Consider the following 139729-nt stretch of genomic DNA (forward strand, 5'->3'; position numbering starts at 1 on the left):
CGTCTAAAGTCACGCACTGCAGATCACCCACATTAGCCAACTTAGCTAAGTCATCCGCAACTAAGTTACCATCCCTACCGACATGCTCAAATTTCACCACCCAAGCACGTTGAAGCAACTCCGAAACATGATATAAAATCGTTGGCTTTGCTTGGCGCAGCATATGATTCTTTATCACGGACAAAGCATCCAAGCTATCGATCTCAATAATAATCTGACGGAAGCCACGATCCCACGCATGGCAGAGCCCAAGGAACACACCCCAAATCTCTGCTTTCACCACCGAGCAGACCCCTATAAACTTCACAAATCGGACATGCCACACACCAACATGATCCCAAATAACACCGCCACAGGCTGCATACCCCTACGTTCTAGAAATGGCACCATCAGAATTTACCTTAAACCAATCAATGGGGGGAGGGTGCCACCTCTTATTACTCAACTGAGAAACATGCTTCCCAATCCTGTCATCACTCCGAGTAGTCAATGCTCGACAAGTGATCTCCTTCAGATGCATATTCCTCTCCAAAACTGAGCGACAATCCCCCAAAGGTGAATCAAACACAAAGGCATTTCAGTTAAGCCACAAGCTCCACAAAATAGCATCGAACATTATATCCCAATGTTCAACGTCATGGACAAACAATCTCGGATTGGAAAGGTTAGTCATCAGCCAAGTCTTAACGTCCATAGACATAAAGGCATTCAACTTCTCTCTTTTTGATCACCACCATCCAAATCGCAAAAGTCGACGAGCAAGAACGAAGGACGTGATTAATATCTTCAATTGAGGCCATACAACACGGACAATGACTATCAGAAGAAAAATTACGTCTCACCCTTCTCGCATTAGTCATAAGACAGCCCTTACCCACCAGCCACAAGAAAGTCTTGATCTTATTATATTTCGAAATATTATATTTATTATTTGAATATCTACATTTATTAAAATCTGCATTTAGTAAGTTAAGGAAATTAAAATAATAAATCTTAGAAGAAAGGAAGATAATGAATTCGGCCTATATCCGTGTTCATTATTTGTGAATTCAAATAGTAAGTACATATTTAAATATGTTATTTATAAAAGTAATGTGAAATCAAATAATAAATATGAAGATTAATATTCACATATACTTTGAATCTATTACGAATAATGAAGATTAATGTTCAAATCTGATGTTGAAACTTGGAAAGTTGAAGATTATTCTAGTCTAGTCTAAGTTCAGTTGTGTCCTTGTCATAAGAAGATCCATGGAATATGGCAATGTGCAGCCAAGAAACCAGCCTAATCGTCCTTTCCATCCACAGACAAGACGCTTATGTACCCATCTATACAATTACAAACCACTGAGAATTAAAGATAACGATGAAGAAAGATTTAATAATAAGAGCCTCTTTTACATATATGTATAATATTGCACACAGGTCCTAAAAGGACAACAATGCCATGTGAATCACAGTCAACTAGTTTTAATAACTTTAAAACCAAAAATAACAAGAATATAATGCATTAGAGCTAACTATTCCGTGCCGGTCTTAAACATTAAGGGCAACGATTTCTTTCACAACTAGAGCCTTGTCTGCCTCAAACTCTTCGTCCGCTGCAAGACAGTCACCCGGGAAAGATAAATAAAGTGCCAAACATACATATTTACATGGAAAAAGATTTTGTTACCGTATTGTACCTTTCTCAGGCTTGAAATCAGCAAACAAACGTAAAAGCTTGCTTTTATTTGCAACCAGTATGCTAATAATATCTGGAGGCTTGTTCTGATTTGCAGCAAACAAATGTAGAAATATACACAGATATATAACCAAAGAAAATCTTGAGACATTTAGTGTTTCAAATTACTATCTAAGTGATCTAAGTGGGAACAAAATTAACACCACCTTGAAAACATGAAAAGCTTCTAATTGGATGCTCTTGCTTGATTCCTGCAGAAAAGGATTTCACTATTTAGTGTTCGAATTTTGTTGCTGTGTTTTAATACTTGAACAAGGAAAATCTCAGTGGTTGCAGCTACTGTGCTGCTAATAGCAATAGTCCAGTACTACACTTCAACCATAAACTTATAAACTAAATGAATAACAATATTTGCAGACGTAGGCCTATCATTCTTGACTATAGTCGATGACAACTAAAGCTTCATGTTGAATAAAATAAACCAAGACATCAAACATCAGAAAAAAAAAACATACCGATAATCAAACATCAAATCAAGAAATCTGGGGAAGTATCATACCCTTAGAAGATTCATAAGAATCCTTAAATTATCCCTTGAGCTCACATATCTGGTCATGACAGCTGAATTTGAGCGGTCCAACAAAATATCCCCCAATAACTGTAACATAAGAAGAGAATAGAGGAAACATGATGTAAAATGTCTCCTAAGCAACAAAAAGAAGCATCAAATGACACTGCCACATCTTATTTCAACAATTTTAAAATAAAAGGGCTATCATACTACTATGATTTTGACATTTTAAAAACGGTACTTCAATTGGATTGAGTTATGATCAAATCCAACGCAACACTTCTAGAGATACTTCTCATAACAAATTATTGATGTTTCAGGTCCTAGAAGGGTAACACAAATTTTCTACTCCATGTACTTCTCAAAACTCATATTTCAGGTTGAAATCAGAAAACGAACCCTTTTAAGTGACATGAACTCAAGCATGTTTAAAAGCACCATGCTTCCATTTTGATTGAAAATAAACCACTTAAACGCATGCTGTTTCTTTCTCAAGTGGCATACCTTAATAGCTTGCCTTCTCATAATGTAGTTGGTAGATTCCAGCAGCTTTGAGTTATATTCTGCAAGAAACTGAAACCACAAACAAGCTGTTTATTGAACTCTAATCAATAAAAACTTTCAACACAAAAAGAGGCATGAAGAAGAAATTCAGGGACAATTAATAAAGCTACTGTACCATCATTACAGTTTACAATCATGTCATAAAAATATTTAATCAAACATGACAGAGCAAATAAAATAATTCTAATTGAAAGTTTGAAACAATTTAAGGCTGACAGTATCAGGGAGAGAAAAAAAAGATACAGATACTTCGGAGCTGAACTAATTATTTAATTACCATGATAAGTATTTAACATCAAAACTGCACAATTTATAGGATGACAATAATAAAGGAGAAGAACTCACCCAGTCATAGTTCTTGGAAAGAAATTCAGCTACAGTGGACTTATGCCTAGTTAGAAGCTCCTGTAAGAAAATGAGATATTACATGACGGTAGCAGTAGGCAGTAGCCACATAAATCACCTCAACATCAAACAACTATGTTTTTCCTTTATTTTTTAATTTAAAATATCAAAGCAAATCTAGCCCCTACTTCAAAAATTACAGCAAATAGCAAGTAGTTATGAAACTAGATTCCACTGAAAAATACAGATTCAGAAGTGAATCAGTCAGAGACTGACAAAAAACTGGTGGGGGAGTAGGAGAGATCATCTAACGTAGTTTAAACTTTAATCAGCGGTATTCAACCTTAAAAGTTGCAGCAGCATCAGCAGCAATGTCGAAATTTGGAAGTTGTATATAGACAAAACTTTTTCATGTGTTGAGATTCCAAAACATACCTGTAAATCAGACAAACATGACAAATATAGACAATAATATATCAAGGGAAAATATGTTATAAGATGGAGATAATTCAAAGGTAAATAACAGGAAAGAGTGCCTCTTAAGTGAAACACCAAAAGGAATGACTTGGGTTCTCCATTTAGATTCACTAAAAGGATGAGAAGCTAAATCTTGAAGGAATAATTGGAGCCCTATGTTTACCTTGCAACAGTCTGATGACGTATGCATTCTCTCAACTTTGCACCATAATGTAAAGCCATGTCATTGTTCTCATAACTGAGAAACAACATCTAAGAATCATAAGATGGTGAAATAATGATCATAGCTTATACAAACTGTTTTTGCTTTCCACTTACCCTGCTATTAAAATATCCATAAGATCTATGTTAGCCTCCAAGTAATCAGAAGCAATCAATCGCGACTGCACTTGCTGCCTTTGCAAATTTGCAACAACTTGAGTTGCATCTTTCCTCGCCTGTAAAGGAAGATACTTGTCAAATTATCATAGAAGCAGCAATTATGATAAATTAACAGTCAATTGGTGTTACCTCTAAATTCAATTTAGGAAGACAAGTGATCAAGAGCCGTAGCGTGTTCTCTCTAAAGAACTCCTGAGTTAATTGTGCACAAGCTTCAGAGACTGGCTCGGATTCACTGTTTCCATAAAGAATACACTTCAACTCCCTTATGTTTTTACATAATTCTGCCATCTGAATCAAAATTACCATCAAATGTAAGGATTAGAGTTCGACGCTGAAGCTATGCTACTTTCAGTTAATCAAACAACTTCTTAAGCCCTGTAAATCCACACCGAATATTAGCTCCAGTTAATTGAACTCATATCGGGCCCTTGATATATTGTTGTCTATATTTGTCATGTTTGTCCGATTTAATTCACATGGTAACTAAAATCCCTAGCTCCAGTTAATTGAACTCATATCGGGCCCAAAATTCGAAAACATTTAGATTCCAAAAATAAAGGAGAAAAAAATTGAAATAATTAATGTGCTAAAACTAAAGGTGTTTGATGAAGAGAACCTTCTCTTCGCGCTTGGATTCACGGCTATCGGGGGAGCGATCTGCATAGATGAGGAGATCACGCGTTTGCCGCACGATGTCAACTAGTGTTCGCGGCTTTGATTTGAAAAGGCCCTTCATGTTGTTAGGCGATGACTTGTCGCATATGTTTGCGGTAGGGGCGGTGTTAGGTAGCGCAGCTGGTTGCGAGAGCCTCTGCGCAACGGCTCTGCTGGTCGCACCGCCTTGCTTCGATACAGATTCCTATTCTTTCAACAAAAAGTCAGTTTATTATGTTGGATTGTGTTTTTCTTTTCTTTTCGCAATGATGAATGATGAGTTTGGCTTTTGTTCCCAGTGTTTTCCGCGATTTGGTTATTGTGATTGATTGCTATTGTATCAAACGGATGCCGTTGGATTTGCTTGCACATGAATCACTCACGCTAACTGTTGGTTGGCCGGTTACTCATCGCCGATTTGTCATTGCTTTTGTTACGGCATGGGTTCAGCTGAGCTTAGTGTTTAGTGCTCTTCGCTTGCGGACCGACATAGGATTACACAACATCACAGATTCAGTACGACCAATAACATATTGACACGTACACAAAATAGAGTTAAAAAGTGGGGCCTATTTGCTTGTGGCTTTACTGACAGGTTTTTCAGTTTGGGTTAAAAAAAATCAAAGGAGCAGTTGACTTTATAAATTCCAGAGAAATTAATTCGGTATTTTTACTATAGTATTTAGAGGAAAAGGATAAACAATGCTGTTGTTATTGCTTCACGGATAAGGATAAGATCCACAATCGGAAAGGTATCCATAAAATAATGTGTAATATTTGAAATTTTAATTTCATATGATTATATATGAAATTTTAATTTAATTTGATTTAATTTTTATTAATCATTTTATCGTTCTTAATATAGTAGTATTTTAAATTTACAAATTGTAAAGACAAACATTTGTATTTATCCAACGTTGAATTATAATTGATGTATTTATTTCTGAAATTTGTATATTAAAATCAAAATCAAATTTTTATATATAAAATTAAATTTAAAATTAAAAGTTATGTATATAATGTTTTAATGTTAGTGATAAAAACAGATGGTTAAATACTTTTATTACTTTATCAATACTTACTAGAGTTGTTGAAATAATCATTACTTAATTTAATAAAAAAATCATTACTTAAACAACTACTAAATTAATAATGCAATATATATATATATATATATATATATATATATAAAGTCATTATAATTTTTGATATAGTAAAATTTCTTTCATTTCTTTATAATTTTTCTCATCTAAAATTTTACATGCAAGTCTATATTATTATTTTACAATTTCATCTATTTATTTTTTATTAGTATCCCCATTTTGTAAGAGAAACACACTAATAATAGGATTGGATGAGATAACAAAGCTTGCATCGTGCTTACTTTCCTCCTTGCAATTGCAGAAAGAAGAAAAGTTTACATTATTTCCCACCTTCTTCATAGTTACAGTCACATGCAGAAAAAAAAAATCTTCCTTAATTTCGTTTACTCCATGTTCACATGCAAAGAAGATGTAAAACTTGCATTTCTGCCTTCATTATATTCACATGCATCCCCTCTAATTCAACCTGCTAGGACCGCCCGCATCTTCCACTTTATTATGCCAATATTAATAAAATTAGCTATTAACCAAAACAAATAGCCGTCAAAAACGATAACTACCATTAACTCACGTCATCTTATCTTGTAGATTCTTAGAAAACAGTGTATGCTAGTCGGTGTTGAATTCATCAAACAAGCTTAGCGGATTAGCAAGTGTAGCCAATCAATCTATATTTGATTACTCCATTATTCGGGTTTGATTAAATTTGGTTTTTATTTTACATTCAACGGAATTCCCCAGCCCCCTCATTATGCTCCTACTAGTGCCCCACCTATACGGAATTTGTAGTCAATGGGGAATTTAGATCTCTAGCTTTGTTCTTTTCTGAATCCCAACTTGTAATGCATTGTAATCCGCGTAGTTAGTATGGCATGGTCATCGCCATATGTTGGGCATGATAAATCATTTGGCATAATGCTAAAAATAACACTTTATGTTTGATTGAAGGATAAATCATAAATGTCATCCGTCAATTTTACTCATTCTTATTTTGGTTATGAAAAAAATTAGATTTTTTTTAACTTAATTACTGAACTTTCACGTTATTTTTGTTTTGGTCATGGATACATCAAATTTACACAAATGATCGTCATTTTGGATTTAAATAAAGTGAACATTTTCACAGGGTATGGGCCAACAATATATTCGTATTATAAAGTATCTAAAGTTTCGGATCACCGGTATAAAGTCAGCCGAATGCAACAATTATGATTAGGGTCGTAAAAGAGTTCAGACAACATGACAACGATTATTAGTTCTTTAGTTATAATCCCACAGAAAACCGAGTACGTGGACAAAGAAAGCTTCCCATATATATTGCCAAGGCATAAAAAATGAAGGTGCAAAATTTTCTAGCTTCTAAGCCTGAAACATGGTTTCCAAAGGTATTTCATCTATTAGGAAAACTTCACCTCAACGCCACTCTTCTGAGGGCTGTTTACACGATGTTCCAAAGGTGTTCACCTGATGAGTTTTTTCAACACTGCTTCAGCTCGATGCTCAAACTTAGGGAGTGCCCACTCATGTTGGACAATGTCAAGACCATCTTTCTCAGCACCCAGACTCTAATAAGAATGATAATCAAAGGATTATGTGGCAGACAAAGTTAAGAAATAAAACAAAATCTTTTTTATTCTGGATTTCTTTACAGGATGCTTTATAAATTTAAACCATATATCAACCAAATAAAGAAGGCAATGCTTCCCAAGCAGTATCAAGAAAACATATCTTCATTTCTTAAATTTAAACCATATCAACCACAAAAACAGTTTGGTTTATTTTGATTGAACTAAAAGTTGCATGTAATTAAAATCATTTTCTCAATTGATTTGACTCCAAAGCAAAGCAAAATGGAAGGGGGACACACCCTGGTCATGTTGAGAAAAGCATTGGCTTAAATTCCTACCACAAGGATTCTTTTTTTTATAAGAATTGGATGTCTCGTTAAAAAAACCCTTCATAATTGTTAGAAAACCATGTGGGCAGACCGACAAAAAGAGGAAGAGGGAAAATAGGATTCTAAACAGGTAAATCATTTTCCCTTGGCAAAAAGGCTCAACAGCCATGTGTCTCCTACAGGTAAGGATGAATCTAATACATATTCCACAAGGCATTCTCCTAAGAGAAATACAAATAAAGAACTCTTGGTAAATAAAAAAGATGGATATTGTAAATAGAAAATTATGTTTAGCTTGTGGTATAACTTTTTTTTTAATAAGATTTGAAGGCCTCATTAAAAAAACCACCTTCTTGAGTAATGGAGTTTATGTGTAAACTCCTTAATCAGCGGAAGATGAAAAATAGTGCCTTATAACTTTATTAAATAAAGTAGGAATTACAGCCTAAAGGAATAAAACCCAATAACCCTTACAAGTAATCACTTGAAAAACAAAATACATAAAATTCAGCCTATACCAGCTTTTGCTAAGGCATCAGCCTCCATATTAGTTGTCCTTGTAACCCATCTAACTATTGCCCCACAAAACCTCAGATTTACAACTATATCTTTAGCAATGAAAGCATACACAGCTGGACAAGAATCAGCTTTAATAATCCAGTCCACAGCTACCCTCCTGTCACTCTCAACAATCAAACGAAATTTTTCCCTCCCTTAGATAAATGAGACGAAAACAAGTCCCCTTTGAATAGCTTTAAGTTCCTTCAATGTTGGAGGACCCGAACCCTCTGACTCCTGAAAAGTTCCTAATATTGCACCAAGATGATCCCTTAAAATGACTCCCAACCCGCTTTTCTTCCAATCACTACTAGTGGCAGCATCCACATTCAGTTTAAAGAAGCCTATAGGAGGTGGACACCAGGGAAAAATAGAAGACTTCAGGAACTTGTAGGACGAATGAGAATCCCCTATTGAAGGGTCTGAAATCAACGAGTCTTTAGGAATAGAGATATCCTTATACTTAGCTAGGAACCAAGATGCAAGCCTGACTCTTGCTAAAAAGAATAATTCAATCTGGTCCAACTTCCCCCCTTCAAAAACAATAAAATTTCTGGTTTTCCAAATGGTCCAAATAACAACCCCAGTAATGAATGACCATATACCAGAATTTGGCTTCAACTCTTCCCAGCCTAAGAGAAACATTTTAGCATCTTCATGAAGAACAGAACTAAAACTCCACAATTGTAAAAATTTATTCCATAATGCCCACACAACCGAACAAGAAAAGAATAAATGCGAGGAAGACTCATCAACCTTTTTACAAAGAGGACATAAAACATCATCAATTCCTTGAACTCTTCTAGCCAATTCCGTTTTAACAACAAGCTTTTGCTGCACAATTTGCCACAATAATGTTTCAACTCGTGGTGGTAGTAATCCTCTCCAAACAACCTTCATCCAGAATTGAACCTCTTCGGAACCAGTAACACTTTTCTTAAAACAAGAACTGACTGTAAACATACCATCCCCACTGCCTTTCCAAATTAAGCTATCACTGGATTCAGTAGACAGAGAAACAAGAGAAATAGTGCTCATCAAGTTGCACCATTGTTCCATCTCTCAATCATTTAAATTTCTTCTAACTTGAACATCCCAAATCCAGCCCGATGGATGAAAATCTCCAAACTCACATAGCTTTCCTGATTTATTAGTAGCAATCAAAAACAATCTTGGAAAAATGACCTGTAGCGGATAATCTGTTGCCCAAACATCCTGCCAAAATTGAATGTGCTTACCATTGCCAACTTGAAAGCTACACAAGGAACGAAAATTAAAACCAAATGAATCTTGCTTGAAATAATTATTAACCACTGCTCTCCACTGCCAAGAAATACAAGCTGGAAGATTACTGTCAAACAATAACCTAGAGGAATTGAAACTGTATTTAGAACAAATAAATCTCTTCCAAACCGAATTTCTCTCGTTTGCAAATCTCCAGGACCATTTCCCTAGCAAAGCTCTGTTCATGAAATTCAGATTACGTACTCCCAACCCTCCCTCATTCTTAGGTTTACAAACTTCAGTCCATTTAACCCAGTGAATTTTCTTTTTACCATTCCCATCTCCCCATAGAAAATTAGACATAATAGAATTAAGAGCCTTAAGGATTGAAGCTGAAATCTTTTAAACATTGACAAAAAATAAGTGGGCAGTGAGCATAAGACAGATTTAATCAAAACCATTCTTCCAGCATGTACAGATTCTTTACTTGTTCTTACTTGTAGCAGTTCACTGCTTAATTTTTGGATATTATACAAACACAGAGCTTATCCCCAATATATATATATATATATATATATATATATATCATACAATATCAAACAGCTTCATGCCTCTCTGATCGTGGGGCAAACATTATACAAGTTACATGCTCAAGCAATGTCACATCAACAAAATGATTTGGTACTGAGTAGAGAACTTGTCATAAATGTATTTGTAAAAGGTAGCAAAGATTTGTTGCCTGTAAAACCAATCAAATTCTAAGCTCAAGGACTCTTTGGAAGACAAATTGTTCAAACTCTAAGGCTGCAACTTGTAACTATTATTCTAAATTCCCTACTCAATACCTTTTAAGGCATCATCCTAAGCTTATATGCCAAAACAACCGTAAGAAACTTAGGTATCGCTAAAGGATTTAAACTAGTCTAAGACTTAAGTGTTAATAAAATAAAAATTCTAATTTGCTTTCTATACATGCTACTTAAGGAAAATAATCTCCATTAACGAATAAAAAGTAATTCAAATAACAAAAGGAAAAAAACATGAGTGAGAAAAATAGAGAGAGAAAGAGAGCGAGTGCTTTTGGTCGTTCATTATTCGATGAGGAATGGACTGTTTTTGTTGGAAATCTTAGTATGAGAGTTACTAGAGGTGAGTTAAGAGAGATTTTCAACCATTATGGAAGAATAGTGAGGGTCTTTATTCCAAGTTTTATGAGTAAACCGAATTATAAGTCATCCACGTTTGCTTTTGTGCAATATGCGTTGGAGGAAGGTTGCAGAAGAGCAGTTCAGAATGTCAACGGAGCGTTGATTGATGGGAAGAGAGTCACAGTGGGGGTTGCAAAGTACAAGAGGGGCAGGAAAAGAGCAGAACTCAACTGGAAGGATTTAAGCCAGATAGTGAGGCTAATGGTAGACAGCAGGCTGATTTGGAGAAACCACCAAGTTTGAGAGATGGCAGAACGTACAAGGAGGTTGTGAGTGTGGCTAACAGTAGGAGTTTGGATCAACAACAAATGGTGAATAGGGGAGGCCAGAAGAAAGCAAATGGAGTGAGAAATGTATGGGATATGCACATCCCATCAAAAGATTTTTGCTGGGTGAAAAACTCCTTAACAGGGGTTATTAAAGATCCCTTTCAGCCTGATATGGTGGTGAGAGATCTGGCAAAGGAGGGTTTCCAGGTTAAGATAGTAAGGTGGGGATATGTTAGGAATGCCAGTATTATTATGTTCAATACAAATGAAAAGTTTTTAAAGGCATGGTCAAGTCTTAGAGAGAAATTCCACTACTGGTTTGATTGGGTAGATCCTTTGTTGAGTGAAGATGGAGTCCCTTTGGCCTATTGCTTGGTCGAGTTGGTTGGTTTACTGCTTCTTAGCTGGAGCGTACCTTTTCTGGAGAAGCTTGGAGGTAAGTGAGGAAAGGTTGTTAGTATAATGGAGGAAACAAGAAATAGAGATGACCTCTCTTCGGCCAGAATGTTGTTAAGGGTTGCAAGCCCTTTTGATGTACAAGAATCTGTTATTGTAGGATCTTATGGAAGATCGTTTAAAGTTAAAATTAATGTGGGATCCAGCTCTAAGTCTATCTCTGAAGCTTTAGGAGTCATGAGGCATGATTTTTCATATGGTAGCTGCAGTGACAATGTGTCAAAGGGGGAAGATGGTGGTAACACAGAGAAGGAAGAAGACAATAGTGAGAACTCAGCAGAAGGATTATGGTCAAAGGTTGACACGTGGCTTCAATAGTCAAGATAGGGGGATGTCAGAAGAAGGTGGGGAACATTATCTGAAAAAGAAGTCTACTCTTTGCCCAATACTAATGGGGTGTCAGACAAATTTGAATTTGAATTAAATCCCAGTGGGGATTATGCAGGCCTTGGGCTGCGAGAGGTTGTGGACCAGAGTCTTCCGGCCTATTCTGATTCTAATTGGGAGTCTTATTCTCCTGTTACTAAAATTATCCCAATTGGCCCTGCTGTGAAGTTGAATTGGGCTAGGTCAGTAAATCAAAATAAGGTTCAGAATCTGTCTGAATTTATTGCAGATGAAAGAATTGTACCATTAGAAGAAGAAATAGAGGGGGTCAGGAAGATGAATGTATTGTTCTGGGTAAGCTAGTAGAAGGAACTCTGATGCAAGCGGAAAACAGTGAAGCGAAGTTTTCAAAGCGGTTGAATCGGGGACTTCCTGTTTCTACATGTTTGTCTATTAGAAGTTGTAGGAATTATAGAAATGAGTTGTCAATCCCTTAAGTTAAGAGATTATGTAATTATTTTCTGTTTTTTCAATCCCTTATTTCAAGGGATTACATCTCCTAGGATTAGTTTCCTTTCTTAGAATTTCCTAGTTTAGAGGCATAATTTGTATATAAATATGTAATATGTTCTACTGAATGTACACAAGAATAAAAATAACAGACTTGTCTGTTTTCTACAGTCTGTTTTCTACATGGTATCAGGTTAGAGCGATCAATCCGATTTCCGCTTCTCTTTAAATCAATTCCTATTCAACTCTATTTTTTTCATGGCTAATCCGAATCCCTCAACATCCGAAATCACTTCCCAGACCAGCCCCTCTCAATCTGATTTTCAGATTTCAGTTTTCAAATTTTCAAAGCAACAGAGGAAAAATCGCCTTTGGTGTGAACATTGTAAGAAGCCAGGCCATATGATAGATCAATGTTGGAAGCTGCACGGAAAACCAGCCGATTGGCAGCACACACGGTCCAGGTTTCAAAAGGAGCCTCATATTGCCTCTCAAGATGATTCCTCAAGCAGTTTCAGCAAGAAACAGATAGAGGAACTGCAACAGATTTTGAGCAGTATGACAGCCAAGCCTACAAATGTGACTTATACTACTACTGATGGAAATAATCCATATGCTTCCTCGGTACAATGGATAATAGACTCGGGTGCATCAGATCATATGACATGAAATATTAATATCTTGGAGGAATATAGTGAAAGCAGCTTACCAGCTTCTATCAAAATAGCAGATGGTTCTCTCACTACAGTCAAAAGGAGTGGTTCTGTTACATTAAACAAAAATCTACTACTTCATAATGTCCTCTATGTTCCTAGACTTGCATGCAATCTGTTGTCAGTCAGCAAATTAATTAAAGATTTTGGTTGTAATGTTGTGTTTGGTACTGGTGGTTGCATTTTTCAGACACAGGGCTCGAAGAGGGTGATTGGCAGTGCTAGGCTGGGCAAAGGATTGTACACCCTTGGAGGTAAAGCATCTCATAATCATGCCTTATCTAGTGCTCTTAGGAAACCAATTTTATATTCTGATCTCAATACCAATAAAATTATGTTATGGCACTCTAGATTAGGTCATCCTAATTTTTTCTATCTTTCCAAAATGTTACCAAACTTATTCATTAATAAAGATCCGTCTTTGTTTTCCTGTGAAATTTGTCAAATGGCCAAACACACCAGAAAACCATATATTACAGCCAAATTTGAACCAACAACACCTTTTTTCCATCATCCATAATGACATTTGGGGCCCTTCTCCTGTTAAAAATATTTTTGGGTATAAGTGGTTTGTGTCTTTTATAGATGATTACTCTAGGACAACATGGGTTTTCTTAATGAGAAAAATCTGAGGTTGAGTCTCTCTTTAAAAGTTTTTATCAAAAAGTTGAAACCCAATTTGACACAAAAATCAAAATTCTAAGGAGTGACAATGGGAGTGAGTATTTGAATAAAACCCTTGGGTATTTCTTTAAGGAAAAAGGCATTGTTCACCTTACTTCTTGTGTCAACACGCCTCAACAAAACGGGGTAGCAGAAAGGAAAAATAGACATCTTCTAGAGGTTACTAGGTCTATTATGTTTGCTGCTAATGCTCCTAAGTATCTTTGGGGGAAAACTCTTCTTACAGCCACTTACCTCATCAATAGAATGCCAAGTAAAACCTTAGATTTCAAAATTCCTACTAAGGTTTTGTTTCAGCTGTATCCCCATTTTAAACATTTAAACTCAAGTCTTACTCCTCGGGTGTTTGGGTGTACAGCCTTTGTTCATATCCACAACAGAGGGAAATTAGATCCTAGGTCCATAAAGTGTGTGTTCTTGGGCTATTCTTCGAGTCAGAAGGGTTACAAGTGTTACTCACCTTCCACCAAAAAGACCTATGTCTCCTTTGATGTTACATTTTTTGAAAACCAACCTTATTTTTCAGGAACAGAAATTCAGGGGGAGAGTTACAAGGAATTTCAGCCTGTTCAAACCGATATTTCTTTACAGCCTATTAGTTACAAGGAATTTCAACCTGTTCAAACCGATATTTCTTTACAACCTATCATTTCCTTACCTATTATTGTCTCTCCAAAGTCGGCTAGCACTGTCCCAGTTCCTAGGGAGGGTGATGGGAATAACCTAAATAACTCTGATGAATTACCTTCCTCCTTATCTCAGCACTCTAGTCCGTGCAAAACACCTTCCACCACTACCAAAAATGCACCTAACAATGACCCTGAAACCATAACTCCCCAACCGAAACAACTCAGTGTTTACTCAAGAAGAAGGAAAGATGTTGCTGAAGAAATCAGTCAGCCTAGCATTTGCCAAGAACCAGATTCGGATCCTGTTGCAGCTGAAACAGAAGGTAATGATGGTTACCAAGAGGCTACTACTGTTGATCTTGATGACTTTCCTATTGCTATTAGGAAGGGGGTAAGAAAATGCACTGCTCATCCCATAAATAAGTATGTTGCATATGGGAAATTACAGTATAATTTCAGGGCCTTCACTGCCAGTATTAACACTGTGAAAATCCCAAGAAATGTGACAGAAGCATTTCAATCTCCTGAGTGGAAAAAGGCTGTGGAAGAAGAGATAAAAGCATTGCAAAAGAATAAAACATGGAGTTTGACAGATTTGCCAAAAGGGAAGAGAGTTGTTGGATGCATGTGGATATTCACAGTCAAATATCATTCGGATGGGAGTATGGAAAGATACAAGGCAAGGCTGGTTGCTAAAGGTTTTTCTCAGTCCTATGGCATCGACTACCAGGAGACTTTTGCACCGGTTGCAAAATTGAATACCATCAGAATATTGTTATCAGTAACTGTTAACATGGACTGGAAATTGCATCAGCTGGACATAAAGAATGCTTTTCTGAATGGGAACCTTGAAGAAGAGGTATACATGGAGGTCCCCCCGGATTAGAAGGAAAAGTCACTAAGAAACCTGTGCAAGCTCAATAAATCCTTATATGGCTTAAAACAGTCTCCCAGGGCTTGGTTTGATCGATTTGCTAAGGCTATGACACAGAATGGTTTCAAACAAAGCCAAGCAGATCACACATTATTCAGAAAAATTACACCGAGTGGTAAGATAACCCTCCTAATTGTCTATGTAGATGATATGATTATAACTGGCAGTGATATAGAAGAAATAGAAAAGCTAAAGATGAATCTTGCAAAGGAGTTTGAAACCAAGGATTTAGGGAGTATGAGGTATTTCCTGGGTATGGAAGTTGCAAGGTCCGAGGAAGGGCTGGTCATAAACCAGCGTAAGTATGTTTTGGATCTTCTTGCAGAAACTGGGATGCTCGACTGCAAACCAGTTGAAACTCCAATGGAGCCAGGCTTGAAATTTTGCAAGGAGAGGACTGGAAATCCAGTAAACAAGGAATCCTACCAAAGGTTAGTTGGGAAGTTAATCTACCTGTCACTGACCAGGCCTGATATTGCATACTCAATGAGCATTGTCAGCCAACATATGAGTGATCCTCGAGAAGAACATTTGGAAGCTGTTAACATAATTTTAAGGTTCTTGAAATTTACCCCAGGAGCTGGACTTATATTTAGAAAAAATCAAGACAGAACAGTGAAGGTTTATACAGACGCAAGCTGGGGAGGTGAATTAACTGATAGAAGGTCAGTTAGTGGCTACTGTACCTACGTTTGGGGTAATTTGGTGACTTGGAGAAGTAAGAAACAAGCTGTTGTCTCTCGAAGTAGTGCTGAGTCAGAGTTTAGAGCAATGGCTCTCGGAATATGTGAAGGAATGTGGATTAAAAGACTGCTCACAGAACTGGACTTAGATGACAAGAAGAATTTTGAGATTTTTAAAGACAGTCAATCAGCTATGAGTATAGCAAAAAATCCAGTGCAGCATGATAGAATGAAACACATTGAGATAGACAGACATTTTATTTACGAGAAGGTCAACAATGGAGTTGCAAAACTGCAGTACATTCCGACGAAGAAACAGCTGGCAGATATCTTCACCAAAGCCCTTCCACGAGTGACTTTTGATGAGATGTCATTCAAACTGGGTATATACAACATATATACACCAGTTTGAGGGGGAGTGTAGGAATTATAGAAATGAGTTGTCAATCCCTTAAGTTAAGAGATTATGTAATTATTTTCTATTTTTTCAATTCCTTATTTCAAGGGATTACATCTCCTAGGATTAGTTTCCTTTCTTAGAGTTTCCTAGTTTAGAGGCATAATTTGTATATAAATATGTAATATGTTCTACTGAATGTACACAAGAATAAAAATAACAGACTTGTCTGTTTTCTACAGTCTGTTTTCTACAGAAGTGCCCCTGATGGTAGAAGGGGAAGAGGACGTTTTGCTCGAGTTTATAGAATGTCAAGAGATAGAAGAATATGGTTGTGTTCTGCTATTGAAGATGATGACTTTCGCCCACTAGCTACTCCGAGGATTAAGCAGAATATTTCTGATTTTAGAAGAAGTCAGCAGTTTTCTAAAACTATTATTGGAAGTGGACAGGATAAGGACTTCAATTGTTCTATTGATTTCCAGAATACATCTACGATCCCTGTCATTAGTAGGGATGTCGTCGAGAGTGTGGAAGCAACTACTGTGAATGCTTCAGGGAAAGGAAATGAAAATAGAAGGAAGAGGAGAGTCTTAATTTCTGAAGCTCTTGAACTGGTTAATAATTCGACTATTTCATCATCTTTTTCGGAATTGATGAAGGAAGCATTGGATACATGGGAAGTCTGTGAGATGTTAGGAATTTCATTTAAGGGAAGGAGGCTTTTATTGAAAAATTATTAAGTCTTGAAAAAGAGTTAGATGTAGTAAGGGGGGATGATGGTTGGACTGTATATGTTGTGTGTAGGGGGTATTTTCTTGTTTATGAATAAATTAAGTATTATTTCGTGGAACATTAAGGGTCTCGGGAGGAGTGAAAAGTGTGTAGCTGTAGCAAGGCTTGTCAAGAAGACGAAACTAGTTTTTTTGTTCATTTAAGAATCCAAGTTGAAACGATGCCATGGGTCGATCTTAAGAAGGATAGGGGGTAACTTGTTAAAGGGGGTGCAGGTTTCTCCAGCACAGGGTTCATCGGGGGGTTTGATTTCTTTGTGGAATGAGAATGTGGTTCAAGTCACATATCAGTATGATCATAGTAGGTTTTTGGCGTTAGTGGGAAAATTTAAGAATGGTCTGATGGAGTTTGTAGTTATTAATGTTTATGGGCCTCCAGTTGAAGCTGAGAAGGATTTTTATGAGGAGCTGCTAAACTATGTTAGTGCTATAAATTTACCAGTTTGTTTAGGGGGAGATTTCAATGCGTATCTTGATCCAGAAGAAAAGATTGGAAAATCACAAAATTGGCATACTATCGATATTTTCAGGTCTTTTGTGCAACATGCCAAACTTATTAACTTGCCTGTGTTAGGAGGTTCTTTCACTTGGTGCAGCAATAGAGAATCTTCAACATGGGTGAGACTAGACCGGTTTTTAATTTGTGCAAGATTCCTTAAGAATTTCCCTAACATTTCGTAGTTTCTTTTACCGAAATATATTTCAAACCATAATCTAGTTTTGTTGGAGGATAAGTCTACAAACCTTTTAGGTTCTTTAACTTTCTTTAAGAAGAACAAGGTTTCGAAGAATTAGTTGTAGAATCTCTGGTAGTAGATGAAAGGAAGAACAATAGTGGTGGAATTTTCAGAATACTGCAGAAAGCTAAAAATAAAATCAGGAACTGATCTGGAAGTGGCCATTTAGGGCTGGCAGAGTCCATTTCTTTGCTGGAAATCAAAATTAACAGTTTGGACTTAAAGTGTCAAGGTGGAAATTTGTCTGCAGGGGAACGGGATCAATTGACTGAATTTAAAAAGGAATTATGGAGACTGCTAAGGATCGAGGAGAGGATTTGGTATCAAAAATCCAGAAATAGGTGGATCAATGATGGTGACAGGAATACAAGGTTTTTTCACCTTAGTGCTATGAAAAGGAATAGAATCAACACTATTCATTCTATCAATTTTAAAGGCAGATTAATCTCGGATCCATAACAGATAAAAGAAAGTGTGTTTAATTTTTTCAAGAATGCCTATAATGAAAAAACAACACTGAAAGTTGAGGGCCTGAATTTTGATTTTAAATAGTTGTCTCAAGCTCAAAGTGATTTCCTAGAGGTGTTTACAGAGCAAGAAGTGTGGCAAGCAATTTCATCTTCTGAAAGTGCAAAAGCTCCTGGGCCGGATGGTTTCACCATGGGTTTTTTCAAGAAGTACTGGAAGTTTTTAAAGGTGAAGATTATGGAGTTTTTTTCATATTTCTACAATGGAAAACAGTGGGTTCATGGGGTTAATCACGCTTTTATTACCTTGATTCCAAAGAAAGGTAATACTGAGAGTATTGAAGATTATAGACCTATTAGTTTAGTGGGCAGCTTGTATAAGATTCTCTAGAAAGTTCTATCAAAAAGACTTATATCTTGTGTTAAAGATATTGTTAGCCCTACACAGTTTGCTTTCATTCCGGGGAGGCAATTGTTGGATTGTGCCTGTTTAGCCAATGAAGGCATCGATTACTGGAGGAAACAAGGACTGCAGGGGGTTGTTTTTAAAGTGGATTTTAGCAGAGCATACGACACTGTGGATTGACAGATTTTGTTAAGGCTTATGAAGGAGATGGGCTTCGGAGAAAAGTGGTGTTCTTGGATTGATCAGTGTATTTCCACAGCCTCAATATCTGTTTTATTGAATGGGTCTCCTACAAAGGAGTTTCATATTGCGAAAGGTTTGCGACAAGGATGTAGTCTTTCTCCTCTTTTGTTTAACGTGGTTGGTGAACTTCTTCATATGATGTTAACTAAAGTTGTGGATTTGGGCTTATTCCAAGGATTTTCTTTTGGAAAGAGTCAAAACTGTTTCAATTTGACTCATCTCCAGTTTGCTGATGACTTAATTATTTTTTGCCGAGCCTCCATCACTCAAATTAAAAATGTTAGACGAGTGTTGACGATTTTTAGTTTTATGACGGGGGCTTCATCTTAATTTAGTTAAAAGCAAACTTTATGGTATTAATGTGGAGGACATCATTGGAAATTGGGCTAAGGACATTGGCTTCTCTATTGGTTCCTTTCCGACGGTTTATTTAGGCCTTCCGTTAGGGGCTAAAAGGAACTGTGAGAAATTGTGGGAGCCGGTCATCGTCAACTTCGATAAGAAATTGGCGGGATGAAAAGCTTCCTCTTTGTCTATGGCCGGTAGATTGGTGCTTATCAAGTCGGTATTATCCTCCTTACCTATCTTTTATCTTTCCATTTTCAAGATTCCATCTAAGATTTGTCAAAAATTAAACTCTTTGATGGCGAACTTTTTATGGGGTGAAGGGGAAGAGAAGAAGAAAATGCATTGGGTGAGTTGGAATAAGATCTGTAAACCGAAAAGTGCAGGTGGTCTAGGAGTTGTTGACTTGAAGATTACTAATAGAGCTTTGCTGGGAAAGTGGGTTTGGAAGTTTGCAAATGAAAAAGAATCCTTGTGGAAGAATTTCTTATGCTCTAAACATAATGTAAGTTGTCTTTCTATGGATGTAAATAAAGTCCTTTCTCACAAGGACTCTTGGATTTGGAGAGGTATTGTGAATCATGAAGGATGATTTCATTGGAGGATGCATTAGATCTCATGCGAAGCTACAAGTTGGGAATGGCAAATCAATCTCCTTCTGGGATGATACATGGCTAGGGGATTTTCCTTTGAAAGTTCTTTTTCCTAGGATTTTTGCTCTATCATCAAACCAAGGGGGTAAGGTTGCTGATTTTGGTAGCTTTGATTTGAATGGATGGGAGTGGAATATTAAGACTAGGAGGAACCTATGTGATTGGGAAGTGGTTCAGCTGGTTGGATTATTGGGCAAGCTCAATGATATCAAATTAAATGAATCTTTGGAGGATTGTTTGCTTTGGGATGACGTGGGTGAGGGGTTGTATTCTGTAAAAGCTTGCACGACATCAATCTCCTCAGTTGATGAGGATCCTTTTATGTGGAGTAAATGTGTTTGGCAGGGACTAGTTCCTCCTAGAGTAGAGGTTTTCCTTTGGCAAGTATCACTCAATAAATTAGCGGTTAGAGTGGAATTGAAGAAAAGGGGAGTTCCTATAGGTGAGGACATTCAATGCCCCTTTTGCAATCAAGCTGAAGAATCAATTCAGCACCTGTTTATTTCCTGCCAGTTTTCGTGGGTGTTATGGAACAAAATCATAGGCTACTGGGGTATCAGGTTAGCCTTACCTGCTGATCCTTCTTCACTTCTAAATTCATGGTCTGCTTTGAGGCCTTATTCAGATATGTGGAAGTTTATTTCGGGGGCTGTTTTTTGGCCAATTTGGAAGATGAGAAATGAAATTATTTTTGAAAGAGGTAAGATGGACACATCCTCACTGTTTTTCACAGTTAGGGTAAGGTTAGCGAAATGGTTCCTAGCTAAGTATCCTCTACTCTCTATTCAAGTGGATTCTTTAATTGGGGATCCTTCATTGGCTGATAAAATTTCAGCTTCTAGGGATTTGAACAGGCCTGTGGTTAGCTGGAGTCCTCCTCCAGTTGATGTTTTTAAGTTTAACGTGGATGGTGTTGTGAGTAGTGTTGGGATGTTAGCTGGAATTGGGGGAATTCTAAGAGATTGGAATCGGATTAAGCTTTTGTCGTTTTCAGAAAAAATAGGTCCTACTCCTATCATTTTAGCAGAGTTGAAAGCTATCAAAAGAGGCTTAGAAATCTTTGTGTCATCAGAATGGGTAATGAAGGGAAGGTTATTGAAAGTGATTGCAAGTTAGCCGTGGATTGGTTGAAATATCAGGAGTCGGTTCCACCTTTTCTTTTAAATTTTGTTAAGGATATTACGGCTACTGTTTCTGAGAATGAGGTCATTGTGAGGTGGATTCCGAGAAGCTGCAATTGCGAGGCAGATTTGCTTGCAAAGGAGGGGATTGGATAATGGTTCACTTTGTTGTACTGAGTTCGGATGTTTTATTCCAAGGGGGTTATTAGAGTGTGGTTAAGTTTTATGTATCTTCAAGGAGTGGTTTAAGTCTTATGTAATCTATTTATAATCAATATATTCAGGTACTCTTTTCCTCCTTCCGCTAGTCGGTTCTAACCTCATGGTAAAGGACTACTAAGAAGGAGGTTTTTAATGAGACCTACTATTCCTATCAAAAAAAATCTCCATTAAAGAATAAATAACAGGATCTTGACTAATATAAGATCATACGAAACTTCTAAGGCTTCTTGAAGCTGTAACACTCAACAGAAAACATATTGAATTGATACCTTTGATGGATCAAAGCCAAATCCACTCATCTGCATCATACGTTGTGTATCATCGGTTGCTGCAAAAATAATAATGATAATAATAAATAAAACTACAACTTCTGTAATGAAACCTACAAGAGATGATAGATCCAAGAACAGAAGAAACTGCTGATTGCCATCTAATATAAAACATGATAGGAAGTTCATGATCCAATACTAACCATTTTCCTCTCCTAGAATCAGACTAAATAAACCCCTCAAACCAAATAAATTGAGGAAATACCTGGACATTAAAGAATTTGTCAATAATTGGCGTAATACTTAGTCAAGAAAATTTCTCAAAAACAGAACAGCTCAGAGAGAAAAACCAATTAAAAGGACATTTATAAAAAAACATCTTGCATACAAAATACGATCATTACCATGAGCGGCTACTAACGTAGCTGACATCAACTGTGCTAAGGTCAATTCCATTCTGTAACATTGATCTGAACCTTTGAGTCAATGGGAAGGGTATTTTGGCTGCAAAGGAAAGCAAAGAGAAGAGGCAACCACATTACCATTTACCAACAGAACAACAGTATCAACAAATAAAAATCTTAATAACACTACGTGATCAGTTAAGTAAGACTTTGATTATGACACGACAAAGATTATGTCCACCATGCAGAAAGAATGAAAATGGAACAGATCCCAATCTAATAGGAAAGGAGTTAACTTTGGCAAATTCGGTACATCAGATACAGGAAATCAATTTTGTAAATAGATCTGCAATTTAATCTCAAACGTAGCATGAAAGGGGGGATACTCAGAAATTTTGGAATGAAAACAGTAATAAAGAGCCAGACCTGCAACAAATCCAGAGAAGAAGAAGTTGACCCATGCAAAAGTGAGAGTCTGACAACAGCAACAAGTTTATAAAAAACAGTCAGTTCTCTACTTCTCTATCATGAGCAATTACACCAAAGCATATGAAAACCAAAGGTGCAAGCACCATAAAAATACCTGAGGTATAATCATAGAGAGGTTTTTCTTCATCATATCCATAGCCATGTTAGGGTCAGAGAACATTTGAGCTTGAGCGTTTTGAGTCTGCCCCTTGGGGACAAACAGTAATCCATTTTCCTATAAAGTGCCACAAAACTACCTTTAGTTTATCCTTTTCTGAGAGGTGAAGGAACATACACTTGATGTATCATTTTCATCAACTTAAACTGATTTTAACGAAGCTTAATATTGGCAGATCTATAGTCTATCGATTAGTTGCAATCCCAACAAAATAATAATTTAACTACTGCGATTGTGCAATCGGCTTGCAGCACAATAAGCTTCTAAACAATAGAAGAAGAAAATAAAAGACATTTCGAAAGAAAAAAAAAAGAATTACTAGTAAAAATTATGGTCATAGAAGTTTTAAAAGAAGAAGAAAAAGGTCAACCTCATTACTGAAATAAACCCTACGTGAGAGAAAGGACTTGGGAGGGATAAAATTAGCAGCAGCTCGCAAATTCCGAGCCCGAACAATTACTTGCCTGGAAATAAAAAATCGGGAATCGATGAATCTGAGACATACTTATCTCTATCGAATTTTCGTTATATATATATATATAACAGAGTGGGGAGAGAAATACCCCTCTTTGACGATCTTAGGATCGGGAACTTGAGAGGAGCGCATGAGCTTAGAAACAAAGTAGCGGAGGATGCCAATGAGAACCATAACCACTGATAGAGGTATCAGCACCCAATCTCTGATCGCCGTATCCAGCACCAGATCTTCAGCCATCACTACTATTTGCTCCTCCGACGAAAACAAGAGTTTGGCTTATGTTTTCTCTGTACTTCTTTACATTGAGTTGTTGTCATTTTAAAGGTAAAACTACATGAAAAGGTCATTAACGTATTAATAAATTTTTATTTGAGTCAGTGAAGTTTTAATCGTTATATTATGATCATTAATAGCATCTAATTATCACAAAATTGTCATTTTAATATTAAGTTAAACCAGCTACGAAGGTTTTTTTTATTTACCTAAAGATAATTACAAAATAGTATATGTTTTAAATACTCTCAAATATTTGAGAATGAACGTTCAATCACCTTTACAGTCGCTAGGTACTCGAACATGTTACCTTTAGAAAGAACAACAATTTTTTTAATCACTGAAGTAAGTTGGTTCATACAGTTTTTTTTATTTTCAAGCGGGGATCAAACTTATATTTTAGGGTATTTAGAACATTTTATGTACAATATGACATCACCGGAATATTTTCATGTAAATCGTTTTTTGTTCCTAATATGAGTAAAATACTCTCTACCATAAAAGATTTATAATCGTATTTTCAGAATAAAAAAACAATTTCAAAAAATAATATTTATTGTTAAAATTTCGACCGATTACTCACCAAACCACACTTAAAAATCTATTTGCAGACTAATTTTCAAGTGAAAACGACGAGAAAATATATATAATATTGAGACTATAAATTCAATACAAATTCGATCCGTCCCAAACAAAAAGAAATTCCCACTCAAATCAAATAACATATCAGGCTGATGAATCAGCAGCAAATGCCAAAAGGCCCAAAACTATGGCGCACTTTCTAAACCCAAACTATCTCGGGTCATCGTTTTTTATCCACACCCAATCACCGTTATTGTTCCGTTACGTAAAATAAATAAATAAAATCCAACAATTTTTTTAAAATTAAATCACTATTTTTATTTAAAATAAGAAATATCTTAAATTACAATAAGTATTTACAATCATTATCGGTAAATAATCACATAATTAAGATAATTTCCTATAATCATTGAAACAAACTAAAAACTTAAAATCACATAAGAACCATACAAAGAAAGATTAAAATCTAACCAATAAACTTGAACAAATATAGATACAAACATATCTGATCGCAACGAAAAACAAACTACAAAAGGGGATCAGGCTATTTAAAGACCACGACAAACCGCAAATCAGACTCGAACGACGTGAAAAGCTATCAACAAACACATAACGGGTATCCAAATCTAATCCGAGGGTCCAAAGCAAAGAAGATCAACAATATAACAGATAAGCACCATATAGATCAGTCTTAGTAATGTCAAATCAACCCCTATAAAAAGATAAGTGAAAACAATGACCAAAAGGTCGAAAAACATACCAAAAGACAGAATAAAACGTGTCATACAGACAAATTTATTTAAAAAGAAAAGAAAAATGTAATATAATAAAATAAAATGATAGTAAATAATACCGACGGTTAGCAACCCACATTAAAATTGGTGTCATCGCCAATCAATAAAGATAAAAAGAAAAATATATGAACGATTTACCGATAAGAAGAAAGTAGGAGAGAAAGCCCATTGTTATAACAATTTCTTAAAACAATTAAAATTATTATGTTTTACAGTAAATTATGTGAATTTTTTTACCGTGATATAATTCACAACTGCAATAGCATCCGCAATTTCATCGTCTTTCAAGCTGTCTCCTCGTCTTTTATAGTTGGAACTAGGACTAGTACCTCATGGTTGAGTTAAGGCTACTGACAATTGTAGTTGTGACCTGTTTGCCATTCTTAAAATGACACGGACGACTGGTAGTAGAAGACGAGCTCTATTAATGTCTTCACCGACTAGAATTTCATCTTGGGGAAGCATGGAGTCAGACAGTTGCTGAGTTCAAAATCTCTTACTCATTGGGGAAAATGTCGTTTCACATTTAAGCAGGTTAGTTGTGCTCTTCCATATATCTATTACGATGATAGAACCACCTCCTTTATCGAAAAGTGCAATGAAATTTAAACAGGCAATTCTTGAAGAATGCGGGTTTGGAGAATATATATATATGATTGAATTCAATGGTTGAAACTTGTATCCCTCCATCAATGCAGGTGTTGAATGAATGAATGTTGGTTGTTGTACAAAAAAAAAGAGATGGAAGCAACGTGCAGACACCATTTGTTTTGCTCACGTGCAGAGTAGGTTTCTCAATCAATACATATACAAACCAGCTCATCACTGATCAATATTCAATTATAAAATTCAGATGAGAGCAGTTGAGACAGCTGCAGAGGGATTGTTGGCCTAAAATTAATTACGAATTAAAAAACGGGTATTGTCTGCAACAATGCATAATTGATTCCACTAATGATTGTATATCTATGAATCAGAGTATATTAAAAATACCTCCATGCAGGGACATTTAGTAATGCATAATCCTTCCGATTCATCAATCATCCCAGTAACAAGTTGAAATGGTGATCTGAGATTACGACTCAACAATGGAAAGTACTGAAAGAAAATGTGAAATCCGAATGGATTCAAATTTTCCTCGAAATTCTCGCCCCCGTAATAAATGTCAGAGAAATTGGAAGTCTTAAAACTGTGTGTGAAGCCAAGGAAGCGACTTTGACAACTGATCCAGAGGGTTCCAATTTGCAAGTACGACATTGAATTCAGAACCATGGGTTCGAGGTAAATAAAACAAAGGGTTAGTTAATAGCAGTCAGCATAAGCTATTTAGTCCGCCAGAGAAAAATAAAAGTAAAGCCCTGCCATTGCCGATTCTAATTACATCTCACCCCCTCTCTTTATTCGAATCAGTGTCTGTCTCTGAGAAAAGGTCAAAAGCCATGTATTAAACAAAGGGTTTAGGCAATCTAGGCTGTAGTGCTGTATCTCTCTTTATCTCCAGCATTCAGCATTGTCTTGTTAAATAAGAGATTTTTATAATCGAAAAGCCGGTCCTTGAATCGTGGTCTTCGTGGATGCTAGTGCAGGAGTGACCTTCACGATCTCGCCACATCTCTCTCTCTCTCTCTCTCTCTCTCTCTCTCTCTCTCTCTCTTTGTTTCGTTTCGCGAATATACATATATTCGGATGGCCATATGATTTCCTTAAGTGTTTGAACTTTCCGTCGACGAATCCATCTCCCTCTTTTGCTACCCATTCCCTCTCTTTTTGTTTTTATTGGTGTCTTTCTTGTTTGAAGGGTTACCCTATTCTTTCCTTGGTATTTGGTTTCTGTTTACCTTTCTGGGATTCTTCGACCCATCTTTTTAATACTATTATTATAATTTTGTTTTGAATTGGGATTCCCTCAGCTTTTGTTGTTTTCTTTTTAGATTCTTCGTAGACCCTAGTGGTGTTTTTTGGCTTGTATTTTCTGTTCTTTTGCGCTTTGGGCAACTATGTTAGTTAGTATACTGGTAGTATTATATATTCTTGGTGAGTGAGTTTTGCCTCTTTTCTCTTTGTACCTGTTTGATGGGCTGTTGATGTCTATGGCGGTTGGTGAGGATTCAAGTTCCAAGAGCATGGGGTTAGACAAAGATGGGACTGTTGTTGATATTGAAGCTTCAGAGACAAAAACAGCATCAAAGATGCCAACAAACGGTGATAACGTTGAAGGACATCACCCAGGGTTCAGTAGAAAAGCCAGCGAAAGTTCTTTTTGTCCAACTGAAGATGAAGATGACCATGATGATGAAGAGAGGGAGATTGAGTTGGGCCCTAATTGCACCCTTAAAGAACAAGTCGAAAAGGACAAGGTTGGTTTGCTCCATCTCTACCTTCATTTTTCAGTTTCAGTTCTTTTTCCCCGCTTTTCTTTTTGTTCTGATCTTTTCTCTTCTTTGAATTTGAGGATTCAGGATGATGAAAGCTTAAGGAGGTGGAAGGAACAACTTCTTGGTACCGTGGATTTCGACTCCGTTGGAGGTTTGGCTTCTCTTACTCTACATGTCTATTCTTTGAACTTGATGGTTTCTTTGACAGTTGATGATGGTTATATTGGTGTATTCTAGGATTATGATGATGTTAGTTCTTGAACTTCGGCCTAGTTTCCTCTGTCTCCCTCTCGTGTTTTTATAGAATGGAAACTGATCTTGATTCAATATATAATTTTAGCTAGCAAGTTCAAAGGTTATATAGTCGGTAGACCATAATGGCGCTATCTAGAGCATTAGTGTTGTCTTTGATCTCCTCAGTAGTTTCCATTCTCTGTTGTTTCTTTCTTGTTTCACCTTCCAAGCAATATATATGCATTTCTCTACCTGCAAGCCCTTAAAAATCTAAGGAGAAAGAAAAGAAAGGTTGCCCCTTTGTATCCTGACATTTGCTTCCATTGTTTATGATGGTATAGAAAAGCTGGAACCTGATGTTAAGATCCTGAGCCTTGCAATCAAATCACCTGGTAGGCCTGATATCGTACTTTCAATTCCGGAGAACGGAAAGCCTAAAGCCCCGTGGTTTACCTTAAAAGAAGGTAGCAAATACAGACTGCAATTCAGTTTCCAAGTGAACAACAATATTGTATCCGGACTCAAGTACACTAATACGGTTTGGAAAACTGGTGTCAAGGGTAATTCCTTTTTCTCTTTCTCTGTAGTTCATATGGAAGAATTATATTATTTTATACAAAGTTTAGATTTGATGTTCTTCTCGATGAATTCTTGTACCAGTTGATAGCATGAAAGAGATGATTGGGACCTTCAGCCCCCAGGCAGAGCCTTACACACAAGAAATATCCGAAGAAACAACTCCGTCTGGGATATTTGCTAGAGGATCTTATTCAGCTAGAAGTAAGGTAAAATAAACGATAATTCTTCTTTCCGTTATCGTTATACACTGTAATTGCACGAAATGGTTTACAAGGGGGAACACGAAAAAGGCCACTTAAGCTGCTCATGGTTGTCCATCGTCGTACTGTTTGGGCTAGTATGAATCTGGTTTGTGTTGCTTTTATTATAACAAGCTTATGACTTAATTTGCTATTTGTACTTGATTTTCTTTTCAGATGGTGTCTCTCATTATATATATATATATATATATAGGAGGAGATCATTATTTTGAATCTAATTTTCACCATCAGGCAAAAACTCAATATTGATCTTTTCACCATCCAGAGCAATGACCCTTAACAATCGTTTCAGGTCATGAGCAATGCTACATCGATGATCCCCTAATGTCCAAGCATCAATACACTAATAAAGATCCAATTAATGAATTATTTGGATCCATGTGAAACAGGATTCTGGGATTCAAATTTGTGGTCATCTCGTGTTGTAGACATGACACCGTAGTTGAAATTCTGTACAATCTTGAGAGCACAAGCCTTACTGCTGTTTCCGTTGCTCTTTTTTCTCTGTTTGCAGTTTGTTGACGATGACAAGAAGTGCTACTTGAAGATCAACTACAGTTTCGAAATCCGTAAAGAATGGCAATCATAGACGACATACAAATGAATCATTTACAATTAAATCAGTTTGCTCATGTCCATTGTTTGTCAAGTCACCTTTAGATGTAACAATAGTTCATTTACTGTTCTTATTTGCTCCTGTGTGAGAGTGAGACTAGGAATCATCTATACAATGAAGAGAGTTAATCAAAAAGCGTTCTGTTTTACCTGAGTTGCAGTTAGACATTAATTTCTTTAGGATGGATTAATAAAAAGCTAAGCTTTTTCTTTCAATCTACCTTCATGTGATGCGCCGCGCTTATCTTGCATTCTGTTAAGCTTTATCCAGCTGCCATTTGGAGTAATTGGATATGTAATCGACAATGGATGCTGAAACTTGTGAAGGGGGTTCTTTCATAAATGCAAGATCTAATCTTGTTTTCATTCACTGTTAAAGTTGAAAGTTGGCCAAAGCATAAACAAGAAAATTTGACGGATTTAGTGGTTGAATTTTTGATAATATCTCCAATTTTGAACAATCCATATCAAGAAAATTTGCATCTACTGTCGATTTTACTCTAGAAAGAACAATCTTTGTCTTGAACTCTCATACATCCGTAACTATATTTAAAACAAGGAAATGTTGATGAAAATAATTTCCGTTGTCTTGTAAATAAAGGATCTTCCTGCTATTGTTAAGCAACAAACAAATAATGGCTATTCTTAAGCAACAAACAAATAATGTCTCTGATATTCATGGGATGTTGGAGCAATGGAGTTGTTGGAAGCAAAAGCTCTCTTAGATGTAAACAGAGTCTCCCGAATCAATCCACTCTCCAGAGTCCATGTTGGGGAAAACAGGTTATTTCCCACACGAACGTAGTTTTAAAATTGACCTAAAATGTCAAGATTAAAACCACCAAAGGTTGCACAGCGAATAAACCTGTCAAACTATTGAATATTGAAACACAATGGAAAAGAACCGAATAAAAACAATAAAGGAGAGAACACACCAAATTTATGAGGTTCGACGAGAATATCTTCAACTCCTCGGGCACCACACCGGATGATAACTTCACTATATCGCCAATATTACAACAAATGGAATTCTTTAGAATTCCCAAAGTGGGAGAATGAAGAACACAAGAGGAAGAGAGAACTTGTTTTTGGGATGATTTCTAATGGAAATACTTAGGCCTATTTATAGTTGAGTTTTAAGAACAATATGTTCAAAGTTTTGCCACCTACCAAAGAATTTTCCAATGTGTACAAGTTAGCCACCAAATATGAAATTCACATTTCAAAGTTTGGCCACCAACCAAGATGAAATTTCCAATAAGTTGGCCACCAACCAAGATGAAATTTCCAACTTGTCAACTTAATTTCTAGACAAATCTAACAAATCTCCACCTTGGCTTGAAATTACCAAGCCTACTCAACTTCTTCAACTCCCCAAATTTGTAGTGCCTCTAATTGCGCTCACAAGCGCCACACACCCGAAGGTGTTCATACTTTCAGGATGTTAATCAAGTTCAAACAATGATTGAACTTGATTACTGTTATCACCTTGGTCATCATATCTGCAGGATTTTCTGATATCGCAATTTTCTAAAGTAGAATCTTTCCTTCTTCAAATATCTCCTGCACAAAGTGATACCTCACGTCGATATGCTTAGTCCTTGAATGGTAGACTTGATTTTTCGCTAAGTGAATAGCGCTCTGACTGTCACAATAGAGACTAATGTGACTTTGAACAACTCCCAAGTCTTCCATCAACCCGTTAAGCCAAATTGCTTCCTTTACAGCCTCTGAAACTGCCATGTATTCTGCCTCTGTGGTAGACAAGGCCACCGTAGATTGCAATGTAGACTTCCAACTTACTGGGGCTTTAGCAAGAGTAAACAAATACCCAGTAGTTGATCGACGCTTATCCAAATCACCAGCATAATCGGAATTAGCATATCCAACCACACACTGACCAAGCGCTTTATCCTGTTCAAAAACTAAACCAACATCCACGGTTTGTTGGAGATACCGTATAATCCATTTCACAGCTTGCCAATGTCCTTCTCCAGGATCATGCATGTACCTGCTCACAACTCCAACTGCTTGTGAAATGTCAGGACGCGTACACACCATTGCATACATCAAGCTCCCAACTGCATTAGCATATGGAACTTTTGCCATATACACTCGTTCTTCGTTAGTTTTAGGAGATAATTGAGAACTAAGTTTCAAATGAGAAGCCAATGGGATACTTACATGTTTGGTATTTTCATTCATGCCAAAACCTTGTAATACCTTTCTCAGATACTGATTTTGTGTTAAACAAAGCTTCCCTCTCTGTCTATCTCTGCTTATCTCCATACCAAGAATCTTCTTGGCCTCATCTAGATCTTTCATCTCAAACTCTTGATTCAACTGAGCCTTTAATTTATCTATCTCATTTTGACTCTTCGAAGCGATCAGCATATCGTCAACGTACAAGAGAAGATAAATGAAAGATCCATCTTTGAGCTTTTGCAAATACACACAATGATCATATTTGCTTATAATATACTTTTGCCTCCTCATAAAGCTATCAAATCGCTTGTACCACTGCCTCGGAGATTGCTTCAATCTATATAGCGATTTATTCAGCTTACAAACCTATTTCTCACATCCACCATCTTTGTATCCTTCTGGCTGAGTCATATAGATCTCCTCTTCTAAATCACCGTGCAAGAAAGCCGTCTTTACGTCAAGTTGAGCTAGCTCCAAATTCAACTGTGCTACCAAGGCCAAAATATTCTAATGGAGGAATGCTTCACAACAGGGGAAAATACTTCATTGTAGTCGATTCCCTCCTTTTGAGCGTAGCCTTTAGCTACCAACCGTGCCTTGTAGCGAACATCTTTCTTGCTATGAGATCCATCTTTCTTTACAAATACCCACTTGCATCCAATGGCTCTTTTACCTTTCGGTAATTGTGCCAGATTCCAAGTGTTGTTCTTTTGGAGAGATTGCATTTCTTCATCCATGGCACTTTTTCACTTATCACTTTCCAAGCTTTGTATTGCTTCTTGGTAAGTGATAGGGATATCATCATCAATAATTGGAAGAGCATAGGCCACCATATCAACAAATCTAGCAGGTCTACGAATTTATCTCCTTGGCCTTGTAACTGCAAGTGGTTATGATGTCTCCAATGGTTCTTGGGTTTGAACCTCTTCATCTTCTGATTCTTCTATTGGAGTTGAAGAATCAGCTGCATCAACTTCTGGGATCATCGTCTGCTGAAACTCCACTTGTTATGGAGTATGCTCCACCTGTTGCGGAGTACTACTTGTCTGGACAGCTTCACTTGTTACCTTCTTTACTAGGGCAGATTCATCAAAGTTAACATCTCTGCTACAAATTATCTTCTTGGTGTTTAAACACCAAAGGCAGAATCCCTTCACTCCATGGGTGATTCCCATAAAGAGAGACTTTTTTGCTCTCGGATCAAGCTTGGATTCATTCACATGATAATAAGCAGTGGATCCAAATACATGTAAGGAATCATAATCAGTAGCAGGTTTTCCAGACCATACCTCCAATGGTGTTTTTCCTCCTATCGCTGATGACGGCAGACGATTGATGAGATGGCCAGCATATGTCACAACCTCAGCCCAAAATGCCTTGCCTAACCCAGCATTAGACAACATACATCGAACTTTCTCCAATAGTGTTCGATTCATACGCTCTGCCACCCCATTCTGTTGTGGTGTATGTCTAACAGTGAAGTGTCGAACAATATCATACTCATGGAAAACGTCAAAGAATGTGCCAGTTTTATATTCCCCTCCATTGTCCGTCCTAAGACGTTTGATCTTTCTACCAGTCTGGTTCTCGATCATATTTTTCCATTTCAGGAAAATTTGAAGCACTTCATCTTTAGACTTCATCGGATACACCCAAACTCTTCTGGAAAAGTCATCTACAAAAGTTACAAAATAATGGTTTCCTCCCAAAGACGATGTCTTTGAAGGACCCCATACATCTGAGTGAATATAATCTACAATACCTTTTGTATTATGTATAGTGGTGCCAAACTTTACTCTCTTCTGCTTTCCCAGAACACAATGGTCGCAAAAGTTCAATTTGTAAGCTTTTGCACCTTTCAACAATCCTTTATTTGCCAGAATTTGCAAGGATTTCTCTCCAGCATGTCCCAACTACATATGCCACAACTGGGTTGCGTCCAAATCATCACCTCCGGAAGCTACTACAACTGCTCCAATAATTGTACTACCTTGATAGTAATACAAATTATTTTTTCTGATTCCCTTCATCATCACAAGTGCGCTATATGTGACTTTTAAAACTTCATCTCTCATAGTGACTACTGAGCCTTTGGATTCCAAGGCTCCCAACGAGATGAGATTTTTCTTCAAACTGGGCATGTATCGGACATCCGTCAGAAATTTGGTTGATCCATCTTGATTATTCAATCGAATTGAACCTATCCCAACAGTTTTACAGGCATTGTCATTGCCCATATAAACAACTCCTGTATTTAGTTCCACTACATCGGAGAACCACTCCCGATTAGGGGACATATGATAGGTGCAACCCGAATCTAATATCCACTCATCGGAATGGAATGTTGTTAATGAAGCAACCAATGATATGTCAGAGTCATGTGCATCATGCTCTGCAACACATGCATCCGGAGAAACTTTTCATTTCTTCTTCAGCTTCGGACAATCTTTCTTCCAATGGCCTTTCTCATGACAAAAGGCACATTCATCTTTTCCCAGTCTGGACTTCGACTTTGATCTTCCTCTCCACTTTGGCTTTTGACTTTTCGAGTGACCTCTTGCCACCATGGCCTCCGGTGCTTCGTACTTGCTCTCCTTCTTGGTTTTCTTCCTGAGTTCATAACTATACAAAGCAGCAGTTACATCTTTAAGGGTAACATTATCCTTACCATGAAGTAACGTTGTCTCAAGGTGCTCAAATTCATCTGGAAGAGATGGCAACAACATCAAAGCCAAATCTTCATCTTTGAAGGTTTCATCCATGCCCAATAAGTCTTCTACTAGCTCATTGAACGCAGTGATGTGTTCATTCATACTGGTGCCTGGTTGATAATCAAATCTGAACAATCTTTTCTTCATGTGGAGACGATTCTGAGAGCTTTTCTTCAGGAATTTTTCCTCCAAAGCTTTCCATATCTTACTTGCAGAAGTCTCGTTCTTGTAGCCATACTTCTGCTCCCTGGAAAGACAAGATCGAATTGTGCTGCACGCCAAACGATTGATTGTTCCCCATTCTTTCTCCTCCGTATATTTGAGTTTTTCTTCCTCAATGGAGATGTCTAGACCTTGTTGGAATTAACCGTCTAACACCTCGCCTTGCCACATGCCAAAATGACTGGATCCATCGAACAACTCCACCGAGAAATTTACATTTGACATCACCCTCTTCACCAGTCCAGATGAAGAGCTTAATGTCTCAACTGATCCGTATTTTGGCATTTTAATTCTAACAAACAATATTCAATATCACGAACTGTATCTTTTCAGCAACGGAACCACCAAGATAACCTCAATCGAAGCTCTGATGCCAATTGTTGGGGAAAACAGGTTATTTCCCACACGAACGTAGTTTTAAAATTGACCTAAAATGTCAAGATTAAAACCACCAAAGGTTGCACATCGAATATACCTGTAAAACTATTGAATATTGAAACACAATAAAAAAGAACCGAATAAAAACAATAAAGGAGATAAACACCAAATTTACGAGGTTCGATGAGAATATCGTCTACTCCTCGGGCACCACACCGGATGATAACTTCACTATATCGCCAATATTATAATAAATGGAATTTTTTAGAATTCTCAAAGTGGGAGAATGAAGAATACAAGAGGAAGAGAGAACTTGTTTTTGGTTTTTGGGATGATTTCTAATGGAAATACTTAGGTCTATTTATAGTTGAGTTTTAAGAACAATATGTTCAAACTTTGGCCACCTACCAAAGAATTTTCCAATGTGTACAAGTTAGCCACCAAATATGAAATTCACATGTTCAAAGTTTGGCCACCAATCAAGATGAAATTTCCAACAAGTTGGCCACCAACCAAGATGAAATTTTCAACTTGTCAACTTAATTTCTAGACAAATCTAACAGTCCAGTCATAGACACTTGCAGCAAACAATCAAAACCGTGGCACCCCTTGTGATCGGTTCGGTATCATTCGTGATAAAGCTGGAAGCATAACATGAATTAGCCTTCCAAACGCACGTATTAGAGGTAATCTTAGTAACTTGGATTAGCAAACTGACCAAATTAACAATGTTGTATTTACACCAGAATAAATTTTCAGGAACGTTCCCTCAGAGTTTATTAACTGTAAATTTCTTGCTTGATTGCTGCTGATCAAGAATTGGCTGTCGGGTTTTGTACCTCAAGGATTAGCAAACCTCACTTCTTTGAGAGAACTGCATCCGGGTGAAAACAACTTTTCAGTTTGCCTACCACAAGTCTGTCAAGGTGCAAAGCTACAACTTTTCACTGCAGCGTTCAACAGTTTTACAGGTCCCATCCCAAAGAGCTTTTGGAACTGTACAAGCCGCGTTTGAGTTCAATTCCATAACAACCGGCTTTCAGTGTCTCTAGACCACAACTTTGGAGTTCATCCGAATCTGAATTATTGTGAGTTAAGACACAACAGATTGGAGGGGTTGCTTTTAGCTAACCGGGGAGGATGCAGAAACCTGGAGCAATTAAAAGTTGCTGGTAATCAGTGGCAAAATACCTGGAGACTTTGGCATGCTGAATCGACTAGCTGTGCTCGATCTTTCTTCTAACCAACTTGTTGGAAAGATGCCAAAAGAGTTGGGCAGATTAACCTCTCCGTACCTCCTTAACTTGAGCAATAATCATTTATCAGATGATGTGCCACTTGAAATTGGAAAGCTCTCAAGTCTTGAAGATCTAGATCATTCAGAAAACAAGCAAGATGGGAGAATCCCAGGCCAACTTGGTGAATACTCAAAGCTACGTAACTTGTAATGAATTAATTGTATTACATACTTTTATTTTGAATTGGTCTCTATATCATAAAGTATTTGAGAGAAACTTTAGCTTTAACACAATATTATTTTCATCATGATGTTCTTTAAGTTTTACAGGGCCATGTCGCAAGGACATCGAATACATAATTTAAAAACTAAAGTAGATTTGCATATAATAAACTCTAGCCCAAGAAGTTAAAATGGAGAAAATAGTGCAGATTGGTCATAACTCGTTATAACTAAATAGCCATATAGCAAACGCAAAGCCACAGCTCGACCAATAATAACACGGAGCTCCTGTGAAGCCGGACTGATCCAGAAGGGATTGTGGGCGGCGCGGCGGCAGCCACTGTGACTTTGGGCATTTCGGCGTCGGAGTTCCCTAAAGGCCCCACCTCCACGTGTAGCTTTAGACCGTTCTTGCAGCTCTCAGCTTCGCTGCTTACGAAAAAACGGATCCCTTCACCATCCAATGCGATGCCATCTAAGCCGTCCGTGTACATTCTAAGAGGGTTGCTCAAATCGCACGACTCATATTCCTCCTTGCTATTCAGCTCGGCAATGCTCTCCTCTGCTGCAGAGTAGGCGAACCCTGTGCAACAGTTCAAGTTAACCATAATCAAAACATAGAAAAACATGAGAAAAGTACTGATTTTCATTCATGGATCAATTTTTTTGAATAGTTGGATTAAATCACATATTTAATTATTTATGCAAAAGTAAGAAGCTTTGATTTCTTTTACACACCCAGAAGCCGACGAAATTGAACAAAAATTGATTACTGTATCATGGTAGTTGGTACCATATATCTATGTATAAAGCTGAACGGAGCTAGTATGTGTTTCTGTGGTAAGCTAATTAGAAAGGAAGAGTAAAGCAAAAGCTTACAGATTTTGTCTCCAACGCTGAAGCTCCTACCGGAGGACCAAGACGCCACGTCGGAGGAAGGGTCCCACCCTTGGTTACCTCCGACTACATGGTGCACTTGTGCTCCAGCCATTTTCCCTCCGAGGGTCGCTGCCATGACAACCAGTGCGACGATCACCATCTTCAGAATAGCCATTGTCACGGCACAGGGAAAGCAATAGAGGTTGTACTACTGCTTCTTTGAGAATAAAAAAATGAAAAGAGAGAGAGCGGGATTCCATGCACGGCCCGTCTCTGCACGGCCCGTCTCTGTCTAGCTCCATTGGGTTAATTACTATTAACAACCACCACCAACTACCATTCTAGTAAGGGAATATGTGCTCTATTCAATGTATTTTTCCTACTCTTCAATTGCATATTGACCATATTTACCATGCCATGAATGGAAGTAGTATAATGAATCAATAGCATACGGTAATAAATATAATATAGTACCAGTACATCTTACTGAACAGTGCATTAATAGCTTTATATGAGCATGCGTGTATAACTTTTTTACAGTTGTACCCGTAGAATCATTGTGACGGATGCATTGATTTATACAGCATAGCGATCCGTTCATTTTTTAACTATGAGCTGATGATTTTAAAGTATATAAATTATCAAAGTATATAAAGATAACCAATTTGTATTCGTTTCCTATAAATTATCAAAGTATATAAAGTTAAAAGATAAAATTATTGACGATATTGATGAAATAAATATTATTTTCTTAAAAGATTTAAATTTAAATATTTTTGGATGAGAGTTTATTTAAAATTTTGGTATATTTTTTATAATATATTTTAAAATTTTCATATAATTATGAAGATTATTTTTAAAATTAAAATATAAAAAATTACAACGTATGTTTTATAAGAAAAAATACGCTCATTTCTTTTAAGTAGATGGACCTCATTAAGTGAATATGTTCTTCCCTTGTATAGTTCTCACGTGACCAACTTTAAAAATCAACAGCCGGTCAAAATTCAAGACAAAATCAATTTTTCTCTCATTGGTATAATGATAATTTTTTTTCCATTTTTTATCGATGACGGTACTAAATTTAATGTTAATTATATATCGTCGGTATTTTTATTATCATTTTTTATTTTTATATTGTATCTTTATTTTTCTTTTATTTTTTTATTTTTAATAAGTATGTTTGTATAACACTTTTTTTTGTTAACACGTTTTCCATTCGTTTGACCTTTTTCTTTCATTTATCTTTTTTTAATGATTGATTTGACATTATCATGACTAATCAATATGACACTTATCTGATATATTGTTAATATTATCTGTTTTTGGACTCTTGGATTGGATTTAGATACTTGATTTACGTTCGTAGATAGCTTTTCATGTTGCTTAAGTCTGATTTGCGGTATGTCAGTAGTCTTTCATTAGCTTGATTTTCTTTTGTGGTTCGTTTGCCGATGCGATCATATCTGTTTGTAATATATTTTTGTTCGAGTTTCTTGATTAGGTCTATGATATTTCTTTGTATGATCCTTATATGATCTTAAATTGCTAATTTTTATTTCAATGATTATAGTAAATTGTACTGGTTACATGTTGAATTCATGCAATATGAAAAAAAATTAAAATGAAAAGGCCATCGGAGTTATGGGATTTTGTGTTGGGAATAGATGGATAGATGGTTTGGGACTAAATGATTTTGGATTAAAAAAAGTTTAAACAGCTAAATAGGAAAAGTGTAATCTACACGCTTATTTTATAATTGAGTATGAAAAGTATCATATAATGAACTACAACGAATGTTTTAAAACATTAATTTAATATTCATTAGAATTGTAAAAGATAAAATTATTTAAATTAAGTAATGATATTATAAAAATAAAAAATCAGATTATATTAAATTTAAATTATAAAAAAGCTCAAATTAATTCATAGAAAACAAACTAAAACTATCAGTTGACCAAATAAAAAATATAGAGTACATAGTTCATAATTTACAAAATTAAAAGGGGCTAATATGTAATCTTGTTTCTACATGTGACCATAAATAATTAAATATATTTTGTTTCCCAGAAAAAGAGAAGGGAAGGGGAGGGGGAATCTTCACGGCATATGTTGCATTTCCTTTCCTTTCCGGTGGGAAAATTGAATTTTTCAAAATATTATTTGGGTAAACTACACAAATGATCATTAATATTTAAGTAGGTTTTCGTTTTTACCATTGATGTTTTAAAAGTTACAAACCGGTCACTAACATTATCGTTTATTACAAATTAGTCACTCGAAGTTAACAACAGTACGTGACGGAAAACACATGTGGACCGTTGTCTACATACCTGAATGGTTGGCCGCCACAGTAGAGAATTGTTGAAATCCCTTTGACCGGTGCTTTACTAAATATTTAATGAAAATTTAATTAAGAAATAAATTAATTGGGGGATCAAGGTTAAATAATAAAAGAAAAATGTCTAACACTTTTCAAATCTTTAAACCTTTTCTTCTTCCATTCCTCCATGAGAGAATCAGTTTCAGAGGGTTTCAAAGAGGGTTTGAGAGAGAAAGGAGATTCTACAATCCTTTTTCACCTAAAAGAGTGAAACTTGTTCACTCATCGAAAACCCCAAGCAACGCAATAGCCAAAATCGCATTCCCATCTCTTCATAAGCTATGAAAAAAGTTGTATCTGGAAACCCACCATTGATAACAAGCTTCTTCTGGTTCAAGTTCCCAAAAAATGAACATTCCATTCTAGGATGAACAAGCTTGATGTACTTGACTATGGCGAACTTAGCAAAAAAAGAATATGGGTTTTGAACTAGAAAGGATTTCGGCTTAGCAGTTTTTAAGCTCTTGAATTCGTTGAAATATTCCTCCTTTGTGAGCCCGAAATCATGAGAAACGAAGCCTTATAACATTGTTTTACACACAAAAGATTCAAAGACAAAATATCGATGGCTTTGTTTTATCATAATGGTACCAGGCTCAATATTTTTAGCAGTTACGTCAACATCCCATTTTGCTATCTCCATCTCCTTCATCATCAACCTCACGAAACTACGAACATATTTCATTGTAAAGTGCAAAACTTGAACGAAATCACTTGGATTCAACGTTGTGAACTTGATATTATCGAACATTGAAAGAAGCCCACTTTCGTTTAGTTTCTTCTCCATGGATCTGTTTAAAATGGTGCAATCTTTGAGTTGTTTATGGTGTAAAACAATGTCTGCAACTTTTCTTTTGATATTAGATTCCAGCTTCTTGATATTGATCTCGTCAATGCGTATCAAGCTTTGTTGTTCTTGGATCTCAGCGAGCATCAAACTGACTTGTGGTGAAACATCAAGCTCATGCTTTAAAAGCTTACGCTTCAGCTCCGAAAGAACTTTGAGTTGTTCCACGACAGCTTGGTCTGCAGCTTGAATGGCGTTGTTGTTATAAGAGTTTTGAGCAATTTGTAGTTCGGTGTAAGCAGCTTTGATGGAAGTGACACTGTCGAAAACCATGGCCATAGAGCTTCCAAGGCAACACCTCTTCGGTTAACATCAGAGCCGCCGTGGGAGCCATTTCCAATCCCATTGCTTGAAGTAATTTTGTGGCGGTTCTCAGGTTGGCGACCCTTTGAAAAGTTCTTGTTAGTTTGCTCTTATGGTTGTTAATGTTGAAAGCTGGTTTGAGTTGGATTGTTTCCGTTGTTGAGCTTAAGCATAAAAAAGAACAGAAGAACAAAAGTGAAGATGGTATATTTGAAAAGCAACAAATGAACAAATTTATTATTAAACCTTGATTTTCCCATTAATTTATTTATTAATTAAATTTTCATTAAATATTTGGTAAAACACCGGTTAAAGGGATTCCAACAGTTCTCCATTGTGGCGGTCAACCATCCAGGTAAGTAGATAACAATCCACGTGTGTTTTCTGTCACGCCTGTTAACGACTGTTAACGTCGAGTGACCAATTTGTAAAAATGATAACGTTAGTGACCAATTTGTAACTTTTGAAACAATAATAGTGAAAATGAAAATTTACTCAAACATTAGTGATCATTTGTGTAGTTTACCCATATTATCACACAATTTACGCTTGGCTTCCTCACCCTTTTGTTACTTTTAGGGCTGTTTGGTTCATGGCATATGAGATTACAGGGGGAATGAAATCCTCATTTCCCCGTTTGGTTGGCCAGCATTTCCAGCCCCCGGTAATTTTTTATTACCAACAGTGGATTTTTTGGGGTATATTACTGGAAATGTGATTACCTCTTCCCTTAAGTATTGTTGGATTACCGGCGTTTTGGATTGAACTGCCCTTAAATTTTTTTCCCCAAAATATTATTCTTCTGTTGTTGAATAATAAAAATTCTACGAAGTTTAAATTACAAATTTATCTTTAAATTATTTTAAATTTACAAAAAAAAAATCAATAATTAGAATTTTATATGAAGTTCAAGGTTAAAATAAAATTTATCCTTTCATTGAATCTATTTATCTTTTTAATTTTGTAAAAAAATATAATATAAATTTTATAAATTTAAAATTTTTAAAGAAAATATATAAATTAATTATAATAATACTATAATAAAATTTAACTTATTAAAAAACAAATATATAATATGAATAATTTGATAAAAATATACAATCTAATAATTTTGTATTTCTTTTATTTACCATCTTACTTTTCGTGAAGCAAATACCTTTGTTATTCTCCTCGTCACTCTTTCGTTTGCTCTCACTGGGTTACTGCAACTGAAAGCTAAACCAAGGTTTCTAAATCTCTCTTGCTCTTATACTCCTTTAATGTTTGCTGCTGTAAATTTATCGCTGATTTTTCTTTCGATCCTTTACGTTCAAGCAATTGAGCTTTTCTCTGCTTCAGATTTGATTTTGAGTGGTTGTTTTCGTTATTTACGATGTCAAATTTGAGTGGTTTATGTTTTTAATTAGCTTAGAGTTTGAGTAGAGTTCTATTTCTTAATGGTTGCTGTTGCTGGTGGAAACTGGAATTTTAAATTTCAAATATTGGACATGAAAATACTAATGTGATTATTATATGTATAATGTAACAGCTTGATTTCTTTCTTGGTTTAGCAATCGTTTTATTTCGGACTTATAATCTCTCTTTTAGATAATTGCTACACAGATTAGGTTGTCGTTGAATAAGTGAAACTCTTGTTTGACGCCAATCAAAAGTTGTCGTTCAGTAAAGTTCACTTCATGGTTTGTGCCTAATTTTTATTTAGAGTTTGAACATTTAAAGGTTCCGATATTGCCTAACTAAAAGAAGGAATAAAGATGTGGTTTTGTCAAATATACCAATTCTGCACTTTCTCCGGTTCTCTCATCTTGTTGGAATATCACTATTTGTCTAAAAAATTACTTTAGCATCTGATTTCAAAATTCTTTTTGAATAAGAACAATACTTTTCTCAGTGTTTTTTTATTCTCTTTTGGACTTTTTCCCTAGGGAGTGGGCGGTGGGTGGCATTGGGGTAGCCCCTTACAATAAGAATGTGTCTGTCGGCACTGGTCTTTTCTATTGGTATAAATAACTACGTAGTGAGAATGACTTCAGTATGAAGTTCTGTAAGGTAATAAAAAGCCTAAAGATTTGGATGGTGATATAATACATAAAGCTTAATATAGACACATGATTTTGAGCTGGATGGAATTTCCATATCTTTTTAAGCTGGTATATATTGAATAAAGAGCTTCTTTTCTGGCTGTGCTATGTCTATTTAGTTGTTTAATGTTTGGGCATTGTGAATGTAAGGCATTAGATTTAACATGTTTCAAGAAACGAAAAGGTTGAAGTGGTTGTCAGGACTGAATCTTTTTGCTGCATGTATATTTACGAGATTTTGATCTGCTGCTTTCTTTTTACATGTATTCTGCACCTAGCTGATTATAGCTGACTATAACTCTTCTTTTAAGTAAGTTGCTTAATACAATTGTTCATGTTTCTTTCAGACTTTCAGTGAGTTGCAGTGGTTTCTCTTTTTGAGCGTGTAATTTAGTGGCACGGCAGCAGTTTTCCCAGCACCAGAAATATATGTGAGCTTTTTAATTTGACGATTGACATTTAAGTAAAGAGCCATGCAGAAGGAGAATAATACAGCTGTGCCATCATCTGCTACTGCTAGAGTTCGGCACCGTAAACGGTCCAATGAGGTTGGTTAATCAAATATGAACACTTTTTTGGGCTCCTTGTTCTTGTCTATGGTCATGATTACTGATGTTGCATTTGTACACAATATTTTCCATCGCGTGCAAAGGAATTTCCCCCCCTCAATCTCATAAAATTCGAACATTCTATCAGTTTGTACCGGAACCTAAAGCAAATGGTGGGAATTTGCTTGTTGATGACCATAACAAATAAAATCAATGTGGATCCGAACAAACTCTACTGTTTGGATTAGAGGGGGTTTTGCATTAATTGTCTACATGGGTCATCTCTATATTACAGCTATGGTGGTGGTTATCCAAATATTTGTGGCAAAAGAGCTTTTCAATCTACTTAGGAAAGCACATGAAGATAGGCATCTTCCAGGATTTAGGCTATTAAATTGGTTAGGTTACTACCTTTACCTTCCATATGGCAACCAAGATTTTTGTGCCATAGGAATTACTCTTAAAACTTACTTGCTTTCATCTGATAAGAATGTTCTTCATTTTATGGGCACAGGAACTTCTTCTTCACAACTATGTTTTTTGTATATGGCCGCCTTCTTAGCCAACCACTTGTCAATACGGTAACTTCGGACAAATTCTTGTATCAGTTTGTTAATGGCATTATCAAGTATCACATGGCTATCTGTTACTTCTTGTACATTGCAGGTTTGTTAAGCATATTATTTCATATTTTTGACTTAAAGCATGGAGGAAGAATTATGTCAAGAATTCATCAATTGGTATCTTAAATTTCAATTTTGACCAAAGCAGGACTAGATGTTTCCTAATTCTGTAAATATGTTATTTCCTCATATGTTTTATGGTTTTCTTGTTATTTATAGTGATTATACCTTGAATTTCCCTTTCCTGTATTATTACATATGGCCATTGATATCCTCATTATTATTGTTTGATTGGGATTAGGTTTTATGTGGTTTATTCTTACATTGAAGAAGAAGATGTACAAGTATCAGTTTAGCCAATATGCATGGACACATATGATTCTGATCGTGGTATTCACACAGTCATCCTTTACTGTGGCCAATATCTTTGAAGGAATTTTCTGGTAACTTTTCTTTCTTAGACACCCTTTCTAAATCCTACCTGCCTATGTGCACCATGCACCGTGTACCAGATATGCACATACTTATGCACACGGGTAAAAAAGGAAAATAAAGAGACTAATTATGGTAAAATTTCTCATTAATACAAATGACTTCCATGCTTGAGCCCTTCTGACACTACGTCTCGGGTTCAAACCTGGGCAACCTCTTCCCCTTATCCCTTGATAAGAAAAAAAGTAAGCTGTTACCTCTTAAGATTTATGCAATTATTTTCATGCTTTTGGTTCTTTTGACTGTATTCTCTCCTTATTCTTCTTCTCCCAGCATCACTTATTGTTATCAATGACATTTTTGCTTATATCTTTGGTTTCTTCTTTGGAAGAACCCCATTAATCAAATTATCTCCTAAGAAAACATGGGAGGGGTTTATTGGAGCATCTGTTACAACTATCATCTCTGCATTTCTGGTGAGCATAGTATTTCCATATTGGAGATGACTCCATCTTGTTTGTGATAAGGTTATCAATTATTTTATGCCAGTTTCACATCACTAGATGAGAAATTCACTAGTTATGCATGTCTGTAGAATGAATTAATTCCGGTGACTTGTAAATATTCAGGCTAATCAGCATCTTTATGAAAAGATTATTCCCGTGGCAGTCTGTTACTCTGTTCTTACTTTTTGCATGTCTGATCTATCAATTTTAGCACGACTGATCCTTCTAATTGGTGACACTATGGGGCCCACCATTTCTGTATTCATATTTTTTTCTTCTTTTTCTAGATGGTACTAACTTGAGGGTTCATTATTGACATTTTATATGCCTGTACAAGTTTAATAGACTAAATTTAAGCTGTGAACTGATGGGCATCCTTCCAAAGATCAGTTGTGAATAATTTATAAAATGTGTTGTTCCCTTTGGCATTCATGTGAAAATTCATCCTGAACCTGTAATCTAAAAATCTAATGCTAATACCTTGATTAATGGTGCTGAATCACGTTGATTAGTAACACTTATTTATGTTATTTTTATTGCGCTTCAGTAACGGGAGTACGTGCCTTTGGTGGAACTGGGAAAATTGTGTGTTATGTGCCCGCTGTTTTATGAATAGTTTTTCATTCTAGTATGTTTCCAATGACATGGGGTCCGTTATTTAAGCCTGAGAATTATATTTTACCACGATGGATTCCACAAAAGTGAGTTTAATTTGTCTCTGGATTTAGTGTCTTAATTATTCGTTTTTAGTTGGTAAGATTTGATTTTCTTGGAAGAAAGGGTTACACTGTTAAGTTTCCTATTAAAAAAAATGTCACTTTCTATTTCTAGCCTGATGATTCTGAACTCCATGTTTAAAGGGGAAGAAAAGACCAGATGTTTGAATTGTGATGGACAATCAACTTTCTGTAGTGCTTGGATCTTTTGAATTGTCTCTGAATTTAAATTTCTAGTTATAGATCACATAGTTTTAAAAATCTTTAGTGTACTCATCAATGCCAGTTGAAGGTTATAACCTCAGCTCAAAGTGCTCGGGTCTTTTAATTCCTGTAGCTAAATTTTAAGACTGGGAACTTTACTAAGAATGAATATGGTTGCCGATGGATTGGATATGTTAAAAATTCGGTTATCTCATCAAAAACTCGAAATGCGATTGTGCAAGCTACGATGCTCCATCACTACTTATACATTTTGTTTTGCAGTTTCCTCGGAAAGAGATCTCCATTTTGCCTGTTCAGTGGCATGCTTTATGCTTTGGTTTGTTTGCATCAATTATAGCACCTTTTGGGGGCTTTTTTGCAAGTGGTTTTAAAAGAGCTTTTAAGATCAAGGTGCTAACTCCTTCCTATTCTCTTCTCTAATTTTTGCATAGATTCCGATATAAGTATATTATGTCACCTCCCACTTTTTTTTATATTGGCGTAGGATTTTGGTGATAGTATTCCTGGGCATGGTGGAATTACTGATAGAATGGATTGCCAGGTGAGAAAATTGAGGCTTTTTATCTTAGTTCGACATTTCTAATTAAATGCCGTGTCTTTATATGTAAGCTAAAGATATTATATTTTCTCTGTTACAACGGAAAAGGGAAAAAAGTGAGAAAAAAGGAGTGGAAGGATGGATCACGAATTCTTTCACCGATTTATATCCTTAGGGGGTTTGTTAAGTGGTAAAAGTCCTCAACGGATCGATATTTTGTGAGGATGTTGCTTCTAATGATATATATGCGGATCCGACTTATTTGACCATTTAATGTAGATGGTGATGGCAGTATTTGCATATATCTATCACCAGTCGTTTGTTGTGCGTGAAGGTATCTCGGTTGAAATGATCTTGGACCAGGTAAATCTTTAGTATATCATACTTAGTTGTTCTCCAGTCCATTTTATGGATAAGTGATCTTAGAAGTAAGCCTATACCGATTACCGAGTGCTAATCGCCATGCAGATATTGAAAAGCCTTACATTTCAAGAGCAGCAAATTCTTCTTATGAAGTTGGGGCAGATCCTGCAAGAAAGACTTGAACATTCTTGAATATATGTGAGCATAATCATCAGAATGTACTGCTTGCCTATAATGGTTTGAAAGTTGTTGCAACAAAAGAAGGAAAAGAAAATGTCTTGTATATGGGTGTTTCTTGTTTTTCCCCATTCAAATATTTTTAGGCAGAAAATATTCTTTCTGCCATGACTATGTATAATATATGTTAAGCCAATTAATTATTAATTGCCTAATTACCAATTAGTCACTGCCTCCTGCATCAATCATTATATGTATCCAGTTCTCATTGTTTTTCAAATGCAGAATTGGACGCTAAGACGTGGTTGAGGGCGATTTGCTCCATCTGAGGATGTCAGCTCTGAAGATGATATTGTTCCTTTGTATTGAGGAAATTTAGTTGTCTTTGGATGATTTGTTCCTTCATTGAGGATGTTATGTTCTATAGACGGATAGAAATAGCATGCATAAACTCTAAGTGATGGTAGAATTCAAAACCCAACTATCATCAGTAGTTTAGACCCCACAAAATCATAACTACAATAAAACGTTAGAATAAAATGAAAGTACCAAGAGCCTGATTCTATATAACACGCTGCTCATGACAATCTGGAATCCCAAGATGTTCTCAAGTGCTCAAATCTCGAAAGTTTAAAGAGCTCACTATGTCTTACAGATAGGCTGCATACTTCTAACTCGAACACGAAAATGTGCTGCTACTCTTTTGTGTCCTTACCAGGTGCCCTTCAGCACTGTGAACTTTGCAAGAAGGAATGATTTCGATGAATTCATCTATTTTACCAGTTCTCTCATCTCTCAAAACAACCCAAAAATGTCAGGAACTCCGTCATTTGATTACGCCTAGGCAGATAACTTGGGGCCAATTACTTCTTTTTAAGCTCCGTTTTAACAGTTGATCATCATAGCAACATTTGCCACTGATGGGTGGTTAAACCAACTTGGAATCCTTCTAAGTACTTAATTAAACAATTAGTTTATTAAACAGTGAAAATAATACCCCATTTCAGTCTCCATGATACACACAAATGATTATCACATGTTGAACTCCCAAGTCTTTTAATAGTAACTATTACCCTTTCTGAAAGTTGTTTATCTTCTTGTTCTTGCCTCCCCCATTTTCCAACATAAAGGATCATTCAAAAGAGATTCCACCAGCTAGGCAAATCTTTGTCGATCTTCTCCGTAGTTCAATTAGGCAACCCTTAGAAGACTGTATTTTATGTTCTAAAACCAACCCAGAAAAGGTTCAATTCAGTTCATCAAATCAAGTAGGAATCAAAGTAGCTAAGCTAAGAACAAATAAAAAATGCAAAGAAAATGCTTTGTTCTTGAAACAACCTTTTCTTTAACAAGCACTTGGCCCCGTTCATCATCATAGTTCTTTGCTGATATGTTTGCTGAAGTTTTTTGAAGTTCAGCTGGTACTCACAAAGCTATTATCTGGTTGCCATTTGTCTTAAATTCTTAAGCTGGTAGCCTAAACTTGCCAGATTAAAGGCTTCATCATTGATGGACCCTGTCTTTCCATTTAAGCAACGCCTCTGATGACTAGGACACCTAACACTGCCTATAAAGGATGATAGTGTTAAAGATCTATTAAGCCTACATGATGAATACAAGCTCAATTAACAAATAAAAATGCTCCCCTATTGCCTTCCAACTACCCCTAATCTTTTACGTATTCATTGTCCCGAACTCGAGACACAATCATGCCTAACTTGACTCACTTGCCTATTGAGCATAAATGATTATTTTGTCACAAATTCTCATCCCAAGATTCATGTCCATACTAGAAGATGAAAGCCTCTAAAGAGCACAACAAGCAGAGGTTTCAACAGAGAGGATGTAGGGCTTTGTGTTGCAGTTGCAGGCTTAGTGTCTCTTCTTCCGAATAAGCAGAAAGATCGAGTTCAGACCGATATGCATCGATCTCGAGTCTAGCACACACCATGGTTCAAGAGAAGCTAGATCAAATGATCAGAGAAAGGCAGGAGACTAGGCATAACATAGATAGAAGGCGGCACAGAAGTGAAGGGACTAAGTTCGTGGTCATGGTAGCCATGGAGAAGTGTTCTTATGACCCGATAGAAGATTTCAGAAAGTTTATGGTCGAGATGATTAAGGCGAACAGGATGGAAGAGCCTAAGGAGCTTTATTACATACATATCTATGAATTCTGACAACTATCATGGGATTATACTCGAAGTTTTCCATGAGGCTTGCACTGATTTGTTCTTACGTTATAAACGCCATTGAAAAGCAATGTGACATTCTTTTTTCCTCGGAGAAAAGGTCTAGAAGTCTTGAATAATTTATGGACAATGTTTAATGCCAGGTGTGAGTGACCACAATTTGTAAGCTCGAGCTTTGTAAAAGGTAGTAAAGGAGGATTCTTTTTTGTTATTTTTCTTCTGGTGGTTGCAAAACTATCACAATTAACTGTTTATGATAGCATAAAGACAGTAAGAAATCCAAAATCATCAATGTCAAAACGCTGAAAAGGAAACTCAAAAGTCAAAACCTAGTAAGTGAAGCAATTAATTGAACCAGAATTTACAATGCCTCAACCTTCACAGAGAAAATGTTGTGTTTGAAGTATTAGGGCAAAAGTCATGATGGAAGATATAGGCATTTAGCCATTCTGTTCATATTTGAGACAGGAGAATCGAATCGAGTCGAGTCCATGTCAGCAATAAGTATAATTTTCTCGGAGCTTCCTCGCTCATTGACATGTAACATCATATATACCTACGGATAATTCGATGCTTGTTTTCATAGACCTCCCAAAATTCAAATTTCTTTAGACCAGAAAATGCAGTAATTAATCTCTTATTCGAGACGATTAATAACTGATAACAATGAACTACAAAGCTTGTACACTGATTCGTCGCTAACGGGTGTCTGGTTTGCAGAATTTTGCCTTGGTGCTCTTAAGGAATGAAGCCCTAAAACATTCGGTTGAAGATGGATATATAAATGTTCCGTGGTATATCATTAAAACTCTCGCTTACTTGAGACAGCAAGTTGGAATCAAACCTTAACAACAGCCCAATATTATGTATTATTACCATTATAAGTATATAATTCTAACATCAAATTAATAGAGATCAAGAAGAAAAGGAATCTAGAGTTTTAAGTTCATGGGTTCAATAGAGTGCTGCCCTCCTTGATGAGCACAAACACGCTCCCGGCATCTCCTCCTGAAATCCGCAGTTCGTCGTCGAGGTATGTTGTAAGTAACCATGACTATGCATTGCTGTTTGACAATGGAATCTTCAATGGTGGTTGGCTGGAAATAGTCTTTGCGATAGATGAAGCTGTGTCTTGTACAGAGGTGAGCAAGCCTTTAATAGGAGTGAGATCAATTTTTTGTCCCAGAAATTCCACATTTTCCGGTAACACTATGGAGTCCGTCAGCTGGTGAGTTCCAATTATGCCTTCTTGAAACTTGATCTGCATACAACATTCATAAAGAAACAAGAGCAATTTTAAGTTACACCCGGAGTCCAGAACAACTTCAGAATCAGTTCGTCAGAAGAAAAGTAGAGCTCTAAACAATGTACCTGCACACGTTTGGGACTTCGAACCTCAAATTTAGCATTAGTACTAATGGAACTGGAGGCCAATGGTCCAGAGAACTGAACAGAGTTTTGCACGGTGAGACTTTCGGCATCGATGGTCTGCGATATTTCCTCCACCTTGACTAACTGAAATTGACCCCTTGACAACAACGGAAACATACCTGGGAACGATGTATACCTGTGCCACAACACAATATATAAAATATCAACATTGCATACGTTAAGAATACTTCCTACAAGCACCCTGAGGAATCCCACTAATAAAGGCGAAACGCTAAGTAAATTTGACGAGAATCCATTTTCCATTGAGCAGAGGCAACGCCTCAGTCGGTGCAGGAGTTGGGTTCTCGGCCTCGAGCCGAGTTATAAGCTCAACTATCTCCGCTCTGGTCTCACTACTGGCTTTCAAGCCACGATCAGTCCCATAAAACGAATCCACCAAAGCTTTCTTCAAGCTCTGGATTTCCACCACTTCGTCGGGCTTCTTCTCTTCTTCTGCCACGGTCACGGCCACACCAGGACTCTCTATCACAACCGGCTCCTCTCTGTCTGGGCCCGATTCGTCGTCGGCGTCCGAAGCACGGACCTGGAAAACAGGTCTTGCCTGGATTGATTTCTGGGTCAAAAATTGAGATTTCTTTATCAGATTACGAGTTGGTTTGGTAGTGTTCAGACGCAGAACGGAGATTTTTGGGGAGTAGGTATTGGGTTGTGAAGTTATTAAGAAGGTGTTGCACGGAAAGTTAGTCAATTGAGAAACCGTAGCCATGGAAACGGGGTTTATGAACAGAGAATGAGAACAGGGGAGATGATTACACGTAAGTACAACTAATACAATTTCGACGACAGAGACCAAATGAAAGAAAACCGCGATGTACCTTGCTAAATAGTTGTCGTAACAAAGCTTGGGGGAAGGCAACAAACAAGGGCGAGGGGTGCGAAAAGATTTCGGAATTCAATTGAATCTGGTAACTTGTGAAGTGTCGGCACACGGCAGATTTGCAACCAGCGCTATTGACGTGTAAACCAACACTGGAAGCTTTTAAAGCTAATATATCTCGACCAAGACAAACTAAGAGAACCCAGAAAAATGATGGATTTTAATTAATTTGTTAGTCAGGTTTGTGTTAGTTCATTTCAACTTCAACCAGCGCAATTCATACAGACTACGCCCAATAACCGACTAACAGATCAGCCCAAACGACTTCACAGCTTTCGGTATTTGTTAAGTTTGTCCACTCCAATATTTTTCTTAAATTTCACCTCCAAGACGACGTCGTAGACGAGTAAACATCGATGGAGGACTCATTTTGGTGATAATATCAACAGTTTGTTCAACTGAAGTAACAAAATTAACAATGAACTATCCTATAAGAATCCGTTTTCGAAGAAACCAAATTCCCATTTAAAAAAACTTTTGTAGAATTTTTAAAATTGTAATACCATAATTTTTTTTTTGGCTCTATCCATACATATTAGCAAGGGTTTTAATTATAATATACACTGATTGTGGACCATACGTGAGGTAGGAAGAGTGGAATATTAGCTTGGGAAGGGGGAGAACGTAAAGATGCCTTTTTTGTTTGGTATTTGGTGGCTTCCATGTGGTTGGATGATGCATATTGCAGACTTGGTTTCTAGCTTGATACACCAATCATATTTTTTTTATTTTGGCTTCCAACCCTTAAACCAGTTGAATCTCTACAGAGACTTTGACTATGGGACAACATTTAATCTCAGTTTTGAAAATAAATTTTTCTCTTAAAATAGTTTTAATCACTCACATGCAAGGAAGCTCATCATATGAGGAGCATGGTTTTCATAACCGGTCATGCTACCGGTTCATTGGTTCAACCGGTCCGACCGGTCGGAAGAACCGGATGACGTCATAATTATTTAAAAAATTAAATAAAAATATCAAAAATATTTAATGAAAAATAATTTTTTATATCACAAGTCATATTCAAAGCAAGTCATAATATATATAAGTTAAAAACCATAAAATCAAGTGAAACAAGTGAAACAAAATGATTCAAATTAACTACAATATAATATTTAAGGTAAAACATATTAAATAATAAATATAATTATATAACTATTGTCATAACCATTTTTTAGGTAAAACAATTAAATATTATTTTAAAAAACGATTATAACTTTTATTTAGAAAAATTGAGGATTTTGGATTAATTAAAATTAAATTGAAAGGAGTCGCCATCGACCTTTGAGTTAGGTAAGTCGAATACCTAATAACATGTTTTTAATTTAAAAAACAATTTTAAAGAAAATCATTTTTTTATAAGAATACAAGTCTGCGTTATCAGAAGAAAATTTAGGGGTTCGGAAGTCGGTTACGTCTGTGGAAAAGATAAACATCCACAACGCCCAAAATCGGTACTCAGTCGCTTATATATCGTCATAAATGGTAGAACTTAAAGTTTGAATCAGAAGTAAAAATATGATCTATTTATTGAATATTTGTTAAAATAATAGAAATACTTCACTTGGTAAGAAATCTCAAGATTTGCAATCTTCCAACGAGAAAGCTATCTCATCTATTTCTCATCTATAAAGTATATTATATCTTTGAATTACCACCAAATAATATCGACATGAGTAGAAAATAAAATATGCTTAATTTATCTAAAACATGTATAGTTAATATTAACATAAAAACCATTAATACAATAAAAATTATAAAAATAGAATAATAAATAAATTATGATTTATTTATTGAATATTAGTCAAAATAAAAGAAAAAAAACCCTTTTCTCGACAAGAAATCCCGAGATTTGCAATCCTCCGTCGGGAAAGCTACCTCGTCTATTTCTTACTTGTAAAGAATATTTTCTCTTTTAAAAAAATATCGAAAATTGACATAAAATACATCATATTTTATTTTTCCAAAACATACATCACTCATATTAAGATTCAATGAAGAAATAAATATAAAGATTAAAATTTAAATATTAAACAATATGAACATCAAATAAAATAACAAAAAATAGAATAACAATAAAAATAATTTCTATAAGCTCGTAAAAGGAAGAATTTGCGTTTTTTCATTCTGTTTGAACGTCGTATAGGATTGCATCACTTCGACCAAGTGATACTTTCCACGTCCGTTCTATAAAAGACGTTCTTGAAAGTATTCGAATAAATGACATTAAACATATTAGTCATTAAACAAACATTTGAGATTGTTCAAAATATCAGTTCTAAGTACATACATAAATATGAAGATCGGAATATGTTAAATAAATATATACATAATCCTAAAAAATTAAAATATATTATTATGCATATAACTATTCGATATGTAAAAAAAATCTATATGTTTGGTAAGTATATATAATACACGCATGCATGCATGTAATAAAATGTATAATACAACACTATATACAGACTACATAACATTAATATATATATATATATACAAGTCATGGATATATTCAAATATATGTACATATGTAAAAAAACTAATATGAGAATATAAAATCCTTAAACGAGACCACAAATAAAGGTAATTACACATATATAGTAATTAAGAGGGCTAAAAGATATTAATAATAACTTGTAATTCTAAACTGCAAAATCAATAACAAACCGGGACAATAATCAAATATATCGAACAATAGATGATCAAAAATGAGAATAAACCACAAAACAATATTCAGGATTAGAATAAAATAAAATAAAATAACATGCCATCATCATAAACTTGACCAAAAGCAAAACAATGTAAAAAGAGTGATTGAAATGCATTAATGAAAACATACACTACCTAGATAAAAACAAATTAAAGTAGGATGGCTGAAATTCAAATATGAACATAAAAATACAAACGCAGATGAGGATGGAATTATAACATAAAACAAAATGGAAGCTCAAAATATAAGAAAGTAAAAGTTCATTGATGACTAAAATTAAAATGTTACAAGATGAGGACCCTTCTGACGCGATTAAACCATACACCCAACACATGGAATCCTAGCATCCAATACTGTGTCGTTCCATTAAGTTGCTATATACTACCTTAAAAAATTGGGAGCCCTATTTTCAATTCTTTCCCCCCCCATCCGTTCTCTACTCTTCCTCTCTCATTTTGCCTCTGTTCTCCAACAAAACAAAAAGAATGGAACCCCAAAACCAAACCCCAACCAACACAAGACCCTTACCTTCAGAGATGAGAGGCTCTTGGTCCGGTGAAGCGATGACCAACACTCCTTTTTTGGTAAGGATTTTTTTAGTTCTCTTTATTTTTATTTTTTTTTCTCAAAACCCGAATCCCCTCTCTTTGTTGCATGTTGATTTTTAAATCCTTCTTTTTGGGTGAGATGATGAGGTCTATGGATAGGATTTGATTTCTCTGATTTGGGTGAATAAAGTCCAGATTTTTCGGGATTTTTGGGTGTTATTTTAATGGGTTTTTAGATTTGGGGTAAGTTTGATACACTGTTGATGACATTTGCTTCACTGTGTGACCAGATTGCTGATGACGACCGGCTCGGGATTCACCATCGACGCCTCAAGCACGGCTGGGAGATGGAAGGCCAACGACTGTGGCGGTTGGTTGTTAGATGATAGCCTTATGGTGAATTAGGTTCAGGGTTTGGCTGATGGGTGAGCTTATTGGGTTCTTGGTGGGCTTCGAGAATGGGCCTCGGGATTGGCCTACAAAATGTAAATACATATTAAATAATAATAATAATATAAAATGACAATAATAGTAATAAATTAAAATAGAAAAGACCCGGACAAAAACGGGTGTCTACAGCTGCCCCTCTTTGCACATTCTTGTGTTAACAAGAATAGGGCAAAGATGACAAGACAACACGTTTTTGTCTGGTTCTCTCCCATTTCCATAGAAATTGGATAATGCTGGTTGTTGGGGACGACACTGCTCATACATGATGAAGAGGTCTGTTCGTCTAAGGGAGACACGATTCCTACGTGATGAGGAAATCTGGTCAAGGGATGACACGGCTCATACGCGATGAAGAGTTCTGGTCATCTTTAAGAAGGGTGATAACTAGGTTCCTACGTAATGAGGACGGCTGATTATCTAAGGTTGACATGGCTCCTACGTGATGAGGAGGTATGGTCGTCTAAGGGTAGATGACATGGTTCGTACATGATGAAGAACTCTGGCCATCTTTAGGAAGGGTGATAACTCGGTTCCTACGTGATGAGGACGGCTGGTTATCCTAATGTTGACACTCTCCTACGTGTCGAGGAGATCTGGTCAGTTGATGTTGACTGATTCATTGCTTCAATAATGAAATAAGTCTTGAAGATCCTGTAAAATGGTCATATGCCATGATTTCATGTTAGCAATATGCCCTAAGGATGATCTAAATGCAAGTTTAAAGGGTTATGCTCAACTCGATCCTAGCATTGGGAATCTTTCCTGCTCCTTGACCGGAATATGCGATATTTATGCGTTTGTCCATGCCTGGTTACTTCCTTGACCTCTCATTAAATATTCTTTGACTTGGTCCTTCTGATCTACCCCGAGAGAGTTTATCTTGCCTCTTTGATTCTTTGGTCATTGATTGATTTTTTTCTGAGAAAATTCACTCAGAATGGCCCCTCCTTGTTGCATGTTTTTATATTGTGACTTCTTTGCTTGAGAAAAGTATGATTATGTTGAAACTGATTTCTTTAATCTGAACCCTTTTTTCAATGGTTTGCTTAATGATTTATGGGAGCGTGTCTTTGTATGTGTTCTCTGGTGAACACCTGTTTCAAAATCCCCATACTCTGACACTTTTCAGAGTAAGGCATAATAACCGATGTTATTGATTAGTAATTTGGTGAATATATGCGAGGACATTGAATCAAATTCAAAAATTTCACTGAAGATAGGTAATGAGAAAGTACAATCTTTTGGGACAAGAAAATAAGTAAATACAAAGGAAGAACAGAGGACAAATATAGTGAATATCAAATGCTGAGTCCTTCTATTTCTTCACCCCAAATCTTTCTCGAAAGTTGACATGTGTTTCGAAGATTCAGATCGTACAAAAGATGTGTGAGCATGAGAGTCTTTCCCTAAACTGTTAGGCTTCCGAGGGAATCCACCATTTCAATTTCTGATTATTCGAGCCGTCTATTACGGATTTTCAACTCGAATCCTCCTTTGGTTTCAAGATGCCCATTTTGGGTTTTCATCTTGAACCCTCCTTTATTTATTTTTTCTTCTTTTTTCATTTTTCTTTTTCTTCTTTTTTATTTTTCCATCATATTTTCATTTTTCCCTTTTTTTTTTTAAGTGTAATATCGTTTGACCGAATCGGAATTCACGGGATTAGGCAAATCTTCTCCATCCATTTCTGTTAACACCAAAGCTCCTCCTGAGAATGCCTTTTTTACAACATAGGGACCTTCTCAGTTCGGCATCCACTTCCCTCGAAAGTCTTTTTGCATAGGTAGGATCTTTTTTAGTACCAAATCGCCTTCACGAAATTCTCGAGGTCTGACTTTCTTGTCATATGCTCGTATCATCCTTTTCTGGTACATTTGGCCATGGCAGATAGCTCTCAGCCTTTTCTCCTCAATCAAATTTAATTGATCAAACCTACTTTGTACCCAATCAGCCTCGTCCAGTTTCAACTCCATCAATACTCTCAAAGAAGGTATTTTCACCTCAACAGGTAAAACTGCTTCCATCCCATATACCAAAGAGAATGGTGTTGCCCCAGTAGATGTACGAACGGACGTGCGATAAGCAAGCAACGCAAAAGGTAATTTTTCATGCCAGTCTCTATATGTTTCAGTTGCTTTTGTGTTGATCTTCTTGATGTTTTTATTCGCTGCCTCTACTGCCCCATTCATTTTTGGGCGATAAGGATCCGAATTGTGATGTTTGATCTTTAACTTTGTGCAAACTTCCTTCATTAAATCGTTGTTCAAATTCAATGCATTATCTGTGATGATCCTTTCAGGTGTTCCATATCTACAAATGATTTCTCTTTTTAGAAATCTGCACACTGCTCCTTTTGTGACATTAGCATAAGAGGCAGCTTCAACCCATTTGGTGAAGTAGTCTATAGCCACTAAGATAAAACGATGTCCATTTGAGGCCTTCGGTGAAATTGCCCCAATGACATCGATGCCCCACATTGAAAATGGCCAATGTGCGTTCATTACATGGAGTGGTGAAGGAGGAACATGTATTTGGTTATCATGAATCTGGCATTTATGACATCTTCGAGCAAATCTGATACAATCTCCTTCCATAGTGGACCAATAGTACCCAAACCTCATGATTTTTCTAACCATTGTGAATCCATTAGCATGTGTTCCACAAACTCCTTCATGGACTTCCTCAAGTATTTTCTTGGCCTCAATTCTATCCACACATCTCAAAAGCACCTGATCCTTGCCTTTTTTATACAATATATCTCCATCAAGGACATACCCCATTGCTAATCTTCTTAAGGTCCGTTTATCATTCTCAGTTGCCTCCGCTGGGTAAGCCCGATACTTCACATACTGGAGAATATCATAATACCATGGGAGACTATCATCCTCTTCTTCCTCTATGTTGCAACAATGAGCTGGAATTTCTCTTATACTCATCCAAATAGGCATCATTCGAGATTGATCATCGGCCTTAAACATAGCTGCCAACGTAGCCAAGGCATCTGCCATTTGATTTTCTTCACGAGGAAGATAAGTAAAAGAAATTTCTTCAAACTCTTTGATCAACTCCATCACCAAGTTCTTGTATTCTATCAACTTGGAGTCTCGAGTCATCCATTCCCCGCGAAGCTGATAAATAACCAGAGCAGAATCGCCGAATACTTCCAGGCTTTTAACTTTGTGCTCAATTGCAGCTTGAATACCCAAGATACATGCTTCATATTCTGCCATATTGTTAGTGCATTCAAAGGCGAGCCTACTAGTAAAAGGATAATGATCTCCCTCAGGTGAAACTAGTATTGCCCCAATTCCATGTCCCACAGCATTAGAAGCGCCATCGAAGTTCATTTTCCATGCTTCATTTTTCGGAGTTTCTTCTTCAGTAACAAATATACTCATCAAGTCCTCATTCGGAAAATCAAATTTTACTGGCTCATAGTCTTCTAATGCTCTGCTTGCCAGGAAATCTGCAATAGCACTTCCTTTAACTGATTTCTGGTTCATGTAGACTATATCAAATTCGGACAACAATATTTGCCATCTCGCCATCCTTCCAGTTAGAGCCGTTGATTCCATCAGGTACTTTAACGGATCCAGTCTTGATATCAACCAGGTAGTATGATACAACAAATACTGTCTCAGCCTCTTAGTAGTCCATACTAAAGCACAACACAGCTTTTCGATAGAGGAGTATCGAGTCTCACAGTCAGTGAATTTCTTACTGAGATAGTAAATAGCTCGTTCTCTTCTTCCAGTTTCGTCATGTTGGGCCAACACACATCCCATTGACTTCTCAAAGACAGTCAAATATAAAATCAAGGGTTTGTTTGGGATTGGTGGCATCAAGACAGGAGCATTAATTAAGTAACCCTTAATTCTATCGAAGCATTATTGGCAACTATCATCCCATTCTCCTGGGTTTCGCTTTCTCAGTAATCGGAATATTGGATCACATTTCTCAGTCAACTGAGAGATGAATCTGGCAATATAATTTAACCTCCCCAGAAAACCTCGTACTTCTTTTTGCGTTCTAGGGGGAGGTAATTCCAAAATTGCTTTGACTTTATCAGGATCTATTTCTATCCCATTCTCACTGACTACAAATCCCAATAACTTCCCTGAAGTAGCTCCAAATGTGCACTTGGTTGGGTTAAGCTTGAGCTGGTATTTTCTTAATCTTAAAAACAGCTTCCTTAAGACTTTTACATGTTCTTCTTCGGTTTGTGATTTAGCAATCATATCATCCACGTACACTTCTATCTCCTTGTGCATCATATCGTGGAACAACGTAACCATTGCTCTTTGATATGTTGCCCCGGCGTTCTTAAGTCCGAAGGGCATCACCTTGTAACAAAATGTACCCCACATTGTCACAAAAGTTGTCTTTTCCATGTCTTCTGGGTCCATCTTAATTTGATTGTAACTTGAGAAACCATCCATGAAAGAGAAAAGAGCATGCCCAGCCGTATTGTCAACCAAAGTATCGATATGTGGGAGTGGAAAATTATCTTTGGGGCTCCCTCGATTGAGATCCCGGTAGTCAACACACATCCAAACTTTGCCATCTTTCTTTGGAACTGGCACTATGTTTGCTACCCATTCAGGGTACTTGGCCACTTGTAAAAATCCAGCATCGAATTGTTTCTTCACTTCTTCCTTGATTTTTAATAGCATATCTGGTCTCATTCTTCGAAGTTTTTGCTGAACAGGCTTGCATTCCGGCTTTATTGGTAGCTTGTGCATCACAATGTCAGTCTGCAACCCCGGCATATCTTGATAAGACCAAGCAAACACATCCCTATATTCCCGAAGAAGGCTTATAAGACCATCTCTTATTTTTGGTGAGAGTGAAGTGCCAATTTTAACTTCCTTTATATCCTCTTCTGTTCCCAAATTTATTGTTTCAGTTGTCTCTTTGTGGGGCAATATTTGTCTATCTTCTTGCTCCATCATTCTAACAAGCTCAGAGTTTAACTCACCTTCCTCTTCATCTTTATAACCCTCAGATTCTTCGAGACACATGTCATTTTCAAAATCAATTTGTGGTTCAAAAGTATAATTACTCGAACAGTTGATATCTGAAGACCTACGAATCAAAAAGGAGTATATTTGGCTGTGGACAAAAATTTTATCTAATATTTATCAAGAGAATAATTATCAATAAAGAATAAAGAATATTCAAGAAATGAATAAAATACTTGCTAAGATTAGAATGAAAAGAGAACACCGTTTCATTAAAGCAATGACAAATAACAATTTGTCTTTTACAAAAGCCCTATTATATTTGGGTCAAAAGGAGACAGATTTGTTATTATGCATTACTTTGAAGAGTGCTTATAGAACACAGGGAGTTCTTCAATAGTGTAATTGTTCAAAACATAGCCAGTAGGACACGGACGGATTGATGCCAATGAGCATTCTCCAGTAGAATCATCTGTGATAGCGTTGATGCTCAGGCTTCCCAATAAATCTTCAACAAATTTTATATCTTCACTATCCCATGACTGTTTCAGCGTGTCAATCACAAATCCTCCAGACACAAAAGATTTGGAGAGAGGCGGAATGACCATGGGTCCCCAAACAAGATCTTCTCCCTTTACTCTTGCCTTCCTCATTTCCTTAAGCTTTTGTGCATCTTTGACTTTATCATGGTATGTTGGTTTGTATCCGAGACCAAAATAATTTCTTTTAGGAACTGGAGCCGGCCCTTCAGTGATGCCTTGCAGTTTCTTTCCCAAGCCTTTCCCTACCTTTGCTCCTCTAGCTAATGTCTCCTTTAATTGCATCTTTGTATTTTTTGAAAGATGAGGAATGGGAATTCTTTTGCCTTCAGAGATAAAAGTAGCATTAACAAATTCCAAGGACTGGAAAGAGGACTCTAGTGCATTTTCATCTACCCCTATATATGGTGCATCTGTAGTGATAGAGGCAATGATGTCTTCTTCCGCTTTGATGGTCACCAGAGTCCCATCAACAATGAATCGGAGCTTTTGGTGAATGGAGGAAGGAACTGCCCCAGCCATGTGAATCCAGGGTCTCCCTAGCAAGCAACTATAACTCGGATGAATATCCATGACAACAAAATCTACTTCAAATGTTGTAGGGCCAATTCTGAGAGGGATAATCATCTTCCCCATTATCTTGCGTTCTGTCCCATCAAATGCCCTTACAGTATTGCCACAAACCCTCATTTGTGATACATCCACAGGAAGTCTATTTAGAGTGGCGAATGGCATAACATTCAAGGCCGATCCGTTGTCAATTAACACCCCTGAGACGATGACTCCTTTGCAATGAGCCGTAATGTGTAAAGCCTTGCCCCTGCCTTTTCCTTCTTCAGGTATTTCATCATCATAAAAATAAATAAAATTATCTGCATTAATATGGTTTACCATCCTGTCCACACGTTCCACTGGTATATCCTTCCCTACAAAAGTTTCATTCAGCACTTTGATCAGAGTATTTCGATGTACTTCCGAATGCAACAGTAGAGATAACATTGAAATCCGTGCTGGGGTCTTATGAAGCTGTTCCACAATGTTATACTCGCTGTGTTTCAGAAACTTTAAAAATTCCTGAGCCTCCTCAATCTTAACAGGCTCATTCAATTTATCATCAGGATCTTTAATAACCACATCTCTTGCTTTATCAGCCTTTCCAGGAGCATAACATCTTCCACTCCTGGTGAAAAATCCAACTTCAGCAACCTCTTCCTCCTTACTCTCAGGAGTATTAATTTGGCATGTATAGTCCCAGGGAACACTCTTGTTACTCTTGTAGGCAAAAGGCGCAGGGGTTTTGATCACCACCCTAGATGTTATACTTCCGCTGCTGGCCTCGTAATTTGGTTTCGATATGACCAGGACAGGCTTTTTTAAATTCTTTTCAGCTTCCCTTGAATTTTCTTCAGAAGCGCAGATATATCTTTCATTCTCACTCATTCTTTCTTCATAGAACTGCAACTCCTGCTTGTTCATTAATTCTTGGACTATTTGCCTGAATTCTTGACAGTCCTGAATTTGATGACCATTTTCACCATGGTATTCACAAAAGTTCTTTGTCTTTTCCGTTGAGCATTCATTTCTAGGGCTCAACAACTCTCTCTCCTTTATTTGAGCATATACCCACTTCAGTGGTGTTCTTACTTCTTCAATTCTCCTTTTAATTCTCTGATTTTTCTCAATAGCGTTCACTCCCTGATTCTGATGATTTAGAAGCGGGTTTGCAGCAACACAGGGTACTTCAGAATCATTAAAGGACACCACCTTTCTCTTGATCAGATCTTCAACCACTCTTTTAAAAGCGAGACACTTTTCAATGTTATGTCCTCTGAGATTTGCATGATATTCGCATGCCTCATTTTCGTTGAACCATTTTGGATAAGGTTGTTTAATTGGATCAATGAATTTTGGTGACACTACGTGAGCTTGGACTAATCCATGGAAGAGCTCACTGTAAGTCATTGGTATGGGAGTGAATATCATTCTTTCATTGTTATGCTCGCGCTTAGTCTCTCCTTGGGATGAAGAATTTCCCATCTTCGGCTTAGTCACAGAGAAATTTACATTATTAACCTCTCATTCTTTCTTCTTCACATAGGGTTTCTTTGCAGGAGTTTGGTTACCGACAATCTGCCCCTTCTTTAATGCTCTCTCGATCATCTCTCCGCACATCACGATATCAGAGAAGCTCTTAGTTGCCAATCCTAACATATGATCAATATAAGGAGATTTTAACGTATCTATAAACATGGTTATAAACTCCCTCTCAATAAGTGGTGGGTGCACTTGAGCAGCAATATCCCTCCAGCGCTGAGCGTATTGTCGAAAGGTCTCATTATGCTTCATCTCCATATTTTGGAGAGTAACACGATCAGGCATCATGCCGGTAACGTGTTGATATTGTTCTTTAAACGCATTGGCCAAATCCTTCCAAGACCCTATTTTAACTCGGGTTAATTGGTTATACCATCTGACAGCTGACCCCGTCAAGCTGGCCTGGAAACAGTGAATTAATAGCCCATCATCCTTCACAAATCCTGTCATTCTTCGACAAAACATGGTCAAGTGAGCAACAAGACAAGTTTTTCCATCATACTTTTCAAATTCCGGCATTTTGAACTTTGGTGGTAATACTAGGTCTGGCACAATACTCAATTCCTCTGCATTCATTCCGTCTTGAGAACCCTGCTTTCCCATTTCTTTAAAAAAACCTTTGCACCAGTCCTTTAAATGCTCTGGTACTTCCTTTTTAGGTTTCTCCATTTCCTCAGGATCTACATCAATATACTCATAAGGACTGTTTTGAGGGTTAGTCGTGGCCATTTGAACCTTTACCGCTGAAGACCCTGCAGGATGCTCAACTAGCTTTTCAGGTGAGATAACTAGTCTCGGGGTAGACTCCTGCCTAGAAACTTCAACAGGGGCAGTGCTTGGTTCTTTAACTGTTTCAGTACGTAACCCATACATCTTGGTCATCATCTCCTTCATCATATTAGCCTGGCTTTGCAGGATTTGATCTATAATTGACTTTTGTGACTGATCCATCTTTGCCTGCCATTCTTGTTGTATTCTTAGTAAATCTTCTTGCATTTCTTTCTTTAATTGATCAAGCTTGGCATCCATAGCTCTACTTCGCGTGTGATAAGGATTGGAGTTTTTACTTGCCAGAATCGTCTGTCACATAACCCTTCAGAAATTAATTTTATTGTTCTTTTAAATTCGAATGCATATTATTGGTAATGTGCTATAAATGATACATTTTATTGGTGATGCATTATAAATGATGAATTTACTTATGCCTAATGAATGATGCAAGTATGAAATGCAAATAAAAGGCGTTGACCCAAGCAGTAACCATTCGGAAATACTTTCATTGGATAAAAAGTTTCACTCATTACAAAGGAGTTCTATTACATATAAGGCCTAGCCCTCAGACTCAGCTCTACAATTTCATTCATAATGGCGATGATCTCCCTTGTATACTCAGAAACCGGATTTGTGCGCAGTTGGATGATCTCCGCTCTATTGGCTAATTCGTTCATGTACCGAGCCACTTCACCCATTTGAGCAATAGCTTCCCCCATCATGCGCTCGCGTTCTTCTACCATGGATCGATAATGCTCATATGTATTTTTCCATCCCTTATTGATGCGTTTGATTTCTTTTTCTAGATTGGTAATATGAATTCGACATTTCTGGAGTTCCCCTTTCAATTCTCTGATTTCCTTCTGGAAAGATTTGTTTTCTTCGAGAGCAACTCTTAGGTCCATTGAAGCGGGAGGAACTTGCACTTGCAGAAGGGATTGCTCAAGGTTCGATACATGACTTTTGAGCTCATCATTCATAGCTCGAGATTGGTTCATCTCTTGTTCGAATCTCATCTGTAATTCTCCCATTTCTCCCGTGAGCTCATCTACTTGCTGACTTTTTGTAGAGAATCTCTGCATCCACGATCCAATCTCTGCCTACTTTCTATCGAGGATTCGATTCCATCCCTGTCTCTCAGACCACATCTCTTCTTTCTTTCGCTTTCTTTCTTCTTCGAGCTCTAAAATTCTTCGATCTTTGTCCTCAAAGTCCTCAATTATACTGTTCATCTCAGTTTTTAACCCCTGGACTTGATTTTTTTCTTCTTCTAATTCCTTCAGGCTGTCATGGAGTTTTTGAGCTCTACGAGCCTCAGCTTTATACTGCTTGATCAATTCCTTTTTATCGGCCTCTAGCTCGCATACTTTTGCTTTTCCAGCTTCTATCTTCTTGATCTGACACTTGTTCTCAATTTCCAGACTTTTGATTCGCCGTCTTGCAGCCGCTAATTCTCTGGATCCAAGTCTCTTTCTCATTTGCTGCACCCTTTGATAATCCTTTTTTAAGTCTTCTAAATCGGCTTCCACCTCCTCTTTCCGTTCTCTCATCATTATAAACTGTCTGGCATGAAAATCAGCCTCGATAGTCAACATGAAGTTTTCTCTCTCCATCTCTTCTATTTTCATGGAATCTTTAGCCTTTTCCATTTCAAACTCAATTCTTTGGATTTCCAAATTCGAAGGGATATTTCTGATTTGTTCTTCTATCGACCTTGATCCCTCTCCAGATGTTAAAGGTATTTTATCATTTACCCTCCTGATTCTCCAGGCTTCATAATCAGGCGTCAAGATAACATCCGCTCCAATTACTTTAGTCCTAAAAGTCATCCTCCAAGAATCAGCCACATCTTTGATTTTCTTTCTATAATTGCCTTCTTTATAATCAAATTCAGCACCAGTCAACCCATGAGTCACGGGAATAAACTGTCGGGCACCCTACTGTCTCAATATCAACAAAGGAGCGTATCCCACTCCTCCCCACAGTCCCAGTAATATAATCCAGTCCAAATCTCCACACTTGAACAAGATTTGTGTATGCATCAGCCACGGTGTTCGCCATGCTATGTTTTGACTTTGTAGATTCCGGAAGAAATCAATCCATTGATCTTTCTGAGATACTTCAGGCCACTCCTTCGTAAGGTACTCAGCAACAGGAGAATAATCTTTCAAAAAACGATTATAGTTGACTTTTTCCTCCTTCCAGAAATGGCTTCTGATCCACACAGTAAGCAATTGAGCACAGCCCATAAAACGACCTCCCCCTAACCTTCTACATATATTCAAAGATCGGAAAGTTTCAGCAAGAATCACATGGACTGGATTCACCTCTCTTCCTAACTTCTCAACCAAATCGACTACTGCTAGCTCGATCAGCCCCAAACATTTTGGAAAGATTACCAAACCATATATAACCAAAGCAAATACATCTCTACGCACGTTTTCATCTACGTGTGCTTCAGCTATCTTTTGTAAGTGAGACCACGGCACTCCCTCACTTTCTCCCTTGCGTTACAAGCGATCATTTACCCATTTGTCGCTTGTGCCCGAGATCTTTGCAAGCTTTGACTTAAAAGAAGGCCCTTTTATCGATCGGGAGTAAACTTTGTCCACTTTAACGCTTGGCAAATTCAACAGAAATTGGTATTCCTCGAGGGTTGGAGTCATGTCCTCTCGGTTGAATGTGAAACAACTATAGGCCAGATTCCAAAACTGTATTATGCTTCGTATGAGAATCGGGTCTACCTTCACGTATATCAGATGAAATATATCCCCATAAGTCTGCTGAAAAGCTTGCCTCTCAATAAGATTCCAACTTTCCCAAATTGTTTTCAATCCCTGAAGCTCATTCTGTTTTAAAGAAGCTGGTGTATAATCAGACAGATCCGACACGTAGTCCCCTGATAGACTATCTCCCTGCTCTTTCTGCTTGGCTTCGGACCAATTCCTTACATCTGCTGGATTCACCTCTTTGTTTAGGAAACTCCTTTCCATCGTGAAAGTCCTTCCACTTTATCGATACTCACAGATCAATCGCCTTTTCTAATGATATGTCTATGCAGTATGAATAAAAAACAAACAAAACAAACAAAACAGTTAGTCAAAAATAATTGTATAAATTTAGCATAAAAAAGATATGTAAAACGGGAAATAAATCTCCTCCATTTATGTATTATCTACCCAAATAATATTCCTCAAAAAGGGTCCTACCCGAACATGCTCTCTACCCTCCTAAATTTATTTAATTAAATTCTAACTGCACATAAATTCTACCAAAAATAAATAAATAAATAAATAAAATGTTAGAGTAGGTTTCTCCATTGTGTACGCCTATTTTGGGTACCTATTGACGGACAGAGGTTCGGCATGACTATACCTAGTGTGACCGTTCTATGGTTCATTATATGCATGGTTTCGGCTCTTATCAGGAAAAAGGAACTCGAATTGTCCTTGATGTCGGTGCCCCCGTGGGCTACCAAACCCTCAATCCTCACCCATTACAGGTTTCAAACGGAACGAGTTCAATTCGAGGGGATTCACTGCCTTATACCCATACGAGGAATAAATTCCTACGAAGGTATAAGGTATAAGGTATGTATCCCATGGGTTATTTGCTAAAACTCATACGAAGAATAAATTCTTACGAGAGTAAAGCAATCACCCTAACTAATTTGGATCGAAGCTCATGTCTAGAGCTCATGTTATGCCAACGAAAGTGATGTGTGTGAGGATAAACAAACAAACCTTTGACTCAAAAAACAGGGAAAAAATATAATAATAAAAATAACACTCAACGAGAACTAAGAAATATCTGAAAAAAAATGAAAACAATTAAAATGCTAGTATATAAAAATAAAGAGATAAAATAATAAATAAAAATTCAATACATAGATCATAGTTTTACTAAAGATTCAAACTTATAATTTCCACCATAACGACCATATATAAGCGACCGACAGCCTGACTCTCTAGCCGTCCCCAGCGGAGTCGCCAAGCTGTCATAACCATTTTTTAGGTAAAACAATTAAATATTATTTTAAAAAACGATTATAACTTTTATTTGGAAAAATTGAGGATTTTGGATTAATTAGAATTAAATTGAAAGGAGTCGCCATCGACCTTTGAGTTAGGTAAGTCGAATACCTAATAACATGTTTTTAATTTAAAAAACAATTTTAAAGAAAATCATTTTTTTATAAGAATACAAGTCTGCGTTATCAGAAGAAAATTTAGGGGGTTCGGAAGTCGGTTACGTCTGTGGAAAAGATAAACATCCACAACGCCCAAAATCGGTACTCAGTCGCTTATATATCTTCATAAATGGTAGAACTTAAAGTTTGAATCAGAAGTAAAAATATGATCTATTTATTGAATATTTGTTAAAATAATAGAAATACTTCACTTGGTAAGAAATCTCAAGATTTGCAATCCTCCAACGAGAAAGCTATCTCATCTATTTCTCATCTATAAAGTATATTATATCTTTGAATTACCACCAAATAATATCGACATGAGTAGAAAATAAAATATGCTTAATTTATCTAAAACATGTATAGTTAATATTAACATAAAAACCATTAATACAATAAAAATTATAAAAATAGAATAATAAATAAATTATGATTTATTTATTGAATATTAGTCAAAATAAAAGAAAAAAAACCCTTTTCTCGACAAGAAATCCCGAGATTTGCAATCCTCCGTCGGGAAAGCTACCTCGTCTATTTCTTACTTGTAAAGAATATTTTCTCTTTTAAAAAAATATCGAAAATTGACATAAAATACATCATATTTTATTTTTCCAAAACATACATCACTCATATTAAGATTCAATGAAGAAATAAATATAAAGATTAAAATTTAAATATTAAACAATATGAACATCAAATAAAATAACAAAAAATAGAATAACAATAAAAATAATTTCTATAAGCTCGTAAAAGGAAGAATTTGCGTTTTTTCATTCTGTTTGAACGTCGTATAGGATTGCATCACTTCGACCAAGTGATACTTTCCACGTCCGTTCTATAAAAGACGTTCTTGAAAGTATTCGAATAAATGACATTAAACATATTAGTCATTAAACAAACATTTGAGATTGTTCAAAATATCAGTTCTAAGTACATACATAAATATATGAAGATCGGAATATGTTAAATAAATATATACATAATCCTAAAAAATTAAAATATTATTATGCATATAACTATTCGATATGTAAAAAAAATCTATATGTTTGGTAAGTATATATAATACACGCATGCATGCATGTAATAAAATGTATAATACAACACTATATACAGACTACATAACATTAATATATATATATATATATACAAGTCATGGATATATTCAAATATATGTACATATGTAAAAAAAACTAATATGAGAATATAAAATCCTTAAACGAGACCACAAATAAAGGTAATTACACATATATAGTAATTAAGAGGGCTAAAAGATATTAATAATAACTTGTAATTCTAAACTGCAAAATCAATAACAAACCGGGACAATAATCAAATATATCGAACAATAGATGATCAAAAATGAGAATAAACCACAAAACAATATTCAGGATTAGAATAAAATAAAATAAAATAACATGCCATCATCATAAACTTGACCAAAAGCAAAACAATGTAAAAAGAGTGATTGAAATGCATTAATGAAAACATACACTACCTAGATAAAAACAAATTAAAGTAGGATGGCTGAAATTCAAATATGAACATAAAAATACAAACGCAGATGAGGATGGAATTATAACATAAAACAAAATGGAAGCTCAAAATATAAGAAAGTAAAAGTTCATTGATGACTAAAATTAAAATGTTACAAGATGAGGACCCTTCTGACGCGATTAAACCATACACCCAACACATGGAATCCTAGCATCCAATACTGTGTCGTTCCATTAAGTTGCTATATACCACCTTAAAAAATTGGGAGCCCTATTTGCAATTCTTTCCCCCCCCCATCCGTTCTCTACTCTTCCTCTCTCATTTTGCCTCTGTTCTCCAACAAAACAAAAAGAATGGAACCCCAAAACCAAACCCCAACCAACACAAGACCCTTACCTTCAGAGATGAGAGGCTCTTGGTCCGGTGAAGCGATGACCAACACTCCTTTTTTGGTAAGGATTTTTTTAGTTCTCTTTATTTTTATTTTTTTCTCAAAACCCGAATCCCCTCTCTTTGTTGCATGTTGATTTTTTAAATCCTTCTTTTTGGGTGAGATGATGAGGTCTATGGATAGGATTTGATTTCTCTGATTTGGGTGAATAAAGTCCAGATTTTTCGGGATTTTTGGGTGTTATTTTAATGGGTTTTTAGATTTGGGGTAAGTTTGATACACTGTTGATGACATTTGCTTCACTGTGTGACCAGATTGCTGATGACGACCGGCTCGGGATTCACCATCGACGCCTCAAGCACGGCTGGGAGATGGAAGGCCAACGACTGTGGCGGTTGGTTGTTAGATGATAGCCTTATGGTGAATTAGGTTCAGGGTTTGGCTGATGGGTGAGCTTATTGGGTTCTTGGTGGGCTTCGAGAATGGGCCTCGGGATTGGCCTACAAAATGTAAATACATATTAAATAATAATAATAATATAAAATGACAATAATAGTAATAAATTAAAATAGAAAAGACCCGGACAAAAACGGGTGTCTACAACTATAATCAAAAAAATAAATTTGGGGCTAAAATATCATAACAAAATGATATTGTTTGGTTTAATTTTTTTTTTAAAAATAATCCCACATGGCTAAGAAACATAGAAGAGCATCCCAGAAGTCTAAAGAGTAAAAATATTAGAACAAAACAATCCCACATGGCTAAAAAACATAGAAGAGCATCCCAACTAACATCTATAAATAATAGATGTAATTTGACATTCAAAATCATGGAGCCTTTTGGTGAGTATAAAGTGAACTATTCTTTCACTTCAATCAAGCTTGAATTTTAGGTTTCAATCGAGCTTCTAATTTTTTTTGAGTTCGAGCATTTTTGAGTTTAAGTTTCAATATTATATTTCGAGTTCGAGTTGAACTTGATAATTTTTAGCTCGTGAGTTTGAGTCGAGTTGAGCTTACTTTTAAAGTTTTCAAGTTCGAGTCGAGCTTAGCAATACTCGAGTTCGACTCGGCTCGTTTAACAAACGACGTCGTTTGGTTTAATTTAAAAAAAAAAATTGGCGGTTCAACCAGTTTTTAATCGGTTCACGGTCCGGTTTAGTTCGAACGATTCAACGGTTCCGTCCGATTCAATAGTAACAATTTAACCGGATTACAATGAACTGTACCAGACAACGATTCCCGGTTGAACCGGCCGGTCCAGTCCGGTTTTCAAAAACACTGATGAGGAGCTTCGACAGGTTAGAAGCTTGATAATGCATGTTGATGCAGTTAATAGAAGCAAGGCTTAAAGTTAGTTTATATCCGTTTTTTTATTTGACAAAATTTTTATCATTTTGAAATTAATATTTAGTATAAGGAGTTTTCATTTGGATACACAAACTAACAAACGAAAAAAAAAGGGATTTTTCATGCAAAATGAAACATTTGGCAATGGAGACGTAGGTTGATGCAAACTCTTTTGACTTTGTTTTTGGTCGGCGAACAACAAAAACCTAAATTACTATAATCCGAATAATTAAAGCCAACCACTTAGAACTAATCAAACACCCTCAAAGTTCTGCTCTTTGCTCTAACTCGGAGACAAAAGCCATCCCCGTAACCAAATCTTTAAACTCCAAACTCAAACATCCAACCTTTTTTCTGTTTATTTTCTCTTCCCGTGCAGTGGTCCCAAAGGAAATTTGAAAAGCTAGACCTTCTGCAAGGACGGAGGAGCGGTTCGCTCAGACCCATTTTGTTTGATTCTGTCATTTTCGTTAGTGTGAATCAATGCCGGAGGTGGGATTCTCTTTATTGTATTTTTTTGAGTAATAAACTCACGGGACTTCCATGCTGTATGGTGTTTGTATGCCTCCTTCTTAACCATCTTCACACTCCCTTTCCCTTCACTTGCAGACGTTGATTTTTCTATTCTTCTTCGTTGGTTGTCTACGTGTATTCTGGATTTTCTTTGCGTTTGCAGTATTCGTCGTGTTAAATACAAAAATGAGTCAGCTCAGTGCGTTGTTGCAGGAATCGTTGCAGCAGGAAAGGGAAGCAAGAACAATACTGAGATTTCTTAGAGAACAAATGGACGGTGTAGATAGGGAAAGGGGGAGGTGGAGGAGTTTCAAAGAACGGCTGGGATTTAAAGTCATGGGTTGCTGTGGGACCACATTGGGATTCGGATCAATGACCAGGAGCATCAGAGACGAAGACGGTGCGGTTGAAGTTGAAGAACGAGTAGACCCACATCCGGATCAAGGTTGCATTAACCCGGCTCCAGTTTCGTCAGGCATGAATCTGGCCGAGGCGTTAGCGGCGGAGCGACAATTTCGTGCAGCCCCGGAACCGGAGAGAGGTAATGCGGAGATTAAGTCCCCCGGGACGCCGCTCAGGGTGTCATTGATGAGGCTGTTGGAGGAGGAGGTGGAAGAAGGTGGGACCGAGATGGGGAGTGATTCGATGTGCTGCGTATGTATGGGGAGGAAGAAAGGAGCGGCGTTTATCCCATGTGGACACACTTTTTGCAGGATGTGTTCGAGGGAACTGTGGTTGAATCGAGGGTGCTGTCCCCTCTGCAGCCGTTCAATCCTCGAGATTCTTGACATTTTCTAAGGATCAATCAATTTTCCCCATTACTATTATGGTGACTGGTTTCATCATGACGACGATGGTGCTGCTGCCTCGTCATCCTAAGACATGCAGGGATGAGGCTGAGAAATGGAATTCCATTTTGCTATACAAATACTATATTAGATTCTAATACTCCTATACTATTTAGTCCCTACTACAATGTCGAAAAGTTGCAAGTCTTATTTTGATGTGCTTTTTACTCTTTTTACTTTTTTATTTCCACTCTTCTTTGTTACCGAGTATAGTTCGATTCCCACAGTTCCACTGCATGTGAATATTAATTAATGGCGAGATCTTCTAAGAGTTATTAGGTTAAGTAATAATATGTGTTAGCTCCCTTAATTACCTGTTTACCAATTGAATATGTTTTGCAAATTGATTGAGAGTTTATCTTAATTTAGAACACGCTTCTTCTCAAAGTTGTACCTCTTTCAAAGCAAGTCTTTCTGAAAAACGTTTCTAAATTGTAACAAAAACACCTTTTTTTAGGTCTACGACTGTCCAAAACTATCCAACTCACTCATTGTATATTTATAATTGTATTAATGCAAAGATTTGGAGCTTTGATGACTGCAAATCCCTGCTGCAGATTGCAGGCTGAACCTACTTTGATGGGTTTAATCGACGCTAAAAAACTTGACCTTCGTTTGTTTGAACCATGACCTATTTTGCTACAGGCCCAGATTCGCCAGAGTCAAGGTAGGTAGTTTGAGCCCGTGATGGCAGGCTAGTGAACAGTTCGTGAAATCTTAAAAAAAAACATTGATATCGTATAAGATGATTTATTTGTTCTCTCTCTTTCCAAAAATAACCTGAAGCTTAAAGTGAACCTTTTATTTGTGTTTAGACCCGTAAGCAGATAGCCAAAGTCAGAGATAGCAACACGGCTTCTCCCATATTCATGTATCGGTTATTAGAGGAGTTAACATCAACCAAGAAACTAAAGCTGATACATCAACCTCTACTTAGAACAGTCAAGTTTGGTTCGAAAAGGACAAAACATAACACACACACACACAAAAGAAGTGAAAGAAACAAAGAGCAGAGAATAATCAGATCGGTCGTAGTCTCAGGGAAGGAACATTTATGAAGGTATAGTGGTGACGTGAACTAATTGCATGCCACAAAATCCCCAATATGGAAAGTGATGGGGACAAATAGGCATTCACCATGGATAAGCACCACAGCTTGATCGGAAAACATTTTTGTTTGGACACATTGTCAAGGGAGGGTAAGCATATGATTCCAATGGATAGAATTGTAATAATTATTTTTTATGAAATAAATGTTTTCGTGCGTAACAACTCCAATTTATATCATATAATCTGACAAATTTGAGATATTATACTAGATAGTCAAAGTGATCAATAAATTAAAATAATTAAAATTTACATTGTAAATTTCAAAATTGTGTCCCACATGTAAAAGAAATACCAAAAATATACAAACTAAAATAATTATACAAAATTTAGAGCTCTGGAATAAGTTAAATATATTCAAAAATAATAATAGAATTTAAAAACTAAAATATAGAAGGGTCCTAAGAATATATATACGCACAAGCATAAAATAATATGGATGTCCCTTGTTCCCATATGTAATGGGGTAAGGGGAGGTAAGATAGTAGTTTGCCCCTAACACTAGGTTGAGAGCAGCTTCCGTAGGAGACCTCCGAATTATGAAATGTCCTCCATGGAAATGACCATCCAGCTCAGTTGGTAGAGCACAAGGTTCTTAACCTTGAGGTCGTGGGAGGTCGTGGGATCGAGTCCCATGGAGAGCATTTCATAATTCGGAAGTCTCCTACGGAAGCTGCTCTCAACCTAGTGTTGGGGGCAGCCTACTATCTTACCTCCCCCTTACCCCATTACATATGGGAATAAGGGACAGCCATTTATAAAATAATGTTGTATTCTAATCAAGGTTGTTGACAATCCTTTGACAATAGTTCTCCTCGAACAAGAACACAAGACCTACTAGCATGCGCATGTAACTAATCCGAACGATAAACTTTACAAATTCAATGGTACACATCAGCTCTATTATATTTCATATAATTCATTAACATAAGCATAGTATATAGGCATGACATACTCATCTTAATATGCATCTAAACTAACAAGGGTTCTTCTATCAAAAAAAAAACTAACAAGGGTTATTCTCATTTTTGCAGGTATATAGAGTGTATAGTTTCATACTTAACGTAAATTTTCTTTCACATAACAATTTACAGAATCATAATGTAGGATATCATCCAAAACCGCACAACTTGGTCTATTTACCTAAGTAGTCTTGCATCACTAAATTCGAAAGCCACAAATATACTTCGAGTCCCGTATAGATAGATGTTACTCATAAAACTGTGTATAGTAGTATTGCAATCAAAGTTGTACACACAATACCACCACTAAGTCAAACACTTAAACATAAGTCTTTAGTCACACGTTTCTCGTATTCTCATATATTGGAGCTTTCATGGTAAGAAATATTATATACGGGTGCTTTAGTTATTTTGAAGTCTTATGGAATATTTTGAAGAGCTTAGAGTTTTATGGAATTGTTTTAAAGCTTTATCTATTCGGGGTAGCAATACTTTCTCGATGTTTCACCAACAATATCTATATTCATAGGGAATATCAGTACCGAATTAACATACTGAAATTGTTCAAACTTTCTCAATACCTACATTGATTCTTCTGATATCGATACTAGATAAACAATGTTGATATCAAATGAATGAATATCGATACTTTATAAGTTTTTAAACTTAGAATTTTAGTGTTTATCGGAACTTTATAAATTTAAATCCCCCTTCAACCTTTAAGTAGTTTCACATGAATTTTTCTTGAAGCTCTTTGAGTGTTGAAGATGATTTTTACCTGTCTTAAACTATAATGATTGCTTTGGATGAAGAAGGTGAATCTTTTGGTGCTCACAAACTGGGATTTTCAAAGGGAGAAGATGAGTGAAAGAGTTGAAAGAAAATTAAGAGAAAAGGGATGATATCATGCACCAATTTTACTCTCTATTGCTCCACGTCCAAACAAGACTAATTTAATAAAATTTAATATTTATTTTAAAAATTGGTTTCAACTACACTTAATCTTTTTATTTTTATTTTTTTCATCAATTAAAAAAACTCATTTTTACATTATTTTAGCCCACTTTTCATCCAATCAAATTAAAACTTGGCCCAATGAACCAAATTACTCTAATTTATTGATTTATTTATGATCCAGACCATCATACTAATATTGACTCAAACACTCAAGTCGTTACATCTTGTAATATAAAACAGTGTCAAAATTTGATGAAGATTTTGGAGGCTTATTTAAAGAAAATTAGAGGCTTAAACTGTGTTTTCTAAAAAAAGTTTAGAGGTTTAACTAAAACGAAAACTTCTAAAATTATGATAGAAATTTAATAAAATATTTATTTTTTAAACTTATATGAATATTTAAAAATATTGAGGGGGTAAATTATTGTTTTATAGAGAATTTAAAGGACCAAATTCTAGTTTTCCAAAATGTTGAGAGAGACATACTTTCCTCCACTAATGCAAAATACCAATGTCAATATAGGGAACGAACACAGAAAGCATCTTTTATTTTTGAATTCAGTGGTAGGTTCATTCCATTAGCATTAACACACAACTTTTCAATATTTTGTAGCATTGGAAATCTCTTTCGTCTTTTAGGTTAAAATCTTTGTCATCATCCTCATCCATTTGCCAAAAGAGATACTTGTTTGGTGAAGTTTAGTAATCCATACACAATCCTTCTTGTCTCCATGACGTGTGTTTGTATTCATCTTGAAAGCTACTATTTTTATGAGATCAAGTTATTCTATACGTGCTTTTGTACATGAGATGATGCATTTACCTTAGTGGTAAAAGAATGTTGCTCTCTTTATATATCTGAGTTCGAGCAGTTAAATATGTAGGGTGTGTAAGTCTCAATGATTAAAAATGATTTTAAACAAATACTACATTATAATCATTTATGAGACCCAAACTATTAAAAAACAATTTTTCCTTTGTGTGTGTACACACACATAGAGGGGCAGAACACAAGCTGGCTTAGAGGTAGGGATGGCAAACGAGCGGTTGAGTGCGGATACCCTCTCCCCCATCCCCATACCCACCTAATATTTTTCAATCCACCACCCGCCCACCACCCATAATGGGTAAAAAAATTAAATCCACACTTGCCCACGCGGGTACATTATCAAATCCATCCCAACACCCGCTGAGTCAAGCTCGAATATTGCTGAGCTCGACTCGAACTCAAAAACTTTAAAAGTAGGCTCGATGCGACTCAAAAACTCGCGAGCTAAAAATTATCAAGCTTAACTCGAACTTGAAATATAATATTAAAACTCGACTCGAACTCAAAAAAATTTCAGGAGCTCAATTGAAGCTCGAGACTCGAGCTCGATTGAAGCTCAAACTCGCCCAGTACCACAAATTATGACGTAAGCTCTCCTACAGTGGGAAGACCTTAGACGAGCACCCCTCCCAAGTGCAATGGAGGTCGCTTACCTAGGCCATGAACCTTGATTTTCCATTAACCCCGTCCAGGTAAATATGTTGAAAGGAGGTAGCTGCCTTTTATTTATAATGCCAAATAAGTGGTCCACTCATGTACTTCCCCAATGTGGGATATTGCTTCAGGAAAGGAACTATAAGTCTAGCATTTGGTGGAAAGCTGAATCCATAAAGATCTCATTATAAAGATCAACTTACCATTATAAGTTGCAAAAAAAATAGTTGTAGTGTTTGTTGACTTGAGAGCAAACATTAGGTGAGCACAAACATAGACATGACAAAGAAGCAGAAACAAAAAACTCCAAATCCGTTAACAAAACCATCATGGACTAACCTAATGGTGGAATATTGAGAAATTTGGTGGGTAAAATTCCCATATGTTGTTGTAATGCAGAGTTCAGGCTGCAAATCTCTTAAATCGACAATAAGGTCTCCTATATAAAGTAGAAAAAAAATACTTCTTATAAGCAGGTTAGGAAAGTTATTGACTTTTATATAGTACTATATCTCATAAAGTAGAAATACTTCTAGCCTAAGTTCAAGATTATTAGAACAAGATGGCAGTAAAATCAAGCTAATTTTGAAGATGGAGTAATAGAGTGCAGTTCGAATTAAAACCTGTACTATTTGTGAAGATGAAAATTGAAGTGGGTACTCCATGTCTTTCAGGTTTGGCAGAGAATCTTAACAACCTCATAAACTAAATGAAAGTCGGTAAACTGGTAATGTGAACTACAGACACAATCAAACCCATCAAGATGACTGCTAAATTGCCCTCTTTGTAGATGACAAATGCAAGCTCTATCATCAAACCGATGAAACGAATATTAAATTCATATACCTCACATTAACACAAATGCATAAATGTATCCTAATATTTGGTTAAATTACAAGTTATATCTTATAAAATATTAGGATTTATAAATTAGTCTCTAAAATTACACCTAAATTCATAATGGTCCAAAATTTAATGGATATTTAGCTAGGCGGGCGGATGCGGGGCGGGCAGATGCGGGGCAGGTAAGGTCTCAAACCCATTACCCGCCCACTACCCGCGATGGGTACCACTTTCTAAATCCACTACCCACTAAAATTATACACATCCCCGCCCCAATTGGAGCAGCTGTGGTGCGGAATCCACGAAATTGTACCCATTTGCCATCCCTACTTAGAGGGGCCATGCCCCCCCCAAATTTAAAACTTATAATTTTAACCATTAAATTTAAAAAAAAAAAAATTTGACCTTTCCAAAAATTTTAAAAATTCAAATTATATTTTAACTTTTTTAATGTTCTTAATTAAACCCCTCCCATAGTTTTTAAAAAAATCTCATTAAGCCTCTCAATATTTCAAAAATTGTAGTTAGACCCTATTTTTTTGAAAAAAAAAATATAAACTAAACCCTTCAAAAATTTTAAACATCTATTTTAAAAAAAAAAATTAAGTTAACCTCTCAAACTTTATCACCAAATTTTGTCACTGTATATAAATAATATTTATATATGGGTTTTGGATTCGAATTACACATTATATAATTCAAAGATTTGAGCCGAGGAAAGGGCATTTTACTATTAGGTAATTATGTATATTGTATGGTTGTTTTCGTAAATGTAAAGGGTCAAAACTTCTTCAAGCAAATTCATAGCTGTTGGCACAAACTCGCAGCAAATATCAGATATTGTATATAAATTTATTGGGAAAGCAATACAACAGAAAAGGCCAAAGGGAATCTAATGGGATCCACCGTCCACGTCCATTGGCGATGAGTTAATAAAACATGGCATGTGCACCAAGTACCTAAAGGAATGTCTCAGAAATTATGGAACCATCTCTATGCGCATGCATGCACTGAAAATCTACTATTGTTACGGGGAACCAATTGGAAACTAAGATGATACGTATTTATATACTTACATATATATGTATAGGTGCGTGTGAGGAATATACTTCCAAGTCGAAAGAAAACAACCCAAAATTTAGGTATGGACATAATGAATATAAAATATTGAAAGATAATATTTATAAATACCAGTGAGAAGAATTATTTGCGACAATATCGATTACAAAACATGGATACGGCGCAATCAAAATTGAGGAAGTTCATCGAATCTGGAACTCCATCCAGCACCAATTATAATGGAGTTTGGCCCACATAATAACATATATATGTTTTTGCATGTTACATGATTTTTTTTTCTTTTTTGGTATCAGTACTTGCTTGACTCTGTGTTAGGATTATTGAAGCTTTATGGATTAACTAAAATAAGTCAAGAGAAATGAAATGGCATTTAAAAACCTTTGGCGTGTAAGCAATAAAAGATACAAAAATAGACACAACGATATATAATGGTTCGATTTCTCAACCAAGTCTGCATTCACTACCTTAATTTCACAATAATGATTTTCTAACAAACTCATAAATTTGTTCTTGCCTTTTTAAGGATAAGGTGTAACCTTTACAACTCCCTAATTTTTCTCAAAGACTAAACTATAATCTCTCTCCTTTTGCAAACGATAACTTTGTGTAAACAAGAAGACCTCACAAGGTAATGTTTACAAGAATTAAGCTCACGAAAATACAAAAATATACTCAATGAAGCTCCGTACACTATATACAAGAGAAAATGGAAAATAAGAATGAAAGAGTATTTTCTTTTAATCTTTAAGCTTGGATAGGTGTAGTAACCTTCTTTAAGTGTTCTTGGAGTGTTTTTATATGTTAGAATGAGTTTCTAGTCATTTGGAGTCATTGGAGTTGAATTCTAGTCGTTGAGGTAGTTAATTTCAACACTGAAATCTGTCTAGATAAGTAGTAGCGATATTCATCCTTGTTGTATCACTACAGCAAAATTGGTATATAACGACATTTTTAGCGGCGTTTTTTTAACAAATGCCACAAAATAACAAATTTTGCGGCATTTGTGGGAAAGCGCCACAATAGACTGATATATAGTGGTGTTTGGTTGATAAACGCCCCAATTGTGAATTATTTAGTGGCGTTTTAAAAATAAACGTTGTAATTGGTTAATAAACAGCTTTGCTTTCTTTATTCTTCAAAACCTAACCCGTCAATTCTTCGCTTTCTACCTTTATTTTCTCTTTTTGCTCGCTTCCTTCTCAGGGTTTCCCTCGATTCAATTTTTCGCTTCCCTTGGGCATTTCCAGAAGCCTTCATTCTCGTTCCCCTCTCAATGTTGCTCTTTGCTCGACTTCCATGACCGACGGTGATTCCGACTCGCACCTAACATCTCCTTCCTTGGAGAAGTAGTTTGAGAAGTTCCAAGTCCGACTAGAAGATTCTGGCTGTGATTCTGACTCATCTACTCATCTCATGCAAGCTAGCCTCCTCCTCGGTCTCCAATCTAAACCAATTCCTTGTAACATTTTTTCTTTTTCTTCATCTTTTTTAATTTATATTAATTTTGAAATATTACCTAATTTGATCTCAAAAAGTCTTCATCGCTGTTGGATGGATAAATTAGTCAAAACTCGGAATATGCCCTTCTTTTAATATACCTTTATTTATTAGTAGTGTATGAAAAAAATCACATGTAATCCCTTATACAATGAACCAATAATTGCAACAAATACAATACTTTCATAGAATACTTATTTTGTAATAATAATATTTATTTTAAATAAAATATGATGTATAATGATATATATTACCATTTAAAATGTTTTTTCCAACTAAATTAATATTGATATGTGACGTCAACTTAATCCAATTTGCTTCAATTTGGTACAAAGAGCAGAACATGATATTTGGCAAACTTTGCTCTTTTGCGGCGTTTGTATAAAAAAAATGCCACTACAATTCACGTTTTTTTGTGGTGTTTCTGAATGAAAACGCCACTAATGACATATACACTTGCGGCGTTTGTGAAGAAAAATGTCACTATATACATAGTTAATAGCGGCATTTGTGGAACCAATCGCTAGATGTTGTGATATATAGTGACATTTTATGTTTACAAACATCGCTAACAGTTGCGGCACTCGACTTAGATGCACTTCTTGCGACGCTTTTGTTACCGCCGGGAGGGTTTTTAGCGACGCTTAAAAATGCGACTATTGGACTAAAAAATGCCGCTAAAAACCTATTTTGTTGTAGTGTATCGACACTACCTATGTTAAATTTAAAAATCTAGCCATTTGAGAAGTTGTAGTAGTATTGGTACTATACCTAGTAGTATCGGTACTACTGTTATAAGTAGTGTCGATACTCTTAGGAGTATCGATACCAATTTTGCATTCTAAAATTTGAACAACTTTGAAAACAAAGGGTAGTATAGGTACTATCAAGAGAGTACCGATACTACTCATAAGAATAGTATCGTTACCACAAGATCAATATTGATACTATTCAAGAACAATATCGATACTACTTACCTAAAAAAGTATTTTTGTGTTCAAATTCACGTTTTAAAAAGCAAAAATTATTGAGAAACTGTTTGAAAAGATCTAACAAAGTAGAAATACATTTGAAACATATTTTTCAAGTTTATTTGAATTTCGAATTATTTTTTGAAATATTTGAATAAATTCAATTAAGTTCAAAAACATTTTACCTTTAATTGTTATATCAAAATATAGGTTAAACACCATAAATCTTAATTAAATTCTTCCTAAACATGTGGATTAATAGTGCAAATATAAACACATTTTGAAAAAAAACAAGTTTAATTATAGAATCGTATTTTATAACTTCTTCTTGATACATAATTATTATATGCATGTGTAACCATTAAATGCTCTTGGAAATCCGTATAGGAATTATTATACCTTGGCCGGACTTATTGCAATGTTTAAATGATTGTATAGGATGCACGGACATAGTCATAATTAAATATTAACAGCGGTTGAAATATTAAATATTTAAGAAAAATGTAATGACATTAGGTATTTAAACTCAAATTCAGCACAAATCAAGCGATCTTAGTGATTAAGAGATTGTTATTATCCTTGAGGTCTTGAGTTCGAGTACTGTGCATGTAGGGGTATAAGAGTTCATTGTTAAACAGTTGGAAGTCTTTGTACAAATATTACATTGTATTCACCTTAGATTTATAAAAAAAAACCTCAAAATTCACAAGATAATACCTAATTTGCCTAATATTTAAACTTACAATGACCTAAATTGTTATTAGACCAAAATTTTGATAACACGAGATTATCCTTCTTTAGTTCGTTCCTTGATTAAATATTTAATAAATTCTTATATTTTTAATTTAAATATTTATTTTACAAGAACTAAAATATTATTAGACCAAATATAAAAATTTTAACATGGGCGGGCCCTTTGGACCCTGCTCCGCCCCTAAGTCATGATGGATGCTTTCGTGATTGAGCATATATATGCATCAAGACGTAATATAAACAAAGGACATTGAATTTGATCATATTATTTTGTTATTAATTATATCCACTCAAAATAACAATAACCCTAAAGTTGGCACTATAAAATCAGTTTTTTTCCCTGTAATTATAAATTTATGTTTGATCCATTATCAATATGTTTATATGCTATATATGCAGATAATAAATTATAAAATTATTTTTCAATTAAAGTGGAGGAGAGAATTAGATTTGTTTGCACTGGCTACTGGAGTTGTAAAGTAAAATGACGTAGGTCCGACAAACAGAATTGAAAATCCTTTGTATATGTAATAAGAGGAGTGAGTAACATCCAGCAATTAAGCAAAGGCAATACTAGAGCTTTAAGGAATTTGAAGATTGGACGTCGCATGTTATTAGTGACATGAGAGGTCCAATGTGGGAACGAAATCCATCCATAACCATTCCTAGTATATAAAAGGACAGGGACACGACAAAAGCCACGAATTTAGTTCTATGTTATGTTTATGTCGTTTATATTTGTTGTGTTATCATTTCTAACCACGAATTAGACAATTAAAAAATGGGTAAAGTATAGTAATAGACATTGAACTTTTCTAAAGCTTTCATTTAGGTCCCCTAACTTTTAAAACTTGCAATACAGTCCCCAACATTTAGTCTTTTTGCAATATGGTCTCCGACGTAACCGGTCGTTTGCAATATGGTCCCCGATGTAACTGGATGTTTGACGCCATTACAATGTCATTAGTACGTTTGCAATATGGTCACTGAACTTTTCAGGCGCTTGCATTTAGGTCCCCCAACTTTTTAAACTTGCAACACTGTCCTTAATTTCATTCTAAACCCCAAATTCCTTTTCGATCTCAAATTTCCTTTTTTGCTTCTCTCTTCTCATTTCCAGTGTAACTTTTCAGTCGGGTATGCATGAGAAATTTAATCTAACTTTGAATTATGTAGAGGTGTTGACTTGAATAATGGTTCATTGAGAGAAGACCCGACCAAGGGACTATCAGGACCATCAACGATTCAAGGTATAATGTTAGATACATGTCATCTCAGGTGAAGCATAGATGTTCGATGAAATGCTTGTGAGAAAAAATGGGGTTAGAAATACAGAGTTGACAAATACTATTAAGATGAACTAAGTATCATTGTTGAAAGTCACCAACAAAGCTGGAATTATTTTGTATAAATGACATATAATAATTTCTTAATTTAATCCTTGTGGTTAAAGATTTTCCAACAGATGATTAAATATAATGAAATCCCAAATAGCGCATTCACCTCTCAGTCTCTTTCGCTCACATGCACTCTCGTTTGGTTTGTGTTCTTCAATTTTCCGCCATGTAAAATTGTAAACCCAAGCAGTGTTCTGTCTTTCAACTTTTTATTTACAAAGATAAAATGGTGGAAGAATTGCTGGAACACAACACCGATTCCATTTATTTCTTAGCCTCTCCCCTTACTTGCAAGAAGATATTTATTTTCTCTTTTAGACTATCCAAAAGTAAGTTTTTCCTCTTTCGCACTTTCCCATTTAGCTCGCATCGTGTGTTTTTTTGTTGAAATTTTTATGTTTCTAGAACTGCATGTCAATGATCTAGATATTCAATGTTAGTTTCGAACCAAAACCATCTAATTTTCTTTCTTTCTTCTTAATCAAAACTTTTAGTACTCCTTACGAAAGATATTCAATCCATCAGAATAGAAGTGAAATAGAGTCCTATGCTAAATTTTTTTGATCTTCTTGTTTGGTTTTTCTTTAAATCAGGGAATTGGTTGTGAGTATCGACATAGTGAAATCTCCAGGCTCAATCTGAGAGACTGTTGGTACTATTTTACTGGGAATTTTATTGATCCGACCTGTGGTTTTCGGCATCCCGTGAGCTCGTATTCTTTTTAATAAGTTCATGTTAATTATGGGACTGATATATCGTGAACGAATTGGATTTTTTTACATGTTTTGGAAATTTTACAGTTGAATTGTATTGATTTATAGCTTTAGAAGACAATTCTGCATGCACACAACTCGAAAGGCATCATGACAGGTAATATATTTGGAGCAGCTACTTGACCCTGTCATGATGCCTTTCGAGTTGCGAAAGAGACTGAGAGGTGAATGTGTTGTTTGAGATTTCATTATATTTGATCATCTGTTGGAAAATCTTTAACCACAATGATTAAATTAAGAAATTATTATTTTCCATTTATACAAAATAATTCTAGCTTTGTTGGTGACTTTCAACAATAATACTTAGTTCATCTTGGTAGTATTTGTCAACTTTGCATTTCTAACCCCATTTTTTTCTCACTAGCATTTCATCGAACATCTATGCTTCACCTGAGATGGCATGTATCTAACATTACACCTTGAATCGTTGATGGTTCCGATAGTCCCTTGGTCGGGTCTTCTTTCAATGGACCCTTATTTAAGTTAACACCTCCACATAATTCAAAGTTTTATTAGAATTTCTCATGCATCCCCGACTGAAAAGTTACGCTGGAAATGAGAAGAGATAAACGAAAAAGGAAATTCAAGATCGAAAAGGAGTTTGGGGGTTTAGAATGAAATTAAGGATTGTGTTACAAGTTTTAAAAGTTAGGAGACCTAAATGCAAGTGCCTGAAAAGTTTAGTGACCATATTGCAAACATACTAACAATAGTGTAACGACGTCAAAAGGCCAGTTACATCGGGGATCATATTGCAAATAGACTAAATGTTGGGGGACTGTATTGTAAACGGACTAAATGTTGGGGATTGTATTGCAAGTTTTAAAAGTTGGAGGACTTAAATGAAAACTTAAGAAAAATTCAGTGATCATTACTATACTTTACCCTTAAAATATATAATCATGAAAGAAAAGTAAGTAGTTTTTCATCGAGGGAAACCTGCTTCATTCCTTTTGTTTTAGCTTGAAATGATTGATGTTATTTCCATAATTATGGAGAAAATAAAGTCCAAAACGGGGTTATTATATTAAAAACTCTAAATAATTAATTAAATAGAAAAATAATCATCAAACAATATTTTTAGAAAAATAATTCACAATCAATTTTTTAGAAAAATGACTCTCAAACATCGTATTCCACAAAAATCGATTAAGATCTCAGATTTCACAAAAAGTGAGTCACATTCATTTATAATGTCATTTATTCATAAATTAAATGAAGTTATCTGAAAAATTAAATTTTGCAAAAAACAAAGTCTTTAAACTCGTTTTTATAGAACTTTATCATATATCTACGTGGACAGTTTGAGGGTTTTTTCTATTTAATTAATTATGAGGGTTTTTTTAAATAAAACTCCGGCCAAAACTTTATCATTGATCAAGAGTGGATGAGAGCATTCTAGTGAATTCTGCTTCCACCATTTTAGTGAATTATCGTCCTTCTTTATTTACTTTTGGCCTCCATATTCGATTGGTTGAGAAAATAAAAAAGCCAAGCGTGTGATTGGGGTGTATATATTTTTATCTTTCATTACGCATTCATGCACGTAAAAGCAGTAAACAAAATTAATTAGTAATAATATCGTTTTAAATTGTTAATGGAATGAAATCTTGATTATGCTATAATTGCCTTTTCATTTAACTGGTACTACTAGGTAAACGTGTATGTTTGAACATTTTTTTAAGGGTAAGTATACAAATAGTCTCCGAATTTTTAAGGCATTTGTATTTTAGTCATCCAACTTTTAAACTTACAATATAGTCATTGAACTTTTAGTTCGTTTTCAATCAGGTCCCTTCCTAAAAGTGTAGCTCAATTGTTTGATAAAAGGCCTGAAAGAAACTGAATTTGTGATGGAGAAAACTTTACAGCATAACTCAAAAAGCTATAGTATTATATTCTTATGAAAGATATAATCCGGAATATAAAAGAAATTATGAATATATTTCTTTCTAATTATTAAAATAACCCATAAATAGATAGAACATTTATATGAAAAAAAATTCTAATCTCTACCACAAAAATAATCATTATTAAAAACATAATCTAAACTACTTTCTTCTTAGTGATTCAGTAATATGCTTCAACTATATGGCGAGGGATGTCCAATATTTTAATTCTTTTTGTCCTTTGGTTCCTAAGATTTTGTTTTACTATCCAGATTACACATATAATTTTGACAAGAGAGTCTTTTAGTAGGAATTTTCTGCATATACAAGGACTCGAACTCTGCTTAAACGATATCAAATTGCTTATCACTTAAATCAATCCCGTTAGTTTAATATTTTAATTTCAAATTTATAATTGTTGGTATATTTTTTTATTCATATTGTTGCCAACATAAATATGATTCACGGAGTGGATTGATTTGATTCCGGCGGCTTGATACGCGGGGGAGTCTCCATCTTTTCTTTATAGCCTTTGGTATCCTTTTTCGTTTCAGATATATTAAGATATAGCAACTTGGTGCTTATTCAAGACATTAGCGTATACCCTTAATATGTTAGCTACGGGGGAAAAGTATTGCTTTTTAAATAATTTATCCGGATAAACTAAAATTTTTATCATTTAATTTTAATTTAGTCCTATTTTGATTAATACTTCTTTAAAAAACAATTTAATCGTTTATTTTTTCCTATTACTTTATTGTTGTTATATCTAGAAACGAAATCAAGATTAAAGTATCAGGAAATAAATCGTTTAACTTTAAAACAAATAGATCCTAAAACGTAATTAAACTATAAAAATTAAGAAAATCAAAGTTTTTTTTTACTAATTTTAAAATTCAAAAGTCTTAAAAAGTAAGAAACTAGACAAATTTAGAGTCAAAGCTTAATTTCATTAGTTTTAAAATTGATAATGTCCTAAAAACAATTATACCAGAAAATATTGGAAAGGGCAAGGACTTAATTGCAATGGCTGTAAATCTACCAATAACTTAAAAGGTAATTAGACCATCAAAGTTTGTGGGCATTGTCCCTCCCATCAAAAACGTGAGCTCGTCCCTAATTCTATTTTTATCTTTTATAATTATATGTCAATATAATCAATTTTTAGCGTTACGAATTATTTTATAAAAATCTGAAAAGTTATTTACATTATTTTCCTTATTTTTTAAACAATTTATCATCTTCATCCATGATCATATTCATTGTTTGTCGATCTCTCGGCACCCAAACATCAATAACAATAATTACCAAAGTTTAAAATAAATAAAAAATCTACAAAGAAAAGAGAACAAAACTATAAAAAAATATTTCTTTTTATGGTGGATTTCTGAAGATTAAAGTTTTCATTTAAAGATTTCAATGATTTAGATATCTCTCGTGGTGTAGAGCAACATGTCTCTATTTGGGTTATATCACACATGATAGAGATTAAAAAAAATAAAATTAAACGTCCAAATGTTAAATACATAGAATTAAGGATGTTTATGGTTAAACAAATATTAAATTCATGTTTAAAAGCTTGAAATAAATTTGATGAAAAATTTTGACTCATCAATAACAGAAAATGACAACAAATGATGATCAAACAACGATCAATACGATGGTCGATCGTAATAAGTGGTGGTTAAAATATGGGTAGATTCAGGCTGAGAGAGAAAAAGATAAATTAAAAAAATAAAATAAAGGAAAATATGTAGATCTAAAACATCACCATATTTATGTAAATTTAACTTTTGTAGGGATCTAAAACATTATCGTTTTGGTGTAAATTATCATGTTATCACACCATTTATAATTTTGACGGTGAAATGATGAAAAGATATGAATCTTTAAAAATTAAGTAGTCAAATTAAGATTTTTTAAATTTGATCAAAACAAAATTAAAATTAAGTGATAAAATTTATAATTTCTCAACATCTAACATAATTTACAAATTTTATTAGAATAATGCCGGTAAGACTTAAGAGGGTAGGTAGCTGGCGATGCCTTTTCAGACGCTCGGTTTATTATCATTTGCTTTTTCTTAAAACAATTAAGATTACGTGTCCCATATTTTAATCAAGTTGGGGTGCGGTGAAGAGGAGGATTTGTGTTGTTTCGTACGTATTGGACTATGGCGGCAATATGGCCTTTCAAGAAAACATGTATTCTACTTTAATTTGATTTGGTATCTTTTAATATCAACCTCTTTAGATATGATGTTTGCTTCTACTGTTTACACATTATTATCAAGTCTTTGATCCACAACTCAGACTCAAAATATAAACCAACAACACTAAATTAAACAAGGTAATTAAAGTAGGATAGGAAATTACGAGTTTAAACAAAATTAGAAAAAGGAAAAAAATAGGGGTGCGAGAGGGAAATGTCCCTCGGGGTTCGTACAAGACACACGGACGGGGATGGGGGATGGGTTCTCTCCCCCACCAAAGAATGTTTTAGATAAACTCACCCAAAAGATCACTGGATCATGCCCGTCACTTCGACACCGAAAGTTGGCAGCTCCAAGCCTCCAACTCCAACAATGTGTTGCGCGGGCATAGAACCCGAACCCGACTCGATCGCGTCGAGTTTTTTTAAAAATACGTGTTCGAGTCGGGTCGGGTCAAATTTTTAAAGGTGGTGTTCGAGTCGGGTTCGATTTTAGAGTGAAAAATATCCGACCAGAAAAAAAATATAATTTTACCTTATATATTTAGGAATAATCACAATATTATCTCTCTCTATATTATTATTTTTAATTAAATCGCTGTTTTATTGAATAAAAATAATATTTTTATTATTTTGAGTTGGATCGAGTTCGGATTTTATCTCAAAAAGTCAACTCGAATTCGGGTGGAGAGTATATATTTTTCAAGCCGAATCGAATCGAGTAAATGATATAATTTTTTTTTATCAAATCAGATCGACCAAAATCCAACTCAAGCCCATCTCTAATTACGCCACCCCTCTTTTGCAGATGGGCGAGCGACCAACCTTTACCATAGATTCTTGTCACATGTGATTTTGTTTTTTTTAATATATTAAATTGATTGTAATGTAATATTTGTTTAAGATTTTTATTTATTTATTGGCAATGTATATATATCTTTTATATACGCAATTATTTCAATTTATGACCTTAAAGAAAAACAGTATTACCTTTAACCATTAATACTACTCAATTAGCTCATGATTTTTTTATATCTTAATCCTTGTTAAAATTTTTAATTATTTTCTCTTACTTTTAAAATGGGTAAAGTATACAAGTGGTCCCTTGACAATAGGGTGATGTTTTGTTAAGTCTCTCGACTATTAAAAATTATAAAATAGTCATTTGACTATAGTATTTTGCTCTGTTGAGTCCTCCAACTATTAAAAGTTACAAAATGATCACCTGGTTATTTAGTATGTTTCAAACTCGTCATTTTTCGTTAAAAATTTACAACAGTATAAGTTGAATATTAACCTGTTGACTAAGATATGATGGTTTTTTTTAGATTCTATAATCAAATTTTATTATATCTCAATCATCAAGTCAACATCCAACTCAAACTGCCGTCAATTTTTTAACGAAAAATGATGAGTTTGGAACATACTAAATAGTAGGTAGTTATTTTATAACTTTTAATAGTCGGGAGACTCAACAAAGTAACAGCCTATAATCAAATACCATTTTGTGACTTTTAATAATAGAGAGAATTGACAAAAAAAACATCTTATAGTCGAGGAACTATTTGTACACGTTACCCTTTTAAAATGAACAATTCTAATATACATATCATTAATTCCTTATATTCTATAGGTGATTACCATGATATAACATGTGGAGGGTTGAAAGAATATTTGAATTATTAATTCCAAAGATGAATGAAAAACTGTTTGCTTTGACAATGACAGTTATTATTTTGTTTCAACGAAAATTATTTACAAATCAAAATTTAATTTTTCGCTACACATTTCCATTTTCGTCTCTTTTTTTTTTATCATTTCATCTGTTTTGCCCTTGTTCTTTGCCTATAAATTGCACTTCCCCAGGCTCCCATGTCACTTACGCCTTGAAACTAACACAGCAACACATTACTGGAGAAGCTTAGTAAGATCCCGGGATAAACAATGGAGCTCACTTTCCCCGTCATCGACTTCTCCAAACTCAATGGTGAGGAGCGAGCAACCGCCATGGAAATGATCAAAGACGCCTGTGAGAATTGGGGTTTCTTTGAGGTACTAAAACCTCTTAAATGTGTTCATTACACTAAATCAACCATATCTATAGTTTACAACTTGGTTCATTCGTTATAATAAGGCTTCTAATCCTTTGTTGTACCCCCCGTCCTCCCCCCCCAACTTTTTCTTTAAAAGCTGATGAACCATGGAATATCTCATGAGCTGATGGACACTGTGGAGAGGCTGACAAAGGAGCACTACAAAAAGTGCATGGAGCAGAGGTTCAAAGAAATGGTTGCCAGTAAGGGTCTTGAGGCCGTTCAATCTGAGATCAATGACATGGACTGGGAAAGCACCTTCTTCTTGCGCCACTTGCCTGAATCGAATATATCTGAAATTCCTGATCTTGAAGAAGATTACAGGTCTGGGTTCATTTTGTTTTTCTTATACGGTGGCAATGATGTGTTTTCGGCTTTATGTTTTAACTGACATGGTTCACTTTTTCTTAACAACAGAAAGGTGATGAAGGAATTCGCAGTGGAGTTGGAGAAGCTTGCAGAGCAACTACTAGACTTGTTGTGTGAGAATCTGGGGTTGGAACCCGGTTACCTGAAAAAGGTGTTTTATGGGTCTAAAGGGCCAACCTTTGGAACCAAAGTCAGCAACTACCCTCCATGCCCCAAACCAGACCTGATCAAGGGACTCAGGGCTCACACTGATGCTGGTGGAATCATCTTACTGTTCCAAGATGACAAGGTCAGCGGCCTTCAGCTTCTCAAGGACGAACAATGGATCGATGTTCCTCCGATGAAACACTCCATTGTCGTCAACCTTGGTGACCAACTTGAGGTATACCAACTGAGCACTGGCCTTTATTATTTTACACCAAGTTTCAAGTGATTTGGATTCGGTAATAAAAATATATATAATTGATTAATATCTCCATTCACAAAGCCTATGCAAGTGGAAAACATAAATTATTCCAAGCTGGGGAGTGGGGACTACTTATTTTAAGGCCGATTCCTTGACATATTCGATGACTATTTTATGCGCTTGAACCAGGTAATCAGCAATGGTAAATATAAGAGTGTGATGCACCGTGTGATTGCTCAAACAGACGGCACCAGAATGTCGATCGCTTCCTTCTACAACCCGGGCAGCGACGCTGTTATATATCCAGCACCGGCTTTGCTGGAGAAAGAAGCGGACAAATCTGAAGTGTACCCCAAATTTGTGTTCGAGGACTACATGAAGCTCTACGCAGGCCTGAAGTTCCAAGCAAAGGAGCCAAGGTTCGAAGCCATGAAGGCCATGGACTCCACGGTTAACTTGGGTCCTATTGCATCTGTTTGAGTCCTTTAGTGGCTGAAAGAGAAATGGGTTTTAACTTAGCAGTGTGTTTCTGTAATAAGTTTAGTGAGTGCTATCAGGTGTGGATCTTACTAGTTTAAATAAACTGACAATGCTTGGGCTAAGAATTCCCCTGTTATGTATCATGTCTGGTTGCTAGTGGTTGTGCTTTAAATCAGATGTTTCGAGTTGTAGAAGTGACCAAATTATATCTGTTACGAAATTTATCATTAAGATTCTATCTTGGCTTCATTAGGGCTTAATAACTCGTTTCATTTTTCTTTTGATACAACAATTTATGTTATTCGAAATCGAATTTAAATATAGAGTACAAGTATATATCCGAACACCATAAATTATCATCTTCTGGGAGCAAAACCAAACAGGCAAACATTGGTTCTGTAAAATTTTGCAGCACTTGCTAAACAACCCCGTTTTGGGAAGGTGGGGATTTGAAGAAAGAAATATGAAAAAGAAAGCCAAGAGTTGACCATTGCCAAACGAAAAGCCTTTGATGAGCAACTGGTGTAAACGAAAAGCACACAAATCATACCTCCACTTTGGCCGGGGAATAAATAATGATTTCTATCAACTTTCTGTCAGCCAATGCATGTTAATGTTCCTTTGATCACAATCCAGAGGTGTGCTAATCAAGGTTAGAGCTCCTAATATCCAAACTCCAATCTCATTCAAGTGGAAAGCTCACCCAATCCACTAAACCCGATGCCAGGAAAATTCTCAGCAACACCATAATAAAATAACGTAATCTTTTAATAATAATAAAAGGAAACAACTTTTTAATCGCAAGCTATAATCATGAATCCCTTCTTCCTGCCTTCTCGACTTAATTATAAATAATTTCCTGCTCTTATAATTGGAAAGGGACACCTTTACGACCCTGGTTTACATGTTATTTAAATGCTTCAGTTTGATTTGACTCTTAACGGTCTGCTTGAAACCTGTGTTAGTGTATATAATACTAATAAATTTCTTTATCATCCTTTTAGAACCAGAAGTGGCACGACTAACTAATGTAATACCTATTAAACCTTGGACCACAGTTGGCCAAAATTACTGTCTTTCCTCGCTCTCTAGCTGTGCTAAAAACTTGATATTGGAAATTTGGATATTCAATCTGAAAGCCAAAAGGAAAGGGGCAGCAATATTTTAGAAATAACTCGACCCTTATCTGCTAATGAGCATGTGAGATTAAGGGAATCAAAGTTCATATAAACATGTAATAGTTACCAACTTGCCTCTGCAATAGTTCATCCTACTTTTTTCCTTGGACTTCATTACTTGTTTCTCTGCCCCTTGTGATAGATGCAGAACATCATTATTAACCAGGATCAAATAAAATGGTTCATTACATTAGACCCTTTTTAGACGGGCATAAGGAGGAGTTGAAATATCTCTATATAATAGGCTATGAAGGAAGACTGGGGGAACAAAGAACACCGTGAGGGAACCGTGGATGAGTATCGAGTTTCGCCATGAAGTCTGCCAGCCTGTTCGCTTCACGACGAATAAGGGAGAAATCAACACACCAGGCTCTTGCCAGCAGGGTAGAGATAACTCGAACTAGAGTATGAGGACTCATGCGAGAGAGGTCTGTGAGAAGACGGAAAACCTCAGCGTTGTCAATCTGAACATGAACACGCTCATAGCCCTGCTGCCATGCAAAACGGAGTCCTTCAAATACGCCCCAAAGTTCAGCTTGGAGAACACTAGTTTTGCCTCATCTTTATTCAAAAATAAAAATAAAATGGTTCATAGGCCTATTGACAAAAAAACTCAAACATGTAAAATATTATGTCTCGAAACGGATTAACATGCCCATAGTAAATCAAATTTCAAGTTGCTACTTGTGTTTATTCGCACGGTTTCTTGTTATGTCGGGAAGAAGGTAGGATCCACTTAATTAGTGTGATTTGGGTTCAAACATGTAATTTAAGCAAATCCTTAATTAGTAGGGATGATTAACTGCGGGGGCAGTTACGAGGGGTGAAACTCCATTTTTACATAGATTTAACATGTAGGGTTTGTCTGAAGAGTTAACAAGTGATTACCTGCAATTATTACAAATGTTTGAGTAATCGCTATCAGTATAAAATGCACTCCTTTCTAATAACCGAAAATCCGCATCGAAAAGGTCACGTTATACTAACCAGGAACTGAAAATCGCTATCAACTTATTGCTTTTTATTGCGAAATGGCCTTCAAATCTTCAATCACGTCTAACAGGAAACCTTCCTTCTAAGCAGGGAAGCTATCCAAAATTTTAAACAGAACTTACATTTAAGAATCAAAGGCAATATGTTGGAACTATGTAATTTTCTTATAGACTATATACATCTCATCTGTCACTATGTGTTGACTCACATGACTGCATCTGGTTCACTCAACGGTCTTGGTTTGCTTCACTTGAGTTGTAAAAGATTTCTTTATACAGTCTACAATGCCTTCACAATCTGCTTCACGAATCATGCCATCCGGCATGTCTTCAAAGCAATCTTCATATGAATGAGGAGACCGAAGGTTTCCGTGAGTCTGACAGGCCTTCATTGTCTTGCAATGTTCAGCTTCATCATCTCTGATGTTCACAAACACATCGTACAAATTATCTGTGTATGGACATAAGAAAAAAACCACTTGTGTCAGTTTGCATCAACAATTTAGCAACAAGATTCCTATAGTTTATTGTCATACCCCATGCAGGCACTTGCCAGTTCAATGATTAGAATTGAAGTTGTATCAGAAAATTGGTCTTTATGATTACTACAACAGACTTATGCAGTACTCACACTCATATAAACAACACTAGATCTAATTAAAGCATGGATTTCTAATTAACAAAAATACATTCCATTACCTATTTTTGGTCTTCGTGAACAGGGAGCTCTAGCAGTTTGAAATTCATCTGGTCAGAAAATGTGGAGGAATTGTTGAACCCCGATATGAGATATTTTAAAGACTGAACCATCCAATGTAAAAGGAAATACTCACCAAACAAATATAAATCACCTCCAGTATAGTACTTGATAGCAACCTCGGGAGCAGGCTTTTTTTTCAACTCATCTACAGAAAACAAAAGAACATATCAAATCAAAATTGGGAAAAGTCGGTTAAACAGTGAAAACTGAAATGCATGGATGCAATGCAACAAAGTATTTTTCAAAAATGCCCTTACCACCATTTAGTTTCCAGTGACCAGTTAACATATGCAGGATAATTTAAAACTAGAACTTTTGTCAAACTTGTGACAAATGATACATATACAAACTGCAAGCTATCTAAGATGAATGAACGGTATATAGGGATCTGTCAACTTACCTCCTTTGGCATTGATAAATTTATCATAGGTTTCAAAGGCATGACTCTCTACACATTCAGAAAAGTGGTCTGCAGTAGTCATTAACCAAATATATTAAATTAAGCACCACAAATGAATGAAGGTGAGCAAGCTTCAATCTCAGTCACAATATGTATTACATGTCCTACAAAATTAGAGCAATGTTGCAATAAAACAACACATCTAAGGAGAAAAAAGGAGGGAGGGGGAGATTTTTCAAGAATATTTACCATTTTTCTGTATGATGAATTCACAATAAAGCAATCAACAGAGTAGAAGTTTTATGTGTTCAAACCAAGCGGAGGTTAAGTTATGTAAAACAATCCCTTTATTCTGTTTGGTCTCTTTCTAGTTAAAACTGGTAAATAGATTGAAGTTAAGGCAGCAGGTCAATGGTTGTATGCAAGAACATCCCTTTAAGTAAAGTCAGGGGTTCGAATCCTAGTGTTTGCGAATGGAGCAAACTGGGTTGGGAGGGTCGCCCTCACCTCTGCAATACCTGATCTGGATTGGTAGGTCAATAGATCAAAAATCAGTGATTAATTCAAAAAATATATTAAATTCGATTTCAAAATTTTTCCCTCCATTTAGAAAAAAATAACTTATAAAAGGAGAAATAATTATGTTTAAATAGACAAATTATTATTTTTCGATATGCTACCAAAAGTACCGATATTAACATTTACGATGATTAATCAGCTGGAATGGACCACACAGTTAGATTAGGTGCAATATAATGGACATAACAAAGCTTAGAGTTTTGTTAGGGATTGATTAGTGTACTAGTTTTTACGTATAAAAAAGGTTGATTATAAAGTTCCTATTGAGGAAACACGTCTGACTTTGCCAACTAATTACTCTAAAAGTCAATCCGATGTTAATTTGCTGCACTAAAAATTGGAAATTCGTAAATTAATTTATCTAACTTATTATTTAAAGAATGAACATATAATTTGTTGAATTAATTTTGCAAACATATTTTTATATAAAATATAGTAAATTGAAAAGAAACAAAATAGCTATAATCTCGAACCATGTATTTTCTTAAATAACACTTGTAAAACAAGCAGGAAAGTAGAACACTGTTTCGAAGCAACAAAGATACCGATCGACCTGAAGGAAAATGAGGGTATCTGCCCGCCAGCCCGAGTCTGCCTCGGCCGATGAATCTCATATAACTTTTTGTTGTAGATAGAGGCATAAACATGATTTTATATTAATGAATATAAAATTTTAAGATTATATAGTTTTCAAAAAGAATGAAAAAAAATATTATTAATTAAAATATCAAAAAATGTTTAAAATATATATTAATTTAATTTTTTTTTTATAAAAATGACTATTTAATCCGCTTTTTCTCGATTCATCCATGATTGTAGATGCACACCTCATTTTGAAAGAGACTCCCATTCAAACGGGGCAGGCTGACTTTGAATTTGAGTATCGTATGGTCCTTGTCCTGGGTGGACTTTCTAACTTTCAAACCTATAGACTTGTTTGTGGACTACGTTGGTGTGTTGCTCAAGTCTCCTTATAAACACCACATTTGTTACGTTAGTTGAATCGGCCCCGACTAAAAGTCACAATTTTTACTAATTCAATGCTCGTTTACCCAAATGATTACGGGGGCTAAAAGAAACCTTTCTGATTGTACATGTCTTGAACCAAATCCAATCCAGTTTCTTTTTTCATTATGTCCAAAGGAGCACAGGTTAGTCCATAGTCATAGGGGTCACCTCCCCGAGAATTAAGACATTTGTCCTCTTTCCTTTTCTCTTTAATAGCCTTAGCACAGCCGGGAGATGCGCTTTCCTAAGGCACCACTCCTCTTGGTTTAATCGTCTTTTACTATCTACTAATTAGTACCAAGGTTAGTAAGCGGGGCCAGAAGGTTCAAAATTCATAGTAAATACAAAGATATATTCTCTTCCTTTTTCTGGCTAATTATCTCCTACACCCTTCGTTGAACTTGAACTCTGAAATTTGACCGACTCCCTCTTATTTCCAACTTTATTATCATGTAATCGTAGCTCTTTGAATTTGGACTTGGATTCATTTGGTTGGAGCTTCCTTCTTTTAAATTTATAATCTCATTTTCAATATTTTTTGGGGTTTGAAATTCCGTAGGGTTTGAATTTTCTTGTGACATAGACACTTGATTAGTCGATGAGTTCATATCCCTTAGTTTATGCCAAAATTGTCGATAAAACTACAGTATGGCTGAAAATATATATTTGGACAAATATTCAAATCGTGATAACTTTTTAAAATAGTTATCAAAATTGAATAGTTCAAATTAATGATTTGACTGACAAGATAAAACCAAAAATTTAATAAAGGGTAAAGTGTAAAAATAGTCCCTAAACTTTTAGGGCACTTGCATTTTGCTCACCTTACTTTTAAAACTTGTAATACAACCATTGAACTTTTAATCATTTTCAATAAGGTCCCTACTATACTCTCCCGTTAGATTTTGCTGACGTGGCACTTAACTGTCGTTAACCCCCTTCTCCTTCTCCTTCTCCTTCTCCTTCTCCTTCTCCTTCTCATCCTCCTCATCTATCTTCTTCTTCGCCTCTACAGAGGAGGGAAGATGACGAGGAGCCACGACCGACTGAGTTTCGTTCGGAACAGTGTGAGGACTTCAATGGTGGTGGTGGCGGTGTGGCAAACAAACGGCCATATCAGCCAAAAATTGATCAAAATAGAAAAGGGGATTTAGGGTTTTTCGATGAAATTCAGGGCCCTCTCCACGACGAATGGGGGTGAGTCTCGACGAGTGGCTAGCGAGGTTTTGGTCGGGATAGGGTAGCACTCCTATTGTTACCGACGGTGACAATCATCGACGACGGAGATCAGAGATGGGTGTTCGAACGATTTTCTCGTAATTTGGGACAAACGGTGGACGGTGAGTATGAATCGAGGGTAGGGAGGCAACGTCGACGATGGTGATGGCGGTGTGACCCACCGCTGACCAGAGGTGGGGTGAATGGGAGAAGAAGAAGAAAACGAATAAGAAGAAGGGGGATGGGTGTTAACAACAGTTAAGTGCCACATAAGCAAATGGTTACAGCAGGGACCTTAATGCAAACGATTAAAAGTTGGGTGATCAAAATGCAAGCACCCTAAGAGTTAGATGATTGTATTGTAAGTTTCAAAAGTTGAGTGACCAAAATGCAAACGTCCTAAAAGTTCAAGGACTATTTATACACTTTACCCTGTAATGAAATATGAAGTAACGATGTCACCCATTTGATCAATAAAATATAGAAGCAATGTGATGGATGTCACCAAATCCACCGTTGTTTCGATTCTTTAACCGTCCTCAAATTTGGAATGTTAAAAATAACCTTAATACCTAAATAAATGCGTAGGTGTCTATAGTATATTTTAGAAATTTATTAAGGGACACATGTTATAATATTATAATTTTAAAATTTATTTTTTAAAAAGAAAAAGAAAAATATTATATTTTATAAAAATGTCATAATTTCTTTAAATTACAAAAAAGCCTCAAAATTCTCAAAATCCACAAATCTTAACTCTAATCCGTCCATGTTGTTTTTTTTTGCCACGACCACAGCTGCCGACGTAGTCTCTACCATCATCCTAGTTATTTTCCGTCATAGTTGTTGTTGATTGACTGTCGGAATCATGTGGGATCGCAATTTTCATCATAGGGTTCGCGTAGTATAAAACATCAATTTGTCGTCAATCAACCGTCGATCGGTCATGATTTCATAAGGATTTTGGTTCCTAGGGGAGGTGAGGTTGAGTGGAGCTTAGTAGACGGCAAATGGCGACGTGAGTTTAATGATTGAAATGAAGGTCTTCAAAATTTTGGAGTTATTTAAAATTTATATATTTTTTAAATATATAATTTTATTTTTATTTTTATATAATTTTTTTAAAATTATCAAATTGTGACATGTATCACTTAACAGAGGAAATTAATGTCGTTGACGACTTGAACACCTAAAGTGGTAATGTTTGTAACGTTAAAAATCTGAATGGTCCAAAAATATTGTAGATCCTATTCGAAAAAAATATAATTTGAATACTTATTTAGGTATTAAACCTTAAAAGTTATACTTATTTATGTATTAAGCCTTAAAAAATGTAAACTTTAGAGCGATGAAGAAGAGGCGGATATGATAAGATGAACATTGGTTATTGATTATTACAACACACAAAAAAGAGGGGGGGGGGATGGCGTGGGGGCACATTCTTTTACATGACATGAATATATTTTATATCATTTGGGGGAACCTTCGCTTTAATCGAAGCCTTACTTTTGCCGACCTCGTTTATTTCACACATGCAGCTTAAGGGAAGAAGAAGAGGAACGTCTTCAACAAATAGTAGCTAAAATAATTGATTGATTAAAGTAGATAAGAACAATATTACTAGCTAATCTTATAATGTATGAATATTCCTTCCTAATAAATAAGTACTGTAAGCCTGTTGAGTTGTTGAGTTGACAGTTGCAGGGCATCTTCATTACATACAAACAACACTAAATTCAGGAGTCAATCTCTAACTCCTGCTTTCCATCGATCATAATTTAACAACAAAGCTAAAATCAATCATGGTGAATGTATTGAACTTATAGCTTAAGCTACAAGAAAATCTTTCTTATCAAAAGGTTGCTTCAACAACAACAAAAACATGATTGATTCAAGATTAAACTACCCATTTTTACATTGTAAAAGCCCGTAATATACAGAAAAGGAAGCAAAACTAATTAAAGAAATTTCATTTTTCTTTCCCTTATAGAAAGAAATATAGGCTGGAACTAAACCACCTCTTTCTTGGATTCTCCTCTAAATTCACTGCCCCCAAACATTCCAAATCCTCTCTCCAATGAAGTTCACGAACCTCCTTACCGTCGTACCCTTCTCTGTTCCCTCTTCTTCACCATCATCATCCCCACAAACTTCACCAGCACAACTGCTGCTACTGCTACTCCCTTCCACCGATTTCAACTCACTTGACTCATCCTTTCTAAAGCTCAAATCGGGTCGTTTAAACCACCTGACCCATCAGTACCGGCGTTTTTCTTCTTCCTGTCTTTCTTGCTATTTTTCTTCTTGCTTTGAGCTAACCCATCTTCAAAAGCATCAATAATCTCGTGTATCAGCTGCCGGTTCGGCGACGAGTCCCACCTGACCCAATAACTCATGTAGCACCTGAAACAATCACAGGTAAAAAGAGGTGGATGATCATGATCGCTGCCGCTGCTTAAGCTGATGCTCCTTTTAGCCGGATATTTCTGGGAGCTTTTTCCGTGGGTTGAACGGTTGCCAACATCGTTGTTGAAACACGAGATGAGATAGGCCAAGACCTCCCTGTCTTCTGGGGAAAGAGAAGCCGCAAGGGTTAAGATGGTGGCCGGAAGGAAGGACAGATGATCGGTGGTGATCGGAGGTGATGGATGAACCGTGCCCCTCGGGTAGAGCTTCTTCATGGTGAAGTTTGATTATGAACCAGAGAGAGAGAAAGAAGGGAATTTTGATATACTTTTGAAGGGTTAATAAGGTTTTATATTAGTATTATTATACGGAGGGAGAATAATATAAAACATAACACAGGGTTTGATGACGTAGTTTAGGGAATGGGGAACATTAGCCTGAGGAAGTGTGCGCCGCGGGTCTTAAATGGTGAACAGCCCAATCAATCATCACAGTAAATCTGAAATCTGAATCATTTATCTTTAACCAAGCAGGCTCTTTCACATGCATAATGAAATAGTGCATTCCCAGCTGGCGACAGTGTTATAAACTTATAATCAGCACAGGCATTTCAGGACATTTTAGGAACTTCGCTCGTCCTCCTTCCTGCATATATTAAATTTATACGACAGTAGGTAGGTAACGATTTGCTATGAAAGGGAAGAGGTTACATCATACACCTTTCTCAAGTTTAGAAGCTTATGTTCTAAGTAAAGCAACGATATAGAAGTTGATGAAAAATGTCCTCATGTTTTAAAAAACGATTTTTCTACAAACCAGTGACAATAATTAGATACCATTCTCGAGATATTTAAACCTTTAAGAAGAAATTTGTAGACGAGTCTTAATCCAGGATTCAAGGAACTGCAGCTCCTTGTTGCTTATTGAATGACCAAGACCAGGATAAGCAGAAAATATCAGCAGATGCCATGTAAAGAGCACCAGAAAATATGTTTGGCACATATACTTTAAAATGGGTGTCTGCAAAAGTTCCAGGTGCCGCACCAATTGTTATTTCAAAATAACAACAGATGACATTATTATCCATCAAAGCATAACAAACACAGTTAGCAATAGCATCTTTGTTAATTAGGATGCTAATGGTAGCTTATAGAACTAATACTTTCACATTGCTGGAAATATATTTCAGATCTAATTATAAGATCTACTGATATTTCTAGGTTTGACAGGCTCCAAATAAGACAGGAAAAAGGAATGGGGACAAAGTATTAGCAAACCGGATAAACTTGCAATTTGATGAAAATAACCTTCTTTGCATCTTCTGTGAACTTTTCTATCATTGAAGAGTTGAAAGGAACCCATCCACTGAAGACTGCACCTCCACCAAGCTTTTTGGGTACAACAGAACACTAGCCAAGGTCAAGGCACCTGGAAGAAGTTAAAATTTGAAACATACCACAAGTAATGCAGTGAATTATGCTATGATCCTTGAAGAGAGACTTCCTACCTCCTCGACTTAATCCACACACAAAAATGTTATTAGGATCCGTCCCAGCAGCTATTTCCTGGTCTATCATCCCATGCACATTCTGAACTGCTTTAAGGACGTTACTTTCAGCTTTTGAAGAATCCTATACATATAAGCAAAACCAACTATCCAACAGAATCAAGAGTAACATGAGCTAAGCATTCACACCATCATGATGGAAAAGGTAGAATTGGTTATAAGAAAGAGTGACCTTTTCAAGAGCAACGACAAAGTAAAAAAAAAAAACATTTGCATTATATTGACAAATAGCCTAATGCAAATATCATTCACTTCATACATGGCATAACAAGTACCAATTACCAAACTATAATGAAGTTTATGAACATTGAAAGCTTAGAACTTACTGTCAGAAATCAGGTTAACCCCAAAAACCTAGGGAATTGTACTTGAGGCCAATATGCATGTTGTGTTGGAAAAATCACAACGTAAAAGTTTGAACATTGAAGTTAAAAGAAATCCTATACAAGGTACCATCTATGCAATTTTTGCAGATTAAAAAGAGTTCAGTCAATTGATAACCATAAAAAATTCCAAGGGTAATGTAGTTACATTTTATGATCCGCGGCATATGCAGAATCTGGCTGTAACAGAAAGCCAACAAATCATGATGATTTAGTCCTTCTAAACATCTATGCATATGCATTAAAGTTAAAACAGACGACTGATGGTAGGACGATAAATATGCAACTCATAGGCCTACATTAGATAATCTAAAATTTGCAAATACGCAACAACAATAGGTAGTATTTCATACCACCGAAACTTGGTTTCACCTAAGTGTAAATAAGAAACAAAAAGGCATAAAAATCCACTATATATAAGAATCAGCAATGAAGCCTACATAAATATGTTTTGAAGAATATAACGGTACCTAAAAGACATCTGAAAGAGAAATATCCCAGCAGTAGATCAAATTGGCATAAATGAAATGGAAGGAGAACAAGCATCACTTACAGCCTCTGTTTTGAAAACCGGACCGGCCGGTTCAACCGGTTCAACCAGGAACCGTTGTTTAGTCCGGCTCAATCTAAACCGGTTGAACCGCTATTAGTGAACCGGCCAAAACCGCTGAACCGTTCGAACCGGACTGGCTGAAAACCGGAAAAAATCGGAAAAAACCGGGAAAACCCGGGATTTTTGTTTTTTTTTTAAAAAAAAAATTAAACAAAACAACGTCATTTGTTAAACGAGCCAAGTCGAACTCGAGTATTGCTGAGCTTGACTCGAACTTGAAAACTTTAAAAGTAAGCTCAACTCAACTCAAACTCACAAGCTAAAAATTATCAAGTTCAACTCAAACTCGAAATATAATATTGAAACTTGAACTCAAAAAGGCTTGAACTCAAAAAAAAATTAGAAGCTCGATTAAAGCCTAAAATTCGAGCTTGATTGAAGTGAAAGAATAGTTCACTCAATGCTCACCAAAAGACTCCATGATTTTGAATGCCAAATTACCTCTATTACTTATAGAAGTTAGTTGTGATGCGTTTCTATGTTTCTTAGCAATATGAGATTGTTTTGTTCTCCTATTTTTACTCTTTAGACTTTTGGGATGCTCTTCTAAGTTTCTTAGCCATGTGATATTGTTTTAAAAAAAAAAAAATTAAACCAAACAATATCATTTTGTTATGATTTTTTTAACCCCAAATTTATTTTTTAATTATAGTTATATAATTATATTTATTATTTAATATGTTTTACCTTAAATATTATGTTGTAGTTAATTTGAATCATTTTGTTTCACTTGATTTTATGGTTTTTAACTTATATATGTTATGACTTGCTTTGAATATGACTTGTGATATAAAAAATTATTTTTTATTAAATATTTTTAGTAATTTTATTTAATTTTTTAAATAATTATGACATAGTTCGGTTCTTTCGACCGATCGAACCGGTTCGACCGGTTGAACCAGTAAACCGGTAACATAACCGGTTCGTTAACCGATCCGGTTCTGAAAACCATGCTTACCGCTGTCACGGGAATCTCATGGATGTCAAACCAAGTAGGCATCCTCTTTCCATCTGCCAATGAAAAATTATATCAGAATGAACAACGCCATTATCTTAATAATAAGCCTAAAGTTAGCTCGTGACACCAGTTAAGTCGTCTGAGATGAATATCTTTTAAGAGAATCCAGCCAGTTAAATATAATCATCGTTAATCACTTGTACGATTTCCTTAAAAATATTTCCCAATTTATTTACTCTCATAAATTACACTGAAACTCTAATTAAACTAGAAAGAATTAGACCGATCCACATCATTTCGTTCAGAACACACACAAAACAAAAAGTGAACAAGCAGACCCCACTGATGAAAGAATGCAAATAATGAAGCTTACGGTTGCAGGTGACGGCGTTTTCAGGAGCAGAAAGAAAAGACCACTAGATGTTTCGGAACTCGGGAGACCTTAAGAGTGTCTTGATGGGTTCATTAGCTGGGCTAGAGTCACCGAACCCGTGAAGCCGAAGTACAAAGCTCCGAGCAGCCATGGAATCCGGGTCTGTAGCGCGGTGGGGAAAATAGTATGAAAATGATGGAGCTACCGAGGATCACACCAAGTGAGCTGTAAGGTTGGTAGCACAGCGAGCTATCTCCTGGCCTTTTCTAGCCCAGTTATCACGTGGGCCAGTTTTGTTATTTGATATAAAGAGACCTTAAAACTAGGAATTTTCTTTTATAACATAAAGGGTAAACTACGTATTTAATACTTAAACTATCAATTTTAATCCGTTTTAATATTTAAATTTTTAATTTTTCAAAATCATATTTAAAGTTTATTTTTTTTTATTTTAGTATCCCGCCGTTAAGTTTTGAAAAAAAAGAAAGTTTAGGTACGAAAACATATTTAGTACCTAAATCATACTTAAGTTTTTAAAAAAATTGAAAATTTAAGTATTAAAACGGATCAAAACTTATGGTTTAAATATTAAACACGTTAAATTTTTAATGACTAGGTATTAAAATGAAACAAAAAGTAAACTTTAAGTATTATTTTTTAAAAATAAAAGTTTAGATACTAAAATAAACTAAATTAATAGGGTAAGTACTAAATACGTAATTTACCCTAAAATAAACTGTTCCTGGTTTCTCTTAACTCTCGTGTGATGAAACAACCAGCCGCCTTTTTATTGTTGCGCAATAACCCGTCAGATTGATGGAACATCACCCGATCAGCCAATCGTCTCATCAAACGCTATTAGCGTCCCTTTTCAATAGTAATACATATTCCAATTTCTCGTGGAATCCTCTTTTTCCAACATCTTCCACTCAAAAATATTCTTCCATCCACGAAGCACCGATCATTCTCAACCTTTACTAAAAAAAAATGAACTTAGGGTGCGTTTGGTTCACGGAATGTAAGATTACCAGTGGGAATAAAAGATTACCAAGGAATAAGAATGTAAGATTACCAGTGGGAATAAAAGATTACCAAGGAATAGGATTACTGGGAATGTTGTATTTTGTGTTTGGTTGGTTTAACAGGAATGTAAGATTACCGTGTTTGGTTAAAGGAATAAAAGATTATTGGAATGTATATTTGACCAAATTGTCCTTATTATATATTTGTATAATATTACAAATTGTAAAATATTTATATATTTTCTTTAAAAAATTAAATTCATAATATTTATATAATTTTTTTACAAAATTAAAAATATAAAAAAAGTTTAATGAAAGGGTAAAAAAAATTTAATCCCTGAACTTCGTATAAAATTTTAATTATAGATTTTTTTTGTAAATCTAAAATAATTTAAGGATAAATTTGTTATTTAATATTCGTAGAATTTTTATTATTCAATGATAGAAGAATGATATTTTTGAAGAAAAAAAATAAAAATTTAAGGGCGTTTTAGTCCAAAACACCGGTAATGTTACAATACCTAAGGGAAGGGAGGTAATGACATTCCCGGTAATATACCATATAAAATCTACTATTGATAATAAAACATTACCGGGAATGAGATTCCCGGATGTTAAGCCCTCTCTAGACTCTGCAGGGACAAAAGTTCAAGTGTAGATAAGTATTTTACTTTTTTATTACATTAATTGAATTTAATCTTGTGGAAGCAATGACCTTTTAATGAATTGACCTAAATCTGGTGGGGGAAAAAGCATTAAAATAATAGTTATAGTTGGTGAGTATTAAAATCATAACAAGCCTTGATAAAAGACAATGATAAAACAAGGGAACAGCTTGGAAGGAAGGAATAGAAACTTTTAAATGTACTCGTCGCCTGTCTGTCATTGTTGTTGTTGTTCAAGGTTTGTGGTAGTAAGACATGAGTTGTAGGAATATGTGCAATTTTACTTCACTGCTTGCGATAAAATAGTGAAGCCCGAGGTCTAGTGCTACGAGCCTAAACTTGTGCTTGCTCATAAATATTAGCCCCTTCTTGGCCCTTTCCTCCCATCTCCGTGTCGATAACAAATAAATTAAAGTAAAAGGGCTAATGGATGATTTTCAAAATAGACAAGGATAAAAATCACAACTAGACCAATTTTTCCTGTCTGCCAAAGTAAAAATAAAATAAAGAATAAAACAGTTTATGTCAGTCTTTAATATTCCTATGTCATCTTCTACATAAAAAGTTATTTTTGGGCTTACAAGAACGTACTGTTTCTTTCATGGCTGCTTTTGAAACGATGAATGGTCCCTATTAATGGCGGTTTGGGCATTGTCAATATTGCCCGGTATTCGGAATTTGGAATTTTCTCCCCAGAGGAATCAACGAAGATAGACAAAGCCTACTGATAAAAAAGAACTGGAAAATGACTCCTGGGATTGTTTCATCCTTTAGTGATGCACGACCAGGGTTAAATGAAGAAGGGCGACAGTTAAAAGAGAGAATCATCGAGAAAATGTCAATTTCTTTTAACTCTTTGGGAACCGTTATATTTCTTTATATATAAAAAAAGGGGAATCAACAGTGTTTGCGGATGGACCATCTCCCTTCTCCCTTGTCTGTATTATCCCTCAATATATTCCACATATTGCAAAAAGTCAAACAAGTTTGGTTAAATTTGCTAGCACCATTCGAGAGTTTCTGCATATCTGGATCGAAGTCGCTGTGCATTTTACTAAATTCTGCATTTCGAAATTCAAACGCACGGGATGTGGCAATATAGTTTACCTTTTGTATATTTGGTTTCTCCAATCGGTTTAGTTTACAGCAGAAGACGGGACTTTTCATTATATTTGGCCACGTTCTGGGTTCCTTTACCAGCCATGTCTGGGGCGCCTACCTGGCAGACTGTACCCTGACTGTATTGTATAACTCTAGTCATTTCAAAATCTATAGACTCTTATTAAGCCATGTAATGAAATCATAGGTTCAAGTAGATCTGCTGCCTTGGCTTCTGTAATATTGTCTTTTTATGGTTGTCCCTGTTAGCCCTAATTTTTCAAACATTTAAAGAGCGTTACTACCACCTTGGAACAATCATCTAAATGCAAGTCATGAGCACCCATATAAAGAACATCACATGTCCCATTCTGATACGTCAAAATTAGACAGTTAAGAGCCGTACCCATTTAAAAAGCTTTTTTACATAAAGCAGTGGTCCATTTGATGCTAACAATGGATCATATTTATGTAAATTAGCAAACCGGTCTGTTTTACAGCACAGCAGTGGGCATTGCCAACTTGCCCTTGCACTTATTGGGTAGGGTGCACACCAATGCAAATCGGAATCGTCACTGGAAAAAAAACTCTGGTGAATCTGATGAGCTACTCTGAAAAATAAACACCTTTATTCAGTGAACTCAAAACCCTTTTGATTCTGAGAATTGCCATCCTTAATGAGGTTAGGGAAAGGAGATAAGGGACCTAATTTCAACAAATGAAATAATTGGGGGGGTTTAGGTAATTTTGGTTTGTGTTTCACATGGCTCGTCGTTTTGGTCACAAACAAAAGCCATTAACAAAGAGGGTCTACGGGGAGGAGATAAGGGACTCGATCATTCTCTTATTCTTTATCACCTCTTAGATCCCTAGTCCCCACATCAGTTTCACCATTACCACCATTATCCTTTAACCCAACCACTTACCCATCAAGCTTGGGGTCCAGTTTATGCTGTCATTTTGGTTAGGCCCTCAATTATGAGTTTGTTTACTTCCAACTGTTCGATATTTCTTTCTCTCACTTCAATGCCTACTTGACTTGTGTCCATCACGCTGTTTATTGTTTTCCTTTTCTCCCTTCAACATTCTTTTTATCCAATCAAATGTTTTCCTATTTCCCCACTACCCTCCCTTAATTTAATTGTTAAAGATTGCTTTTTTATTTATCATACACTCTACTTACAAAAAGGCTGGAAACTTTAGTTTTAAGTTCCGTCATTCTTATAAAAAGCAAAAATGAAAAAGATTCTCTTTTACTCTTCCTTCACTCCAAACACATTTGTATTTAAAAGTGTTTTTTTATATTTTATTAAGAGAATTATACAAAAGCTTGGCTGTTCTAAATGTCAAAGCAAATATTGACATGTTGAATCATTTTCCACGAAAATTTCAGATATGATTCAGTATTTGTATATTGACACTGTAAAAGAAATTAATTTCTCTCATTAATGATAAGAAGAGAGAAAAAAACGGCCAATAGATTAATGGTGAAGGACAGAGTCACCTAACACATATATTAGTTTGATTTCTAATTAAGGATGTGCATTGTATATTCAAACTGAGTAAAAAAATTGAGTTATTCGAATTGATGAGTCATATAATATAACTCAATTTTTTAAAAATAAAAATCCGATTCAAGTCGAATTTATGAAATTCGAGTCGAGTCAAATTATTAGTGTTTCTGCTTAAATTTATTTGTAAATATTTATAATATTGTAGTACTAATTGATTACAATTTAAACATTTTTTCACAATCATACATGATATACATGTATATATTTCTTCATATGTGATATACATATATCATATAAGCTGAGAGTCTCGACTCAAACTTAAAAATCAATTTATTAATTATTAAAATTTTGTTTTATAACTCAAATTTTATTTGAAAGTTGTAAAGTTATGAATTGAGTAAAAAAATTTAACATCAAATCGAGATAAAAATTTAACTTTTCAAATTGACTCGAATTTTACTCGCCCTACTTTTAATCTAAAATTATATATATAACCCGTATCTCATTATAAGTGCAAAAACATATTAGTAAATTATTAAGCATGTATCAAGTTTGAGTCCTTGTGTATACATAAAATGGATACTCGTCTATCAAAGTTAAATATATGATCCGAATAAGTCTAAATTAGTCAGAACAAATGTTTGAGAACTAAAAAGACAAAAAAAAAAAACTTAGTCTACATGATAAAGAAGAAAATCATAAAGTGTTGGATCTCAATTGTCTCACTTTTTCACCATACAATGAAGAAGCGAGGAATGTGGGTGTCCCCCACACCACATGGCATCATGAACCTCAGTTTTAAGAGGAATGACCTTATAAGACTAAGGTCAACCCATTTGCATTATGTTTCTCTCATATACTCTACTCAACATCAATTTTTTTTTCAGTAAGGACATGTATAATCATCAAGAATCTAGCAACTCCACTTCCTGGGTTCAAGAATCAGACGGCCAGGATATTCTAAAATGAACACAAATATTCCGATGCATTTCAATATTTGGTTGTCGCAATGGATGATGATTTACCTTTTAGCAATTCTTTTTTAAATAATAAAACCAAGACAAATCTACAGATAGCTGAATAAGAATATACTTGTTAATTTTCTACTGTTACAGAAAATCGTGATTAATCTACAATATCTGCAAAACATTTATTTCCCGAGATTTTATTGTTATCAATTTAATGACAATAATAATAGACAATTAATTCATAATTATTCGGAGAGCGAAAGTAAAGAAAGACAGTGAATGGCATCCATGTTACTTTGCATATTAAAGCTGGATAATCTAATCTGCGTTTTCTTTCGTAATTAGAACAATTACCCATGCTCTTTACTCTCTTTTTATGCATCCCATAAATGGACTCATATTTCATCGTTCATAAGAGCCCCTAACTTTATCGTTTTTCACAGAAAAGCCACAGAAATTGAAACAAAAACTAAATTCTTATTTCTCTTTATAATTTGTTTACGGTTTTTTTTTTCTATGTTCATTCACTAAGAAAACAAAGCACGCACCCTTCCTTGTAAAGAAAACTATAATAAATTATCAGCTTTTCCCCCTCTAAAGCTTTCTTTTTCATATACCATAGAAAAATGGAGAGCCAAACAACTGTAAACGAAGAATCCAGGAATCTATCGCCGTGCAGCAGTGGAAGAAGAAGCAGTGCAAGCAGTCATGCAAGTTCTCCCGAATTCGAGTTCTGGATGGTTCGAAATCCGGCTTTTCCTCAACCTGATCTCATATCCGCTGATAAACTCTTCATTAATGGCTTTCTCCGTCCTCTCCATCTCCTGAACAACAAACAACCTGAAGAGAGCCCAAAAACCGAGAAGAAGCCACCCGCATCAGAACCATCGGTACCCGACCCAGAGCCTGAACCTAGCCCTTTTGTAACATCCGACCCGACTCCTGCCTTATCACCTTCGAAACGGTGGAAGGATATTTTCAAGAAAGAAAAGGGCAAGATCGGATCCAAAAATCAACAAGACAAGGATAAGGAGAAAGAGAAGAAGAAAGAAAAGAAGAGTCAGAGTCAAAGAGGAGGGAGTCCAGCTGAGTTGAATATAAATCTATGGCCTTTTTCGAGGAGTAGATCCGCAGGTACGAGCGGGACCCGACCCAGAATGACTGCCTCCTCGGCGGGTGCCCGGAAAGTGAGTAGCGCTCCATGTTCCCGTAGCAACTCAGCCGGTGAATCCAAGTCGAGAAAATGGCCGAGCAGTCCCAGTAGGGCAGGGGTCCACTTGGGGCGAAGCAGCCCGGTTTGGCAGGTTCGTCGTAGTGGTTCCGCTGTTAAGAGCTTCGATGCTTTGATCCGGACCGCTGACAAGGGCAGCGGTAAAAAGGAAGTAACTGAAACTCGTCGCGATAAAACCGGTAACGGTAGCATCAATAATAACAAAGCGAAAGTTTTGAATGTGAACGTGCCAATGTGTATCAGGTATAAGCATCATTTGAATTGTAGAATCGACGATAATACTGCCGCAGTTGCCGGTATTAGTACCCACCGAAGTGGCGGCAGCGATGGAAATGGTAGAAGCAGCGGACCTAACGTTGGAAGTGGTAATAACTTTTTTAATTTGCGTAATCTCTTCACTAAAAAGGTTTATTAACCCTCTGTAAACTTAGATTTGTTTTCTCCTTTCAATATTCTGTAAACTTAGATTAGTTTTCTCAGTCTTGACATTCGCTAAACGCTACTGCTATTATCAAGTAATTCAATTAGAGATTACATCTTTTACCTTTTTGTAAATTACGAGCGCTATTTTGAATATGGGCTGCCTTAATCAAATTTATTTGAAAATCTAAAATTAAAGTTATTAATGAAAATATTAAGAAAACAATGATTTGTTTATTACTTGATTGAGAATATTTTTTATATTGTTATTTGTAATTATATTATTTTTTAAATTTATATTTGTAAAATAATTTAATTATATCTAATATTTAATTTTAAGTAAAATACTAATGGATTTTTAATTTAAATTCAATATTAATTGTTTTGGCATCTAATATTTAATTTATTCAACACTTAACTTTTTTAGTATTTAGTATTTTTTAAAATTAAGCATTGATATTTGATCTACTGACTGACTAATCCAGATATGCAAGTGCAATCCTCCTAACTTAGTTTGCTCTATTCGCAAATGTTAGAGTTTGAACCATTAACATTTGCGTAAGGAATCTAATATTTCATCTTACTAGACCATTTGGTTGTTGGTTAGTATTTAGTATTTTTAATTCTTAATTATAATAAATTAAAGAGATTGTTAACTAATAAATTTAAATGGGTTAAATAATTTTGATTTTTATGATGCTATCTTTCTTCTATGTTTGTATAAATGTTCATTCAAGCCGCTTTACCTTGTTCTTTTATTAATTATTTTTAATAATATAATTAAATTATAAATTTATAATTCATTTATGTATATTGTTTTCTAGTATATATATAATTTATTCATTTTTAATCGAATATATATATATATATATATATATACACATCTACGACTTTAATAAAAAAAATGGCGATATGAAGAAAGGGCAGGGAATGCATTTACACTAATGATCTCATTTAAAAAAATGCAAATGAATCGATGAATGAAGGGATTTGAGTTTTGGTATTCCTACCGTATATTATATGATACGACTTACGAGGCAAGCAAAGAAGGGATCATAATTGTGTTACAGACAGGCATCAACCAATAGCTTTGCAGTTTCGTTGATTATATTTACTACTTGTTGCTATTTTTTGGGTTATGGAAGTCATAGAATTCAGAAGATTTTAGTGCATTGATCCTAGTGGCAACAGTCCTAGGCCCCAGCACAACGTCGTTTCAAAAGAAAATAAGGCATTCAAATGCACCATCCTATCATTGTCTCATTGAAAAACATGGTTGAAGTTGAAATCAAAATCAAAATGTGGCTTTCAATCAATAATCTATGTGACCGAATCAGTTCCATGAAGAATTTCCAGTTATAAGACAATTAGCAAGTGCACTGAAGGACATCCTTTTCCACCCAGAAAGAAATTGAGCGCCACTATCAGGTGACAAGGGTCCTGACCAATATTCAATGTTTGGGCCAAACTGGCTTACTGTTGGGAGTTTTCAGAAACTAGGGGATATGGACCGAATCACTTTACTTGGGCTTTGATTCGAGGACAGAAAATAGAATCCAGCCGCCGACAATCATATAATTTTCGGCTTAAGGGCACATGGTGTAGCCAACAAGAAAAATACCCAACTGTCAAAGCATAAAGCAAAAATATGTTCACTCCCTAAGACTAGCCAAGTCATTAGCCAAGTTTTATAGCCCTGGGAGCTACGCGGAAATAGAATTTCCTCTTCTCTATCTCGCTACAAACTTTATTCTCCTTCAGACGAATCAATGGCCTCCCGTGACAAGAAACCCGCGAAGCCGTCGAGCAGCCGCGCCGGTGGTATTCGCACGTTGTCGGATCTTAACCGCCCCTCTGGACGCGATTCCGATAGCGATTCCGATAACCCTCAGGAGTACTACACCGGTGGCGAGAAAAGGTTCTCTCTCTCTCTCTCTCTTTTTCCTTCAATTTTTTCTTTAATTTAATTGACGCCTTATTTATTGTTATCGAGAATCATCCGATCCTTTGCTTGATTGTTGAGGAAATTTAAAGGTTGAGGTTTGATTTGTTGATGAGTTGCTAATGTTTCAAGCTTGGTTGATTTATATGGCGTTTGAAGTGTGACAAAAAAAATAAATGAATAGAACTTAATATCGGATGAGAACATGACTAAGAACTTACTGGGGGGTGATTTTTTAGAGTGGATCATGTTTTCGCCTGGTGCTTTGGGCATATTTTGTTGGTAGATTATAAGATTTGCTTGGGATTGGAAAGTAAAACTGCCATTTCTCAGTTTGATGGTATGGTAAAGTAAAACTGCCATTTCTCAAAATAGCAGATCATTTTGAATTTATCATTTAAGTTTTGACGGATTTGCTTTAGCGTCGTATGGGAGATATAATCATATTGATTTTCAAAGGATCTTACTAACCAGGAAATGTACTCTCTTTGACGGCGCTAGTTTTGATCTTACCTGCATGTAGTGCAAGTTGAATAATTTCTGGGACAGGTATTCATATATGTTTTGTTTTAGATATTTTATTGTATTCAGTATAATTCTTGTTTTGTTAAAAAAAAACATGTTATCTTGTTTCTTATCTATTGGCACATAGAAGCATACTATTAGTAATTGTTGTAGGGCATCTTTTTCCCCTTCTCATCTGATGAAAACTTGCTGCAAACAAATTTCAACCTTCTTGATGCAGTACTTGCATGCTTGATTGCTAAAAAAGGGAAAAATGAAGAGATTTTTGGACAATATTGATCAGTCTTCGTTCAAAAGTTTATGTTGTTTGCTTCAAATTAGGTGATGTATAATTATTTTCTCATTTGAAAGTCTTACTCTATAATGCTGGGTATTTTTGGATGTAGTTTCTGTTTAGTTACAAGCTGCTAGGTTTTGACCTGCAAGTTTGGTGTGTGGTCCGGGAGCAGCTTTATTAATCAACAGACAACTTTCATTCTTTTTATCATTGATGAAACCGTTTTCATTATTTATGTCATGTTTTCTCAGAGAGTTCATTACCAACCCTGCAATTCAGTTTATTATGATCACATGCTAAAAGATGATCAACAACTCTGTTTTTTTGCAGTGGCATGCTTGTTCAAGATCCTTCTAAGAAAAATGATGTAGATGAGATTTTCAATCAAGCTAGGCAACTGGGAGCCGTGGAAGGTCCTCTCGAGCATCCTCGTCCATCAAGCCCAACAAGTTTTACTGGAACTGGTAGATTACTCTCAGGAGAAAGTGTGCCTTCTGCACCTCAGCATCCCGATTCTGTTATTCACAACATAGTTTTCTGGTCCAATGGTTTCACTGTAGATGATGGCCCCCTTAGAAGGTTGGATGATCCTGAAAATGCACCGTTTTTAGAGGTAAATGACAAGTACGATTGAACACCTCCTTTTTAAGTAATAGAGTTAAAGAAGATAAATAAAGTGACAGATGTTAAGGTGGATGATTTCTGTTCACCTTTTGGAGTGAATATAGGTACTGAGTGTGGACTTCCATATTCTTTTCTTTTCCATTTTGTGTACCTTGCAAATAGGCGTTCCATTCTATATGTTTTCAATTCTTTTATAAGTGAATTAATTTTTATGTTTCAGAATGCTGTTTCTTGTTTATTCACTACTTAGTTGCATCTCAATGCAGAGCATCAGAAAGTCCGAGTGTCCTAAAGAGCTTGAGCCGGCTGATAGAAGGTCTTCTGTTCATGTCAATCTGATAAAGAGGGAGGAGAAATTCCCCGTGGGTCTCTTGCTCTTGTTGGCATTCCTTAACCCAAAAGGTTGAAGTCCATTCGAGACTATAACTCCTATTTTTCTCCTTGCAGGAACCAGAGAAGAAACGCCAGGTAGCGTTTCAGGGTGTTGGAAGAACTCTTGGTAGCAGCAGTAGTTCGGCATCTCCTGAGCCAACTCTCAGCTCCAGTCCTCTCAACTCAGCTCCAAACCCTTCTTCTGGCTTAGTCGTGGACGAAAGTTTACCATCAACCTCTATTCAGCTTAGGTTGGCTGATGGAACTCGCATGATAACTCGCTTCAACCTCCAGCACACAGTTGATGACATCCGTTCCTTCATCAATGCATCTAGACCTGGGAGCACAACAAACTATCAACTTCAGATAATGGGTTTCCCTCCTAAACTTCTTACTGATCCATCCCAAACCATAGAGCAAGTAGGCCTTGCGAATTCCGTGGTAATCCAGAAGCACTAGGCCGGGTTTTTGCTTGGAAACTGTCTATCTTATTATCTCTACAGCTGCTTATTGTATCAAGCGGAAAAAGTTCCATTAGCTTAAAGTGATCATGAATCACTACAGTACACTGGAAGCACGTTTTTTTTATGGTTGTTTGTGATGGTGAATTGTTTGACCCCCCCTTGTTCTCTCTCTCTCTCTCTCTCTCTCTCTCGCTCTCGCTCTCTCTCGCTCTCTCTCTCGCTTATGTTTTAATCTAATAATCAGCATAACAGAACTTTTCTGAGAGGTTAGTTACGGGATAGCTGCGCTGATAACTAATAGGGTAAATTCCCTTATTAGTCATCCAACTATGGGATTCGTTCTATTCTGATCACTAGTTAAAAATCTTGCAAATTTAGTCGTAAATGTTTCAAAATTATATTAATGTGGCTACCGTTCGTTAAATTATAAAAAGTCGCTGATGTTCTTTAAAAATGGACATAGTAACATATTTACTTATCAATATTTGTATATATGTATTTCAATTTAATTCTAGCTCTGAATATTTTAATAAAACTAGCCTCCAACTTGAAACGTGAAGCTTATTATTGGCATAAAACTTGGGCAGTAAAATGTAACATTTAAAAGTTCTATAAATTTTAAATTGATCACATAAATAATTTTCTTGATAATTTAACGGACAATGATCATATTTATATAATTTTATAAAATTTTAATTTAGTAATTAAAATAAAATTAATCATATGGTTGAATGATGAATGAAGTAATTTGTTGTAAATAATATGTAGACGTGCTGAAGTTGCCAGCATAAGCACTTCATTAAGCTCATCATTTTCACTGGGTCGGGGCTGGAGAAGATCACCAACAGGTTTTTCCCCTTAACATCCAATGATGGTGGTGTATTATAAGTTTAGCTCATAAGTGGAGCATTGGACGGTGGAGTTCAATTGGCCAAAAATTAGCCTTTCATTACAATAAAGCCTATAAATAAATTCAAAATAATTTAAAATCTACCAACCCAATCAATCTTCAAGGCCTCTTGTCTAAATTAAAGTCCATACATTGGTGCTAAGCTCAATGGCATCCAACTGAAGCCCTAGCCCGAATTCCCTTTTAGTCCAAACAGTCAAAATACTGAAAACGGGCGAAGTGAGGTTTTTCATTTTCAATACGACTAACTAAAACCCCACACTTTGCCTCCATTAGCGAAAACCGACGCCTTCAACCGCGACGGTAAACGTTCCCCGGTCTCATTTCAGCGTTTGAATTCCCGCCGCAGTCATCCTCATAGTAGCATCTCTTTTCAGATCTCGTTTTCTCTTTCTACGTTCATGTATTAAATTAAGAATTGATTATTGTTAATCTTGAACTAGTAATGATTTGATTAGCAATTGTATTGAAATAATTACCATGTAGGTTTGTTTTAACTCAATACGATTTCAGGGAAAATTAATTTGGGCATTTATGTTATTATTCTGAGTTTCTTGTATGTGAAATTTTATCAAATATTTTGCGTTCACAATTTCGGATGCAATCGTTTGATTTAAACGAGTGTATTAATATATTATTAATGTTCATGGCTAAAGTTGTGGATTTTAATCTTAGGCTAAATTCATAAAGCAAATGAAGTTTGGGGTGTAGATGAGCAGACCACTTTATCTTGTTGAGCAGGTGACTTTGTCTTGATGCCGTTGAACAAGTAATACCTGGTTATTCTGAGTAAGGCTCTGTCCATCTCGAGACTGGTTGTACGTTCTTTTGGTTCGCTGTCTGCCTTGGGCTTCCAGGGATCTTCCACTGTCACAGCTCGTTCATTTCAAACTTCTGGTAAGAGTAATATACTAATATGTCACATTGTTTGTTTGCTGCTTATCTGTTGCGACTGTAATACTAACCTGGTGCTTTAATTTTTATTTTCTGTCTAATTAGGATTGAGTGGTCGTATTACTGGGGATAACTTGCCTCATGCAGAATGTTTTAGCGTTTCCAAGGTATGTTCTCATTTTGTTTTCCTTTTAAATAATTGTGTATATATAATCTATCCATTGGGGCGGGTGAATCAATTCTAGGATGGAGGATCTTGGGGTGGGGGATCTAGGTTAATGTGTTTGCTGTTGTTATTATCCTTCGTTTATAGTTAAAAAGTATTCAATGAGGATACTTATAACAGGATTTTTGTTTCTGCATCTAGTGGAGATGCCAATACCAGAATACTAATTATAGACATCATAAGATTCTGTATTGTTTGTTTCAAACTTTAACACCCTTTCTAATCTGTGCTTTTGCTCTAGCTATTTTGCATGTTCATGCACCCGTCTCTTGTTTTCTTCTCAATCATGACTTTTCTCTGTATTTTGTTCATCTATGCTACATTTTATTTGATGCAGGGTGGCCCATCTTTCCTTAGTTTTCGGAGGTTTTCAACTACAATTTTGGCTCCTGATCCGAACAGTGGTGCTTTTCCATCAGATTTACTGTCTTCAAAGACCATAATAACACCAGAGCGTACTATTGGTATGGGGATAGTAAACCACATTTCTTGTATATCTATTTGCCTTTAAAATTTTTAATAGTCATAATATGGAAGCGTAATAGTGTTTGAAGGCAATATGCATTTGAAGGATACTCTGGGATTTTCTTTGGCTTTGTAAAAGATAAAAAAGGTGATATCAAAGACGGAGGTCTGTTAATGTTTTTGTAGACACCCGTTTTTGTCCGGGTTTAAAAAAAATATTATTTATTTATTTATTAATCATCATCATTATTATTATTAGTATTAATATTTTTTTATTTTTGTAGGCACCATGTTCAACCCCACTACTCCACTACTAGCCCACTATCAATGACCACACCATCCACAAACAACCACCATCTAAAAAGGGGGAACTTTCCCTTGCAGTGCGGCGTACGCATGTTTACCCCTCTGCCTATATAATTAATAATATAAGCTTTTTGCTGGGGGAGCATGAACTCCAATCATACTCATATGAGCGAGTTAGAGAAACTCGAATGCGAGGGATTCAGACCCTACTGTGTGTTTCCACACCCCTTGGAGTTGTCGAACTGGGGTCTTCAGAGATGATCGGTCTGAAGACTGGGGCCACTCGAAGGGTGCTGGCCAGCCACGAGTTTAGCACCAAGTCTTTGAGAGACTTCGTGGTGAAAACGCTCCAAGAAGAAGTCGACGATCGGCTGGCTCTGTTGTTTTAATCGACCCCGCAGAGAACGACAAAGAATTGGTCAAAAACGAAGCACATAACCCTAGAGAACAACGAGAATAAGCCCGTTACGAACAACAGGGATACACAAGAGATCAAGCTCGAGCAGGGGCTTAAGTTACTCAAAATCTTCAAGGAGCATTCCAGCAAAACTTGCATCCTAGACGATTTTGAATTTTGCGAGGTTCGCCAGAAAGCAATTCAAGAGAAAAAGGCTAAACATCTATTGCAAAAGCAGGTGTGGGAAGGAAAGCTAGCAGCACCGGTCGAAAAGAGCAATGTAGCAACAAATGGTGACTTGATCAATCAACCTAGTATCGCTCACTCGAATGGTGATGTAAAGGTTTCGGAAAACGGTTCAGCGACAAAATCCGGAGATACCCAAAACGGTTGCTAGCCTTTTCGTGAATCCCCTTGCGGGTGGTTTGTGGTCTCTTCTAGAATATGATGAGCAGAGGGTGGAATGCAGTCAGGTTGGTGAAATTTAAGAGAACAAGGGAAAAGCTGAGGGCTTTAAAATTCTAGACTACGTATTGATAATATCATGGCATATGGGGAATCCAATTTTTGACGACATGCAAAGCATGCCAGAGGTTATCGATCCTCTGCAAAATGAAGACATTATGGATTATGAATCTGTTAATGATCTTACTCAAGCTACTATTAAACCTAATGTGACCGTGTCTAGCAATGTTCGGGAGCCGTTAGAGTGCCCTGTTTGCTTAAAGTCAATGTACCCGCCAATTCACCAGGTTTGTTCATATGCAACCTTATAATCGGTGATTACTTTCATGAAATTGCTTACGTGTACGAAATCATCGTAAAGCAATTTACAAGATAAATCTATTTTGCACATGCTTGCCATTGGCCGTATTGATTTAACCCTCACCTTTGCATGGTTACAAAGGTTCGATGTTTTATTTTGCATTGCTATTAGATCACATAGCTATGGGACCACATTCAAGTAGATATAAAAGTGAATTCCATTGTTGTTAAAGATGCGGTGACATGAGGGCCTGGGACCTAGGGTTTTTTTTAATATTTTTAATTTTATTTATCTTTATTTATTTATTTATTTATTTATTTATTTTATTCTTTTTTATATTTACATATTACATTATTTAATAATCTTGACTTTTTTAGAGATAACTTTAACAAATCAAATGTGAGTAATTTGAATCTAAATTTTAAATTTAAATTTTCGTAATTAAGACAGATAAATTAATTGGTACCGAAAGAGCGGTTCAAGGGTGTTAATCATTTCTTGACCGTAATCGACTCCCGAACCCGATACGTTTTTGGTAAAAAGCATATTAGGTAAGATGGTGTTCGATCTACCTAAATATTTTTTTAAAATGATCGGTGGCGACTCTAACTTAATTATTTAAATCGAAGCCCAATTTTAGGCCCAATCGAAAGACGGTTCCGACAGCTTGGTGACTACGCTGGGGACACGTAAGTGAGTCAGGCCGAAATTAATTTTCGGTTGTTTTTTAGCGAACATTACAAGCTTAAATTTTAATTTATTTATTTGATTCTTATTATTTATCTTTGATTATTTTTTCAAATAAATAGTTGTACTAACATTTTTTAATGATTTCAGATTTTTCAAAAATTGTCATCTCTAGCTCTATATCCGAGCTTCGAACCCTTTTAAGTGGGTGCGAAAGCGACGTCTTTGTGGGAATTTATTATCCGTTTGGGCCTAGCAATTAACCTTCGGGATTCATAAACCTTATGTCTTCGTGTGAATTTATTCTCCGTATGGGCATAAGGGAATGTATCATTTCGAGTTTAACTTAGTCTACATAAACTTGTGATGAGTTTAGGACTAAGGGTCTGGCAAGCCCAAGGGGGACCAACAAGGAGAACTCGAGTACTTTTTTTAAAACCTAAATCGGGAGAGTACAAGGAATTAGAGCTCACCCCAAAACGTCATTCCAAACCCCAAGATGTTTTGTTTCATGCCTTACTTTCTGTTCAAAACATGCGAACTAGACAAATATGCGGTTAGAATTTGTTTGAAATTAGCATGCGAGATAGAAATCATGTCCGGGTAAGAATTAAAGCATATGGGGTAAAATCATGTGGGGTAGGACATTTATTTTTTATGATTATTTTTTATTATTTTCACTTTACTAACTCTTTTCATTTTTATTTTCTTTTATTTCATTTTAATCACTTGCATCATTTAAAAGAGGTGTTGATCCACAAAAAATGTGTTTGTTAAACATGAATAATCTGCATTAATGGACAAAGGGTTGTAATACAAGAAATAAAAATACAGAGGACAGTCTATAAGGCGACTATGTATCGCATTCAATCCAGAAGACGTGGTGCCTACAATTAAAGAGTTTATCACTCTGCTGCATTATAAAGGACTCAGAATGAATCGGGTTTACATTAAGCACAATGAAAGTCTATCTTTGAAGAACTAACTGACAGAGATTGCAGGGGCAAGATGAAGAGAGTCCCTTCAAAGACAACAATGACAAAACGATAACTGAAATTAGAGACTCTTGTTGACGAATTCAAGAAACAGACAAATTAACTTCACATAGTTCCTATCAATTGAGGGCTTTAATGATGTATTCGTTGGGAACAGGTTCAACAAAAAATAAATGTCAAAGATGCAGTCATTCGAGACTTCTTGGGCCAGTACAAAAAGCAACTCAACATTTGCACGGTTCATCCAGAGAAGCCAGAGCAATTCGATAGGTTATTCAATCGGTGACAAACGAAGGCAGAATACTAGTAACATGTCAGAAGCTGTCAGGATATTTTTGTCTTTTAAAAGATAAAACACTTTTGCCTCCAATAAGGATTATTTTTAATAACAGACACATTTTTTTATCAATGCCTCAAACATTGCATGCATCATGCATTTCTGCATATTTCGCATTATTTTTCCTTTTTATTACATTCACATATCTCATCAAAATATAAACATTTTGATTCTATTCCCAGGACCTACAAAAAGCTTTACCAGCAACTTCTTGATACCCATGTAGTGTCACCATACCTGGTGGAAACCATGAAGTCCCCATACCCCAAGTGATATGACGAGAATGTTCATTGTGAATATCACGGTGGTGTCCCAGGGCACACAATTGAGAATTGTTACGCATTCAAGAGAGTCGTGCAGAAGATGCGTAACCAGAACTGGATCGACTTCAACAACTTGGGGGCATCCAAGTGAGGAAGATCATTTAATCATTTGAGGCATTATGTTTGAATTTTTTCTTTTTCTCAAGTTTTTGTAAAGACTTTTAAAGAAATTTATATTACTTTAAAGATGTTAAGCAATGAATCACATTTGCAAACTTTTAATTCTTTGAATATCATCTGAATTAAGAAACTCTGTAAATGATTCAAAGTTATAGATCTTTGACAAAGTAACATGATTTAAAACAAGGACTTTGACCTTACTCAGAATATACACTCAAACACCGTACCTTGCTCTTGCAATTAACCAATGTAACATTTTCCTTTCATAAGGTGCGGACAACATGGGACATCATTTACATATGACAATTACTATACTTTTTGTTTAAGACGTTCAATGATGATCACTATCTTTACAGATGTAATAGTCGAGTATGTGAATTTAGTTTAGGTCAGTTACTTGAAAATTGAACTCTAAAGATGAATATTTTTTACTTTCAACAACACATAGATTATAACTGGTTCTTCTTGACAATCTTAAGAAATCAAATTTGCAAATATGAGTTATTCCACTAATGTAATTGGTTATAGAGGAAACTTGAAAGTCCTGGCCTTATGAATAGATTACGTTCAAACCATGACATTGCTCGAACACTTGACAATTCAGATTTTGCTCCACTGTTATTGTCCGGCCGAAGACTTTGTGATGCGATGAACCCTTCAACTTGATAAAAATGATTATAATGTTAAGATGTCCTTCTAAAGCAATTGGTTAAACGCCCTGACTTTATGGATTCAGCTAGACAAATAAAGACAAGTTAAATCAAATTTATCTTAGCAAGAAATTTTCGGTAAAAATTGACTAAGGGAGTTAAGGAACACATGTTATAGTCAAATACACACGAGCACTCAAGAATTTCATTTTTAGACCGATATTTATGCACTATCTTAGTTAGAGGAGCCTACAAAACTTGAACAAATGGAAGACTTCAGAGAACTGAAATAGAAGGCCTAGTAATCGATAATGCTAGTTGCGTCATTTTGTCCGCATCCGACTAAAATGCCAAAGCATGATGTGATAAAAAATGACATTTTGGGTGACCGAAACCTTATAAATGAGGCCAACCTAAAGTCAACTCATCCATTTGAACATTTTTCAAAGAGCTGTAACTCTGAAAGTATTAAAAGAGCTATTGATTCCTTTGATATTCTTTGAACTCACGTTTATAATTTGATTCAATTGTGAACAATATTTTACATAATTTTTATATTTTTCCCTCCTAAAACAAGAAAAAGGAGAAAAATATTTTTAAACAGTACAATCTTAAATATGAAATGTCTGTAAAGCCAAAGCTTGAGAAGCAAATAGGGCACGATCGATTCCATGGACCAGATTGGCAGGCAAAGCACGAGACTCCAATCCAAGAGATAGAACATAACTCATTCATGTTGCATGCATCTTAGGTATACTTAAGAGCATTATCATTTTTAGCACACATAATTTTTTACAGCTTTTAGAGTCAAATTTCAACTTCAAGATGAAAAATACTCGATTCAAAAGCGCATTTGAAAATTGATGGTGGTAGCTCAACTTCACAGCGAAGGGGCTATTGACTGTCAACAAACAACTTTTTAGTTTCATTCAGAGTCAATTTCAACTTCACAACGAAGGATATTAGACTCGAGACAACACAAACTCAACTTCACAACGAATGAGCGACTAACTATCAATAAACAACTTTCCAGTTCATTCAGAGTCAATTTCAACTTCACAGCGAAGAATATTAGACTCGAGACAACAAAAGCTCAACTTCACAGCGAAGGGGCGACTAATTGTCAACAAAAAACTTTTTAGTTTCATTCAGAGTCAATTTCAACTTCACAACGAAGGATATTAGACTCGAGACAACACAAGTTCAACTACACAGCGAAGGGGCGACTGACTGTCAACAAACAATTTTTCAGTTTCTTTCAGAGTCAATTTCAACTTCACAACGAAGGATATTAGACTCGAGACAACACAAACTCAACTTCACAGCGAAGGGGTGACTGACTGTCCATAAACAACTTTTCAGTTTCATTCAGAGTCAATTTCAACTTCACAACGAATGATATTAGACTCGAGATAACACAAGGTCAACTTCACAACGAAGGGGCGACTGATTGTCAACAAATAACTTTCCAGATTCATTCAGAGTCAATTTTAACTTCACAGCGAAGGATATTAGACTTGAGAGAACATAAGCTCAACTTCACAACGAAGGGGCGACTGAATGTCAACAAACAACTTTCCAGTTTCATTCAGAGTCAATTTCAACTTCACAGCGAAGGATATTAGACTCGAGACAACATAAGCTCAACTTCACAGCGAATGATATTAGACTCGAGACAACATAAGCTCAACTTCACAACGAAGGGGCGACTGGCTGTCAATAAACAACTTTCTAGTTTCAGAGTCAATTTTAACTTCACGGCGAAGGATATTAGACTCGAGACAACACAAGCTCAACTTCACAGCGAAGGGGCGACTAACTGTCAACAAACAAATTTTCAGTTTCATTCAGAGTCAATTTCAACTTCACAACGAAGGATATTAGACTCGAGACAACACAAGCTCAACTACACAGCGAAGGGGCGACTGACTGTCAACAAACAATTTTTCAGTTTCTTTCAGAGTCAATTTCAACTTCACAATGAAGGATATTAGACTCGAGACAACACAAGCTCAACTTCACAGCGAAGGGGTGACTGACTGTCCATAAACAACTTTTCAGTTTCATTCAGAGTCAATTTCAACTTCACAACGAATGATATTAGACTCGAGATAACACAAGGTCAACTTCACAGCGAAGGGGCGACTGATTGTCAACAAACAACTTTCCAGATTCATTCAGAGTCAATTTTAACTTCACAGCGAAGGATATTAGACTTGAGAGAACATAAGCTCAACTTCACAACGAAGGGGCGACTGAATGTCAACAAACAACTTTCCAGTTTCATTCAGAGTCAATTTCAACTTCACAGCGAAGGATATTAGACTCGAGACAACATAAGCTCAACTTCACAGCGAATGATATTAGACTCGAGACAACATAAGCTCAACTTCACAACGAAGGGGCGACTGGCTGTCAATAAACAACTTTCTAGTTTCAGAGTCAATTTTAACTTCACGGCGAAGGATATTAGACTCGAGACAACACAAGCTCAACTTCACAGCGAAGGGGCGACTAACTATCAACAAAAAACTTTTTAGTTTCATTCAGAGTCAATTTCAACTTCACAACGAAGGATATTAGACTCGAGACAACACAAGTTCAACTACACAGCGAAGGGGCGACTGACTGTCAACAAACAATTTTTCAGTTTCTTTTAGAGTCAATTTCAACTTCACAACGAAGGATATTAGACTCGAGACAACACAAGCTCAACTTCACAGCGAAGGGGTGACTGACTGTCCATAAACAACTTTTCAGTTTCATTCAGAGTCAATTTCAACTTCACAACGAATGATATTAGACTCGAGATAACACAAGGTCAACTTCACAGCGAAGGGGCGACTGATTGTCAACAAACAACTTTCCAGATTCATTCAGAGTCAATTTTAACTTCACAGCGAAGGATATTAGACTTGAGAGAACATAAGCTCAACTTCACAACGAAGGGGCGACTGAATGTCAACAAACAACTTTCCAGTTTCATTCAGAGTCAATTTCAACTTCACAGCGAAGGATATTAGACTCGAGACAACATAAGCTCAACTTCACAGTGAATGATATTAGACTCGAGACAACATAAGCTCAACTTCACAACGAAGGGGCGACTGGCTGTCAATAAACAACTTTCTAGTTTCAGAGTCAATTTTAACTTCACGGCGAAGGATATTAGACTCGAGACAACACAAGCTCAACTTCACAGCGAAGGGGCGACTAACTGTCAACAAACAAATTTTCAGTTTCATTCAGAGTCAATTTCAACTTCACAACGAAGGATATTAGACTCGAGACAACACAAGCTCAACTTCACAGTGAAAGGGCGACTAACTGTCAACAAATAACTTTTCAGTTTCATTCAGAGTCAATTTCAACTTCACAACGAAGGATATTAGACTCGAGACAACACAAGTTCAACTTCACAGCGAAGAGGCGACTGATTGTCAACAAACAACTTTTCAGTTTCTTTCAGAGTCAATTTCAACTTCACAACGAAGGATATTAGACTCGAGACAACACAAGCTCAACTTCACAGCGAAGGGGCGATTGACTGTCAATAAACAACTTTCCAGTTTCATTCAGAGTCAATTTCAACTTCACAACGAAGGATATTAGACTCGAGACAACACAAGCTCAACTTCACAGCGAAGGAGCGACTGACTGTCAACAAACAACTTTTCAGTTTTATTCAGAGTCAATTTTAACTTCACAACGAATGATATTAGACTCGAGACAACAAAAGCTCAACTTCACAGCGAAGGGGCGACTGAATGTCAACAAACAACTTTCCAGTTTCGTTCAGAGTCAATTTCAACTTCACAGCGAATGATATTAGACTCGAGACAACATAAGCTCAACTTCACAGCGAAGGGGCGGTTGGCTGTCAATAAACAACTTTCCAGTTTCAGAGTCAATTTTAACTACACGGTGAATGATATTGGCCTCGAAACAACACAAATATTTGGATTTCAACTTCACGACGAAGGAAATCCAATTCGAGGCTCAACTTCACAACGAATGGGCCATCCACGGTTTCAACTTCATGACGAGGGGAATCGTGCCCACCAAAGACCTTCGAGTTCGACTACGCTCAGCTCCAAGGCACATCATTTGCAGCATAGCTTAAGTCGAGGAGGGCTATCTGCTAAAGACCCTAAAGTTCGATTACACTCAGCTTCGAGGGCACATCATTTACAGTATAACTCAAGGCTAGAATGGTTATCTGTCACCAAAAGACCTTCGAGTTCGACTACGCTCAGCTCCAAGGCACATCACTTGCAGCATAGCTTAAGTCGAGAAGGGTTATCTGCCAACTGAAGACTTTTGAGTTCGATTCCATTCAGTTCAAGGGCATGTCAAATTTACAGTATAGCTTAAGTCGAGAAAAGCTATATGTTAACAACAACTAACGAGTTCGATTTCATTCAGCTTGATGACAATGAGGAACTACTTTCTAAAAGAATTTTAAAGCCGAAATCTTTAAACCGAGAAGAAGATAAATGCCCAATTCCAGGAAGCCCAATCACATTTGAGAGGACCGGACAAAAACTTGTTGTTTTTTTTCGTCTTTGTCATATCCTTGTTAACATAAGAATTTGCAAAAAGGGGCAGTTGTAGACACCCATTTTTGTCCGGGATTTTAAAAAATATTATTTATTTATTTATTAATCATTATTATTATTATTATTATTATTTATTTTTTTATTTTTGTAAACACCATGTTCAACCCCACTACTCCACTACTAGCCCACTTTCCATAACCACACCATCCACAAACAACCACCATCTAAAAAAGGGGAACTTTCCCTTGCAGTGCGACGTACGCATGTTTACCCCTCTGCCTATATAACTAATTATATAAGCTTTTTGTTGGGGGGAGCATGAACTCCAATCATACTCATGTGAGCGAGTTAGAGAAACTCGAATGCGAGGGATTCAGTCCCTACTGTGTGTTTCCACACCCTTTGGAGTTGTCGAACTGGGGTCTTCAGAGATGATCGGTCTGAAGACTGGGGGCACTCGAAGGGTGCTGGCCAGCCACGAGTTTAGCACCAAGTCTTTGAGAGACTTCGTGGTGAAAACGCTCCAAGAAGAAGTCGACGATCGACTGGCTCTGTTGTTTTAATCGACCCCGCGGAGGACGACAAAGAATTGGTCAAAAGCGAAGCACATAACCCTAGAGAACAACGAGAATAAGCCTGTTACGAACAACAGGGATACACAAGAGATCAAGCTCGAGTAGGGGCTTAAGTTACTAAAAATCTTCTAGGAGCATTCCAGCAAAACTTGCATCCTAGACGATTTTGAATTTTACGAGGTTCGCCAGAAAGCAATTAAGGAGAAAAAGGCTAAACATCTATTGCAAAAGCAGGTGTGGGAAGGAAAACTAGCAGCACCGGTCGAAAAGAGCAATGTAGCAACAAATGGTGACTTGATCAATCAACCTAGTATCGCTCACTCGAATGGTGATGCAAAGGTTTCGGAAAACGGTTCAGCGACAAAATCCGGAGATACCCAAAACGGTTGCTAGCCTTTTCGTGAATCCCCTTGCGGGTGGTTTGTGGTCTCTTCTAGAATATGATGAGCAGAGGGTGGAATGCAGTCAGGTTGGTGAAATTTAAGAGAACAAGGGAAAAGCTGAGGGCTTTAAAAGTCTAGACTACGCATTGATAATATCATGGCATATGGGAATCCAATTTTTGACGACATGCAAAGCAGGCCAGAGGTTATCGATCCTCTGCAAAATGAAGACATTATGGATTATGAATCTGTTAATGATCTTACTCAGGCTACTATTAAACCTAATGTGACCTTGTCTAGCAATGTTCGGGAGCCGTTAGAGTGCCATGTTTGCTTAAAGTCAATGTACCCGCCAATTCACTAGGTTTGTTCATATGCAACCTTATAATCGGTGATTACTTTCATGAAATTGCTTACGTGTACGAAATCATCGTAAAGCAATTTACAAGATAAATCTATTTTGCACATGCTTGCCATTGGCCGTATTGATTTGACCCTCACCTTTGCATGGTTACAAAGGTTCGATGTTTTATTTTGCACTGCTATTAGATCACATAGCCATGAGACCACATTCAAGTAGATATAAAAGTGAATTCCATTGTTGTTAGAAATGCGGTGACATGAGTAGGGATGGCAATGGGTCGGGTCGGGTTTTTGGGCCACCCTACTCGACCCGAGAAGAAAGGGTTTTCCACCCGTGACCCGATCCGACCCGACGAAATTAAGGTTTCACCCGACCCGACCCGAATATATGACTTAGAAACCCGACCCGACCCGAAATAATAATAAAAAAAATTTATTCAATGAAAACAGTGACTTAATTGAAAAAAATTATATATGGAGGGACATTATTGTAATTATCCCTAAATATATAGGATAAAATTATATATATTTTTCGGGTCGGGTCGGGTCGGATTTTTTTCACCCTAAACCCGACCCGACCCGACCCGAACAGTACATTTAAAAAAAAAATAACCCGACTCGACCCGAACCCGATTTTTTTTTAAAAAAATCCGACCCGATCGGGTCGGGTCGGGTCGGAACCCGTCGGATTCGGGTTGATTTGCCATCCCTAGACATGAGGGCTTGGGACCTAGGGTTTTTTTTTAATATTTTTAATTTTATTTATCTTTATTTATTTATTTATTTTATTATTTTTTATATTTACATATTACACTATTTAATAATCTTGACTTTTTTAGAGATAACTTTAACAAATTAAAGGTGAGTAATTTGAATCGAAATTTTAAATTTAAATTTTCGCAATTAAGACAACTGATAAATTAATTGGTACCGAAAGGGCGGTTCAAGGGTGCTAATCCTTCTTTGACCGTAACCGACTCCCGAACCCGATACGTTTCTGGTAAAACGCAGATCAGGTAAGATGGTATCCGATCTACCTAAATTTTTTTTTAAAATGATTGGTGGCGACTCTAACTCAATTATTTAAGTCGAAGTCTAATTTCAGACCCAATTGAAATACGATTCCGAAAGTTTCCAAGCCACTTTATTAGTTGTTTCCGTGCTAAAACTTGCCTCCAGAAATCATCTTGGCATTGACATATGCCAACTTTTGAACCTGAATCTCCACTGTGGGTTTTATATTGCCTTCCATTTGGCATCTTGTTTTGGATAAACTGAGTTCAGCTTGTAAGCATTTCAATAATGACAGGAGTAGACTAATGCTATTTAATTGTTTGAATGTGCAATGTTCTATTTAATTAAATATATTATTATGGTACAGGACTTTATGAGGACCTGGTAGTTCCCGTTACAAATTTTCATAATGAAGACCTTGGTTTCACGGTTTTGGCTGGTGATGTTTTTGATGTACCTATTAGAAAGGATATAATCCACCGTGTTGTACGATGGCAGCCTGCAAAACGACAACACGTGCCATTTCACTGGAATCACACACTTCTAGGATTCTCTTGATGTTAATCTGAAATTCTTCAACTATGCCATATAATTTTTCAGCTCAATACCAGTTCCTATTTTCCACATAAATTGCAGTAAACAGTTCTTCTCACTTGTGCAACCAACATGCTAAGCATGAATATGAGTGATAATTGAATGATTAACAGGAAACACATTCAACAAAAACTATTAGTGAGGTTAGTGGGACTGGTAGGAAGCCCTGGCGACAGAAGGGTATTGGTCGAGCCAGACATGGAACACTGCGTGGTCCCCAGGTGACTACTTTTCGGTTTTAATTTAATGAGTTTTAGAGCTAAACTACTATTTTTGTAAAGCCTGTTAATTGATTTTATGGATTGATAACAGTTTCGAGGTGGTGCTACTATGCATGGCCCCAAGCCAAGAAGTCATGCTTTAAAATTGAATAAGAAGGTTCGACGTCTCGGACTGAAGATTGCACTGTCTGCTCGTGCCGCTGAAGGAAAGGTAAGTCTTTATTATTTGGCATGTGTATTCTTCATACTATTTTGCATTTCATGATGTGGTTTTACTGATTTACTATTAAATTCAGAACACTGTTTTTCAGTGCTAATTGAGTTTTGAATCCTAACCGATGAGTACTGCACAATTGAACAGCTTCTTGTCTTTGAGGATTTGGAGGTCCCTACACACAAAACCAAAAACATTGTGAACTATGTAAACCAAATGGAGAATGCCAAGAAACTTCTGCTGGTGGATGGTGGCCCCATAAATGAAAAGTTGAAGCTAGCTACACAAAATCTGTCAATGTATTGGCATCAATTGTAAGTTAGTGTTAACTGTAATATTACAATGTCTCCAATTATTAGCAAAGCATAGTTGAACTGCTGGCTTGCTTTTGTCATTAGTCACTGTCATCATAATATATTTGGATTTAAAACTATTTGAATGCCACTGCCTACTGGTATTTTTTCTTGATGCTGACACTGTTGTGTTATTTTGCAGGGCTTGAATGTGTACGGCATCTTGCAGCATGACACATTAGTGATGTCCCGTGATGCTGTTAACAGGATTGTTGAGCGAATGCACACTCCAATCAGCCGTTGAATTAGAATTGCGTCTATTGGTCTTTTAGTTTTCTCTCGGAGTAGGAAGCCTTTATTTTTGCTCAAAGCAGTTGAGAGAGAGAAGAGAAACCCAAACAATTAGTTTGTTGGCTAATGTATGGCTGGATGTATAAGTTCGTTTGCAGAAACATATTCAGCTTTGAGTTATGTTGTTCAAATTTGGTGAGACAGAGCAAGAGATTGTTACTTTCTTCTATTCTCATTTAGCAGTAATAATTTTTAACTGGCATAAACATGCTTGATTTATAGAACAAAAAGTAAGAAAAACCCAAGATAAGAAATAGAGTCAAAAGAAAGGAGAAGAAAGAAGAGAGAGAAAACTATTTTTTTGATATTTTTATTTTTTTTAAATTCTTATTTAATTATAAACGACACATATGAAATTTGATTGATTAATTAAATATTTTTAAAAACAAATTAAAAAACAAATGTAATATAGAAAATAAATGATTCATTAAACCTGAGATATTATATAAAAAGCTTAAATATACATTTGTTTTTGTTTTTTTTAATACAACTATTTTTTTTTCTATTGCTCACTCAATAAAGAAATTTATAACAGTGTAAATCTGTAATTGAGAAATTAAAATTGATGTATATACCCTATATTATAAGTAATAAAAAAGCGTACACGTCTCCTTTGAACAATTTCCCCCCCAATACTGATCCGTCCTTACTTCACATTATTATTTATATAAGTACAATAAAAAAAATGGTAGTTATTCCAGCACTTGACTGTATTGTCTCCACCACCGTGGTACTTTCTTCTTGAATGAATTATCTCCACTCTTCCTCTTCCACCAGGGAAACTTAGGGTTTTGTCTATCTTTCTTCAATTCTCCTCTTATTTCTTCAAACCTTTTCATTTTCCCTTTCAAAGAAAAAGATTTGAACTTTCCTCCTCTAAACCCTAGCTTCCATGGCAAAAACAAGACCAGGGATTTCTGCTACCAAGCCCAAACAAGGGAAGAAGGACCTCGACTCTTACACCATCAGAGGCACCAACAAAGTTGTCAGAGGTACTGTGTTTATGTAGATATATACGCCTACGAATACGTGTATGCCGTAAAAAATGCGGCTTTGGTGGGGGGGGAATTTTTGGATCTCGACATTTCATGTTTATCAATTTTAAAATTTTCAAACATGTCATGTAGCATTGTGTTTTGATGATTAAGAAGTGAATCCTCGGTTGTTTTGTAGTAGGGTTTTACTTTTTGCTGGATTTAATTGATGCGTATACATTCGTGTTGAAACATGTGAGTTTGTTTGCAAAAGGGGTTGAATATGCATCTATCATATCAACATCAATGTATATACATATTGGTGTGTTTCACGGGAGTAAATAGATGTTTAGAAATTGTAGGTTTTGATAGCTGAGAGTGCAAGTTTGATTTTTTTAATTATATTCTTTTGTAGTTGGGGATTGTGTTCTGATGCGTCCTTCCGACTGTGGTAAGCCTCCATATGTGGCACGAATTGAGAAAATGGAAGCAGATAGCAGGAACAATGTGAAGGTTCGAGTACAGTGGTATTATCGCCCGGAGGAGTCGCTTGGAGGAAGGAGGCAGTTCCATGGAGCAAAGGAGCTGTTTTTGTCAGATCACTATGATGTGCAGAGTGCTCATACCATTGAAGGGAAGTGCATTGTTCATTCTTTCAAGAACTACACTAAGCTGGAGGATGTTGGGGCTGAGGATTACTATTGTAGGTTCGAGTATAAAGCCGCTACCGGAGCCTTTACACCTGACCGAGTTGCCGTGTGAGTACTGTCATCTGTTGGTTTGTGAAATATGGCTTTTAGTTTACTTGTTGGCAATACGGTATCAAATCTTTGGTGCGCCTGGGTTTTTTTCTGTTTTGAAGGTACTGCAAATGTGAAATGCCATACAACCCAGATGATCTCATGGTGCAATGTGAGGGCTGCAGGGACTGGTATGGAGTTCTATGCTTCCTTTTACGATTTCCTGGTGCCAACGGCCCAATAATTTTAAGATATTTGTAATTTTTTCATTATGATTCCTATAGGTATCATCCTGCTTGTGTGAACATGACAATTGAGGAAGCTAAACTGCTGGATCACTTTGTTTGTTCTGAATGTTCTGAGGATGATGTCAAAAGATCACAAAACGGATTTCATCCATCCCCAGTATCTGATGTAAAGGTAAGATCTCTTTTTACCAAATCCACGTGATGCTTGGCCAGTTGTTTCACTTTATTCTTTAAGACCTTTTATTTTTACTAATCTTCCCATTTGCAATTTACCGGACCTGTTTTTTGGTATCCTGCACGGTAGTTTTTTTATGAATTTAAGGGCAACTAAGAGAAATTTTCATCCTCCGAATAATGGCACATAGAACATATATGCAATACAGTCACTGGAAACCCTAAAGTTAATGTTGGTTATCTGTGTTACAATTGATTATAAATGGATAGAGCGTTCATTTATTGAGGGAACATGCTTTACCCTTAGATGATAGTTCTTTTATTTCTGTGAAGTGCCACGAGCCCATGAGGCCGGATCAGGTTTGAGTGTCTACCATATCTCACGATATGTTGCGGAATATTTTAAAAAATTTTAAGATAGCATTGATTTTTCTGGTCAAGGCCATGACTGTTACCAACTAGATATAAAACTCACCACATATAGTGAAAAGTACATTTATCTGAATTCTTTGCTAACAAAACAACTATTAGTGTTTTGAGGTTGGGCTTCGATTTCTCATTTTCGTGATCTTTTCCAGGTGGAAGCCAAACGACAAAAGAGATAAGTTCATGATGGGGAAATTTTTGTTGCATAGGGGAGAGATTCCTTATGCAGATTTAGCTTGTTGGCTGCTGTTGTGTGAGTTGTATAGCGTAGAAGTTGTGTTTTGTCCGAGTTGTGGCTGTTAGTAACTTACGTGTTGGAGTGGATACATCCGTGTCTGTGGTAGGGTTAAGGAGATTAAGTCTCTGCGGGAGGATTCATTTGTAGTTTCTCTGACGTTGAACTCATATTTGCGCTACAAAATCTTTCGAATCTAGCCTTTCTTTCCGTAAAACATGTTTTGGTTACGCATGTGTCTCACCATAACCTCTTCTCACTAAAATTCAATCATCTGCCAAACTAGTGTTGAATGACCCAAGATTGCTTTGGCTTTAGGTGTGCCGAAACTATGTGTTTCAAGAAATGCACTCAGCCTTCTGAAGAGGCACAACTTATATGGCCCTTTTCTTTCATTGTAAAAACATGGTAAATGGGGTTAACACTGAATAGAGACAAAGCTATCATTCTTCTGGCTATGAGTTTCAATTTATCTTCAAGTGAAGACAGATCAATATATTTTCTTGTTCTAATGGAAGGAGATGCAGCAGCATTTCATGGCGCTATGCTCTTACCTTGCAAACATGGGTTTGACCCGAAGATGTTTATTAAACAATACTTGAATTTGAATGTTACAAGGTCAACATAGGAGTGTGCAAATTCATATATCAAATTTTCTGAAATTTCGGATAACAAAAATAATGATCGTATCCAATCCAAAAGAATCGGATAAGCAACCCCAGTTACTATAATCTTTTCCTTTTTTCGAATGAGTTGCTATCTATATCTATTTGTAATGCATAAAAATATACAAGTAGTACGCATTAAAAAAACACCAAAAGCATATTTATTTATTTATTTTAATCACAAAAATCATTAGTCAAGACATGTACTGGAATTATAATTTGAGGGGATAGCCTTAATTAGCAAAAGCTGTAATGGAAAGGAATGTAGGGAAATACTACAAAAATCCCAAAATTTATCATGAAAATTACCGTGAAAGCTGAAAAGAGATTGAAGGGGCAGCAGATTCCCGTGAAAGATACTGATATACGACTACTCTCTACTGGGCTAAAGGCCAATTTATTTGCAAATAATTCGAAATTGATTTTTTCCTATTTCGTATTTGATTATCCAATTATTTAATCAGATATCTGATCCAAAATATCCCAAAAAAAATCAGATCGTATATTCAAATAATCAGATCGGATCACCAAATAAACTAATTGGGTTGTTCGAATGGGATACTTTTGCACACCCCTAGTCAACATCTACCAAAAAATACAGTTCCCAAAGTCATTTTCAGCATTCAACTCAAACGATGATCCAACAAGGACAAGTTTGGCCAACACTAAACAACAATGTACGATTAAGCAGAGTTTGATTTAAACAACAAAGAATGTTACATGTTTTAATTATAACATCTTTAAAAGTTATAAAACGGAAATGTGTCAATCGGTACGACACATACACTCTTTACACCGAGGATACCGGTAAACGCTTCTACCTTTGGGTCTACTCTGGACATTTTTAGTTTGCCTAACCGCCTTCCTCACTCTCTGCTCAAACACTTTCCACTCTATAGTATTGTTCTTTACAAAGATATCGGCTAATCTCCGCTTATTTGGGCGTATTGTAGGCATCTTCCCTCCACCATAGTATATTCGATAACCAGACACCAGAGATGACAACTGGCTACCAGAGTCCGTCATGGCAAATGCATCAGCTGCAGTGCAGGCAATAAAGTCCAGTGCTGCAAGCTACAGATGAAAGGCCACACTATGTCATTGCACTCGCACCAAGAATGATAGTAACCAACATTGTGAAGAGATAGAAAACCATTTGTCCTAATCTTACTTGTCTTAAAATGCTGTACAGAAAGTTCTATCAGAAATCTTAGTTATTCCGTAACTTATATCAGTGATCATTAATGCAGCGAGTTTGTGAAAACAGCCTGGAAACAAGCATTAGCAGCTTGTGCATACTGAAAAGAGCTAAATACCGAAGTAAATCCAAAAGCCCAAATTTCGGAAAAGACCAGCAGCCAGAGGAGCCAACAACTCATCAATGCAAAAATAGCAAAACTCTATGTTACTCTGACTCGGGTGTGGGTGTCAAATACATGGTCTGAACATGAGCAAGTAGAGTTAGACTTTTCTTATGTTTTACATGTATTTAAAAGATTCTTGGAGGTCATATTCCCATATCCGTGTGTTGGACATGGATGCTTCAAGAAAAATGAAGAGTCCAGCAACATAGGCAAATCCTACAGTTTTCATCAAACAAGAGGTGAAGATGCGACTATGTTACCTGAGATGAAAAGTTCATGAATGGTTCAAGTTCCGCAGGTGAAAGCAAATTCTCTTTGGTAACTAGATTAGGATACAAATTTGTCAAAGCAGCTAATCTTGATGTCCCTCCATATATTTGTGCTCCTGCGACATATATTTGAGTCTTACGGTTGAAACTTAGAGCAGCGAGCATAAGTATTGATTCTTCTGGTGATAATGGACATAACCCTTCAGATCTGAGTATGGCAGGGGAAGGTAACCTGAAAAAAGTAAAACAGTTGGTCTCAATATAAAACAATATTTTGCATGCTTCTCAAATTCAGAAGGAATGCAATGGTATTAATTTGACAAGAGACGAAAAAATACAAAAAATTATCCATACTTTTCTGTCTTCTTGAGCTCTGTTAATGCAGGAAAATGGATTTGTCGAAATGCTTCCAATTCTCGTCTCTCTTCTTCACCTCCACCAAACTCACATAATGAATGAGCTACCATGTCAATCTCAAACCTCAAATGCAAAGCCAGATATCTGGACGGTTTTTTGGCACGGTCATTCCTCTCAATTATAGCTGACACTGCATGTGGACCAACAAGATAATGATCTAATAGTCCTGGCTGAGCTGAATGCTTGTGCAATCTTTCAAGAAGTAAAGCAGCAGTTTCTTGTATCTTCGGAAGAAATTTAAGAGCATGAAAATTACATCTGCATCGAAGTCTCTAGATGAAGTTCCCAAATTAGGAAAAACAAATTAGGAAAGCAAAGGGCATAGCTATAAATTTTATGAACAAGAACTGATTTTAACATTCAATCAATGGATAAAGTTAGAACTAAAAGGAACATGCTATGGCCTCATATATTAAGGCTAGAAATTTACCTGCAACTGAAATGGTATTGGGTCAAATGCCAAACGATTCCCAAATCCAACGAAATGGACAACTCTTTTCTGGAGTAGGATAGGGAGAATGTTTTTCAGATAAAAGCTTGGTTTAGATTCCTTCATAACATCTACATCTGTCACCTGGAAAATCAAATAATGAACAATTACTATAAGACAAAACAACCTAAGACAAAAGCTGCAAGCAAAAACTATTCGGAACTTTATTTTGAGGACGAAACTCACAATGCTACCAATTGCCTCTAAATCTAGAGACTTTAGCTCTTCAGGAAGTTGTTTCACTATTCGAATATCCGGAGCCAGGTAGTTTATAAAATGCTCCTCCTGATAGATATCGCTGAATTGACTACAAAATTTAAAATAAATGCAGTTATTCTTCTATGAAGACTAAATAGAAGTCATTTCGGTAGATATTTTTATAAATTTAATCTAGGAAACAATGAATGTAATCTGAAAGAAAATTCCTTTCATTTAGTGTTCAAACATCCATCTTCCAAGGGGAAGAAACATAAAAAATGATTAAGATAAAAGTTATCAGCAAAAGAGAAGACAGGAACAAAAAGCTGCCTCACCTTACATCTTTCCAAACACTACTGTACATAAATTTGGGAACAACAAGAGTTGCATTAAGTAAGCGAGCAACTACTACAGCATTGCAGACCTGTCACCAACAGTAACATTTAGCAATAAAACACTACATCTGTTAAACTCAAAAGGCGAGGAAAGATGAAAGAAGCTGAGCTCAGAAGTCAGAACACATGCTTGAATTTCTGTAACTGGAATCACTTACAGCTACACGCTGCTGGTTTATTCCACCATTTGCAGTGATCATAATGTATCCATTCTTACCCTCTACAAAATAAAAAAAATTGTAACGTGAGAACTGAGCGATAGTATAAACTTACATCATGAAGTAAATATACAGAAGTCAAAGAGAGATACCATCAGGTTCCCAGTTACGTTGATCAGCACAGGGTCTCCAAGCAGAGGTAGGAACTACAGGTTCCTGCCATAAGTCTTTCGGTTCACGCTTACTTTGTCCCTTGTCATAACAAATTTTTCAATGAGAACATGGAAAACAAGAGAATAGAAATTAGAGACTGTACCAAAACAGGAAGTCCATCATAGAGAATGAACAAAAAAGATACCATTGCTTATATTTAAATACCTCGGCCAAAGCATGAGCAGCCAAAGCCAACAATCTTCCATAAATACCACTGTAATGTTTTTTCCCTTTACTAGGCTTTTTCACCTTTACCTGTAAAAGCCACAAAGGTAATGCTTTGGTGAATAAATTCATATCCTACAGAGAGTAATGCCAAATGTCCAGAGAAACTGTAAGCGTTGAGATCATGTCCGTTACTTTCCAATGCACCAACCATTACTATTCAAATGTGTATGAGTAATCCTTGAATTGTGGAAGTCACACTTGTGAAGGGCGATTAAAGTTGTGTTAGATAGTAAAATAAACGAAGTAATGGGGGGGGGGGAATCCAAACCCACATTATACGAGCTCTCTTTCATTTAGCAATTAATGCACTTCATTAAACCGAAGTTACTTATATTAATAAGGAAACAATGCAGCTAATCACCTACTAAAATCCATTATTTTCTTCACCATTACCATATTGTTAATAACTGTGACATAAATCTCACAGCAAATGAGAGTTGAGCTACCTGAGACTGAGGCTGAACAGAAACAGAAGAAGAATTCCTAGAAGATCCGTCACGGGGCCTGACCCGGTGATCTTGTAACCGCAAGAGCATAAACCAATCGACCAAGAAAAACAAACCCACCAAAGCAACCACCACTACGAGTCCTTTTACCCTTTTCTTTTGGTACCAAAGTTTAGCTCCTCTTCTCCTCACCTTCTTCGATTGCTTCTTTCGATCGCCCCATAATTTTCCCAACAATTCACCTACAACAAATGACGCCCCGCTCTTTTCACCGTTCAAGAACCGACTGGGGCCGAGACGGGGTGACTGGCTGGGGGACCCTTGACGGCTCCTAGGACTCGCCCAGAGGTCGACCCGGTCGGGGATCCGAATGGAATTGGGTTGATCTTGTTTAGATTCAGGAACAAGATCGTGGGAATTGTTTGTGTTGCTAGTTGAAGACATTAATTGGTGGGTTTAAAGGCTTAGATCCACTGCAAGAGAGTTAAAGAGGAGTGATTTTTGCTCAGGACATCACAGTCAGCGACGAAAACGCCGATTTATCTAGTGTGAAGTTAAGAGTGCGATTTTGCCGAACGTTGAAGGTGATGATAGGGATTTGGTTGTAATTTCTGAAATTCTATTCTGGGTCATCATCGGGATAAATCATTTCATTTTCTTAATTTAAAGTATTAATTTTTTAATATTTTTCATTAAAACCGAAAATATTAAGAAGAAAAAAACATTTTTTTTTGTTGTAACAGAAAATATTAAAAAATTAACATTTTAAATTATGAAAATGTTAAAAGGTTAACATTTTATATTACGTATAACCGGAAATATTTTCGATTACGTCTTTCTTTATTCTTAAATTAGGTTAACGTACGAATAACTATCAGAATATCCAATATCTTTAAGCCCAAATATAGCCACCTAAATAAGCCCAAACAAAGAGGATCGATAATCTGCTGAATCCATTAACGGACCCAGAAAACATCAGGAGCCCAAAGAAGAGGAACTGAAATTATGCAAGTATTTTATACTTGTGGAGGTGACTTAAATTTGATTAAATTAAATTTTAAAAAATGAGAAATTAAAAGAATAATTTGATATAAAGTATTTCGTAGGAAATGGAGTCGCCACGGTTTGAGCTTTTTGTAATTTGATATAATCCTTGGCTAGCTGCCAACGCCATGTTCCGACCCTACGATTCCCTTTTTCTTTCTTCTTTTCCTCAACAAACCATTCGTATTTGCAAAAGCCCTCTGTTTATCTTTGACCATTAATTAATTATATTAAATTGTGATAAACACCGTTAATCTGTGAACGTGGCCGTCTCAAACCCACGGATTCAACGCTGCATCCAGGGCAGGACAGCGGCCTGCCCGCTTCTTTCACCTTTTTGCTGAGTTGGAGTGAGTTCCTACCAATTGCTTTCTTTGATCGAGTGAAATATCTGAGTTCGCCTTCAGCCGACCACGCGGAACTCCCGATGTTTGCCTCTCACCAATGAACCAGATTGGTGGTTCAACTGATTAGACTACCAATTTCCAGTTTATTATTGATGATAAAAAACATTAAAAGTGATGAAATTAATTAAAAATATACATATACTAAATCAATAGTAATTTATATTATTTTAATAATACATTCGCCAGCTTGAACCAATTGATAGAAAGAAAAGAGTGGTAGTTTTGAGAAAATCAGCGTTTACAGTTGTACAGATACTGAATTTAAAAGTAAAATATTGATAATGAAAAGGAGATAGACGGGGTGACTTACAACTTCTTTTACTTTAGCGTAAATTTTACAGATGATCATTTAACTATTGTTTTTATTTATTTTGACTATCAATATTTTAATTTAATCAATCTAATCACTCAAATATTTA

General features: G+C 35.9%; 11 protein-coding genes, 1 long non-coding RNA gene, 1 other non-coding gene and 6 pseudogenes across 17 annotated transcripts; 9 read left to right on the plus strand and 10 right to left on the minus strand.

Moving 5' to 3' along the window:
* Window positions 1-1364: 1364 nt before the first annotated feature.
* On the minus strand, window positions 1365-5092 carry LOC120130092 (annotated as a pseudogene).
* Window positions 5093-6893: 1801 nt separating this feature from the next.
* On the minus strand, window positions 6894-23296 carry LOC120130185 (ER membrane protein complex subunit 3-like). The gene is made up of 8 exons (XM_039147505.1): window positions 23145-23296; window positions 22952-23045; window positions 22519-22638; window positions 22362-22410; window positions 21936-22035; window positions 21735-21796; window positions 21532-21590; window positions 6894-7350 (listed from the first exon to the last, which is right to left on the minus strand). The coding sequence occupies exons 1-8, from the start codon at window positions 23294-23296 to the stop codon at window positions 7246-7248; spliced, it is 741 nt and encodes a 246-aa protein (XP_039003436.1). The 3' UTR covers window positions 6894-7245.
* Window positions 23297-26076: 2780 nt separating this feature from the next.
* Window positions 26077-29065, plus strand: LOC120130377 (rho GDP-dissociation inhibitor 1-like). Its single transcript, XM_039147652.1, has 5 exons — window positions 26077-27065; window positions 27168-27234; window positions 27659-27877; window positions 27978-28102; window positions 28671-29065. The coding sequence occupies exons 1-5, from the start codon at window positions 26793-26795 to the stop codon at window positions 28743-28745; spliced, it is 759 nt and encodes a 252-aa protein (XP_039003583.1). The 5' UTR covers window positions 26077-26792; the 3' UTR covers window positions 28746-29065.
* Window positions 29066-35802: 6737 nt separating this feature from the next.
* On the minus strand, window positions 35803-36800 carry LOC120124930 (mavicyanin-like). The gene is made up of 2 exons (XM_039143504.1): window positions 36626-36800; window positions 35803-36329 (listed from the first exon to the last, which is right to left on the minus strand). The coding sequence occupies exons 1-2, from the start codon at window positions 36798-36800 to the stop codon at window positions 35977-35979; spliced, it is 528 nt and encodes a 175-aa protein (XP_038999435.1). The 3' UTR covers window positions 35803-35976.
* A 2407-nt stretch (window positions 36801-39207) lies between these two features.
* LOC120123045 lies at window positions 39208-40418 on the minus strand (annotated as a pseudogene).
* Window positions 40419-41359: 941 nt separating this feature from the next.
* Window positions 41360-46573, plus strand: LOC120123157 (annotated as a pseudogene).
* Window positions 46574-46716: 143 nt separating this feature from the next.
* On the minus strand, window positions 46717-50805 carry LOC120130475 (annotated as a pseudogene).
* A 19790-nt stretch (window positions 50806-70595) lies between these two features.
* LOC120125021 (LON peptidase N-terminal domain and RING finger protein 2-like) lies at window positions 70596-71763 on the plus strand. Of its 3 annotated transcripts, none has more exons than XM_039143603.1 (2): window positions 70596-70879; window positions 71114-71763. In XM_039143603.1, the coding sequence occupies exons 1-2, from the start codon at window positions 70871-70873 to the stop codon at window positions 71696-71698; spliced, it is 594 nt and encodes a 197-aa protein (XP_038999534.1). In that variant the 5' UTR covers window positions 70596-70870; the 3' UTR covers window positions 71699-71763. The 3 variants fall into 3 exon arrangements, with proteins under 3 accessions (XP_038999534.1, XP_038999485.1, XP_038999600.1); XM_039143554.1 differs by having other exon boundaries at window positions 70873-70935; window positions 71101-71763; XM_039143669.1 differs by having other exon boundaries at window positions 70873-70935.
* A 4380-nt stretch (window positions 71764-76143) lies between these two features.
* LOC120132375 lies at window positions 76144-76303 on the minus strand. The gene has a single exon (XR_005516996.1). It is a non-coding gene; the product is annotated as a U1 spliceosomal RNA (small nuclear RNA).
* A 13230-nt stretch (window positions 76304-89533) lies between these two features.
* On the plus strand, window positions 89534-91254 carry LOC120130579 (1-aminocyclopropane-1-carboxylate oxidase). The gene is made up of 4 exons (XM_039147822.1): window positions 89534-89723; window positions 89862-90088; window positions 90182-90515; window positions 90729-91254. Exons 1-4 carry the CDS (start codon window positions 89616-89618, stop codon window positions 91017-91019), a joined length of 960 nt encoding a protein of 319 aa, XP_039003753.1. The 5' UTR covers window positions 89534-89615; the 3' UTR covers window positions 91020-91254.
* A 1968-nt stretch (window positions 91255-93222) lies between these two features.
* LOC120123259 (ubiquinol oxidase 4, chloroplastic/chromoplastic-like) lies at window positions 93223-94431 on the minus strand. Its single transcript, XM_039142206.1, has 4 exons — window positions 94350-94431; window positions 94023-94094; window positions 93889-93936; window positions 93223-93640 (listed from the first exon to the last, which is right to left on the minus strand). Exons 1-4 carry the CDS (start codon window positions 94429-94431, stop codon window positions 93414-93416), a joined length of 429 nt encoding a protein of 142 aa, XP_038998137.1. The 3' UTR covers window positions 93223-93413.
* A 4570-nt stretch (window positions 94432-99001) lies between these two features.
* Window positions 99002-99998, minus strand: LOC120125243. Its single transcript, XM_039143750.1, has one exon. The coding sequence runs from the start codon at window positions 99833-99835 to the stop codon at window positions 99380-99382; it is 456 nt and encodes a 151-aa protein (XP_038999681.1). The 5' UTR covers window positions 99836-99998; the 3' UTR covers window positions 99002-99379.
* A 757-nt stretch (window positions 99999-100755) lies between these two features.
* LOC120123351 lies at window positions 100756-106345 on the minus strand (annotated as a pseudogene).
* A 2923-nt stretch (window positions 106346-109268) lies between these two features.
* On the plus strand, window positions 109269-110385 carry LOC120130911. Its single transcript, XM_039148091.1, has one exon. It carries the CDS (start codon window positions 109348-109350, stop codon window positions 110365-110367), a length of 1020 nt encoding a protein of 339 aa, XP_039004022.1. The 5' UTR covers window positions 109269-109347; the 3' UTR covers window positions 110368-110385.
* A 1674-nt stretch (window positions 110386-112059) lies between these two features.
* Window positions 112060-114743, plus strand: LOC120131010 (plant UBX domain-containing protein 4-like). Its single transcript, XM_039148152.1, has 4 exons — window positions 112060-112290; window positions 113447-113729; window positions 114007-114102; window positions 114188-114743. The coding sequence occupies exons 1-4, from the start codon at window positions 112142-112144 to the stop codon at window positions 114569-114571; spliced, it is 912 nt and encodes a 303-aa protein (XP_039004083.1). The 5' UTR covers window positions 112060-112141; the 3' UTR covers window positions 114572-114743.
* A 1519-nt stretch (window positions 114744-116262) lies between these two features.
* On the plus strand, window positions 116263-117723 carry LOC120131221. The gene is made up of 4 exons (XR_005516903.1): window positions 116263-116383; window positions 116486-116547; window positions 116944-117070; window positions 117356-117723. It is a non-coding gene; the product is annotated as an uncharacterized LOC120131221 (long non-coding RNA).
* A 9603-nt stretch (window positions 117724-127326) lies between these two features.
* Window positions 127327-130212, plus strand: LOC120123452 (annotated as a pseudogene).
* Window positions 130213-130927: 715 nt separating this feature from the next.
* LOC120131120 (chromatin remodeling protein EBS-like) lies at window positions 130928-133215 on the plus strand. Its single transcript, XM_039148215.1, has 5 exons — window positions 130928-131211; window positions 131609-131951; window positions 132056-132124; window positions 132218-132353; window positions 132934-133215. Exons 1-5 carry the CDS (start codon window positions 131112-131114, stop codon window positions 132958-132960), a joined length of 675 nt encoding a protein of 224 aa, XP_039004146.1. The 5' UTR covers window positions 130928-131111; the 3' UTR covers window positions 132961-133215.
* Window positions 133216-134365: 1150 nt separating this feature from the next.
* LOC120130679 (O-fucosyltransferase 15-like) lies at window positions 134366-138466 on the minus strand. 3 transcript variants are annotated; one of them, XM_039147941.1, is made up of 10 exons: window positions 137860-138466; window positions 137351-137440; window positions 137125-137188; window positions 136973-137034; window positions 136755-136843; window positions 136408-136528; window positions 136162-136305; window positions 135669-136003; window positions 135306-135546; window positions 134366-134755 (listed from the first exon to the last, which is right to left on the minus strand). In XM_039147941.1, the coding sequence occupies exons 1-10, from the start codon at window positions 138301-138303 to the stop codon at window positions 134447-134449; spliced, it is 1899 nt and encodes a 632-aa protein (XP_039003872.1). In that variant the 5' UTR covers window positions 138304-138466; the 3' UTR covers window positions 134366-134446. The 3 variants fall into 3 exon arrangements, with proteins under 3 accessions (XP_039003872.1, XP_039003819.1, XP_039003932.1); XM_039147888.1 differs by having other exon boundaries at window positions 137125-137224; XM_039148001.1 differs by lacking the exon at window positions 137860-138466 and having other exon boundaries at window positions 137289-137400.
* Window positions 138467-139729: the final 1263 nt, after the last annotated feature.

The sequence above is a fragment of the Hibiscus syriacus genome, unplaced genomic scaffold (assembly GCF_006381635.1).
Source record: "Hibiscus syriacus cultivar Baekdansim isolate YM2019G1 unplaced genomic scaffold, ASM638163v2 tig00000132_pilon, whole genome shotgun sequence".
Taxonomy (NCBI): domain Eukaryota; kingdom Viridiplantae; phylum Streptophyta; class Magnoliopsida; order Malvales; family Malvaceae; genus Hibiscus; species Hibiscus syriacus.

Excerpts from the sequence above, each read along its gene's own strand:
- LOC120130185 (XM_039147505.1), bottom strand. The coding sequence starts at position 23,296 with ATGGCTGAAGATCTGGTGCTGGATACGGCGATCAGAGATTGGGTGCTG. Across the intron at positions 22,036-22,361 it reads CTTCTCTGGATTTGTTGCAG|CCAAAATACCCTTCCCATTG; the intron begins GTCTGGCTCTTT and ends TTTCCTTTGCAG. Across the intron at positions 21,591-21,734 it reads GATTCTAGGAGAGGAAAATG|CAACCGATGATACACAACGT; the intron begins GTTAGTATTGGA and ends TTATTTTTGCAG.
- LOC120130377 (XM_039147652.1), top strand. The coding sequence starts at position 26,793 with ATGTCTATGGCGGTTGGTGAGGATTCAAGTTCCAAGAGCATGGGGTTA. Across the intron at positions 27,235-27,658 it reads GGATTTCGACTCCGTTGGAG|AAAAGCTGGAACCTGATGTT; the intron begins GTTTGGCTTCTC and ends ATGATGGTATAG. Across the intron at positions 27,878-27,977 it reads TTGGAAAACTGGTGTCAAGG|TTGATAGCATGAAAGAGATG; the intron begins GTAATTCCTTTT and ends TTCTTGTACCAG.
- LOC120124930 (XM_039143504.1), bottom strand. The coding sequence starts at position 36,800 with ATGGCTATTCTGAAGATGGTGATCGTCGCACTGGTTGTCATGGCAGCG. Across the intron at positions 36,330-36,625 it reads CAGCGTTGGAGACAAAATCT|GGTTCGCCTACTCTGCAGCA; the intron begins GTAAGCTTTTGC and ends ACTGTTGCACAG.
- LOC120130579 (XM_039147822.1), top strand. The coding sequence starts at position 89,616 with ATGGAGCTCACTTTCCCCGTCATCGACTTCTCCAAACTCAATGGTGAG. Across the intron at positions 89,724-89,861 it reads AGAATTGGGGTTTCTTTGAG|CTGATGAACCATGGAATATC; the intron begins GTACTAAAACCT and ends TTTCTTTAAAAG. Across the intron at positions 90,089-90,181 it reads GATCTTGAAGAAGATTACAG|AAAGGTGATGAAGGAATTCG; the intron begins GTCTGGGTTCAT and ends TCTTAACAACAG.
- LOC120123259 (XM_039142206.1), bottom strand. The coding sequence starts at position 94,431 with ATGACTACTGCAGACCACTTTTCTGAATGTGTAGAGAGTCATGCCTTT. Across the intron at positions 94,095-94,349 it reads ATTTATCAATGCCAAAGGAG|ATGAGTTGAAAAAAAAGCCT; the intron begins GTAAGTTGACAG and ends TGTTTTCTGTAG. Across the intron at positions 93,641-93,888 it reads TTCACGAAGACCAAAAATAG|ATAATTTGTACGATGTGTTT; the intron begins GTAATGGAATGT and ends GTCCATACACAG.
- LOC120125243 (XM_039143750.1), bottom strand. The coding sequence starts at position 99,835 with ATGAAGAAGCTCTACCCGAGGGGCACGGTTCATCCATCACCTCCGATC.
- LOC120130911 (XM_039148091.1), top strand. The coding sequence starts at position 109,348 with ATGGAGAGCCAAACAACTGTAAACGAAGAATCCAGGAATCTATCGCCG.
- LOC120131010 (XM_039148152.1), top strand. The coding sequence starts at position 112,142 with ATGGCCTCCCGTGACAAGAAACCCGCGAAGCCGTCGAGCAGCCGCGCC. Across the intron at positions 113,730-114,006 it reads AAAATGCACCGTTTTTAGAG|AGCATCAGAAAGTCCGAGTG; the intron begins GTAAATGACAAG and ends ATCTCAATGCAG. Across the intron at positions 114,103-114,187 it reads AGAGGGAGGAGAAATTCCCC|GAACCAGAGAAGAAACGCCA; the intron begins GTGGGTCTCTTG and ends TTCTCCTTGCAG.
- LOC120131120 (XM_039148215.1), top strand. The coding sequence starts at position 131,112 with ATGGCAAAAACAAGACCAGGGATTTCTGCTACCAAGCCCAAACAAGGG. Across the intron at positions 131,212-131,608 it reads CACCAACAAAGTTGTCAGAG|TTGGGGATTGTGTTCTGATG; the intron begins GTACTGTGTTTA and ends ATTCTTTTGTAG. Across the intron at positions 131,952-132,055 it reads ACACCTGACCGAGTTGCCGT|GTACTGCAAATGTGAAATGC; the intron begins GTGAGTACTGTC and ends TCTGTTTTGAAG.
- LOC120130679 (XM_039147888.1), bottom strand. The coding sequence starts at position 138,303 with ATGTCTTCAACTAGCAACACAAACAATTCCCACGATCTTGTTCCTGAA. Across the intron at positions 136,529-136,754 it reads AGTGTTTGGAAAGATGTAAG|TCAATTCAGCGATATCTATC; the intron begins GTGAGGCAGCTT and ends TAAATTTTGTAG. Across the intron at positions 136,306-136,407 it reads TAGAGGCAATTGGTAGCATT|GTGACAGATGTAGATGTTAT; the intron begins GTGAGTTTCGTC and ends TTGATTTTCCAG.